This window comes from Mytilus edulis, chromosome 3 (assembly GCF_963676685.1).
Source record: "Mytilus edulis chromosome 3, xbMytEdul2.2, whole genome shotgun sequence".
NCBI classification, from domain to species: domain Eukaryota; kingdom Metazoa; phylum Mollusca; class Bivalvia; order Mytilida; family Mytilidae; genus Mytilus; species Mytilus edulis.
Window position 1 is genome coordinate 75,949,792 of NC_092346.1, and position 144,179 is coordinate 76,093,970.

At 32.2% G+C, this 144,179-nt stretch overlaps 2 protein-coding genes across 2 annotated transcripts; both read right to left on the reverse strand.

The window, feature by feature from the left end:
- Positions 1-7,507: 7,507 nt before the first annotated feature.
- Positions 7,508-55,755, reverse strand: LOC139517473 (uncharacterized). The gene is made up of 12 exons (XM_071308573.1): positions 55,672-55,755; positions 49,879-49,935; positions 39,857-39,907; positions 25,154-25,480; positions 24,312-24,569; positions 22,946-23,230; positions 22,556-22,692; positions 20,142-21,323; positions 19,811-19,877; positions 16,524-16,838; positions 15,653-15,745; positions 7,508-15,036 (listed from the first exon to the last, which is right to left on the reverse strand). The coding sequence occupies exons 3-12, from the start codon at positions 39,897-39,899 to the stop codon at positions 14,576-14,578; spliced, it is 3,168 nt and encodes a 1,055-aa protein (XP_071164674.1). The 5' UTR covers positions 39,900-39,907; positions 49,879-49,935; positions 55,672-55,755; the 3' UTR covers positions 7,508-14,575.
- An 11,379-nt stretch (positions 55,756-67,134) lies between these two features.
- Positions 67,135-88,536, reverse strand: LOC139515427 (uncharacterized). The gene is made up of 4 exons (XM_071304997.1): positions 88,486-88,536; positions 85,046-85,232; positions 78,081-78,392; positions 67,135-67,202 (listed from the first exon to the last, which is right to left on the reverse strand). The coding sequence occupies exons 1-4, from the start codon at positions 88,534-88,536 to the stop codon at positions 67,135-67,137; spliced, it is 618 nt and encodes a 205-aa protein (XP_071161098.1).
- Positions 88,537-144,179: the final 55,643 nt, after the last annotated feature.

Below are 144,179 nucleotides of genomic sequence, written 5' to 3' on the forward strand. Positions count from 1 at the left end.
GGGAACTATATTTCAGTGTGAACACATTTAGAAATAGAAGCTAACCTGTCGTGTTGTGAGGGAGGCCGCTGCATAAGGAAAGATTTAGAACAAGTTCCAATCTTTCCAAACAATGAACATGTAATTAGAGCAATATATATTTATTGCAAACAACAAAAAGTAAAGCTACACAAGCTTTTATAAATGATATAAAAAATGCACCCTTAAAAAATATTGCAAATAAAATTAATCTAGCTTGAAACACACCTCTTAGCTCTTTCAAAGATTTGAATACATAAACCTAGTTTTTTTTTATAGACTCATTTCGAAACCCGTAGCATCTTCCACTAAACTAAAACTTATCAATGAGAAGTGATTAGCCTGTTTGAAAACAAAATCAAATCACACAAAGTCTAAACAGAAAACTTCACATTGGAATTGAGATTCATTTCCTGATTATTAATATATTCAATAACAAGAACGTGTCCCCAGTACACGGATGCCCCACTCGCACTATCGTTTTTAAGTTCAGTGGGGTCGATACTCTAAGTTGGCATTGAAATTATGCAGACAACGAAGACGAGGACGTGATACCAATATCGACCATTTTTTTTTTTAATTTTTGCGGTTGTATAAAAAATAACATATGTCTACCTTCAGAGAGATGAAAAAAAAAAAAGTTGCAAAACGTTTGCATGATATACATACTCCTTACAACAAGTGCAGTCAGAAAGTATTCATTGTAGGCCCAATGTATATATTAACTAAGGAACACACTTTTAATAAACTTAACCTGACTTATAAAGGTCATATTGGGCTTCTTTAACTTAAGGGGTCTCAATCCATATATAGCTATACTAAACTATCCTTTACCTCAAACCTTACCCTAACCCATACCTTAACCTTATACTAGCTCAAACCCTAAAACATCCTGTAACCCAACCATAACGGTTAACCATAAATGTTTCTGACTAATATAATCTTTTCAGAACCAATCTGGGATTTATCTATACACATGGAAAAAAGTATTGCAACACCTTGATTTTTTAAAACTTGAAAAATCAGCCTCTTTGTTTGGATGAAATATTATAAGATATGTGTATAATATTATTGAAACATAGTTTATGATAACATTGGCATTGAAACGAACAAAAAATGTTTGAAAAAAAAATGATTTATATAACCACAATTTTAATAACAAAATGAAGTGTTTTTTGTACAAAAAAATGCATTTTGCAACTTTTAGTGTAGTCGAACTTTACAATGTCAGACATTTCAAAATTAATCTTCAGATGACTGTTCACATCATGGTTGATCGTTATACGCCACAGAATTAGTACTTTGTGCGCAGCCTCCATTCAAACGGATAATCGCATCTAAACGTCTTCTGATTCCTGCCATAAATCGACTAATTTGTTGCTAAGGTAGCATCAACCATTTCTGATAAAGGGCATTGTTTATGTGTTTGAACTGGGGTGTCCTTTCGCGCACTTTCCGCCCAATAGTGTCCCAAATATGTTCGATGGTGTTCAAATCCGGGCTTCGATCGGGCCAAGGAAGATGAACCGAATTCCATTTGAACATTGGATCTTCCTCCAGCATGCTAATTTCCAACTTTGGCGAGCTCTGCACTACATTGGATACGGAAAACTGTGTGTCTGTTCGTTGGCAAAGGTCTCCGAAATGGTCTAATCGCACGATAACCAGTAGCGATAAGTTGATCTCGAACAGTTCTTGTTAAAAGGCTTCTGTATGGTCACCACTCTCTTTTTAGGATTGTCTTGTATGCAATGGGTTTCTTTCTGACCGACCTTCATTATGCTTGATTTTCCCTAGCAAATGGTATAGGGGGTCTTCATTATCTCGGAAGGTCTTTAACAGCGTTTACTGCCTGACTTTTATTCTCAAAACGACTTGTAGTGGAATGGTGATGATCAACAATACGTGCAGTTGTTTATACAGCGACATCCCTGCTTCTCTTATGCTGATAATCTGCCATCTTGCTGCAGTTAAGAGTTGTCAAGGACCCATTACAAGGTGTCAATAACATAACTTTAAAAACTTGGTTATTTAAAGTGAGGCCCCTCATGGGGGGGGGTCCTAGTAATCACATAATCACCATTTTTTTGCCAATATAATCACATAATCATTAAATATTTGCTTATCTTTAGTAATCAAATAATCATAAACTAAAAATACAGTCCTAGGTAATCAAATAATCATGAAATATTTGGCTTAATAATCAAATAATCATTAAAAAAACGGCCAAGTAATCACATAATCAAAAACCCCATGAGGGCCCTCTAAAGTGTTGACAACAATGAGGATAAAAACATCTGTTTTGCTGTTTACGGGTACAGTAGCTGCATGCGCAGATAAAAACTTATCGAGTCGACATTTATTGATTAAACTCAGGTGATACTTAAATAATGTTTAACTAGTTCTATTTTACCAAATTATATCACAAAAAAATAAAGAGTGTTTTTTGAATTTCAATTTCAATTTGGTGTTGCAATACTTTTTTCCATGTGTATACATACCAAATATGTTGACATTATTTTTTAATGTAGTTATTAATTTGTTTATGTAACATACATTAAATTGAAAATTTTGCATGACCACTAGGGTGTGCAACAGAATTCATTGTCATACTATATGTGAACTATTCACACGAAGCAACCAATCTATATGGCAAAAAAACTTATCATTATCATGTAAAGTGACTTTAAATGGACTTCAACCTAAACACATTAATTGACCAATGGGGAGTGAAATGAGGTCACTGTGAGGTTTAATAATTGATTGAAAATGTCCTGACATGAAGTACTTCCATACAATGTTTTTTGTAGGAAAAAGTTGGGATATGATATTGTGCTTAAGGATGTATTTAGGTGAGGTTTTGTCAAATGTTTGGATTCCTTGGTGTTTTTCCATATGATACAATGTAAAATATTTTGCCCTATAACACCTATTTATCTTAATATAAGACTTAATGGCTCATAAGAGGTCATTTGACAAAATTTAAGCAGATTCTTGATTTTCTTTCTTTTGATTTGAGACCCAAATACTACCAATGCAAGTATAAGGTAAAAGTTCGAGTCAGCCTTTTCCCGTCATATTTTATAAATCAAATATCTAGAAAAGTAGCTCCATGACCTTTCAATATTTTCAGCTTATTTTGATCCTTAACTAATACTCTTCCAATTTATAGTATAAAATTTAAATTCTTGATTTATTTGATTTCACCTTAAAGATCACCTAAGTACATCCTAAAGGATGTCACTCGTCATGTTTTGGAATTTTTGTCAGATTTTCAGAATCCTCTGGTTTTATCCATTTAAATACCTTTAAAATTTAGCTCATTGACCCCCATTTTTCTTTTTATAAATCTTTTACATGTATAATGATAAGCAATCTGCAAAAGTCTTATAAAATTTTATATATTTTTTAATATTTTTTTAAAACTTAAACTTGTCAATGATAAAAAAGACAAGAGAGAACATTTTCTGCCAAAATTGCAATAGCTCTTATCTCAAAAACAAGCACATTGACATATATTTTTTTGCTCTTTTGATTCCTTTATTAATCTCCTTTCAATAAATACTAATGTTTTAAAAAGCTAATTATTTTAAAACTGAGCAGCGAACTCCCTTAACTACAAATAATGAATGACTTGTTGGTGGAGATTTTTGTGGTAATAAAAACAGAAATCTACAAAGAGTTCTAATAGAAGTCATGTGATGTGGTATATAATATAAAGATTCTCAATAAACACCAGCTTTTTAAAAGTTTGATTTTTTTTTTCTAATGTGGGCATTGCATATGTGAAATATAAACTTGTGTTTTAGGTCTTCCATCAGACATGTGTACAATAAAGGAGCAGTAATATAATACATTAGAAAGAATGTTAGAGGCAAAATATCTTACATTAAATAATTTTAAATCATACATGAAGTATATATTATGTAAACATAAAAAATACCATAAAACTGTATAACATATTCACAATATATTTTGAATACAACAGAAACTAAAGGCTCTAAAGAGCCTGTGTCGCTCAACTTGGTCTTTGTGTGCATATTTAACAAAGGACACATGACAAAATTGTGTTTTGGTGTTGGTGATGTGTTTGTAGATCTTACTTCACTGGACATTCTTGCAGCTTACAGTTATCTCTATCTATAATTAATTTGGCCCAGAAGTGACAGTTAAAAATAATTTGTAAAAATTTACACAAAAATTTACAAAACTTACAAAAATTGTTAAAAATTGACTATAAAGGGCAATAACTCCTTTAGGGGTCAATTGACCATTTTGGTCATGTTGACTTACTTGTAGTTCTTACTTTGCAGTACATTATTGCTGTTTATAGTTTATCTCCATCTACTGTGAAAGTACTTTTATTCGTGGGGTATCAATTTTCGTGGATGACTTTATCCACGAATTTAAGTATCCAACGAAATAAAACAATCATTGTCCAAATCAAGACATGGAAAGATCCTCATGGGTAGGGTTGACTACTGATCGATATGATCAAGAGAATATATTGAATAAAGCCAAATCTGAGAATACTTTTATAGTAGTCGTAGAACTACAACCGCATGCAGGATTATACCCATTTAATCTTTAACAGCCTAAACTGTACAGCTTTTGATCTTTAAATTCTCATAAAAAATATTTTTGATCGATTTAAGTCAGATTTCCGGTATTGGTATGCTAGTATGATAAAGTGTTCATTTTATATCCTCATAGTTAACGTACGTATGGGAAATAATAATTCCATGCTAGGCTTGATTTTGATAAAAATTATTTGACAATTCATTATACGTTTATAGCATTTGTTTACGTTACTGTTTTCTTTAGGTGACATGTTTATGGCCTAATTAACACCTTTGATGGTGTTTAATCTGTTGCGCGTTTTACGTTTCCGCAAATTGGCATTACTTTTCCGGAAAAAAAAGATGACGTTTCCGGAAAAAAAAGTTTACGTTTCCACAAATAAATATCTTACTTTTCCGGAAAAAAAGTGACTATTCCAGAAAAAATAAATTATTACTTTTCCACAAATAATTAAGAAATACCTGTTGATCGAAAGCAAAGCCATAATAAAAAATAAATATTTATTGAGTTAAAGGTCATCATAACATGCAAGTAAAATTCATTATTAAAATGTATGAAAACGTAATATGTTCAAAAGTCAGCACTAATCTGATATATTTTGATATGAGTTCATAAGTCAGTTCTTGCAGATCATTTGTAGCCAACACGTCAGACAAAGTCCATAGTAGTACATTCACCGTTAACAAGTTTTGTATTTTGTTCAAGAAGGAAGTCTTTCTTCTCCTTTTCATATTTCCGAACGGGTGTTTTTACAGTTAGAGTTTTTGCATTTGGATGTAAGATGTTATTTGTCGCTTCAATAACACATCGACAAAGACAAAAATTTTAGGATGGCTAGCGTTTAACTGCTCGTTCAGGTGGGCACGAAAAGACTCGGCACCATTCGTTGTTCACTTTTCCTCGGGGTCAGGAAGTGATGCCCAAATGGTTGGTGCCATCTATATACAATTCCAATATATAATCGGCAAACTTCATGCTTTTATCGTCAGATGGAGCATTGGCTATTAATTCAACAAAGCATTCTTCAACCATGTCAGTTGGCAAGTAAGCCAAACCAAAGATTTCTCAATGAAGTTTGATTTATCATTACCAGAGTGTAGATATAAGATCAGAACCTCTTCTTTATTAAAAAGATAAAATAAATGATTTATCTAATATATATTGAAATACTTACATTGTATTATTCCAGGTAAATTTCCGGAAAAGTAATAAATACAAATTGCGGAAACGTATACTCTAAATATGCGGAAACGTAGTATTGGGACTTTGAAAAATTAGCGAAAATGCAATACGGCCACTTTATCATGGGTTAATTAGTGTTATCACTACCATTTACACTGGTCAATGTTTACTTTGCAATTTCCTTCAATCTAGACTGTTTGTTACCTTCGTTTCTAAATGATTCAATTTTTCAATTTTTTTTTTAGAAAACTAAAATCCCTGAATTTAAAAACCCACGAACATGTAAATATTGCTCAAACCACGAAAATTGATACCCACTAATTAAAGTACTTTCACAGTATAATTATATTCAAGATTATAACCAAAAGCTGCAAAATTTTCTTAAAATTACCAATCAGGGGCAGCAACCCAACAAAAATTTGTCTGATTGGTCTGGAATTTTCAGGACAGATCGATAGATCTTGACCTAATGAACATTTTTATCAAAAGCAGATTTGCTCTAAATGCTTTAATTTCAAAGATATGAACCAAAAACTGCATTTTACCCTATGTACTATTTTTAGCCATGTCGGACACATTTTTTTAAACAAGATACCCCATTAATGATTGTGGCAGAGTTTGGTTAAATTTGGCCCTGTAGTTTCAGAGGAGAAGATTTTTTTAAAAGATAACTAAAATTTTAGAAAAATGGTTAAAAATTGACTATAAACTCCTTAAGGGGTCACTTGACAATTTTGGTCATGTTGACTTATTTGTAGAAGTTTTACTTTGCTGTACATTATTGCTTCCTACAGTTTATCTCTATTTATAATAATAATATCTATAAGATAATAACCAAAAACTGCAAAATTTCCTTAAAATTACTAATTCGGGGGCAGCAACCAAACAACGGGTTGTCTGATTTGTCTGAAAATTTGAGGGCAGATAGATATTGACCTGATAATCAATTTTACCCCATGTCAGATTTGCTCTCAATGCTTTGGTTTCAGAGATATAAGCCAAAATCTACATTTTACCCCTATGTTCTATTTTTAGCCATGGCGGCCGTCTTGGTTGGTCGGCCGGGTCACTGGACACACTTTTAAACTAGATACCCTAGTGATGATTTTGGCCAAGTTTGGTTAAACTTGGCCTAGTAGTTTCAGAGGAGAAGATTTTTGTACAAGTTAACGACGACGGACGCCAAGTGATGAGAAAAGCTCACTTGGCCCTGTGGGCCAGGTGAGCTAATAAAAAGCTGTACAATGAGCACATGATACACACTTCACTTTTAAATCCATAAAGTTCCATGACTCTTTCTATCAAAAGATTTAAGAAAACAAAAGGAAGCTTGTTTTTATAGACATTAACCAGTGAGCAGTCACCAATGTTTCATGAATACTGCTCCAAGCACGTATTGTTATTAAATTGGAAAATCCCACTTTTTAATGAATAAAACCCCATAATTTGGAAAGGTAAAATGTAAAAAAAATAATTATAAAAATTAAAAGGGAGCTCAAAAGATATCAATTAAAGATTCATGCCAATTGGTAACAGCCTTTCAGAGTTATTGTCTGACATGTTGACAACAGGCGGAAGAACAACAGTATACCATAATACTTCAATTAACGGGCATACATGTATGCACTCCTATAAAACATAAAAAAATAGTTTATACAGAGAATTAGGTCATTGACAAATCACAACTTTTCCAATTGTAATTTTATACATGATTGGTATACAAAGAAAGTAAACTGATGGTAAAATAAATAAAAATAATTAAAAAAAAACGAGTCTAGTCATATATTTTACATTTTCATTCTCCAATGCATCCTGTATTTAGCACCTGTTTTCTAAATTTATAAATAAACAATGAATGATTTACAGATGACATTGGTGAAAACTATTTCTAGACTAAAAACTATCATGACTATACTATTATTATAAACATTTTGAATGAACATTAGATTCTTAACATATCAAGGGTATAAAGTAAAGAAATTTGAACACAATATTTACATTTATTATACAAAAGGTTGATGTTACTCAATACAATTAATATTGTATTGTCTACTTGTGTCCAATCCATTTTACTTGAGTAAATAAAATATGTTTAAACTTATCTACAATTAAAGTAACTGCAACTTAGTCTTAAGGGATTTGAGGCATTGAGTAACAAGAATGTGTCCTCAGTACACGAATGCCCCACTCGCACTATCATTTTCTATGTTCATTGGACCGTGAAATTGGAGTAAAATCTCTAATTTGGCATTAAAATTAGAAAGATCATATCACAGGGAACATGTGTACCAAGTTTGAAGTCGATTGGACTTCAACTTCATCAAAAACTACCTTGACCAAAGACTTTAACCTGAGGCGGGACAGACGGACGGACGGACGGACGGACGAACGAACGGACGCACAGACCAGAAAACATAATGCCCCTCTACTATCGTAGGTGGGGCATAAAAATTAATTTTCCATTCTTAAACTAATTAATATTTTAAACAGTATATCTTCATGTCAGCATATTGCTCTACTTGTAAAACTAGTACTAGAATTCCAAATATTAATCCAAAGCATATATTAGTGAACAATTATAAATAGTACTAGACGAATATATTCGATAACTTGTATATACTTCTAACCTATGAATTCTACTTTTCAATTGCATCTATTTGAAATTATAACCTTGAATAGAGGGGCTTCCTGTGTATATACTATGTTTTACCATTATATGTCAGATCAAATATGTTCTTTAAATTCCAAAATACATGGTCTTTGTCACACATTTTCAATAACTAGGTTTTCCTGTTAATTTCAAATGTTTTACATTTTAGGATACAGAGACTGATTTTGTTATCCATTGTCAACAGAAGGAATGACATTTTGTATTGTGTGATTACCATGGCATTTAGTCTGTGAATGTCAAAATAAGTTAAACCCTACATAAGCCCTCACCTAATAGATTATTTTAAAACCATATTTTTGATTTGAACCTTATTGTTTAATCTTAAACCAAATTTGGTTTCATTTTTGACAACCTAGATTTTCCAAATGATATCAACAGGGAATTATGCTTAAACAGTATCATAAATCTTTTAAAAAAACATTTTCTAATATGTTTCCTACCTACGAAAAAATATTTATTGTTATAACATTTCAGCTAGTATCTTCAAATCAGAACAAAAATAAGAAGCCAAATGAAAACCAAACTAATAATACCATTATCATAAAAATTAATCAAAGGGGGTCGTATAAGACTCATATATATGTTGATTTATCATCTTGAGAATACAGACCAAGTTCTTCATAGATCAGTTTAATGGACTGATGTTTTCTATATAAACATTCAAAATTGCTTTCATTACAGATGTTAAATTTAAATTTAAACAGCACCATTCCTTAAACTAGGAAATATTTCTTTACCACATTCAAAATCTTTTGATTATAAAATGTATGATATATGATAATGTAACAAATAATTAGAAATGCAAAATAATTGTATATATTGAACCATCTTAAGACCCAAGCACTTTGTATGTTGGACTATAAGATTCAGAACACATGTGGTTTTGACTAGTCTACAAGCTTTAAGGTAGCACTACAGTCAGACTTTTCTGACTCTAAACAACAGTATTTAAAAATTAATTTCTCCTAAACTACTGTATAGATTTTTATAATCTTTCCCTCATTTTAAAGCTTAATATTATTCTTTCTTAATTTAAGGATAATTTTGTTTTTGGTATGACCAATTAAACAATAGCTCATTACTTCCAAAGAGTGCTCTCCCAACTTGGATTAAAATAACATTCAAATGGTAGTAAAAATGCACAAGCTACACAATGTTGTCTCAAATTTTTGATATATGTCTCCAATTATTAGATATATTGAGTCAACTGCTAGGTGCCAAAACTCATTACACCTTTCATCTTTTGAAACCTTCAAAAACAAAAAATCCAAATACTGGGACAGTTTTGTAGAAAATACTCCATAAAATGTGTGATATATGATAATGTAACAAATAATAAGAAAAGCAAAATAATTGTATACAATGAATCATCTAAAGACCTAAGCACTTTGTATGTTGAACTATAAGATTCAGAACACATGTGGTTTTGACTAGTCTACAAGTTTTAAGGTAGCACTACAGTCAGACTTTTCTGACTCCAACCAACAGTATTTAAAAATTAATTTCTCCTAAACTACTGTATGGATTTTTATAATCTTTCCCTCATTTTAAAGCTGTAATATTATTCTTTCTTAATTTAAGGATAATTTTGTTTTTGGTATGACCAATTAAACAATAGCTCATTAACTTCCAAAGAGTGCTCTCCCAACTTGGATTAAAATAACATTCAAATGGTAGTAAAAATGCACAAGCTACACAATGTTGTCTCAAATTTTTGATATATGTCTCCAATTATTAGATATATTGATTCAACTGCTAGGTGCCAAAACTCATTACACCTTTCATCTTTTGAAACCTTCAAAAACAAAAAATCCAAATACTGAGACAGTTTTGTAGAAAATACTCCTTTTAATCACATATATTAAAACGAAAGCAAAGAGGGCACCCATACGGATGCTATCTTCATTTCATATGCAAATTTGTTTTGAAAAATCACTTTAAAACTGAATATCCCCCTTTGAACCCAAAAAATGCAAAATAAATGTAAAAGTATGTTCTGACAACATTATTATATGATAAGAACCACACAGTTTGAGTCTTGTATACACCTAAACTGTAAATTTTGCCTTATCTGTTCGTCCCTCAACAACACTTATTTTGCATATGATTAGAGTTTGACATCACAGATTTAACCCACATCTGTATTTTAGTAATAAAATATAGTCAAAGCTCCTCCCCTGTCCAGACTTATGAGGTAAGAGAATACTTATTAGATAAGAGAATTTAATATTGGTCAGTTGTATAAAATCAATATTTAACATAATTCTCACTATGAAAGTACTATTTATTATTCATATTTAAAAAGAAATTCATGGTATCTAGAAAATTAAAACTATGCAATAGAAAATGTTACACAAAATAGAACTGACACTTCTCATATTACAAGTTAATAAAAAAAAAATTCAAGCAGGTGATTTGTCTAGAATAAGGATTTTTGCTAGTGTCTGATTCAGATACATATTCTTTTGCTTTATATATAGTGAAGAACATTTTTCAGAGGCATCAACATTTTTGTTTATAATAGGCACATTTATATCTATCTATATATGTCTTCACTTTATATTTCATTTCCCTCCAAAAAATTTTTAATTTTTTTTCTTGTTTACCTCCATAATTATGTAGCTTAAGATTAGTTGCAACATAATAAATGATAAGACCAACTCATTTGTCTTGTGGACACGATTAACAGCTGCTCACTTGATATCAACAGATGACTGAATGGTTAGCTTAACTCCCATATACCATTTGCTTTTATGTAATGTAATTATTAATTTACTCCCAGATGTGGCATACCAAATGTTCAGATGGATGATTACTTCAATATAATGTGATAAAATAAATTAAACTAAAAAATCATCATTTAACTGTAGTGCTACCTTAACTATAAGATAAAAAGTTACCACAGTCCATGTATATCAACAATAGCTTTAACAATTACATCAATAATAAACGCAATTTGTAAGTTTAAAGAATAAATTCAATATATAAGAAAAACAAACAAAAAATATCTCTATATATAATTGTTAACAACATTTAAAATTTTTCCCATTTTTTATTTCTGGCAATTACTTTGATTTTTCACAAATTTTACTTTAATAAGTATGTGAAATGTGAAACAGAATCTTTCATCTCATTCTTATTATTTTCAAAACTTTAAACAGGGATCATAAAAGTATGGTCTACCTTAATTTTGACAGGTATATTTCAATACAGTATCTTAGCTGCTGATGATGAATTTATCCACACTTCAGCCTTCTTTTTAAATTGTAGATTCTAAAAAATAACAAACAAACACGACAACTCTAAGTGATGCCAAGTCATCAATAGGCCAGAAAAAAATCTATAAAATGTCAAGTACAAAGTGGAGCAAACAAGGCAGCACTAGCTAGAACCCCCAGTTTCCACAGTACAAAGAGTGACTGGTTAGTGACCCATAAGCATAAGCACAAAGCTCACACCATACAGTTATGTCAAAGCTAGCTTGCATACTACAGAGGATGTCTAAAGGTCAGAGGGTGCATATACTGTACATATTTTTTAAAGCAAGGGCATGCTTTGATACCATAAGAAAGGATTGTATAAGGGTTCAAGAGCAAGACTTAGTGCTAAGAATCACTGCAGAGCTTTGTCTTACAATCATGCAAGACTTATTATAACATGTCAACTAGATGCTCTTAGAAGCCTGCTGTATGACTATCACTCACTTTGGCAATTTCATAAAATTAATGATATATATTGTTGTTTGCAGTTTCTCTGTATCTACTATATACCAGTGATAAGAAACACTCTCATGGGCCATTTTAGTGAGCGAAAAAAAGAAATGATTCTACTGAATTAAAAGTGACAGATAACATATTTACAAATGGGGGAAAAATCACTTATGTTGAATAATTGAAAACAAAAACTACATCTTGACCTTTGTTCAAAATATTTTCAGGGGGAAAAATAAGGGTTAAAATGTTACAATTAAAATAGTTTTCTTGATAAGTATGGTAATACCTATACAGGTCATTTTATATTTTTGTATAATCTCCACCCAAAAATGTACTAGATTATAGATAATGCATTTGTACATATCCAGTATTCGTTCACTCATTGAACTATAAATTAAGGACAAATATGGTATAAAAAGTTTCACACCATAGCCCATCTGTACAAAAAGTATAGATTATACAAATCAAGTCTTTTGCATTCTAAAATATTAATATAAAAAAAAAGAAGATACAGTACAATTGTCTATTATACAACTCTCCACAGGAGACCAAAATAACACAGAAATTAACAACTATAGGTCACTGTACAGCCTTCAACAATGAGCAAAGCCCATACCGCATAGACAGTTATAAAAGGTCCTGAAATGACAATGTAAAACAAGAAAACTAACGGGCTACTTTATGTTAAAAAATTGAATGAAAAACAAATATGTAACACATAAACAAACGACAACCACTGATTTACAGGCTCTGGACTTGGGACAGGCACATACATACAAAATGTGGCGTGGTTAAACATGTTAGCGGGCTCCCAATCCTTAAGTTTTATGCAAATAATTAAGGCTGAAGCCAGATTAGATCCTATATGTCTTCCATAATGTTACATTTGTTGCAGTTCAGAAAACAATTGGAAATTGTATTATTTAAAACAAGAGTGCACACGCTGAAATGTCTCGCCTTCTTTACTAATTATTGATAATATGTTGATAGTCCTAAGTATAAAGCTTTATTAAAAACTCACATAAACTTAGCATTAACCAAGATAACTAAACAAAGACCAATGAACCATGAAAATGAGGTCAAGGTCAGATGAACCATATGCCAGGCAGACATGTACAGCTAACAATGATTCCATACAACAAATATAGTTGACCTATTACTTATAGTTTAAGAAAAATAGACCAAAACAGAAAAACTTAACACTGATCAATGAACCGTGAAAATGAGGTCGAGGTCAAATAAAACCTGCGGGACTGACATATAGATCATAAAATATTCCATACACCAAATATAGTTGACCTATGGCATATAGTATTAGATAAAAAGACCAAAACTCAAAAACTTAACTTTGACCACTCAACCATGAAAATGAGGTCAAGGTCAGATGACATCTGCCCGCTAGACATGTACATCTTACAATCATTCCATACAACAAATATAGTAGATCTATTGCATAAAGTATGAGAAAAACAGACCAAAACACAAAAACTTAACTATAACCACTGAACCATGAAAATGAGGTCAAGGTCAGATGACACCTGCCAGTTGGACATGTACACCTTACAGTCCTTCCATACACCGAATATACTAGACCTATTGCTTATAGTATCTGGGATATGGACTTGACCACCAAAACTTAACCTTGTTCACTGATCCATGAAATGAGGTCGAGGTCAAGTGAAAACTGTCTGACGGGCATGAGGACCTTGCAAGGTACGCACATACCAAATATAATTATCCTATTACTAATAATAAGAGAGAATTCAACATTACAAAAAATCTGAACTTTTTTTTCAAGTGGTCACTGAACCATGAAAATGAGGTCAAGGACATTTGACATGTGACTGACGGAAACTTCGTAACATGAGGCATCTATATACAAAGTATGAAGCATCCAGGTCTTCCAACCTCTAAAATATAAAGCTTTTAAAAAGTTAGCTAACGCCGCCGCCGTAGCCGCCGTAGCCGCCGGATCACTATCCCTATGTCGAGCTTTCTGCAACAAAAGTTGCAGGCTCGACAAAAAAGTGTGTAAAAATAAATTACAAACTGTAATATTTCAAGAATACTAGATAATGATAATCAAAAATACATTTTACAAAGTGGCAAACTACCTCCAAGAGATGATGTAAACTCACATTTCAGTCTGCAAAAGCATTATTTACTAGTTAAATTTGGCTGTTAAACAAGATTTTAGTAACTGTCAGTATTATAAGATTTTTACTCTCATTTGCAGTTTTATTCAAATTATTGCTACATGGTTTATGCAATTATTTTTAAACCTGAATATTCTCTTTCTGTTGCAAACAGGTCAAGAGACTCAAACCCCTATTGAAACATGTTTTATAGTTATATAAGCAATACCATCACCTGACTATATATTTCAATTACAAAAAGCACTATTTTACAATTAAGGCTCTGTCAAATAGTTTTCTCTTCCATGTAGGAAAAGCTTCCTTATTGTCTTTATATATATGCTGTCATCCTTTCTTTCTTTTTTTGCTATTTGGAAATGGTAATACTGAATTGCAATTAAAGGCATTAATTCAAATGGCATATATAGAGGACCATCTACCGATACTGGTATAACACGGAAAAGTTTTTCAGAATCATTGAGTGACTCAAGAAGTACTTTCTCACCAATGAATCTGTCAAGCATGCTTAGTTTAAAATTTTCTGTTACCAGTATCAAAACAAATCTTGCAGACTTGAATAATTCATTTGTACTCTGAAGATAAGGAACACCAGGTTTAGCAAACTCTTTCATTAATTCTACATCAATGTGAGGTATAAATTCCTTGAGATGATTTCTGAATTCCATTGCCACCTCTTGATCTTTTTCAGCATTCAATATGACAGCATCTAATACTCCTGGAAGATGGTAAAATTGACTAATGAAAACATAAAAATCATAATATAATTCCTTATTTCAAAAATCATAATATACCTCGCAAAAAGTATTGTCCATTACAAACAATGACATTGGGTTGCAGTTTCTCTTACATTTACCCATTGCCAATAAATTGAATAAGTATCTTTTTTCTTATAATGTATACATACATTTCTTAAATTAGCATTATCATCTGAGATGACTGCGAGCAAAAGTAAAAACTATCATATCAAGGTCTAAGTGTAAATCCTAATACACACACACCAGGGTAATTCATTTAGTCATTTATTGCTTATTTGGTTGAACATATGGATGTTTGAAGAATATTTAAATGAACTTAAATGTTATCATCAGAAACTGCAGGTAACTATTGTGCAGAAAACATAACTAGTACCAAAAATGAGTGTACCTTTTTCTTTGTTAATGCAGGTCATGACCTGAATTTTCATTTTCAGAGATTGACAGATATACCTATAACTGAGGTTTATGCAAAAATCAAATGTATTTTTAACTACATTATTTGTAATTCAATTTTTGCAACAACAATTTAGTTAAGAGATCTAGACTATATATATACCAAATTTCTAGGCTATTTACCCTTTTTTATATCCCTCTGACTTAGTGCCTTTTCTTCCTCCGAGAAAGGTTTATGGATTTCCACATTCTTTGTAACTGTGATTTCTGTATTTTCTGAAATATTGAAGAAAGATAAGTCTTACATCAATTTGAATTATTTACCCAAGATATTATACGTTATAATCTTCTTCAACAGTAAATATAAATCAAGAAAGTGTTGTTTCTTTAAGGTCTGAAGGACCAAGGGAAAATAAATAAATTTTTCAAGATTTATAATTTGGCTATCTGCTAATTGCACATAGTTCTGTTTATTTTAAATAATAATATGTATATGAAACCAAGATATAAATATGGATTCTCATCTTATTATTTGTGACCATCTATGCAAGTTTACATCCAATTCCCTGTTAAGTTATAGAGTAATGATCTACAAACTCCTTTACTGCATAAATTTGAGCCTTATTAGTGACCTTAAAATTCATAAGGTTGCTAATTGTATTTAATCATAAATCCATGTAAGGTTACAATCCATATAAAATATTAAATTAATTATTCTAAACCACTTTTTAGGGAAAATATTAGGTTTTTGTTTTTTTAGAAACTGACCTTGAAATTGAATATGTGACCTTAAAATCAATGGAGATAATTGTGCATTCCCACTGCAGATGATGACAGATTGTGACTTCCAGTTTTGCAACCTTGTGTTTAAACTAAATCTTATCTTTATGTTACTAGTTTCAATTGTGCCAAAAATGAGTATTATTCACGAACATGAAACAATCAAAGAAAAATCATTTTCCTGTATATTTGAATGGTCATAATTCAGTACCAACTACCAACATTTATGTTCAACAACCAACCTTTGTAAAATATTAAATAATGAAATCTTTACCTGCTTCAAAATTTACTTCAACAAATTCACTAATAGATGTTCCATTACTGTTAATTGCCTCACACCAGTACAATCCCCTGTCATCATCTTTGACATCCAGTATAGTCAATGAAGGAATAGTCCTGGTTCCATTCCTGTACTTCCTTGTATTTTCAACTGGTACTTTTACATCACGATCATTGACTTTTCTCCACCAGATCAATTTAACAATTGGCATTGATTTTTTTGATTCAATTTGACATCCCAGTCTTAGTACATCACCTTTTCGAACCTTGTAGTCTGTACTGTCCAAATAAATTGAAGGTATTCCTAAAACTGTAGAAAAAAAAATATACTTTATAAAAAAGAAGATGTGGTATGACTGCCAATGAGACAACTATTATTTTTTCAAAGCCTTCAATTTGATGCAGTTATGAACATGTAGTTTAAATGTTGGCATTGCGCGGTCAAAAGGGTAAATGAGCTCTGCACACTAAATCTGTAGTTTGTTTTTTAATCCTTTAATCTGATCAACTTAAGTTCAATGGTACAAAAGTTACGTGCTGGACATGAAGCATGACAGGCAAATGGACAAGGTGACTCCTTTATATCCCCTCCTGAAATTTGTCTGAAGGTCATGAAGGTTTGACAAAGTTATTGATGTGTAATAAAACCTGAATCTAACTGTACTTAAATATTAACTACAAAAATTTCATGTCCAATTATGAGCCAAATACAAAATAATGAAAAATAAAATATATATAAAAAGTTTTCTCTAATTCTTCGTCAATTTATCCCTTTCTGTACCCATTGTATAAAAAATATTAATCAACATGTGGTTTGTTTGATCTCAGTTCTTCATTGGTTAAAAATAAAAATCCGATTATGTTGTCAAATTTTCTTGTTTTCCTCTGAATATCCAGTTGTGACGGCTTGAAAAAAGGCGACCATGCCTGATGACGTCACATAGAAAGAACACATCTTTTTGCAGTTAAGTCGCAAAGAAGGAATAATTGTTTGAAAATCATTAGAGAAACAGATTCCACCAATAAATATTGTGTAATACGATATTTATCCACTTTCGACAGTTAAATTTTAAATATTAAAAACGCTCCGCAAGCCTCGCGTTTTAAATTTGAAAATTTAACTGTCTCGAGTGGATAAATATTTTATCACACTGGATGCAGTGGTAGAATCTATATTTATCTGGATGTTTTTTGAATCAAATATGAATTTCAAACATTCCTTCAACATGGGTTTTAAAAGTATTCTATATAAAAAAAAAAAGAATAATCCAGAGAAAGAAATTTAATGTCTACAATGAGATACGGAAGACAGAATGTAGGATGGCAACGTCTTGCTTCAATGACCTTCATTCAAGCTGGACAATAACAAAAACATTGAAATAAGACCAATCAGTTGTAAGAGGACATGAATTTCAGTAAGCCTAAAAGGAACAGAAGAGTTTTTGTCATATAAGATTAGTAAAAGCAACATTTTTTATAACTATTATTTCAACCAATATTGGTACAATATCTTTGTTTATTTAAGAAATAATTGATGAAAGCTATACTTTATTGTAGTTTTAACATGAATAGGCATTATATTCATGATTATTTTTGCCCGAGCGAAAGCGAGGGCTAGAATAACACAAATATAATGCCTATCCTTTTAAAACTACAATAAAGTATAGCTTGCATCAATTATTTCGATTCTGAATAGGACAATTAAGGTAATTTCTATGTCTGATAAGCAGTCAGGGGACCTACTTAAATGAGTGGTTTTCTAAATCACTGATTCAAGTAACATTATTTCCATAAAGGTTGGAAGTAAAAGTCGTCTTTCTTTAATAATCACCTATTTAAGTAGTACAAAATAATTACTAGAAGAAGTGATTTAATTTTACTGTAGCTTTAAATATAGAATACTAATGATCCAGGGACTAATTATGTTTCTAAACTTATCAGAACCAACATCTGTGTTGTCTAGGATGACCAGATCATTATAGGTGATGACCTTGTACTGAATCTAGGATAATGACATAAAAATCACTTGTTTAAGTATCATACCTCAATTTCCTTCTCAAAAATCACTTCTTTAAGTATTATTTTAATAACCCCCACTAATTTCAACACCCCGAACAGTGAAATTTTTATCGCGAACAGTAGAATTTTATTACATAATCTGAAAGAAGAAACCTTGAACTTTACAGAAAAAAAACTCCCACTGCTGGGAAAAATCTGTTAAGAAAGTATAAGTTCATTATGTAAAGCCATTATTACACTACAGCATATTTTCAACTCAAATAGAATTTGCAGCTAAATGATAGCATCAAAGGCATAAACCTTGCTACTTAAAAGAAGCAAAAATTACATTTTTTTTCAATTTTACTCATGAAAAGATATAATTTAAACCTATGTGTTTTAAATTTTGGTAAAACTACAAAATCACAATTTGTGAAAAAAATTTGAATTTGCTACTCAAATAAGTGATTTAAAAATCACTTATTTCTGTAAGTCCACTGACTGATAAGTATAAGTGTAAAAGCGTTTGTGTAGGCTCTTCCATGAACCTACCTTTTTTGTTTGTAAAGAAGAAAACGGCTGGCACTGTGATTTTTCAGAGGGAGGAGTTTGAACAGCCAGCATGAACGGTTGTCGTATCTAGGTCAAATATGTCAATTTCGGAATGCAACACATTACAGTCATAATAAATGAATAAGTAACATTATGTGCACCATGTAAGAGTTTGAAAGTGTTTTAAAGTTAAGGAAATATATTAAGTGCATGATAATTTGATAAAATTCATTATTCTGAAGAAGTCAATATACGCATGTGCTCACAAATTTTATTGGATTTAGAGCATGGGTTTGTTCACAAAGAGAAAGAAGCACGTCATATTAGAATGCTATTTTTATAATTTTTCCTTTGATCTTACTGCCTGATAATTTCCTATCTCAGCATGTTAGTGATATGAAAAATTATCTCTAGAAACTAGGGCTCACATGGAGAAGACATTACTAAGTTGTAAAACTTGTGTCTGATCTATTTGTTATTTTGAACAATAAAATATGTTTAAATTAGTGCTCATATGGCGTTGTCAATAAAACTAACAACGTTGTCAATGATATTAACAACATTGTCATAGGTAAAATAGCGAGATAAACAGATTAACATTGGTCATCTCAACTCAATTGCTTTTCTCACTTTCGCCGTACCGACTCAGGTGATCAACGATAATCTAAAAATTTGCACAATATGTTTATGTATACAAAATTAATACAACTTTATATAAACTTCAGAAATAACCTGATGCTCTCTGACTGCTCTCCCTTTTAAATTGTGGTTCAAGATTCCTATTAACTCTTTCTGAATGCTGAAATAAAAATAATTGCTAACTTAAAAAACAATATCATAAATAACAAACTTATACAAATTCTATTTGATTTAAAAATATTAACTCATTAATGATAGCTCTATGAACCACCTTATACTACTTTTTAATCAAAATACTCATAAATTAATAATACATTCACAAATGGTCATATGCAGCAATGAATGCATTAGAAAACTCCAATACAGCACCAACAATATATCATTCAGCAATAATTAAAAAAAATGGTTCCTTTTATGGTCTAACCTTCACTGTCTGATTGGAATCTGTGAACCAGGTAGTGTATGCATCTTCATGATTGGTCTTGTGATCAAAACAATAAAACAAATGTTGTCTTGTTGTATCAAGAATATCCAAACCATCAGTTGCAGCATGTTTTGAATCAGGACATCTCAATTTGTATGTAAAGGCAATATTCAATTTGTGTCTGCTTTTGTAATTGCTGACAGTATTTTCAATCATCTTCCGCAATCCTTGAAAACATAGTGAAATTTGCTGAACACCATAGTACCAAACTTGAAAGAGCAGTTCATCTTTGTTTGACAGAAAATATAGCTTCTGCTTAGCATATCTATCATAATTTACCAATAAGGTTCTATAATAAAGTGCTATATTTCCATTTTGCTCACAGATAGAATATTGGGATAACAATTTGACCATCACATGATGTACAAGAGATGGCGGTAAAAAGTCAAAACTAAAGCACAGGAATGATGTTTTCCCTCTTCTTTCTGATTCAAACAAATTCACCAAATCTACTGTATGTTCTCCAGGAATTACACTAGGAACATAATAATATGTATCTGTTTCTTTATATTCATCTTCTTTCCATGCAACAGCAACCACATCAAATTGTGTCAGTATACTGATTATATCTTGGTTGGTTTGGTTGGTATTTTTCTTGAACTCAGTGTCCCCAACAATTCTGTCCAGAAGGTCAAGGGATATTAACCCTTTCTTCTTGTAATCTGAATTCTCATCTTCTTTATGAAAAGCTGTTAGAAGTTTTCTGATTACACTGTACAGCCAGTTGGGAGAAATTATAACACATTCTGGAATATCCTGGTGGTATATTACATTGTTAACATCATGCTGGTATGTCAGAAACTGATCAATTTCACGTCTATCAGTTACAGGATAACCAGATTCTTTCCCAAGCTGATGGATTTCATCAAAACTCAAAGTAACTGTTGAATTACGTTTATCATCCAATAATTGTTCAAACATTTTATATCTAACAGGGATTTCTTCCACTGGAATTTTGTCTGATGTATCGATTATTGTTGCTTTGAGACTTTGCAATTCTGAAATATTTCTATTTGTATTTGAGAGAACAAAACTGTGTGACACATGTTTGCTGATGGTTTTCTTCCTTTGATCAACACAATTAAGAACATCTCTTTCATGTCTCTTGACGGTTTCCTCAACCTGAAAAACATTTTACAATACAAGAAATGCAGGTGACACTATACAAATTATGTCTTCATACAATAAACTGTTATCACAGAGATATGTCTCGTTTTTTGTAATTTTGATTATGCAAATTTTGAAATTAATATAGCAATACTTTAACATGTTACAAAAGTTAAAAGGCAAAAAATCAGTCAATGAACCATGACTGAGGTACATGGCTAAACATTCTCCATGTAAATATGATGCTCAAATGATAATACAACTGCATACCAAATACCATTGACTTATTTTTAGTCGTTCCCTTTAAACAAACCAAAACACATACATTTACTTATAAACTATGTAAAAGTTTCAAAGTCGATAGACCATGACTGAGGGAGTGGGGCCAAATATTTTCCATGGAAATAGAATGCCTTAACGCTTATACAACTACATAACAATTGATATTGGCCTACCACTAATGGTTCCCCTTCAACTGAACTAATCACAAACTAAAACATGGAACAACTTGTCAATAGACTATAATGACTTAGCAGACAGAGCCAAATAATCTCATTGGAAATGAGATATGCCAATGCTTATACAACTGCATACCAAATATCATTAACTTACCACAAGTAGTTCCACATAAACTGACCTAATCATAAACTAATACATGAAAACTAAGCAAACATTTCAGTCAAAAGACCATGACTAAGGGCTGGGCCAAATTATATCCATGGAAATGAGATATGGCAATACTTATACAACTGCATACCAAATATCATTGACCTACAACCTGTGATTAACCATAAACTGACCTAATCACAAACTAATACAATCTTGATGTGCCGCCGCCCCCACTGCTACTCGAAACAGCATACCTTTGTGACGCTTTTTAATTCAGTCAACCGAGACAAAAATTAATGAAAAAACTGGTCATAAATTAGGTTTTATTTGTGTTCTTAATGTGGCAAGTACTCTTGTATACTATGAAGAAAAGTACAAATGAAAAGAAACTAAAACTAATTTCATCATTGTCCTTCTTTCTATTTGAATAGCATTCAAGGACTAGGAGATTGTTAACATGACCATTGTAATGGAAGGCAACTTTCAACAGAGCATCTTAAACACTATCATTTGCTCACTTTAAATCAAAGCTTTCAAACCATAACCAAAATCTGGAGATCAATACCTGGGTACACTAGTTGGTTAGCCAGACAAGTCATAAGAACAGTAAAACTTTCATTACATAACTAAATACTTACAGGTGCTGAATATTTCAATTTATCCATGTGTGTTCCAACCAATATAACAGAGGGAGTAAGTGTTAAAGGTAATACTAGGTCCTCTATTGCTACCAGTCTCTTACTGTGGACACTATAAAGCCAGTCTCTAATAAGTTCTGCAAGCAAATGTATATCATAGTAATATTATAAATTCAAATAAATCAATAGCAACTGGAGAATTTGTTTTAATTATGAAGATGCAGACCATACAGGAGTAATTCAACATGAACCCATTAGTAATTGTTCTTAATGTGCCCCAATTGAAACATTAACCATCTTCTTTGTTTCTGCTTTTAATCATTTTTTTTTTAATCTTTTTGCAGTTTATCTGTAGGAAAGTTCCAAAATAAAACAACCAGGTATTCATACCACCATTATAATTATGTATCAGCTGAAGCCTAGATTCTTTTTCCAACAAAAGATTACTCTTTGTATGACTCCTTGTTTCCACCAATAATTCTTTAGTTACATCAGATGATAAGAGGTATATTGCATGTCTTGACAGAAATGGTTCAAATGCAGCATAATATTCCTTTCCCCCTGGTATATCTAGTATGATTAGTTCTATAGTTTCATCAGTTTCTTCTTTTGATTCTTCATTTTCTGGATTCCTTTTCAATTGAATAAAGTCAATTATTGTCCTTACTGCATAATCTAAAACATATACAAACCAGTAGTATTTTGATTTTGAAAGTAAAAACCAATCCTGAATTATCATATTACCAATGATAATATTGCAGAACAATCATGAAAAACACCAACTTAAAGAATACATTTTTAGTGTGAAAAGAGATTTTGATTTAGCAAAAGAGAGCATTAACTCATAGATATTGGTTCCAACCAGAAAAAGAATTTCAAAATGACGTGCAATTGTGGCATTCATGAAAAGTTAATATCCAAAATTATAAAATAGAGGAAAGTTTACAAGGACTGAGGGAAAATTACTTGTTTTCAAGATTTAAAGCATTAGATTACCTAGTTTATAAGATATCTTATAAAATTGAATTATATAAGATATCTTATATATTATATATATGAGATATCTTGAAATTTGAATAAAAAGTAAAAGGGCTTGCCATACTGTTGACCAAAACTGTGCTGTTGCACAATACTTGGTTAATCTGTTACATGTAATAACTTAAACACCTTGTCTAGTAGAAAATGCCTTAATGATGTTTCCCAGAAGATTTAGCACCAATAATAATAAGGACCAATACCCTTTGTTTACAGATCTCGACTTCAGTCTTCAAGGCCCTCTTAAACTTCTGAACCTTGGTACAAAACCTTTTGGTACAATTTCATAGAGATCCATTGACAAATAATTCAGGGTTTGAAAACCATAAAAACCTTGTTACTACTTCCCTTTCTGTTGCTCATTCCTGAATGGTTTGGGTCATAACCCTCCAAGTCAATAACAACTTTCCTTTTGGGATATGGAACCTTGTGGTACAATTTCATAGAGATCCATACACTTATAGACAAGGTATTGTCCAGAAACTAGAAAAATGCCTTTTTTGGACCCTTTTTGACTCTTAATGTCCAAACAGTTTGAAAAATAACCCCAAAATGAATCCCAACCTTCCTTTTGAGCTATTGAACCTTTTTTTTTTAAATTTCTGACAACAACAATGAAGACATGAAAGCAATATCATGAACACACAATTTTTTTTTTGTGGTCGTATAAAAATCAATGTAGCCTTTGTTAATAAGCATTCTTTATTATATAAATACAAACCCAGTACTTTCCACTGTCCATTCTTCACTGTTAAATAAAACTTATTTAAGACATCATTTGACTTGCTCTCTTGGCCTTGTCTTTTGTCTAGAAGATTGTGCCATAATGATGTTTTCCCAGAAGATATAGCACCAATAATGATAAGGAACATAACCTTTTGTTTACTGACTTCAGTCTTCAAGGCCTTCTTAAACTTGTCAACGGCACCTCTTCCACGTTGTTGTACTTCAGTTGGAATATGTTTCATTAAAGCACCACCTAAACAGACACAAAGGTTATAATTGTACTAAGTACTGTTGTAAAATCATTACCACTTCTTCCTTGTTGATTGATAGGTGATATTGCTTTATTTGACATCAGCACCAAAAGGCTATATATTGTAACCAGAGCTATATTCATAACATAGATAACAAGATGTTAACACTTTCAACATTTTGTGTGTTTAAAAGTCAATTATTTTCAAAATTGAAGCACAATAAAGATGTTTCTGGTTTTGTTTTGCACTGGAATACTGTGTACCAATATACTTTGGACATTGAGCATTTGTTAGATTCACTTGTGTATGGAAAATTACTTTCTTACTGATCTACTTCAAGTCTGACAACAGAATTGATTGATTAATTTCATATTGAATACTTCAGATTAAAATATCTCCATCATTTACTTAGGCAATTTTAGGTCACAGACCCTTTGTACTGATATGAAACATGACACTATGTTTCCATACAAAATAAGATGTACAATGTACTAAGCTGTCAATCAAAAGTAGCTGTCAAATACAAACCTTTCTAAGCTTTTGCTCAAGTCATTATCTTAAATGCATATTTCTACTTAATACTTACTACCCAATACTAGTACTTTAATGAGGTTAGAACAAAACACCTTGCCAGCTTTATTTTTTATGTAACATCTGTATTTTGCTTCATCATCAACTTCTAAATTTGTTATGCTTAAATCAGGCTTTGAATCTGAACTTATTCTGTATTTATCACTCTCCTTAGACAAGTCAATATCATTTCCATTTTTCTGCCACCACACTTCATCAACATCCCCACATCCAAAAAGTAGCCCATTCAGTGTTTTATTTTCAACAAGTTCCACCATTAATATGATAGAATTGCCAATGTGTTCTGTGAGGACTTCATTATTTACTTTTATTCTAAAATCACCTATAAAAAAATCATAAGTACCAAGTGGATTTATTAAATGAATTTGTTTCAATGTCAAATTAATGAACCATGTATCAAAAGAAAGACAGCATTGGTGAATAAGTTCTCAAGTTATTGCATGGAGAAGACATAGAGTACCTATAATTAATCAACCAAGGACCACAATTCCTGAACAGCAGAAGTGAATACTGTAAATACCAATCAAAAGGGACCTTCCCTTTGTCATCAGTAACAACTCATTTAAATAAGAAAAGCAGTGGTTGATCTATTGTCTATTTAAAGCACAGGAACAACATAAAGCACTATATTTGAAAAGCATTGGTTTAATGGATCATAAGAAAATACAGCCAGAGCAGCCAGCACCACATCCAACCAACGATTCAACTCCAGTTCAAAAACCATGTTTCTATCAGATAACCCAGTGAAAAAGCAGACTATAATCATATTTGAATTTTTTTTCCTGAATTTAATTAAGTGAAAAAAAAGTACTTGTTTTGATAAAATTCCCTATATGAAGGAATATTTCATTTTTTCATTTACAAAATTAAAGAACCTTAGTGAGCACGCTCACATACCCCACGTCCCCACATTGTCATTGGAGAAATTAAATAAGTATAAGAAAAAAAAATTGTATAAGAAAAAACATTGAATAATAATTTCCTATAGTATGTCCTTATTATCTACAAAATTTCATGAAATTCTGTTGTGTGTTTTCAGAGGAGTTGAGATGACAAACTGTTGCAGAAGTACATTGAAGCAAATAAGTTCAAAGGGGCACAACTCCTAGAAAATCAAAGAGCTGATAGCTCTGAAGTGGAAGAAGGTGAATAAAAGGTAACTTGAATTACCATAAAAGCAGCCCCACTTACCCAGGCTGCTTTGTTTCATTATCTTTAAAATGTATTTTTTTTTCTTCAAACAAGAAAAGGTCATAAGTACATGGATTTCCCATCCGTACAATCATTTTCTATGTTCAGTTGACTATGAAAATTAGGTAAAATCTTTAATTTGGCAGTAATTAAGAAGATCATATCAAGAGGAACACATGTGTACTAAGTTTCAAGTTGATTGGATTTCAACTTCATCAAAAACTACCTCGACCATAAACTTTATAACCAGAAGCAGGACGGACGGACAGACTAGAAAACATAATGCCCATAAATGGAGCATTAAAATAGCAAGACTTGTTACATACCTGCCAACTTTTGAAAGTTCCCATATGGGTTTTTACTGCACAACAACAATTTTAAAGGTTACAATTTTTAGCGACGTATTTTGCAAGATCTGGATTGTCTAGAAAAAGTGTCATATTTGTATGATGAACTTACATGCCTTTTCCTTAAGTCTGGTTGCATGATTCTAGTTATATATTAAATCGGTAGAAAAAATATACATGAAGCTAGCAGACAAGGGTTTATTTTCCAAATTAAGAATATTAGATGCTTGTTGAAATTTCCAATTTTGAATTATGCAGATGGACCTTTAACAGGTTGGGAACAACACTCCAAATGAGGGTAACCTAACTGGAAGATCATCACAACCCACTGTAAAAAATGAGCACAAAAAACGTCATTTATATTCATATTATTTGATGAAACTTTTCCCCAAGAACTATGCATCTATTAAGTACTGAATGGTCAAAACATCATGTTTTTTTATTGACATAAATTTTGTCGTAAATGTAACCAAATGATGTAGAAATTGTGTTTTTTCTTCAAATTTCCATCAAATTGTAATGTTTATAGTTCCCTTATTGCCTCTCTATAAAATAATAAGAAGAATCTGTTTCTTGTTTTGTTTTGTTTTTGACAAATGATTGTTCACTGCTTGCAAATGAATCATTATATTTATATATCTTATCTGAATATATTTTTGTTCATGTCTCCATCTCCTTATCATTTGTAAATGTATAGACAAATAAGAAAGAAATAAGCTCCACATGTATATTTGCAACATCGTAAATTAATTAAAAAAAATAGCATACACTAACACTAGGACTGCATGGATTTTAAGCATTATGAAAGTCATATTTGTAGAAAGCTTATTAAAAAAGACTTAAAAACAGTGTAAAATGTCTTGCTATTTCTTAGCTTACACAATAAAATCTAATATGTACTAACATTTACAAATTTAAATTTCAAGATTTTACTAGGAATTAATCTAACTACTAGACCTTTTATTAGTCTAGTTGCACATATTGTATGTTAACATCTAACAACAAATGGAAGTTTTTAACGACCTTGACTGGCTATACATTAACATCTAAATATATATGTGGTGGTGTTTAACGACCTTGACTGGCCTTTCAGCCCTCGCACGGTCGGCTCGGTGCCCGAAGGCGTTTGGTGAGCTTTAAATATTCTGGTGCCATGGGTCAGGAACAAGTAGTGGAGGTCGCAATATGGAGGCCGCCATCTTGGTTTTGGTGAGTAGATTTTGGTTTTTTACTATTTTGATGTTTATTTACACTAACGGCTGCTTTCAGGGCCAGTTTGGTCAGCTTGGCAGCCCGCTAGCCTCGATGATGGAGTACAGGTAGATGATCTCGGACGTAGTTCGAAAGATGACAGGAAGCATTATCAAGACCAAAGCCGTGAGGCAGTGAAATGAAGGTCATATCACCCAACAGCCTAGGATACAGCCCTCGGACGTTAATCGGCATAACACTCCCCATAATACAATGGTTTTGGAGTGCATGTTAACGCGGGTACGCCAACTACTACGTCTATCTGTACCGCATGGATTGGTTTCTGTCATCTTAAGTAGTAAGTCGTTGATATCTAACTGCAAACCCTCATCGAAGATAGCGGGTAAAGGAGAGCTGGCCCAGCACGTCCGTTCAGCTGTAATGACTGAGACGTGACTGGATTGAATTGGATTGATGTTAACATCTAATCAGTTGTCAACAAATTTATGTATAAACTTCAATTTAATCCTTGAAAGGTCTAGATTGCTAAAATAATTTATAAATTTTAATTTTTTTATTTGTCCAAAATCATTTAAATTCATTTAATCAACATCCTTTTATGATTATTTGATTAAAATATTAATCATTTATAGTCTTTTTACAATTTACATTTTTAAAAGCAAAATAACTGAAAACAGGATAAAACAAAGGGAAGTAACAAAAAAGTATTTCAATATTCCCATTACACATCGTTTTGATAACACAACGGCAGTTAGCCGGAGGTAAACATCGTTGATTACCAGTATGTTTGACACCCAAGCTGTCAAGTGAAGCCATATAATTATACATCTTCTTTGATGTTCAGGTAAAATTTAACACAGGTGTCAATTACACCCGCACAGTAGTAAGAAATGATCAAATATGGCGTCTGAAAAATTTCATACACGGGAGTTTTTTTCTCCTTAACGGGAGGTTCACATGTATGTTACGAAGGGCATCTAATTCACATGACAAAGAAAAACCATGAATAAAGACAACACTTTATATATCCTTTTATTTATATAAAAACAAAATCTTCTTGTATGCAGGATTGCAAAATTGTAACTTCAAGGGCGAACTTCTAAACAGGGCGAGTTGTGCCGATACCAAATTCACGCATGCGTAATACAAATATCTACAGTTAAACCATCCTGTTACAAGTAAACAAATAACGTTCATGTGGATGAGATGAAATCTAATAATTTACATAAATAAAAGGGTCATATTTACGATAGTGATTGTTTTACAATCATAATTTACAAATTAAATGATTCAGATGCCTAATCATGTGTAAAAATCGGTGTCAGGAATCTAAGTTGTTTTGAAATTGTAATACACGAAATGAATGCGGCATACGGAGACTCAATGCAAATGGTCGGCCCCTTAAGTCTTCAGAAGACTTGACGTCTTCTTCCACTAAAAAATTGAACCGTAATTTCCTGTTGATATGCACATCTACATAGAATGTCCTTATTAGCTACAAAGTTTCATGAAATTCTGTTGTGTGGTTTGAGAGGAGTTGCGATGACAAAGTGTTGCAGTAGTACATTAAAGTAAATAAGTTCAAAGGGGCGTAACTCCTAGAAAAAAATTTGAATCGCAATTTCCCGTCGATATGCACAACTACATAGTATGTCCTTATTATCTGAAAAGGTTTCGTGAAATTCTGTTGTGTGGTTTGAGAGGAGTTGCGATGACAAACTGTTGCAGTAATACATTAAAGTATTAAAATAAATAAGTTCAAAGGGGCGTAACTCCTAGAAAAAAAATTGAATCGCAATTTCCCGTCGATATGCACAACTACATAGTATGTCCTTATTATCTGAAAAGGTTTCGTGATATTCTGTTGGGTGGTTTGAGAGGAGTTGCGATGACAAACTGTTGCAGTAGTACATTAAAGTAAATAAGTTCAAAGGGGCGTAACTCCTAGAAAAAAAATTGAATCGCAATTTCCCGTCGATATGCACAACTACATAGTATGTCCTTATTATCTGAAAAGGTTTCGTGATATTCTGTTGGGTGGTTTGAGAGGAGTTGCGATGACAAGAAACAGGACTGACGGACGGACGGACGGGTCAAAAACATTATACCCTCCGCAACTTCGTTGTGTGGGGTATAATAAATTGCTATACGTCAAGAGTTTATACACATATAAATAATTATAATGCTATAAAAAATCAGAATTTAAAAATTGAGCTTCAGACCAGATATGATTTTTTTGTTTAAACAGGATGCATTCTTATCTATATATGTACACTGTACATTTTATTTTCCTGAATAGATATAATATACACACTTCCTACTATTACAGGGTTATGATTAACCTGAGATAAAGCTAAGTCAAGTGAATGTATACACATTTTGAATGGTAATCAACTATAGAATTTGAAAAAGTACCTTATACCATTACATACTGGAACCTGGTGCTTTAAATCTAATTAGAAAACTGACATGTCAGCAAAATGTCCCAAGTGCATATTTTTATGAGAGGCAAAAAGACTGGTGCATACAAAACAATTCATATTGGGTGTCAATTTTTGTAAATATTGACACCTTTATTCAATTCAGATGTGTTCTCAATAAATATAAAGTTTTGTTAAATCAAAGCATGTACTTGATATTTTGGTGGGCATTTATGTGAGTGGTGCACAACCCATAATTTTGACACAGATGATCATTTTGAAAAAGCAAATATAAATCTGTCACCAAGGTCCACTCGAGAGCACTGTTAGATAAGGGGGAGCTAACTGGTATGTGCTGGAACCAAGGGACAGGGGGTCAGTCTATCGCTAGACTTAATGTTCTGATAGGCATAGCTAAAACGCAAGGAAGATTTTCATAATTTAATTACTATAACAATTTAGACGAATGATGATAACAATTCAATTAGTAAACAATTTCAAATAATAATAATAATCTAATTAAAGTACCAAGTATCAAATCTAAATATCAAATCCAAAGTAAAACTATTTCTCTTTAAAATGTAAAATATAAACTAAATGCCAAAATTACTAAAAAATAAAATGTACTTAATCTCTAATTGAAAATGCAAAGTCTCAAAATAAAAATATTCTCAAAAGTATTTCCAAAGTTAAATAACGAGTCAGTGATAAATTTTGTCTCACACTACACAGTCAACTGGTAGACTGGTAGACAGTCTTATAGGTCCAGTATAATGACGTGAGTAGTGTGAGGTTACGCTTCCGAAACACTGACTGTTATCTTAAAATATTCCCAAAAATAAAAGGTGAGTCAAAAATACATTTTTGTCTAAACACTACAAAGTCAACTAGTAGACTGATCGACAGCCTTACAGATCCAGTATAATAGACTTTTGTAGTGAAAGGTTAGGTTTCCGAAAGGTGACAGCTTTTCCAAAATTTCACAATGATATTTATACTAAAACACAAAATAACTCGACATGACACGAGATGTTAATATTACTCTCATTAGTTAAAAGAGACTTTAATTAACAAAACCTAATCCTAGTGACATATGCTAATTACAATTAATACTTCAAAATAAAGTGCTTTGAGCAACCTGTGACATTTCGAGTACTAATGCCACAGCATAGGTAAAATTAGATAAACAAATTAATTAAAATTTTACTAAATACAAACATTAAATTTTTTTACTTAAAATAAAACATATTTTTTATCAATGTTTATCCCAAATAACACTAACAAAAATATAAGCCAAAAAACACACCATGACAAATCTACATACTGATTTTCAATAAGCTGCACATCAACCTTTGATCTTATATTTACTCTCATTTTATGGAATGTCATGTTTTTCACTGAAATATTGACAAAATAATTAATATAATGAGTGGATTAAGTCTCAAAAACTCCTATTGAGGCCGTATTGTCATGAATTAGGGTTCTACCACGAGTTATCTGTAATATGACAGACAAGTCATAAAACTTTTTCTTAAGAAACATAGTCATTGTTGAAGATCATACAGTGACCTATAGCTGTTAATTCCTGTGTCAGTTGCTCTCTTGGGGAGAGTTGTCTAATTGGAAATTATACTACATCTTCTTTTTTATATTCATAATAAGTAAATGAAATAATTTTCAAAGCAGCAACAACTAATCATTTGATAAAAGGAGAGTATTATGTTACCTTTATGGAGTAACAAACATTGGACAGTTTAGTTATTTCACTTTTAACACTTCAAGAACCAATTTATTACCAAGTTTCTTACATAAATATGTTATAATTACCATGCACATATAAATTTGATTTATTAGCATACACATTTAAATTTTGAGGGATTAAGAGATATAAGGTACTTTATGATGGCAACAACGAGGTGCATTAGAGGTGTTTATCTTCTTATTTTTGTCATCATTATAGATATTCAATTCTGGAGTATTTATAGATAATACAATATTGAGGTGGAACGCAATTTACAACATTCCAGTTACCAAAGAAAATAAGAAGTCAGAAATGTGTTTGAATTTCCATATTTTTTTAGAATGGAAATAGGGAATGTGTCAAAGAATTTTTTTTTATGCAGATCACATGAATATCTGATAATTTATTTCTTGCAACTATATGTTATCAGGGTGTTAAAGCATGATATGGATTTTTCAAATCACTGTTGGATGATGTTATACAGTATTCTAATTGCTTTAAAACCATTGAATTGATTATGACAAAACTTAACAGTAATGCTTATAGGGATCCATGAAAAGTTTCTAAGTTTACTCTTGTGATGGTTATTTTCTTTAACAGTTTGTATGCGATGAATTGTTATGTGAAAATTTCACTGTAGTACTAAATAGAATAAAACTCTACCCATGCAAAGTATTTCTATATTTGAAAAATGTCAATTTAACAAATTAAAAACAAATAAGGGAAAAAAATAATAGTGGTATTGACGTATTTACACTTGTATACAATCTTGTCTGCCAAAAATTGTGAGACCAAATGAGTTCCAGCAAAATATTGTATCCTAACTCAAACATTTTACATCATAATTTAAAGTGTACATTGGATGGTTATTCAGAGATAGATCTAGGGTCGTTTGGAGACAAAATTCAGCTAATACCAAAAGTTTTAATACTTCTATAGGGGTAGAGACATTATTGCATGAACCCCCTGAGGGGTTCATGCTTATATATTGGCGAGTTTTGGATGTGTCTATGGGCCACTTGATATCTCTCGGCCGGAAGTCAGAATTAAATTCTTGGAACGTCTCGAAAGTTTTCTGTCATTTATACAGGTCTTAACAGGTTGTTATCTACGTCTTTGATATAGTCCCTTGATGGCCCTTGACGACGCAATTATATTTGTTTTAAAATGACTACTGTACACTGTGTGTATCTGGGTCAATTATAACGTGGTATTGTCTGTTGTCTCGATAACATGTTATTATTACATGTTAACTAATTATGTTTGAAGATTTAACCACGGGATACTGTGTATTTCATCAAAGACTTACGGGAGAGAACATTTTGGTTAAAATATTAATATAAGATCGGAAAAATGAAAGATAATATTCTTATCAAAAGTATTTAATTCAAGAGGAATCATAATATATACTGTATTTATGTTTCTGAAGAAACTAACAATGATTGAAATCAGAATATTTTCAGAGTTGCAATTAAGAAATAAGTATTTTATAGGACAAGATACTCTGTTTTGGTATTTTTAAATATTCATTTGTAAAGGAAACATAAAAATTAAATCTAAATAAATTCTTGCATCATACAAAAAAAAATCTTTATAAACAATAATCATTAAATTTCTTCTTTAATTACTTCATACCATTTTAGTATTTTGGTTTTATGAGTATTTATTATTTATTTTTTTGTATTGTAATACACGTATATCCAACAAACGGAAAGTCAGATAAATTTATTAAAATTAATATTTAAATTTTAAACGGTCGTGAATAAAAATACTTGAGTGTTTTCAATTCATAAAGCATGATTTTAAACTCACACCAACCGTAAAAATAATTCACACTAATCACAACAAAATTTAATTACAACCATAATGTTGATTATTTTATACTGTTTTAGTATGAATTTAAAAGTATTTGCTTATATTTTGTATAGTAATATATTCACATAATGGAATGTTAGAATTTGAAAATTATAAGATTCATTCTATAAATAAAATGTCCATCCATAAATACTTGACGTTCGTGTTTATTGATATTATATATATTTTTTTTTTAAATAACTAACAGGAACGTTAGTTTATTAAAAATTTTAATTCAATTTTTGTTTGTTTGTTTGAATAGTTTAACCTTATAGCAACTACATATTTGTACTACGGCTTTGAAAATTGTATTCATTGTGTTGACCAACTACCCTACACGTCTTGATTCATTCACATTAGAGATCACATTTCAAAAGCACACTATCGGTTTGCGTTCTCAAAAATTCCAGATAAAATGTCAATGAATTCGGAGTCAAAACATTTAATGCAGGCCGTTTGACATTCGAATTCAACTATTAGATTAAGATATGTGCTGACGCAAATGCATATTCTTTTCCTGAGTATCAGTGAGATGCTTTCTATTAACTATTTCGTGCGCTAAAATACTACTTGCATGCAATACAATTAAATTCACTCATGAAAGCTTATTTTCGTTTTTGTTATCTAAATTCAGGACACGGCAGAAAGAGCTTTACATGTGACTTTCATCATTACTAACGGTATTCTGACCTCGAGTTGTTTCTCTTTTGTTTCTTTTTTGAGTCACTGTCCTATTATAAACTGACCTTTTTGAAAAGCTAAGGATTGTCTACCCAAGAAATAGATTCCGTAACTTTGTAATTTTTTTAGCCTTTTAAATTTTCATTTGAGAGTCACTGATGCTTTTTTGTAGACTTAACTCATGTCTGGCGTACATCATTTTAATTCTGGTATCTTTTTATATCTACATACCTTTTAATATAAATTAATTATTTCAAAAGTGTGTACAGGTATTCCACAGTGTGGGAACGGAACTGTACGGTTTTCTACTAATTTGGTCATTCTGGAGACTGTCAAGCAGTGCTCCGACATTTGCAAAATAACAAGTTGCTTGATGGAAACTTTGATGAACTCTTATGTTGCTATATAACATTTTTGCTTCAAGTTTTGATAGCTAAAACATTCTTTATGTAAATATGAACCAATAAAATAATAAGAAAGATATATGCATCCAAACGTTTTCCTTAGATTTGTGGAGCTCCGTGTAAAACGATCAAAATTGTCACACAACAGCGATCAAAAATGTCAAATAAACATTGAAAAACCAATGTTTGCTACCTGAATTTTCACATGTACCTTTTCTGATATATAGTCTTACCTGTCTGAAAGTTTCAAAGCCATTGTCCCAGTAGAAATCAAAATATATTCATTTTCTCCAAGTCGGATATTTTTATTGACTGTACAATCGCTTGCAAGTTTACTGTAATACACTCGGAGCCTTCCTGTACAATCGCTTGGAGCTTTCCTGTAGAATTGCTTGACCAAATTTATTAAATACATTGCATATGCATTGCATTGGTTGTTTCTTGCTGTCCTATCAAATTCATATACGGTATTTGAAGTGAAAATAAGCATAAAACCAGTCATTTTGACAATTAAGATTCTATCAAGGAACCCTTTTAAGGTGACTATATCAGAGACAAAAGCAAAATGTGTACAATAGATATAAAAAAGAAGGTGTGGTATGATTGCCAAAGAGACAACTCTCCACAAGAGACCAAAATGACACAGAAATTACCAACTATAGGTCACCGTACGGTCGTCAACAAAGAACAAAGCCCATACCGCATAGTCAGCTATAAAATGCCCCGAAATAACAATGTAAAATGAGAAAACTAACGGCTTATTTGTGTACAAAAAATGAACGAAAAACAAATATGTAACACATAAACACACAATCACTGGATAAGTATACAAGACGAAAAGAAAAGGACAGTAGAAAAAATGTTAAGAATCTAATCTAAAATAAAAATGAAAATAATCCTCGTACAAAATAAATATTTATATATACTGAAAAAGTGACTAGACTCTTTGGAAGGGTAATTAGCATATTTTGAATTTTACTTAATATATTATTTACCAGCAATTCAAAAAATAATAATAAATACATATTTGAACAATACAACAAAGAATTTTTCATCACAGGATCGGGATATTGTAACTTGATATGTACCATAGTTTGTTTGATTTTCCATTGAAAAAGTGTGAGGGTATCGACACATACATCACAGTTCCATGTCGACCCTCTGATTGGTTTACAAGAAGATGGAATATGGTCATGGTATGTTAGATACTTTTAGCCAGAAACTACAAAGTAACACATTTTCTTTCCTGTGATATCATTTGTTAACTTTGACACATGTCATTTACCAAATAAAAAAGTGATTGGCTATGTGTAGATACACCATAGGATGAACTCAATTTCACCTGAAAGCTTTGCTTTCTCGGGAAGTTTAGCTCCTCCTATGGTGTATCTACACATACCCAACACTTTTTAATTTGGCAACTATAACAAGGAATTCGAATGTGGAATGGTGGTAGCTAACCACTGATCCAAGAAAAGACACATATATGTCAATAAACATGATATCAAAATAAGAAGATGTGGTATAATTTCAAATGAGATGTCTGTTTATTACAAGCTATAGCTACTGGTAGAAAAAACTCCAGTAAAATTATATTTCATCAAGGATGGGAGAGGACTTGTTATCTGAAAGACAGAGAAAACACAAAATCCTTCAACATGATTTTTTTTTTATATCAATGTCACGATTCAGGAACTTTTCAATATTCCCAACTATAGCATCTGACAAATGAACTAAACAGTTGGTTTTTTCTTTTTTTTAGTGAGAACAACATTTTTATCAAACCACATTTATATCTTCAATATAAAAATAAGGAGATGTGATATGATTGTCAAAGTTCAAAAAATAAATAGATTTAAGCAATTATAGCCGGCTATAAAAGGTCATGACATGAAAAATAAGAATCAATACATTTCGAATTTAACTGACGGCCTAATTCATAATAAAACAATTTACGAATAACATATATGACAGACACGAACCAACGACAACCACTGAACTACAAGCTCTTGACTTGAAACAGGAACATAAAGAATTTGGCAGGGTTAAAAAAGTCTGTGTGCGCTCATTTCTCCCTAAACCTAGCACAGGCACAATACCAAAATCTAAATAAAGGGCTGCGCTTTAGCTCTTTTAACTTGTCTTTTATGCTTTAAATGAATTTATATGATCAACTAGAAATATATATACAAATCAAAAGGGATGTTACATTAATATATTCACCAAAGTTTCATAAAATCCCCCTTTTTTAGGTATAAAAATTCATTACTTAAGAAAACGTAAAATCTAAAATTTATAAAAATGAAAAGGGAGCTTATGTCAATAGATATAAACAATTTATCAAAGTTGCATAAATTTTGTGAAAGTGTTAGTTATTGTCCCAAAATTCGAAAATCCCCCCTTTTTTAAGCATAAAAATTCATAACACGGAAATGTAAAATCTGAAATTTATAAAAATTGAAAGGGAGCTTACATCAATAGATATAAACAATTCACCAAAGTTTCATGGACATTGGTGAAAGCCTTTTTGAGTTATTGTCCGAAGTGTTGAAAATCCCCCCTTTTTTATGAATAAAGACCCATAAATCCAAAACTTAAAATCTGAAATTAAAAAAAAACGAAAGGGAGCTTACGTCAATAGATATAAACAATTCACTTAAGTTTCATGGAAATTGGTGAAAGTGTTTTTGAGTTATTGTCCGAAGTGTGGACGACGGACGGACGGACAGACAACGGTATACCATAATACGCCCCGTCTAAAAGACAACGGGCGTATAAAAATCAGATGAATGATCGAATCATCTTACTATCATTGACGATATCAGACCAGGTGGGGTTCTGCAAAAGGGGGATCCAAACCACGGAACACCCTGAAACGTCCACAAAATAAAAAAATCGGAAAAATGGGGTTTCAACCACCAAAACTCCCTCTCCCCGCATACCAGATCCGCTAATGCAGACTGCATCCATTCAAATAAAAGCTTCAAACATCATTAACACTTTTGAGTGTGTATTTAGGTTTAAAAACATGATAGCCATACCAAATAAGTAACTGTTATTAAATCGTAACAGAAAAAAGAGAGAAAAATCATGCCAGACATATATTGTATTGGATTGCAGTAGTTTTAATAAATATTTATATGACAAGAGTATCATGAAAAGCATAAACTGAATATGAATGTGGCAGAAGAGATAGTAGTAAGCATTATTTACTTAAGAGTTATAATTAGTCATATGCCAGTAGAAACTATTACAGCAAAATGCAATAAGTGTGTAGGAAAAAGTAATACCTTTGACTAGCTTGCTTGCTAGCTGGACCTCGAAGTCATAACAAGGTAAAGTAGGTTACCCTCCTTTCGGAGTAGTCTAGTTGGCCACACGATGAAAAGAAAAGCTCCAAGCGATTATACAGGAAGGCTCCGAGTGATATTACAGTAAACTTGCAAGCGATTGTACAGTCAATAAAAATATCCAACTTGGAGAAAATGAATATATTTAGATTTCTACTGGGACAATGGCTTTGAAACTTTCAGACAGGTAAGACTATATATCAGAAAAGGTACATGTGAACATTCAGGTAGCAAACATTGATTTTTTTTATTTTTATTTGACATTTATGATCGCTGTTGTGTGACAGTTTTGATTGTTTTACACAGAGCTCCACCATTCTAGGGAAAACGTTTGGATGCATATACCTTTCTTATTATTTTATTGGTTCATATTTATATAAAGAATGTTTTAGCTATCAAAACTTGAAGCAAAAATGTTATATAGCAACATAAGAGTTCATCAAAGTTTCCACCAAGCAACATGTTATTTTGTAAATGTCGGAGCACCGCTTGACAGTCTCCCGAATGACCAAATTAGTAGAAAACCGTACAGTTCCGTTCCCACACTGTGTATTCATAAACTTCTGAATTAAGAAATTTTTCAGCAAAACTAAGTTTCCCTGTAGAATGTTTGAATTGATTTAAATAAAATCAGGAAATCCTTAAAATTTGGGATGTTTTATGAGACCAAAATAAGTCTCTTCATACGAGGTCCCAATCAATTGCATGCCACAGGTTTCACCCCATACAACATCTACCATGAGTAAAGACAGCTTCAAATACGAGTTGAGAATATAAAGGCATTCATGTAGGAAACAAAATATAAAGATATGATAGATAAAATAAATGCATCCAGAATTTCAGATTATAAAGCAAACTGAGTGCAAAAAATTTATATTGTGATAGGTTTCTGCAATTTGCATAAGTCATCCGGTTAGTAGAAATTAGGATTTGCCAAAGGGTTATAACCGGAAAAAATATGTACCAAGTAATAAATATGATATTCGAGCTTTAAAATAACTATTCAAATAGAAGCTGTTAATATATACTTTCAACTGGCTTCTTCTATTCACAGTCAATTATTTTATTTTAATTTAAAAGCAAACACAATTTCAGCAACAATCTTTTGGTGACCCGGCAGTTAGCAGTCTTAGGTTCATGTATTGCTTTTCTTTTTTTAAAGAAAGCAACTTGTTGTTTTTCTCCTATAAGTCAAATATTCCGTAAAATGTGATTTAATGTCAAATATGACCCACTATAATAACCCCTGTTGTAAAGGTTGCGGTGCTCTGGGAAGAGCTAAATTAAGTCACAGAAAAACATTCATCCCCATTGACCAATGAAATGAACCATATTATCAAAGTAATTTGTATAAGATATGATATATCAAATAATGGTTGTCCAAGATATCATACTACCGGTAGCTAGATAATAAATTATATGCCATATGTTTTCAGACTTAAATATCATCCTTATCAAGTTTCATATGATCCATTACAGGTCTTATAATTAAACATACCATTGTATCTGTTGTATTTATTCCCTCTGTAAAATACAACCATGATAACAACTGCAAATATAATAATATACACATTAATATGACAAAACCCATTATATTGAGTTATAATTAGAAGCAAAAGTTTTTTAAAAATATATTCATTATATAAATAAATGAAGAATGTGTCAATGGGCCACGATGCGCCTTGCTTGTAAATATGCATGAGTCAACTTCCACATACAGATGCAGGCTTCACGCAGTTAATAGATATATAGGAATATGTGGTATGAGTGCCAATGAGATAACTCTCCATCCAAGTCACAATTTATAAAAGTAACGAAACCATTATAGGTCAAGATACTGCCTTCAACACAGAGCCTAGGCTCACATTGAACAGCAAGCCCATTTTAAGATATTAAGCATTGTGTATAAATTTATTAAAAGTTTGGTAGAGGCTGACTAAAGTTAGAGGATGGAAACGACAGTTTAGCAATTTTTCCATTAAAAAAGGGGCATAGCTCAAAGGTATAATTGAGGCCACCCAATTTCAATTATCTTTTTCTAAAGTTTGATGGTGCATACCCATGCTTTGAATAGTTGGCTAGGTAGGTAAGGATTTAAAAAAAAAATCTGGCAAACAACATAAGTTGCACTTAAAACCAATTGTTCAGAGATCAATTGAAGGAGGTCTATCCGCCTGAAAAACTCCAATCTAATGTAAGAGTAACTTTTCAACCAAAATGTACGTGTTACAACATGTAGCAATTAACAATTTAGTAAAGATTATGTTGTTGATATCTTATACCATTTTTTTTTTTTTTTTTTAAATTAAATCAAAGTTTTATTGCACTTTTGCTGTTAACATTTATTGCACTTTTGCTGTTAACAATTTACTCAATCTACAGCTTCAATTAAGTATCCCTAAAATTAGTCATTGAATATTTAGGGACAAATATTCAATAAGTATATCTATAAAGTTAGTTGTATTATATTACATACATAATATCAGTTCTACAGAGTACAATTTCATACAATTTCATACCGGAATACGGTACGTTTCTTAACCCAAACTGTATATGAATTATTTATTGAAGCTTCTTATACCATTTTTGAGTGAAAATAAGCCAAAATCTAAATTTAGATATGACTTTGACCTAATTTTTTTTTTTTTTGGACTATAAGACTTCAAATTAAAAGACACAAGGTCTTTATCACTTATGGTTTACCAGTTAGAAATGCATATATCACTTATAATAAATGCATAAGAGGGAATAACTCTTCAAGTTTGGGATAGATTTGTTCATCCTGAGAATATAAGGCCAGGGTTTTTTAACCCATTCAAGGCGTATGATGCCTTAAGGCATCACCTGGGTCCCGCCGTATGATGCCTGAATGCATCACCTTGCTATGGCCGCGTGATGCCTGAATGCATCATGGACAACGAGAAATACTCTGACCTACTTTCAGTATTAATATCAGATCAATTACATAAAGCTGTAAAGCGTACATTACCACAATGTGTTAACAGGTTTCAATTTTTAATATTATGTACAAATTTTGACAATAAAAGTCATTGTTATGTCATTTCTTCGTACTTTCGATTTGAATTCATGATAAAATAATATGCCGCCATTTCTTCAATTTTGTTGACATGTGTAGCCAACGTGATCGCTTTAAAAAATGAAAGTTCATTACCTTACACACAAAATATTTAACCCATTTATGTATCGCTGTTTTAAAAATTAATAATATTTACTTAGGACTGTTTAATAAAAAAGATAAGCCGGTAATGGCTGTCTCTTTATGCATAATCTTTGCATGTTGTTGATTTACGCTCTGTTGACGATCGGAAGTTTACGGTTTTTGGCGACAAATAAATTTCACACGATGTGCAGGTGTTCTCCCAAATAAGGAAATCCATATTTTTGTGCAGTCAATCAAATTTTTCTAGGCTAAAAGGTGGTTCCATAGTAAAATAGTTGTGAAAAACGTAGTATTGTCGTCTGGGTGAAAATTAAAAAAAATGTCTGAATCTTCGAATGAAGAGTTTGACGGATTTTCGCAAAAAGAAGTTGATGCAGCTGCACAGCGGTACAATGATAGGCTTGCACAAATTAGGATAGGTGAATTAGATGTTGTTGATGGTGAAAATGAAAGTGAAAATGATTTTTCTGATGAAAATGAACCCCTTGTTGATGAAGCTGGTGAGTGTCCTGCTGAAGCTGATGGGTGGCATGAAAATTTTAATTATTATGAGAGGGGATTACCACACATATTTTTACCACGTGGAAATACTGGTCCTACCACAGTTTTAGATCCAGATAAAGAGTCCGTTGATTTTTTCTCATTGCTGTTTACCAATGCCATTTTGCAATACATCATACAGGAGACAGACAGGTATGCCAATAAACAAATTCGCGATCATCCTGATGAAAATAAATCCCTATGGGTTACACCAACTGTTGAAGAAATGAAGGCTTTTCTAGGTTTATGTTTCTTGATGGGAATCAATGTAAAACCAGATATAAAATCCTACTGGAGCACAGATGTTATGCTGGAGACCCCAAACTTCAGTAAAGTCATGAAAAGGGATCGCTATATGCAAATTATGCGGTACATCCATTTTTCAAATAGTAAGCAAGTCCACAGCCAGGGGATCCCAATTATTCTAAATTATACAAAATTGAATCGTTAATGAATATGTTCACAGATTCTATGGTAAACCAGTAATATCCCTAAAAGGCAACTATCAGTTGATGAGGTGATGGTTCCATGGAAAGGACGACTGTCTTTTAAGCAGTATATGCAAGCCAAGCCTACCAAATGGGGAATAAAAATGTGGGCGATAGCGGAAGCTAATACAGATTATGTTTCCTTCTGTCAGGTATACAGTGGGAGAATAAATGGTGCCGCAGCTCATGGTCTGGCAAACCGTGTAGTCAAAAATTGTATTGAAAAGGCAAATGTTATAGGGCAAGGGTACCATATTTATATGGACAACTACTTCACTTCTCCCACCTTATTTACAGACTTGTTTGAACATTTTAACACTGCTGCATGTGGTACTGTACGAATAAATAGGAGAGAGCTTCCTAAAGATATAATGAAGAAAAACCCTGAAGGTGTTACTAATTGTGGGGACATGCAGTTTAGACTGAAGAATTCAGTGGCTGCTGTTGTATGGAAGGACAAAAAAAATGTAAACTTAATTTCAAGTATACATGATTTCTCAGTGCAGTGCAGAGAAATGTGCAACAAGCAGATGGTATTTTTCAACGACAAGAGATACCATGTCCACAGATGATCTCTGATAAACACAATACATGGGAGGGGTTGATAGGGTTGACCAGTACATCCAGTACTATGTTTTCCAACACAAAACACTGAAATGGGCTAAAAGGATTTTCTTTACAATGATAGAAATGTTGAAATTTAATGCCTTTAGGCTTTTTCTGGCTTCTCCTCGTCATCAACCAGGCCCTGGTAAGAGACCATCAACCTTTTTGAAGTTTTCAAAGGGAGTAGCAGCAGGACTGATAGGTGGATACACAGGTGGTTCAGTTTGTAAAGGCTGTCCATCACTTGTCCTGGTTGATGACCATTTTATTATCTAAGAAACAACAAAATTCCAAATAGTTTATGAATATCTATTACTTCAACCAGAGACATATGTCTCTGCTTTAACTTGACATCTTCCACATTGGGACTGGTTCATTTCATTAAGGGATGATACATCTTACGGAATTATGAATCAAAGAGCTGAAAGCTCTGAAGAAAAATGACGCCACTGTCTCTTATATTGGGATATTTTTTATGCAAGTCTTGATTTTCACATACCGTGCAACAATGCAACATGTCTCGTAAGTATATAATTGATATTCGTATATATGTGTGTTTGAAGTGAAGATGACAACTGACTGTTTTTTTAAGACAAATGAATAGGTCAAGACCTAAATTGTACAAATATATACTGTGGAAAGGCTTGTATATTTCTCACTGGTACATACATTGTAGTATGAACCCCCTTCTCCCAGAAAATTTTAGGTAATTTTAAATAATCTTTTTGTTACTGTTATCAAAGGTCTAATGAAACTCGGGTAATTTCAAAGAATTCTAGTCAGACCGGCACCTGGTTAAATTGGCACCTGTTCAAATCGGCACCCGGTATAGTCAAATCGGCATCTGGTTAAATCGACATCCAATATATTCAATTCGTCACCCATGTTAAATATATATTTTTAACAGTATTTTAAGCAAAAAGAAAAAAAAATAAGAAAGGGGTTGCCAGATTTGTTTTCAGTATTTAAGCAAAAAGAGTTAAATACCTAAGGAAGGGATTGTCCAAAAATATTAACTTTCACATTTTTGGGGGTTCATGTACATTTTGTATATATTTATTTTTCTCAACTAAATGTGTATGTTCGGGACCATATGAATATTTGGACCGTACATGTACGGTCTGGACCGTATGCGTACTTTTTCAAAATACTCATACGGTCGAACCCTAGGCATACGGTCTGATTAATATCGTTAAGAATTAAGTTGCTTAAGTTTATAAGTTACAAGTGCATGTAAAGTTCATGTACAGATCAACATAACTTAACTCTCAAATTAATATGGAAAAGTTCCAATTGTAATTGGAATAAAAACTTTATTTTTTAACTAATACAAAAATTCACGCTTATTGAACATGTTAAATCTGTTAATATCTTGTATTTAGCATGTCGATCAGTAATACATTAATTGAATTATAATCATAGAAATTTACGATATCGGAAATTAACATGATGTGGGATGACAATTTTAGAATATTAGAAACTTTACAAAATAATGCAAATGCAAAGGAACATGAATGAACTGCAAACATTTAAATGTACAAAATATATCATTATTGTGGTAGTAAGTGTCACCTTGGGCGAGAGTACCATAATAGGATTCAGATATACAATTAAACAAATATTTAATTTCAATTGTTCAATTTATCCATCTAAAAGTATTTGTAATGAACACAATTTATAAAACTAAAAATAAAGATTGTGATAAATGGTTAGCTCGTACTGGACCATACGCGTATACTCATATGGTCCGACCGTACGCGTATGGTAGGACCGTATGAGTATACGTATACAGTACGGACCGTACGCGTACGGTCCAAATACTCATACGGTCTGGAACATGTATTTTTAATTATATATATGAGGTATATTTAGGAATTAAAGGTATATTGGATATTTTTTTATGCATTTTTTAACCAGTTGAGCATTTTACAGGATTGATGGTTTAATGCTGTTTAAACTTTCCTGAAAAAGAACACCTTAAATTTGCTATTATTTGGCATGAAAGTTTGATTTATTGAAAGGGACTTGTAGTTTTCCATTTAATTTTTCTAGTTGTCTCATTGTTAAAACAACAGCTTGGGTAAGGGCTTCGTTGTTTACCTTTATACACAACATATTAACTATGTACTTGGTAAAAGTTATTAATTAATTGAATAGAAAATATTATAACAAAAATTATTGGATGCCGAATTGACTTCAAATAGGTGCAGATTTGACTAGATGCCGATTTAACCAGGTGCTGATTTGAGTTGTACATTTCAAACCCTCTGCCATCGATTGCGATATTTTCTTGAGAAACCCTGTTTTCGATCATCAAACAGAAGTAGAAACTGCTTTAAAATGATTCTAGAACGCTTCATGATTGTTAAAATAAGTTTAATTCACCTAAAAGACAATTTTGAACTTTACGATGTTTTGAAAGGAAGTTTAAAAAACATGTGTAAAAGAAGAAATTAACTGGTGAGAGTCGAAATCCGTACATGACAGATATCACTATAATACGACTTTAAAAATACAAGAGTGCACATGCTGAAATGTCTCGCCTTCTATACTAATCATTGATATTATGTTGATAGTCCTAAGTATAAAGCTAAGCTTTATTACAAATGTCACATAAACTTAACATTAACCAAGTTAACTAAACAAAGACCAATGAACCTTGAAAAAGAGGTCCAGGTCAGATGAACCATGCAAGGCAGACAGGTACAGCTAACAATGCTTCTATACAACATATATAGTTGACACATTACTTATAGTTTAAGAAAAATAGACCAAAACACAAAAACTTAACACTGTGCAATGAACCGTGAAAATGAGGTCACGGTTAAATAAAACCTGCTCGACTGACATAAAGATCATAAAATATTTCCATATATACCAAATATAGTTGACCTATGGCATATAGCATTAGATAAAAAGACCAAAACTCAAAAACTTAAATTTGACCACTGAACCATGAAAATGAGGTCAAGGTCACATGACATCTGCCCGCTAGACATGTACACTTAACAATCATTCCATACAACAAATATAGTAGACCTATTGCATATGATATGAGAAAAACAGACCAAAACACAAAAATTTAACTATAACCACTGAACCATGAAAATGAGGTCAAGGTCAGATGACACCTGCCAGTTGGACATGTACACCTTACAGTCCTTCCATACACCGAATATACTAGCCCTATTGCTTATAGTATCTGAGATATGGACTTGACCACCAAAACTTAACCTTGTTCACTGATCCATGAAATGAGGTCGAGCTCAAGTGAAAACTGTCTGACAGACACGAGGACCTTGCAAGGTACGCACATATCAAATATAGTTATCCCATTACTTATAATAAGAAAGAATTCAACATTACAAAAAATTTGAACTTTTTTTTCAAGTGGTCACTGAACCATGAAAATGAGGTCAAGGACATTGGACATGTGACTGACGGAAACTTCGTAACATGAAGCATCTATATACAAAGTATGAAGCATCCAGGTCTTCCACCTTCTAAAATATAAAGCTTTTAAGAAGTGAGCTAACGCCGCCGCTGTAGCCGCCGCCACCGGATCACTATCCCTATGTCGAGCTTTCTGCAACAAAAGTTGCAGGCTCGACAAAAACAGTTCCATCCTTACGTAAAACAGTCTTTAATATTCCTATCACATTAATGTTTGAAGGGTCTTAAGCTTATACAGACCATTTAAGTCGGTACTAAACACCAAAACGGAATGAACAATAACCAATTACGTTTTGTAGTTTACAAATTCTAAATGCATTGAACCGAAAGGAGAAATTTGTAATGAAAGGTTTAGTTATTATATTTATCACTTTTAATTTGATATTAAATAGAAATAGCTTATCAATATGGATGAGTTAAAATTTTAAGTTTGAAAAATCATGAGAGCGCCCCCTACAATATCAATAACAAAGATGGCGAAACGTAAACAAACCACCTCGCCGCGAATATTTAACTTGTTCTCTTATTTCTTGCTAATTGTACTATATAGTCCGCATCCCCACTGGAAGGTCTAATTTTGGAGAATAAAAGCGCGGACTATACAAGCCTTCCTATGGACAGGTCAACATTTTTGTTGTAAATACAATAAAGTATGTAAATACAATAAAGTATGTAAACTGGTTCCCGTCCGACTACAACACTTTGTTCGAGTGTAGCGGAATACAAGCAGATACCAGTTAGTTTGTAAAATAGTAAATATGAATCCGAGTGCGGTAGGCGGAGGCAATAATCGACTTCCTGTTGTTCTGGTCAATGGTATTGGAACAATGCCGCTGACGCGTCATTTTCCAAAAAAAAGGGAAACAAACTTACTGTAATGGGTTTTAATTACAGGTTTCGTTCCGAAAATTATTTAAGCAAAGGCCAATTCAAGGTCAGTTATGACTGTATGTCTATTTTAAGATACGTTAACATACAGATTATTTTTGAAATTTATTTTTTCACCATACAATCTGTTATCTATAATTGTTTCATGTACTATATTTCATTAAAAGAATATTTTTATTTACATTTCAGGAATAAGGTTTTTGTTAGGGTCAGCGGAAATAAAAAAGAATGAAATGTCAATTTTATTCTTATTCTGCAAATCGGGAAAATAGGGTCGGTGGATCCGTAAACCAACAAATAAAAAAAACCTGGACTAATGAGAATTTTGGAAAAATAAATTTGTCGCTTTCATTTAGTATTGGAAAGGAGATCTCATAACAAGAAAAACAGTAATCAGGAATATAAATCTTACACAGAAAAGTTTTTGGTTGAACAGGGTCAGTTTCTAAAAGGTAAAGACTGTATGATATTAAAAACAAAATGAAATGCACGCTGAGCGTAGCCTGATACAAATGCAGAGGTTGAACCCTGAACAGTTGGGGCAAATTTGGATACAATATTCAAGCTTGATACTGTCTGAATTTGGATTGTTATCAAATTAATATTGACATTATACAGTTTTCTGACACAAAATAAATGTGGTTTAAGATCATAAAAATCTATTGCACAATTGTGAAGATTTCTTCTTGAATCCCTTTAAAAAAATCTCCCAAACTTTTTGAACCCATCATGGGCAATTACCTCCAAACTCAATCTCAGCCTTCCCTTTGTAGTATAGAACCATGTAGTACAATTTTAGAGAGATCCATTCACTTAACCACAAGTTCTAATGTTTGGAAACTAGGAAAATGCTTGACTAGGCGGGTAGGTAGGCAACATCAAACCTTTCCCCCAATAATGAAACCAGTATACCCAATTTAAAGTTTGAAAGGCATTTGGTCATTGTTGATAAACAGTTCTCAAAATAATGCACAGAAAGCATAATAAAAAAATTATCAATATAGAATTGAACCTTCATTGTGACATCATTCATCAGTCAATAAATTTTAACAACCTTGGGGGAAAAGTTTATTAAATTATTGCACAGAAACAGATGGAAGCCCCACTCAAACTTGCAGTACAACCCTACATTCAATAACACGACATACAACAAAAAGCCTGGTAAAGTCTCAGATGAACAAAAAGTTTTACTTTTATCTAGCACCACATTGCGACAGACAACAGTTGGAGTTTATCTATTGTACTGCTAATGTAAGCACGGGTTATGTTCTTTTCATATATGTAATGATGGTATGATACTAAACCCCTAACGGGAAGGATTGTGCCTGATGTTCATATGATGAAATCATAATCTTTCAGTCAGTTTAATTGAAGTCTGGAGCTGGCATGTCAGTTAACTGCTAGTACTCTGTTGTTATTTATGTATTATTGTCATTTTGTTTATTTTCTTTGGTTACATCTTCTGACATCAGACTTGGACTTCTCTTGAACTGAATTTTAATGTGCGTATTGTTATGCGTTTACTTTTCTACATTGGCTAGAGGTATAGGGGGAGGGTTGAGATCTCACTAACATGTTTAACCCCACCGCATTTTTGCGCCTGTCCCAAGTCAGGAGCCTCTGGCCTTTGTTAGTCTTGTATTATTTTAATTTTAGTTTCTTGTGTACAATTTGGAAATTAGTATGGCGTTCATTATCACTGAACTAGTATATATTTGTTTAGGGGCCAGTTGAAGGACACCTCCGGGTGCGGGAATTTCTCTCTACATAGAAGTACTGTTGGTGACCTTCTGCTGTTGTTTTTTTCTATGGTCGGGTTGTTGTCTCTTTGGCACATTCCCCATTTCCATTCTCAATTTTTTTGTCATATTTAAAAATTTCATAAATTAAAACACTTGTTTTTGTCTTTCAAAAATGTCTACAGTAAAAAGATGGGAGTAAACATAGCTACCAATCAATAAACATATCCACCTGTGGTTGAATATATTCTTAAATGTTTCTCAAAAGAGATAAGCAAACTCAGTGGCGGATCCAGTGGGGGGGGGGGGGTTCCGGGGGTGCGCACCCCCCCTTTATTTTTGCCGATCAATGCATTTGTATCGGGACATATGTTTTGCACCCCCCCTTTGCCCTGGGTGCCCTGGGTTAGCACCCCCCCTTTCGAAAATTCCTGCATCCGCCCCTGAAACTATTAATTAACTATGTTGATTAAGAAGAATGAAGACATGGAAATTTAAAAGTATATTTCAATACATGCATGAGATTTAAAATTGTACCCTATTTCATCAGCCTTTAATTATTCATACTGATTCATAACATAGAGACATGAAAGCTCTTTTACTGTAATTTAAAATGTGTACTTACAGTAGATTAGTACAAGACAAAGAATGGCATTGATGGCATTTTTTCTGTTCTTGCTGTCTGAAAATGTAAAAAGAATGGTTTCAATCTAAACCAAGGCTACTACTGGTTTAATTATGTATAGAGTACTGCATGACTATAATGGAACGATTATTTAATACCAGGTAAAATTGTCTCTGATAACTCACATAACTACAAAACAATATGCATGTACTAATAAAATAATACAATGTTTACTATACCACAGCTTTAATTTAAAAGCCTTCAGGGTTTATTATTTGTCTATCAATTTGTCTTTGTCAACTATGTACATATCTTTATTTTTCAAATTAGGAAATGCATTTTTTGTAAACTTTTTCTAATTAGCACCACTCAGTGTTAAACTTATCTATACTATGCTAGACTTCAAATTGATTTAATCTCTTTGAAAGCATTTTTTTAACCTCTTGGTCTTGCATGGTGAAATTAGCAGTCGCCCACTTGCCATTTGCGAGTGCTATTTGATGTGGGCTTGTAAATATGTAATCTAATTTGCCTACATGGCAATACACTAAAACAAGCTTTAATAGAATAACATTTGTTTAATCCTATGGGAAGATAATCAGAAGTGGAGGTTGGACCAGGGTCATCTGATCAAAAGCTATGTTTACAACTTCATTTCAGTTATGCATGTGTGTGTTAAACTCTTCTGGCTGTTCTATCTTATTAACAACTGTTCATTTATTTCAGGCATATTATGGTTTAATCTTGCAATGTATGTTCTGGTCTGATACATGAATGTTCATGATCCTTGATCTTACCTTCGTCTAAGATGATATAAGCATATTAAAATGTTTTTAAATGATAATTGTTTAACTGCTTTAGGATTACATACCAGTACATTAGATATCTTATTTGTACAGAATTTCCAAATTATTTTGTCCTTAAAAAAATATATATACTACTGTAAATTCAGAAATAATTGCGTGCATTTATTATTGCAATTTTTTCATTTTAGACTTAAATGCGATTTTAATTATTACGATTTTGAGAAAAACATTTCAAAATGCGAATTTAAATTATTGCTTTACAACTCTGTCGCATTTTTCGCAATAATAAAAACCTCTCAATAATTTCTGAATTTACAGTATATATAAGAAGTTAGAAAAGATTTTTCTCACCTCTTTAAATAATTGATAATACATGATCACCCTGTCATGGATTTTGTTTGGACATGTGAATTCAATGAAATGATGGGACTAGACATTGGCCAAACTGATTGTAATATAAACTAAGCTAAATAAAATCATATCCAATAGTTGCAATTCAATTCAATCAACATGTTGCCATATTAATATTAAATGCAAAAACTTTAGCAGTTATTAGAGATGGATCAACAGATACATCTATACTTGAGCAGCTTGTGCCCAGAGTGCATGAAATCTTTTTTCTCCTTGTTGTCCTTGAGATAAATATGCTGGTTTTCATTATCATTTCTATTGCAAAATACTGAAATTGTGCCGGTACTTTTCAAATTTTGGTGGTCAAAACCTTAGGAGCACCCCTTTTTGAGAACTCTGGAATATGCCTGCATAAATGGTTTCAATTTATAGGTGTTAAAGCTGCAGAGAAAGCTTACTCACAATGGCCATTAGGCTCTGCAAATTTAAATAAAACAAATAAATTTGTTAAAGCCCACCCCAACCCCACTTCTGAACTAAAAATTTAGTTAAATTAAAACATGTTTGAAGGTCTTTTTCCTTACATACACAACATAAACTTTCTGATGCATTATTCGAAAGGGGTATTCATTTCTAAAACTTTTTTACTGCTTTTAATACTTGTTGTTTTCATTTCTAAATAAGAGTTAATAGCAGTTAACACTCAATACAAAACAAAAATACTGAACTCTAGATAGCTGATTATTTTTGTGGGTGTGTTTATTTTAGCTGAATTTGGCAGATAAACTAAAATCGTAAAAATAAGTTCTACAAAAATGTTTGCATACATTAGGTACTTTCTATTAGCTAGAGTGTATTTTTCCAGTTGGTAAGTCAATAACAGTGTATGTTAGTTTTAACCACATAAATGCCAAGAAGAACATACAAATCATGGAATAATGTCCTATGAAGTATGAGTTATACATTTGTTTAAGGAATTTTAAACCAGTGCATGTTGGTGCCAATACAAATTTTTCAGCTTGAAACACATTCACAAAGGAGTAGGTCCGGTAAGGACCGATTTTGGCCTCAAATTTCAGGTTCATCTGACGAAAGATTTTGACCACTTTTTAAACACTTAAGTGTCTATTTTATTTGAATTAATTAGTTTATGTGAAAGATTTTTACAGATTAAGTCATTAAAAACGATCCGATTCAAGCTCAAATATGAACCAGATGCTCCGCAGGGCGTAGCTTTATACGACCGCAGAGGTTGAACCCTGAACGGTTGGGGCAAGTATGGACACAACATTCAAGCTGGATTCAGCTCTAAATTTGGATTGTGATTAAATAGTTGACACAGCATAGGTTTCTGACACAGAATGAATGTGTTCTAATGAACTTAAAATTTTTGTTTTCTCTTAGAGCAATTCACTATGCTGTTGAATATTAATCCTCTCAAAACAAGAATGTGTCCTCAGTACACGAATGCCCCACTCGCACTATCATTTTCCATGTTCAGTGGACCGTGAAATTGGGGTAAAAACTCTAATTTGGCATTAAAATTAGAAAGATCATATCATAGGGGACATGTGTACTAAGTTTGAAGTCGATTGGACTTAAACTTCATCAAAAACTACCTTGACCAAAAACTTTAACCTGAAGCGGGACAGACGGACGGACGGACAGAAGGACGGACGCACAGACCAGAAAACATAATGCCCCTCTACTATCGTAGGTGGGGCATAAAAATGTTTGAAGAAATTTTCTTTTTTATTTATGAAGTTTCAAATGAGAAAAATTGAACCCAATTTTTTTAATCACATCCCCCTTTCCCTTATTCCAAAACTAATCTCAATTAAAATTTCTAATGGAGTTTGAAACAACAACTACTCATTTAAATACATCATAAAATATTAAGATGTAAAAAAAACTGCTTGTTATCACTGAATGTTATTTATTATAATTTATCAGTTGGTAGTAAAAAGTGAATATACATTGTATATTGTATATAACAAAGATTTAAGTTGATTCTGGACAAAGAAAGATAACTCCAATTAAAAAAAAATCTTGCTATTGCACAATATTTTGCAATTAGATATTTCTTGCTTACTATTCTGGACAAAGAAAGATAACTCTAATTAAAAAAAAATTTGCTATTTCACAATATTGTGCAATTAGATATTTCTTGCCATTGCGCAATACTGTGCAATTGAAAAGACTTGCTATTGCACAATACTTAATATAATAATTTTAGATCCTGATTTGGACCAACTTGAAAACTGGGCCCATAATAAAAAATCTAAGTACATTTTTGGATTCAGCATATCAAAGAACCCCAAGATTTCAATTTTTGTTGAAATCAGACTAAGTTTAATTTTGGACCCTTTGGACTTTAGTGTAGACCAATTTGAAAACAGGACCAAAAAGGAAGAATCTACATACACAGTTAGATTTGGTATATCAAAGAACCCCATTTATTCAATTTTTGATGAAATCAAACAAAGTTTAATTTTGGACCCCGATTTGGACCAACTTGAAAACTGGGCCAATAATCAAGAATCTAAGTACATTTTTAGATTCAGCATATCAAAGAACCTAACTGATTCATTTTTTGTCAAAATCAAACTAAGTTTAATTTTGGACCCTTTGGACCTTAATGTAGACCAATTTGAAAACGGGACCAAAAGTTAAGAATCTACATACACAGTCATGACAGTTAGATTCGGCATATCAAAGAACCCCAATTATTCAATTTTGATGAAATCAAACAAAGTTTAATTTTGGACCCTTTGGGCCCCTTATTCTGTTGGGACCAAAACTCCCAAAATCAATATCAACCTTCCTTTTATGGTCATAAACCTTGTGTTTAAATTTCATAGATTTCTATTTACTTATACTAACGTTATGGTGCGAAAACCAAGAAAAATGCTTATTTGGGTCCCTTTTTGGCCCCTAATTCCTAAACTGTTGGGACCTAAACTCCCAAAATCAATACCAACCTTCCTTTTGTAGTCATTAACATTGTGTTTAAATTTCATTGATTTCTATTTACTTAAACTAAAGTTATTGTGCGAAAACCAAGAATAATGCTTATTTGGGCCCTTTTTTGGCCCCTAATTCCTAAACTGTTGAAACCTAAACTCCCAAAATCAATCCCAACCGTTCTTTTGTGGTCATAAACCTTGTGTCAAAATTTCATAGATTTCTATTAACTTAAACTAAAGTTATAGTGCGAAAACCAAGAAAATGCTTATTTGGGCCCTTTTTGGCCCCTAATTCCTAAAATGTTGGGACCAAAACTCCCAAAATCAATACCAACCTTCCTTTTGTGGTCATAAACCTTGTGTTAAAATTTCATAGATTTCCATGCACTTTTACTAAAGTTAGAGTGCGAAAACTAAAAGTATTCGGACGCCGGACGACGACGACGACGACGCCGACGCCGACGCCAACGTGATAGCAATATACGACGAAAAATTTTTCAAATTTTGCGGTCGTATAAAAATCTACCTAATATGCCGAAAAATGTCACTTTTCAGATGGTTCTTGGTAAAAATGAAAGTGGCCGCATCCGTGTTCATCCTCAACCTTTATATATGTTATGTATTATCATAAAATACAACTTACATTTCATTATTAAGGATGAACACGAATGCGGCCACTTTCTTTTTACACGAAAACCGTCTAAAATTTAACTGAAATGCTAGAATTATGAGGATTTCAGTAATTTAGCATGACTTAATGGTGCTAGTACCGGATATATGTGCATTGTATTGTCAAAAACAGCCCATATTTATGTAGCAGAAGCATTCTACTGTCCAATAAATAACTAAAGGTTTACATTTTAACAATTTTGTAAAACTGCTATATTTTGGGGCCAAAAAGGGGTCTTACTGAACCTACTCCTTTAGAGGCATTTTATTATCAGTATCTTTAAAAATGCTATCCATCAAATTGGTTTAATTGAATTTTTTTAGTGCACTTTATAGAGGTGGCCAGGTACGTGAAGTTCTTTTTAATTTCATTGACCTCAAGATTTTTTTTCAAAAGCTGAGTAATGATAGAATGATTGTAGTCCAGATTCAACATCAAATTAAAGCAGGGTTATAATCTCAAACTCATTCTTTTAAACCAAGGCTTCAAACACCAACAGCAAACATCGTTTGCTAATGGTTTAGACTGTCCATTTCCTGAAAACATTTTGACATTGGATTGTTTTAGACTTTTTTTAACCTTTTATATATATATGTGTTGTAATAGATGGTTATTTATAAGCAATATCACAAGTAGATTGAGGTTGTGGAATATCTGTTTCACAGATGAAAGATTTGTTCAAATTGTCATAACCAAGATGGTGTCCTGTTGAATGCCACCTACAGATTTGAGTTAGCACTAGGTTTGTACATACATGATCATGGGCAACATGACAAATGCCACATGCAGATCTGCTTATCCTTCATAGGCACATGAAATCACTCCTAGTTTTTGGTGGTGTTTCTTTTGCTCAGTCTTTATTCTTCAGTTCTGTGTGCTTTTGATTGTGTTTTGGTTTTTTTTTATATTTGACATGGCATTGTCATTTTGATTCGGCATATGAGTTTGAATGTCCCTTTAGTATTTTCCCCTCCCTCATATCCAAATAGTTTATACTTACTCAGCTTTGGTATATTATAATGTTTTTCATCATTGAAGAATACGTTTTTGTCTTTTTCAACATTCCCTATATCAAAAACAGGTCTGAAATAGTAGATGTGATGTCTATCTAAATATTCACTTTTTACAGACAATAGACAGATAGATGCATGAGTGAATTACGACAAATAGTATAAATTATCAAAATAAAAATATATATAAGTTAGTTTCTGTTGAAAATTTTATGTTTAGACTCATACTTTTGTAATCAAACTGTCTATTGAGACTAACAAAACTGGGACTCTTTTCACAAACAATCTTACTGCAAAAATTGAACATAAGTTATACTGAAATGTTCATGACTTCCATTGTACAGTATTATTTCTCATAACATTTTTTTGTAAGATAAGCTGCTGACTTATATGTTTTTCAAGAGTTTATTTCCTACTGCCTTTGTTGTTTGTACTTTAACCATTATGAATGTTTTAATTAGTTTTGTAAACATTTCCTGGTCTTTTCTATGAAAATAACAGAACTTACAAAATAGTGATTTTGATGAAACACAAGGAAATTCTATATTTTTATTATTGTGAACATTTCTTTCCTGCTAACAATAAGAAATTGCTTCGCAAAAGGCAGCTGGATACGACGTCAGAGGTCCAACCCTGAACAGTTGGGGCAAAAATGGACACAATTTTCACACTTGATACAGGTTTGAATTTGGATTGTACATTGTATTTAAACATTTGACACATAATAGGTTTCGGACACAGAACAACTGTAGTCAAAGAACTTAGAATTGGTAATATGCTCATTTATTTTTGCTTTTGTCTAATACACTATGCTGTTGCAAATCCCCACCCCCCTTCCAAAAAACATTTCCCCCTCCCCAATTTTTTTTTACACACACACCCCCTTCAAATGTTTTTTCACCTCCCCTCCCCTTTTTCCAAAAAAAAAATTTCTTTCCTTCAAGTTATGGTCATAATTTCAATTCAAATTTCCATTTGAGATGCAACCATAATTACTCATTTAAATATATCTTTTAATTCAAAAGTCTTAATTATAATAGAAAATTAATACATCAGCATAAATTTAATAGTAACTTCTTAAAGTAAATTGACAGGTAACACCTCAAGAAAATACAATATTTCTTAATACATAATTTTAAAGCAGTGTAAGGGAGATAATCATTTTCCCACTTTTTTGCCCCTTATTCCTTTACAGTTTGAGCCATAACCCCCCAAAGCCATTCCTATCCACCCCTTTGTGATATGGAAACTTGTGATAAATTTCAGAGAGATCCATATACACTTAAACACAAGTTATTGTCTAGAACCTAGAACTAGAGGCTCTCAAGAGCCTGTATCGCTCACCTGATTCTACTTGGGTTTTTGAAATCATATGAAAAAATATAAAATTTGGCTAAAAGTGACAACACAACCTCATTGATAAGGAAAGGAACATGTTTAATTTCATTCAAAAGTCCCCCACTGGCGGCCATCTTGGATGGCGGATCGGCTACAAAGTAACAACACTTGGTCAGCACCTCATAAGGAACATTCATGCCATGTTTGGTTTTATTCCATTCAGTGGTTCTCTAAAAGAAGTCATTTGTATGCATTTCCCATAGGGTCCTATGTTAAACTTAAAGTCCCCTGCTGGCGGTCATCTTGGATGATGGATCTGCTACAAAGTAACAACACTTGGTCAGCACCTCATAAGTTCACCTGTGTAACATACTCTAGCTTTAGTTTTAATTTGTCGTTTAATTGAATAATTTCAATTAAGTGAACAAAAAACTGAATTTATTCCAGGGGTGGTGGTGGATTGTGGTAAGTATATTTAACCCTATAAATTCATATAAAATCTCTTCTTGAGATTTCAAAAATTACCATTTTATATGAATTTGGTTAAATATACTTACCATGAAATTACATTTATATAATATAGAATATTTACTGATTAACAAGCAGTATTTCATTTGGTGGAGGATAAATTCTCTCACACACATACAATTTCAACATATAAAAAATTATGTGAAATTTTTTAAAAAGTAACTCCATTAAATTTTGTAAATACGGATATTAGTAAAAACCGAAATTACTGAATTTATTATACAATGAAGCTATGCTGCATAACTATATGTATCAATGGCAAACTTTGCAGATTGTATAAATACAAGTATGCAAAATTAATAGACTTGATGTAGAGTTGTCTCAATGGCACTCACATGTATATATACCCCATCTTTCTATATCTGATGAATAAATAATCTGCAGGTCAGTATAGAAATAATTATATTAAAGCTCCTTCATTATGAGCTAAATGTGTTGTAATATTTATGCAACAGTAAATAAGCATTTATTTCTGAATAGGTTGTTCTTGTTGCTTGTACAAATCGACAAGAACTAATCCAACCTTAATTTCATTATTTTCCACTTTGAAACTTAAGTTTATTTGGAAACATTGTTACCTTTCTTTAACTTTCCATTGTTTTCTCTATGTTAATATAATAACAGATAATATATGATTGCTGTCATCTTTTGATAACCTGATCAATATCACATCTTTGGAAATAAATTCTTTTCTACTTAATTAAAGAATTATAATCAATTAAAATATACTTTGTAAATAGGTGTCCTTAATACAATCAAAGTTTATTAAAGACTCAAACCAAAGTTGTTTCATGATTATGCTAAATCTGGATTAATCTTTAAACTTTTTTAAAGTTATAGTCCCTGAGAATTTGCTTCTCTGCTAGATATACTACTTTTAATATTTTATAGATTTAGAATAAAATATTTTCATCAAGAGAAGTCTTGTACTATTGTATAATGACAATTCTCTAAACTGACTAAATTTAAAAAATCTGATAAAATTTCTATGAGTGGTAGAACCTTTGAATACAATGTCTACCATTTCAACCATGACCAATATTTTTGTTTTGTATTGGACTACTCAAGTGTAAAAATACAGAAATGGACAAATCAGTGGAAAAGTTTCAGTATACATGTTTCCATTGATATACTGCTTCCACAGAACAATTGGATGTTGAGCTGAATTAAAGCCATGATTGTTGTCCTTATAAGTCCAAAAAGAATACTAACAGATGATTTTCTCCAGCTATGAAAAATCTGTCTAAAATAAAATGTTTTGATATTTCTTATTAACATTTGACAACGGTTAACTTTCTAGAATATCTTGCCATGTACAGTTCCAAATTTAAAGACATAATGAACAACTCTTGTATGTTGCTCTTGATAATTGTTTATATCAATTTCAGAAATTATTTCGCTATCAGAAATACTAAAATGCAACTTGTCAAATATAGTTCTATAGTTGTATTTAAAGAAAAACACTTGTTTGGCAATATGGAAAACACTTGTACTAACTTGCAGTATCCTTAAGTGTTCTTAGTTATTTCAGAAATGGTTTCACTATCAAAAATGCTCATTTTATTTCTGTCTTGGTTCACCTCATCTGAATCCTATACATTCTGATATGATTCAATATATATCAACCAAACAGCTTTTGGTAGTATTTTGTGACTTCAACCCAGTCATTTGGTTAACTTAGTCACTCAGAAGAATTTTGCATTTGTCCCCAGATTTGGCAAAAACAAAATTAATGTGATTTAAATAATCACATCTTTCAAAACATAATTGAATCAAAATTCAAAGTAATTGTTTAAAATAAACACATTTCAATTTTGTGTAGCATATTCTTGATTATTCTGGCTGGTAATATGGAAATTGAAAAGTGAATAATTACCATCTGAATTCCGAGGTTAAAATCACATGCATTCGGAAAACCTTCCTGCATATAGATAATACACAACTTGACTTTGACCAGACTAGATTTTTGTAACTTTATGCTTATAATGAGCAAAAATAAAAAATAAACAGTGACATTTTAATATTTAGGTATAATATTAAGAAAATGTCTCGCATTTGATTTGATATAATCATGGAATTATCATACTATATTTTACTTCCATGTACTATTCTTAGACTATTGAAAGCTATTTGCTAACTATTAATCAGTCTTTTAAATAAATTGCTTTTCCTACATTTTGCTGTTAGGTTAACTGCTTCTACACTGGTGCTAAAATTTGAGAACCAATTGAAATGTATATATATTATATGTTTATATTGGTACATCATGTGTTACTCCAAAAAAAACCTCTTCTTTTTTTCTGCATCTCGTAAAGACTGACTAAATAAAAGGTTTATATAAAGAGCTGTATAATAGATAGTTTCAAATCTTGAGAACTACTTCAATTTCCTAGACCATGTCTAGCATTTTAAATAAATCCTGCATCCACAATGCTTTAAATCTTATTTATTTATTTACCAATATTTTACTAATTTTTTTTTTTTTTTACAAGATCTAAATTAAAGATAATCTTGTTTCTATAAATCAGCATATTTGAGTCCTCTATACTTCAGAATTCTGAATCAATATTTAACTCTAGGAAAAACAATGTGTAGCCATTGCATAAACTGTTGGGTTCTACCAATCTCACATTAAGAATAAAACAGACCCGATGAATGAATCCTTATAGCAGAAACTTGCCCATCTGTTGGCATTGCTTAGAAAACTTAAGATGTAAATTAAGGCATAATTTTCTATCTTAAAAAGAACATCCAAACTCCTTTTGCTTTCATGATTGGAAGATATATGTATAATTTGACAGTGATTCCCATATAGTGAGGGTAAGATAGTCTCTTAAGTTTTACGTTATCACCTCTTTTTTGTGTACTCAAAACAAAACAGAATTAGTACATATTATATTTAATAAATGCATTGGCAATGTACACTCTGAATTATGTAATCAATATATAAGCCATTACCTTGAATGAGTCTTTGTGAAATGCATCATGGCATCCCCTAAACTCTTTATTCAATAGACAATCTAATGTTTACATAAAAACATATAAAAGCCTTTGTTTCCTTACTGCCGACAAAAACAAACAATTGGTTATAGCAGTTCATACTTATAATATTCATGTTCTTCTTGTCATAAGTAAACTGACCATGAAATTTAATATTAGTAAAAAGAGTTGTCACAAGCTATCAACTGTATTTAGAACAGTGCTCCATTCTTACTGTCTCCATGTCTGTTAGAGCATTGGAGAATTATTTATCAGTAAAAAAATAATTAAATATTTACAGCAATTTGCTGTTCTGGAAAAATATTTCAGGCTTCTAGAATTACTGTCCTGATTTAAACTGGACATATTTAAAAGAAGTATGTATTGGTAATCTTAAACTACAATCACATTTGTATTGTACTAGATAACAATGTATCATTTTAGTGTCTTTAATATCTGTCTTGACTATTTCCAGACACTTGTTCAATATATTTTCAATATGAGCAAATATGTTAATTGACTAAACTGTTGGTTCATCACAAAAAACAATGTGCAACCAAATATTAGCTATGCTTGTGTTGTTTTAAAATATAATAAAAGTAGACATAATGTTCCCTGGGTGGAAGGATGTCTAGAAAAGTCAGATAGACCTGGACTTAAATTCACTAGTCTGATTCTAATTTATTTTATTTGCAACAATCATCCACGTGCAATTCTATGCTCCATAAATATCAATGTGCAATCAATAAATAGTTATGATTTAATTTTATGTAAGATATCAAATCTATATTTTATTAGAATGAATGCAACTTATAGATTCTAAATCATGCATGTTGTTCTAGTTCCTATGTTTCCTGTATGAAACATGTCAACATTAATCAAATAGACTTGGGCAAAATCCCTATTCTATTTTAAGTCTATAGTGATCCATTGAGCACGTTTTATATTCAATAAATATGGTTTATGTTCCCTGAATGGAAGGTTAACCAAAAAACATCATCAGTTGTGGGCAAAATCCCTATTCTGATTGTGATGTATTTATCAACTGTTAAAACAGTATCACTGTTGGTCTACGCTCCCTGTATGGCACGTTTTCCAAATAAAACAATCAGAAATGGGTAGATTCCCTTTTCTGATTGAAATTTATTGAACCAATTGAGGTTCTAGTCACAATAGTGGTATACGCTCCCATACGGACGTTATCCACATTAAAATAATCAGATCTGGTCAAAATACCTATTCTGATTTAATAGTTATGTGTTTACACAGTCTCGTGTACCAGGTGTACACGTAACAGACTGCAAATTGTAAACAATCGAACCAATTGAGGTTCTATAGTGACAATAGTGGTATACGCTCCCATACGGACGTTTTCCACATGAAAAACAATCAGATCTGGTCAAAATACCAATTCTGATTTTAATATAGTGATGTGTTTACACAGTCTCGTGTACAGACTGCAAATTGTAAACAATCGACTTTATCCAAACTTTACACTCGACCCGTTTCGTACATGTAGCATTGCTCTAATGCAGTGAAAATCCGGTCAGCTGAGCGTGAAAAAAGAAATAAACACCCGTTTAAAAATATATCTTTTTAAAAACGTAGCACTCACGTAACATGTCCGATTTTGACAGCTAAATTCTGCCTTTCCTCGGACCCGATTTAATGTTTGAAAATGGCGGCTAAACAAAGGTCATTTTCTATGTCGTCGTATTTCCAGACTCGTAAGCTGTAAAAATGACGAAAACGTGCATATCAGAAACTTGGCAGAAGCGCTGTCTTCTGATTCACATTAAATTAATCGTATACCGATATTCCGAAAACAAATAATGTCTTTTATAAAACATAAGGATTTTCAACAGTAAACTGTTAAAAATCCTTGCCGACGAGAAACATGCGTTCTCTTGAACGCAAAAATTAAAACTAAAGCTATAGTGCCTAACAAGATTGTGTGAGTTTGACGAAATTGACCTTAAAACGATCGTATTGTCTTTTGATGTCCAAAAATAGGCAGATCGTACATATAAAGACTTTATCTAATGACTACTTAAATTTGGGATTTATTATTATTATAATATTCGAATGAAACTGAAAAATGTATTTTTTTGTTAAGATAAACAATAATTTTACCTGGCGTAGCCGTGCGTAAAATGTTTTTCTGTATTTATCTTCGAAAAATGGCGTTTTTAATGGAATAGAACGTAGAAACAGTAAACTTTCCCTTTTTTCTCCGTAATAGGCTATCAAAAATATTTTATCTAATGTGAATTCGGAAAATTATGTGAAATATAAAAAAGTGGCAATTGTTACCTTTCACACCTTAAGTTTCATTGATAAAACGTAATATGGACTGGTCCAGTGTCCAGTATGCGGGTCATTTAATTTACTTTACACATTCACGCACGGTCTGATTTAATCAATATACTCGTACGAAAAGCATGAACAGTTTGAAGGTAATCAAAAAAACTTAATCCAATCAAATTGCATAAGATTCAATAACAATGTCCAGTCCAAATTATTATAAGTAATAGGGGTAAACTGGGTAGGGAGAAAATGACAGATATTTCAAGTTGATATTTATGCAATAACGAATTAAAATTTGTCGACCAAAAGTTTTGCTACAATTTCAAAAATATATCGATCTGTATTGGTATAGTTTTTGGACATTTCATTGGCGTATTCAAAGCTATAAAAAGTTTGAGCTTCAAAAGTTCACACAATTATTGACTTTATACAGAAAATTCGTCCTTGTAAAACATTTAATAGTTCACAATTGGTACGTGATTTTAAAGTAAAATTATTTCATAAAACACTGCAAAAAATTTCATTCATATTGATAAAGTGGTATCGTCATAAAGTGCGTTGAAATGAACAGTGGTATAGCAAACATCGAATTCCCTCACAAAATGTTATCACACACTATAGAGTATGTTACACAGGTGAACTATGACGTAGGTGAGTACATCTCATGGATGTAATTTTGAATCACCTAGTTAATTGCGATGAGAACATGTTGTGAAAGCAAACATATTCTATATTATATAAATGTAATTTCATGGTAAGTATATTTAACCAAATTCATATAAAATTGAACATAAGTTATACTGAAATGTTCATGACTTCCATTGTACAGTATTATTTCTCATAACATTTTTTTGTAAGATAAGCTGCTGACTTATATGTTTTTCAAGAGTTTATTTCCTACTGCCTTTGTTGTTTGTACTTTAACCATTATGAATGTTTTAATTAGTTTTGTAAACATTTCCTGGTCTTTTCTATGAAAATAACAGAACTTACAAAATAGTGATTTTGATGAAACACAAGGAAATTCTATATTTTTATTATTGTGAACATTTCTTTCCTGCTAACAATAAGAAATTGCTTCGCAAAAGGCAGCTGGATACGACGTCAGAGGTCCAACCCTGAACAGTTGGGGCAAAAATGGACACAATTTTCACACTTGATACAGGTTTGAATTTGGATTGTACATTGTATTTAAACATTTGACACATAATAGGTTTCGGACACAGAACAACTGTAGTCAAAGAACTTAGAATTGGTAATATGCTCATTTATTTTTGCTTTTGTCTAATACACTATGCTGTTGCAAATCCCCACCCCCCTTCCAAAAAACATTTCCCCCTCCCCAATTTTTTTTTACACACACACCCCCTTCAAATGTTTTTTCACCTCCCCTCCCCTTTTTCCAAAAAAAAAATTTCTTTCCTTCAAGTTATGGTCATAATTTCAATTCAAATTTCCATTTGAGATGCAACCATAATTACTCATTTAAATATATCTTTTAATTCAAAAGTCTTAATTATAATAGAAAATTAATACATCAGCATAAATTTAATAGTAACTTCTTAAAGTAAATTGACAGGTAACACCTCAAGAAAATACAATATTTCTTAATACATAATTTTAAAGCAGTGTAAGGGAGATAATCATTTTCCCACTTTTTTGCCCCTTATTCCTTTACAGTTTGAGCCATAACCCCCCAAAGCCATTCCTATCCACCCCTTTGTGATATGGAAACTTGTGATAAATTTCAGAGAGATCCATATACACTTAAACACAAGTTATTGTCTAGAACCTAGAACTAGAGGCTCTCAAGAGCCTGTATCGCTCACCTGATTCTACTTGGGTTTTTGAAATCATATGAAAAAATATAAAATTTGGCTAAAAGTGACAACACAACCTCATTGATAAGGAAAGGAACATGTTTAATTTCATTCAAAAGTCCCCCACTGGCGGCCATCTTGGATGGCGGATCGGCTACAAAGTAACAACACTTGGTCAGCACCTCATAAGGAACATTCATGCCATGTTTGGTTTTATTCCATTCAGTGGTTCTCTAAAAGAAGTCATTTGTATGCATTTCCCATAGGGTCCTATGTTAAACTTAAAGTCCCCTGCTGGCGGTCATCTTGGATGATGGATCTGCTACAAAGTAACAACACTTGGTCAGCACCTCATAAGGAACATTCATGCAATGTTTAGTTTTATTCCATTCAGTGGTTCTCTAAAAGAAGTCATTTGTATGCATTTCCAATAGGGTCCTATGTTAAACCTAAGTCCCTGCTGGCGGCCATCTTGGATAATGGATCGGCTACAAAGTAACAACACTTGGTCAGCACCACATTAGGAACATTCATGCCATGTTTGATTTCATTCCATTCAGTGGTTCTCTAAAAGAAGTCATTTGTATGCATTTCCCATAGGGTCCTATGTTAAACTAAGTCCCATGCTGGCGGCCATCTTGGATGATGGATGGGCTACAAAGAAACAACACATGGTCAGCACGGCATAAGGAACATTCATGCAATATTTGGTTTCATTCCATTCAGTTGTTCTCTAAAAGAAGTCATTTGTATGCATTTCCCATAGGGTCCTATGTTAAACTAAGTCCCCCGCTGGCGGCCATCTTGGATAATGGATCGGCTACAAAGTAACAACACTTGGTCAGCACCTCATTAGGAACATTCATGCCATGTTTGATTTCATTCAATTCAGTGGTTCTCTAAAAGAAGTCATTTGTATGCATTTCCCATAGGGTCCTATGTTAAACTAAGTCCCCTGCTGGCGGCCATCTTGGATGATGGATCGGCTACAAAGTAACAACACTTGGTCAGCACCCCATAAGGAACATTCATGCTATGTTTGGTTTTATTCCATTCAGTGGTTCTCTAAAAGAAGTCATTTGTATGCATTTCCCATAGGGTCCTATGTTAAACTAAGTCCCCGGCTAGCAGCCATCTTGGATGATGGATCGGCAACAAAGTAACAACACTTGGTCAGTACCTCGTAAGGAACATTCATGCCATGTTTGCTTTCATTCCATTTAGTGGTTCTCTTAAAGAAGTAATTTGTATGCATTTCCCATATATAGGGTCCTATGTTAAACTAAGTCCCCCGCTGGCGGCCATCTTGGATGATGGATCGGCTACAAAGTAACAACACTTGGTCAGCACCTCATAAGGAACATTCATGCCATGTTTGGTTCCATTCCATTCAGTGGTTCTCTAGAAGAAGTTCAAAATATTAAATTTAATGATGCCAGTACTGCTAGAAATTTATACCCTGCTTGAGAGCTTCTAAACCAAGGTTAGGTATGCTATTTACAGCAAAATTGACCTATAAGTGCTTTCAAATACCTAAAAATTGTACAATTTGTCCTCTTTGAAGGTAATTTTATAATTTTAAATAAGATAATGGGAAAAGTTTTAGAAATTTACCCCAAAAATGAGACAGACTTGAAGTTTTTCACTATGATCCTGCATTTATTTTTAAATCACTTTTTGTCGCGTTTCAACATCAACTGCTAACCTTCATAAAATCTTTATTACTGAACCAATTTTAAAAACTAAGGTACCATTTTCATCGTAACAGCTAGTAGAACACAGAAAATATAATAAAAATTGAGGCAGGAGGGGAAAAATTTCACCTTAAGGTAGCACTCCACAGTTAGGTGTGTAGTTTCGCATTTTGGCCCCTGTGGATTTTTCAAATATGAGAGCTAGTGTGCAATAAAATTCATTTTTGGATAGCTGAGTATTAAAATAGCCTTTGTATTGGGTTTATATGAACATTTATCAGCACCTCATAAGGAACATTCATGCCATGTTTGGTTCCATTCCATCCAGTGGTTCTCTAGAAGAAGTTCAAAATGTAAATTGTTAACGACGACGGATGACAACGGACGACGACGGATGACGACGGACGACGACGGACGACGACGGACGCCAAGTGGTGAGAAAAGATCACTTGGCCCTTCGGGCCAGGTGAGCTAAAAATGCCTTTTTTGGCCTTCTTTTTGCCCATAATTCCGACACTTTTAGGACCATAACCCCCAAAATCAATCCCAACCTTCCTTTAGTGGTTATAAACCTCGTGTTTAAATTTTATTGATTTCTATTGACTTATACTAAAGTAATAAACCGGAAACCATCTGATTTCAGACGACGCTGCAACGATAGTGAAGACAATGACACCGACAGCGTGATACCAATATAAGACCAAAAAAATAAAAATTTTAAAGAGTTCAAAAGATAAATAACTATATATTAAAGTATCTTTCAATAACTTACATGACAAAAAGTTACTTACTGTATAACTGGACAGCTGTAGGTAATGTTTGATAGAATTGAATCCTCTTCTAAGCAAGTATAATCTATAATAATAAAAAAAAATCACCAATATAATATATTTTCAAGAGATAAAAAAATAAATGGGGAATGTTTCCCTGGAACACAGATGATGCCCTTGCTTGCACATAACATTATGAAGGGACATAAATCAGGAACTGTGACACTACCCAAAGTTTTGTGGTAATAAGCATTGTTTATATGTTTCATAACATTTGCTTGAGGCTACAAGGTAAAGTTCAAACGAATTGTCCTCAATTCGAGAAATAAACAATGACTTTACAAAATTATATACACTCTATTCATACAGATTTTGCGTTGAAATGGTTACCTTAATTCTTAAGAAAAATAACTGTGGAAAATATTTTCAGTTCAATATCAGCAGATCAGTAAAAGTGATCAATAGATATCTTATAAAATAAATGGGGAATGTGTCCATTATAGGGACACAGATGATGCCCCTGCTAGCATATCACGTTATAAAAGGACTTAACTCTAGAGCTGTCAAAATTTGAACTTTAACAGAGTTTAGTGGTAAAAGCATTATATACATTTCATTAAATTTAATTGAGAGAGACCTGAAATGAACAAAAAAATTCCATTTGTAAAGGGGCATAACCCTAGAATGGTACTCAAAGTGTTTGTAATCACTGAATGATAAAGATTGCTTTAATTTATCAGTGGGAAGTAAAATTAAATATTGCATTGAATAAATCATTGGTTGTAGTTGATTCTGGAAAAAGAAAATGAACTTTAATTGTCAAAGAAGATTTTAAAAACAAAACTTTTATATTTTTAGAACAGCAATTTTTCCTTTTGTAAAAGGGCATAGCTCTGTTACTGTTAGCAGTTGAACTGTAAAATTCAAACTTGGCTGGTGATTTGTGATAATTATCATTGTGTAAAAGTTTCATAACAAATGGTTGACTCTTGAAAATTAAAGCTAGAGAAGGGAAACCAATTTTGGGACTTACAGATGGACGGACAAGGGTAAGACTTCAAGCCGTCTCTGCTACAGCGGGGTCTACTGCTATGGTGGGGGCATAAAAATCTCAACAATAATTTATGAAATTAATTTGGAAATATTTATATATTTCATATAGGAACTTTTATTCAATCAATGCCAAACGGTACACGTGTGTTCATTTTGTTTCCTTCTTAAATTGTGGTTATAAGGTACAAGAAACAGTCATCATTGCGTTTTTAATCATGTAAAATTTTGATAAGAAATTAAGACTTTAACAGATTTTAGTTTTTTCCAGCATTCAACAAATCGGGTCACAACCCACTTACCTATGTCAACCAAAAAAGTTACAAATACTTGATTTTCTCTGTTATTAGAAGGAATATTAATTTAAAACTTTGTGAATTTGGTTTTGAAGTAATGATGAACATATTTAGATGAGTAAACAAGAATGTGTCCTCAGTACACGAATGCCCCACTCGCACTATCATTTTCTATGTTCAGTGGACCGTGAAATTCGGGTAAAATCTCTAATTTGGCATTAAAATTAGAAAGATCATATCCTAGGGAACATGTGTACCAAGTTTGAAGTCAATTGGACTTCAACTTCATCAAAAACTACCTTGACCAAAAACTTTAACCTGAAGCGGGACAGACGGACGAACAGACAGACAGACGGATGGACGAACGGACGCACAGACCAGAAAACATAATGCCCCTTTACTATCGTAGGTGGGGCATAAAAATCACATTTTAGGGTCTTATAGAACCTACTCCTTTCAACTTTTAAATCATTAATATTCATGATATAGTTCACATTTGAATGTCTCACTTTAAATCTAATACTGTAAAACAAGTGTACATGGACTTTCTTTCAATAGTCCTTTACCAGCTGAAGAGCACACTCACTCACGGTGCCAGTGAAAATCCCCGATACATATTACAAGTAAGTGTAAACAAACATTGAGGTAAAATTGTGTAAATTGATCATGAAAGAAAATTAATTACACTTAATCATTTAGTAATGGTTATGACAAAATTTAATTAACAAATAGAAACTCATACTAAAGAAATAAAGCATTGCTCTATTGCATGTCTATCAATCTAACTTATTTCTCAACTTCTCTATGATTCTGTGTTGGTTGTTCGGTTTGGCAAAAATCGTGCAAAGAGGACTTAATTTTAAGTTATATGAAACCTCAAATTAAAAAATATATGATGCATATGTTTTTTATAACAAAGTAGATAGTTTTCATTAATAAACCTTATGTACATTTACTTTTTCTGAGGAAAATTCTTTAATTTGTCAACATTTAGAAGAACTTTACTTTTTTTTAATTGCTTGCTTCCAGGAAGCAATTCACCGACATATTTTCCAGATGAAAGTAACCTTAGTGTGGCCCTTCTCTTTAAATCTGGTGATCGCAATACATATGGATCTGTCACTGAAATAAACTATTATCTGATTGGACATGTTATACACATGCTCAATATCCATGCTTCTTTGTTGATTGTTTACTATAAGATGACAATCGGTAAACAGCGGCTTCAAAACACGACAATAAATGAACTGTAATATTTTCACATCATAACAGAGAGAAAAAAACTAGAGGCTCTAAAGAGCCTGTGTCGCTCACCTGTATTTACTGATGCTTTGGAAATCATGTGAAATAAGGTTAAAATCATAATTTATAGTATAAGATATCATTATAAGACATGTTAGATACTATAATAATATCTACCATATAATAGCAAAAAAACTGCAAAATTTCCATAAAATTACTAACTCAGGGGCAGCAATCCAACAACTGATTGTCGGATTTGTCTGAAAATTTCAGGGCAGATATATCTAAATCTGATGAACATTTTTGCCACCAGTCAGATTTGCTCTAAATGCTTCAGTTTCAGAGATATAAACCAAAAACTGCATTTTACCCTATGTACTATTTTTAGCCATGTCGGCCATCTTGGTTCACGGGCAGGGTCATCCGACTCATTTTTTAAACTATATACTCTTAATTATGATGATTGTGAATAAGTTTGGTTACATTTTGTCTTAGTAGTTTCAGAGGAGAAGATTTTTGTAAAAGATTACAAAAATTTAAGAAAAATTGGTAAAATTGACTATAAAGGGCAATAACTCCTGAAGGGGTCAACTGACCATTTTAATCATTTGACTTAGTTGTTGATATTACTTTGCTGAACATTATTGAAGTTTATTATATACTTATATATAGTAGTAAATAAAGATAAATTGTATGTGTAATACAGTCAATGGCAAGCGTGCTGTTTCAATCGATATCATCACGGTTGCAAAAGCTTTATCACACCTTTAATCTGTATGACGTCAGGTCATCGATTGCTGTCACTGTTGCAAAGGCTTTATCAAATCCCTAATCTGTATGACGTCATGTTAAACCTATAATCTGTATGACGTCATTTCAAACCTCCTTATCTGTATGATGTCATGTTACTTAAAAAAACATCTACTTGAGGTATATGTATATAATAAAGTGTATACGATATGGCTTTTTCAATATCACACACCATATCAACCCTCAACCAATATAATCCATCGAGCAGAGCTCTTGGGATTATATTGGTGTCTCGGGTTGATACTGATGTGATATTTAAAAAGCCATATGATATTCTCTATTTATAGTTTATCTCTATCTATAATAATATTCAAGATAATAACCAAAAACGGCAAAATTTCCTTAAAATTACCAAGCAAGGAGTAGCAACCCAACAACGGGTTGTTCAATTCATCTGAAAATTTCAAGGCAGATAGATCTTCACCTGATAAACAATTTAAACCGATGTCAGATTTGCTCTAAATGCTTTGGTTTCAGAGTTATAAGCCAAAATCTATATTTTATCCATATGTTCTACTTTTAGCCATGGCAGCCATCTTAGTTGGCTGGCTTGGTCAACGGACACAATTTTTAAACTACATACTCTAATGATGATTGTGGACAAGTTTGCTTAAATTTGTCTTAGTAGTTTCAGAGGAGAAAATTTTTGTAAAAGATTACAAAAATTTACGAAAAATTGTTAAAATGGGTCCTTAATGGGTCAATTGACCATTTTGATCATGTTGACTTATTTATAGATCTTACTTTGCTGAACATTATTGTTGTTCACAGTTTATCTCTATCTATACTAATATTCAAGATAATAACCAAAAAACAGCAAAATTTCCTTAAAAACACCAATTTAGGGGCAGCAACCCAACAACGGGTTCTCCGATTCATCTGAAAATTTCAGAGCAGATAGATTTTGACCTGATTAACAATTTAACACCATGTCAGATTTGCTCTACATGCTTTGGTTTCAGAGATATAAGCCAAAATCTACATTTTACCCCTATGTTCTATTTTTAGCCATGTAGCGGCCATTTTGGTTGGTTGGCAGGGTCACCGACACATTTTTTAAACTGGATACCCCAATGATGATTATGGACAAGTTTGGTTTAATTTGGCCCAGTAGTTTCAGAGAAGAAGATTATTGTAAATGTTAACGACAACGGACAACGATGACGGACAATGACAGAAGCCGGACACAAAGTGATGAGAAAAGCTCACTTGGCCCTTCGGGCCAGGTGAGCTAAAAATTGATGATTATACGATATTTTAGTATAAAAATGATAAAATGGTGCACAAAAGACTAAGTTTATGATATATACATGCATTTTTTCGAGAATTGGATAAATATTATTTTTCACCATTCACTCGTTTCATATGACTTTTAAAAGTATTGTATATACATGTATTGGTTTAATAATTTCCTAAACTTTAAATTTTAAGTAATTTGTTCGGAAGCAAGACAACTCGCCCCACTGGCAAACCCTCACATCAAATGGCCCCACTTTTTACAAAATCGCCCCACTCTTGTTTACCAACTGGCCCTTCTTATGATTAGGGTTTAGTTCTGTTAAACTTACTCCTACCAACTTATCAGAAAGAGGTAAAATCCAAATGAATATATAATTAAAGTCTGCCAACTCGCCCCAGTTAAATGAAAACTTATATATATATCATGTATATAAAGAATACAGTGTCTCGCCTACTTTTGCTGTTAATCGCAGAATCCACAAAAATGAGGAAAAACATCAATAGCAAGAATGTGTCCAAAGTACACGGATGCCCCACTCGCACTATCATTTTCCATGTTCAATGGACCATGAAATTGGATAAAAAATATAATTACCGGTAGGCATTAAAATTAGAAAGATAATATCATAGGGAACATGTGTACTAAGTTTCAAGTTGATTGGACTTCAACTTCATCAAAAACTACCTTGACCAAAAACTTTAACCTGAAACATGCACTTTCATTTTCTATGTTCAGTGGACTGTGAAATTGGGGTCAAAAGTTTAATTTGGCTTTAAAATTAGAAAGATCATATCACAAGGAACATGTGTACTAAGTTTCAAGTTGATTGGACTTCAACTTCATCAAAAACTACCTTGACTAAAAACTTTAACCTGAAACATGCACTTTCATTTTCTATGTTCAGTGGACCGTGAAATTGGGGTCAAAAGTTTAATTTGGCTTTAAAATTAGAAAGATCATATCATAAGGAACATGTGTACTAAGTTTCAAGTTGATTGGACTTCAACTTCATCAAAAACTACCTTGACCAAAAACTTTAACCTGAAACATGCACTTTCATTTTCTATGTTCAGTGGACCGTGAAATTGGGGTCAAAAGTTTAATTTGGCTTTAAAATTAGAAAGATCATATCATAAGGAACATGTGTACTAAGTTTCAAGTTGATTGGACTTCAACTTCATCAAAAACTACCTTGACCAAAAACTTTAACCTGAAACATGCACTTTCATTTTCTATGTTCAGTGGACCGTGAAATTGGGGTCAAAAATTTAATTTGGCTTTAAAATTAGAAAGATCATATCATAAGGAAGATGTGTATTAAGTTTCAAGTTGATTGGACTTCAACTTCATCAAAAACTACCTTGACCAAAAACTTTAACCTGAAGCGGGACAGACGGACGAACGAACAGATGGACGAACGAACAGACAGACGAACGGACGCACAGACCAGAAAACATAATGCCCCTCTACTATCGTAGGTGCGGCATAAAAATATTCCTCTTGATACTATCTTTTGATTGTAAGAAGCTTCTGTCCAAGTTTGATAAAAATCTAGGATAGTTTATGAATCTAATAAATGTTATAACAAGAATGTGTCCTCAGTACACGAATGCCCCACTCGCACTATCATTTTCCATGTTCAGTGGACCGTGAAATTGGGGTAAAAACTCTAATTTGGCATTAAAATTAGAAAGATCATATCATAGGGGACATGTGTACTAAGTTTGAAGTCGATTGGACTTAAACTTCATCAAAAACTACCTTGACCAAAAACTTTAACCTGAAGCGGGACAGACGGACGGACGAACGGACGGACGAACGAACGGACAGACGGACAGACGGACGCACAGACCAGAAAACATAATGCCCCTCTACTATCCTAGGTGGGGCATAAAAACTTTAACTGTAGACTCTATTTAATGATAACTGGAAGAATCAAAGTCCTCAGAATAGCACTTCTGGAAAGTTTGCAACTGTAGATGTGTATTATTTCAAATAGGTTATAGATATAGGAAGATGTGGTGTGAGTGCCAATGAGACAACTCTCCATCCAATTAACAATTTATAAAAGTAAACCATTAAAGGTCAATGTATGGCCTTCAACACAGAGCCTTGGCTCACACCGAACAACAAGCTATAAAGGGCCCCAAAATTACTAGTGTAAAACCATTCAAACGGGAAAACCAATGGTCTAATCTATATAAAAAACGAGAAACGAGAAACACATATAAATTACATAAACAAACAACAACTACTGTACATCAGATTCCTGACTTATGACAGGTGCAAACATTTGCAGCGGGATTAAATGTTTTAATGGTACCGAACCTTCTCCCTTTTTCTGAAACAATAGAATAACATCACAACATAGAAAAACACACGATAAAATATCAATTGGCAGGCTTAACTCAATCAAAAAACGTAAATTAACACACTATGAACAAATAAATTTGATCTGTGATATCTGATTGCAAATGCACAGTTAATAAAATATTAGGGACAAACATTCAAGGCCAAAAAGCAAACAAACAAGTTCAAACAAAGCCATGGCAAGACACCACTGCGAAATATTTAACCCTTCAAAAATAATCACTTTTGAAAAAAAAAACGGTTTTAATAATACAGGTAAATCTTGAAGTTTATATATAAATGTAGTATGAATAAGTGAAAATTAGAAGATATTCCAAATAATCAAAGCTGGTATATAGACTATATCCATATTAATATAAAATAACAACCAGATGCTCCGCAGGGCGCAGCTTTATACAACCCCAGAGGTTGAACCCTGAACAGATGGGGCAAGTATGGACACCACATTCAAGCTGGATTCAGCTCTAAATTTGGATTGTGATTAATAGTTGACACAGCATAGGTTTCTGACACAGAATGAATGTGGTCTAATTAACTTAAAATTATTTTTTTTGCCTTTGAGCAATTCACTATGCTGTTGAATATTAATCCTCACAAAAAAATGTTTGAATAATTTTCTTTTTATTTATGAAATCTGAAATGAGAAAAATTGACCCCCCCCCCCCCCAATTTTTTTTTTCACATCCCCCTTATTCCAAAACTGATCTCAATTCAAATTTCTAATGGAGTTTGCAACAATAACTACTCATTTAAATACATTATAAAATATTAAAATGTAAAAAAAGTGCTTGTTATCACTGCATGAATGGTAAAGATTGTTTTAATTTGTCAGTTGGTAGTAAAAGTGAATATACATTGTATATTGTATAAAACAATGATTTAAGTTTATTCAACTACTATTCTGGACAAAGAAAGATAACTCCAATTGAAAATTTCTTGCTATTGCGCAATATTGTGCAAATAGATATTTCTTGCTATTGCACAATACTGTGCAATTGAAAATATTTGCTATTGAACAATACTGTGCAATTGAAGATTTCTTGTTATTGCGCAATACTGTGCAATTGAAGATTTCTTGCTATTGCGCAATACTGTGCAATTGAAAATTTCTTGCTATTGCACAATACTGTGCAATTGAAGATTTCTTGCTATTGCTGAATACTGTGCAATTAAAATTTCTTGCTATTGCACAATACTTAATATAATAATTTTGGATCCTGATTTGGACCAACTTGAAAACTGGGCCCATAATCGAAAATCTAAGTACAATTTTAGATTCAGCATATCAAATAACCCCAAGGATTCAATTTTTTTTAAAATCAAACTTAGTTTAATTTTGGACCCTTTGCACCTTAATGTAGACCAATTTGAAAACGGGACCAAAAATTAAGAATCTACAAACACAGTTAGATTTGGCATATCAAAGAACCCCAATTATTCAATTTTTGATGAAATCAAACAAAGTTTAATTTTGGACCCCGATTTGGACCAACTTGAAAACAGGGCCAATAATCAGAAATCTAAGTACAGTTTTGGATTCAGCATATCAAAGAATCCCAGGGATTCAATTTTTGTTAAAATCAAACTAAATTTAATTTTGGACCCTTTGGACCTTAATGTAGACCAATTTGAAAATGGGACCAAAAATTAAGAATCTTCATTTACTGTTAGATCGGCATATCAAACAACCCCAATTATTCAATTTTTGATGAAATCAAACAAATTTAGGCTCCCTTGGGGCCAAAACTCCCAAAATCAATCCCAACCTTCCTTTTATGGTCATAAACCTTGTGTTTAAATTTCATAGATTTCTATTTTCTTATACTAAAGTTATGGTGCGAAAACCAAGAATAATGCTAATTTGGGCCCCTTTTTGGCCCCTAATTCCTAAACTGTTGGGACCAAAACTCCCAAAATCAATCCCAACCTTCCTTTTGTGGTCATAAACCTTTTGTTTAAATTTCATAGATTTCTATTTTCTTATTCTAAAGTTATGGTGCGAAAACCAAGAATAATGCTAAATTGGGCCCCTTTTTGGCCCCTAATTCCTAAAATGTTGGGACCAAAACTCCCAAAATCAATCCCAACCTTCCTTTTGTGGTCATAAACCTTGTGTTAAAATTTCATAGATTTCTATTCACTTTTACTAAAGTTAGAGTGCGAAAACTAAAAGTATTCGGACGACTACGACGCAAGACGACGACGACGCCAACGTGATAGCAATATACGACGAAAAATTTGAATTTTTGCGGTTGTATAAAAAGGGAATTGGCAAATAGCCTATTGTCGGTGAACATTCATTCCTTTTTTATTCAAGCTGTAATCTTTTCAAAAGAGTAGAAACTCAAAATTTCCAAGAATCAGAAATCAAACACTAGTACTACATTATCTTCAAGCATAACATTTGCGATAGTCTGTCACCAGAAGTTGAGGCCGATGCCTTAGGAAAGTAGCTATAGCAAGTTGTAGCATTAACTTTCCAAAAACTTAAAGTCCATTTATAAGTAAAATACAGATAAACAGGTACAAAATTTTAACAAAATTTCCTCCTCGAAATTAGCTTTTGATCATAAACAAGCTTCTGTCTAAATTTGGTATAAATCCAGGATAGTATAAGAAAATTATTAAATATTTAAAAACTTTAACCTCAGAGTGAATGTATTGTTTTCTGGCAGTAAAACTAAGTAGTAAAATACAGAAAAAATGGATTTTCTTTTTACAAAATTTACCTCTGAATATGATCTTATGATCATAAACAAGCATTCTGTCCAAATGTGGTACAAATTCAGGATAGTTTAAGAAAGTTATTAAATTTTAAAAACTTTAACCACAGAGTGAATGTTATGTTTCCCAGCAGAAAAACTAAGTCCATTTACAAGTAAAATAAAGAAAAATAGAATTTTATTTTTACAAAATTTACTTCTGGATACTATCTTATGATCATAAAAAAGCTTCTGTCCAAGTTTGGTACAAAACCAGGACAGTTTAAGAAAGTTATTAAAATTTCAAATACTTTAACCACAGAGTGAATATTTGTGGACATCACCGCAGCCGACAGAATGTAGGATCGCTATGTCTCTCTTTTTCGACTAAAGTCGAAGGCTCGACAAAAAATCATAAATCTATTATATGAAAATATAATTGTAGATACATTATTTATTATTATGTAATTTACATATTTATTGGAGAATAACTTTATTCTTGCAAGCTTGGTTATTTGTTAAACAAATGCAAAGAAACTTGTTAATTGTATCATAATCCGATATAGTTATAGACAATAGACAAATATTTATTTGCACAAACACATTTACATTAAATTGGTTAAGGCATACAGCATTTAGACATTGAACTGACAATTATTAAATAAAGTTATCATAACAATTTAAGGATTCCAATTTAACAGCAATTTGATTTTATAGCAATTAACAGATTGGTTTCTACTGTTGTCTTCAAATTAAGAATAATTAAACACTTACCGTAACCCACAATCAGTGAAAGACATGCATTCATTTACAATAAGGGTGTGTCATGTTTTTGCTAGTAAATATGGTAAAAGTATCAGTTTTTCATCAGTTGGGTGTTGATGTCACAGATATGCTGAAACTTTAACTTCTTTCTGCTTTGTTTAAACAAAAAGATAAGAAGTACATAATAGATGATGCTTTTCTAAGGTTTTCAAAGGTATTCATTTCGTTAATAAGTGGGGCGAGTTGGCAGGCCTGCCTATATACAATCGAATTTTACCCTTTTTCATAAGTGGGGCAAGTTGGAAAACAAGAGTGGGGCGATTTGCCAGTGGGGCGAGTTTTCATGGATTCAGTTTGTTTTATATGACTTTAACATAACCATCATGACCATACTACTATTCAGTTAATTCGGCATTTCAAAATATTTCTAATTTGATGGCAAAATGCCTCCAAATTATATGATAATTATATGACACTGCCTTAATTACCTTGATTTAACTTAGAACTTTCAGTACATGTATTCAGATAACAGGAACAGTCTTCTTGTGTCGGTTTACAATAACAACTGTCCATAGGTGATGATACAAATATGTAGCCTCTATTGTAATCACATCTACATGTTCTGTCTTCTGTTGTTGACCCATTTGTATGAACCTCTTGGCCTTCCTCCTTGCAAACAGACTTCTGATAAACACATTTGTTTCCAACATTTGAAAACATAGGCCATGCTTGGTACCTGTTAGGAGGACATCTACGGGTATTCAAGTTACCGCTTACTGAATCCAGAATAGGATAAACACCTAGAAATTAAAAAACTTTTAGCTAATAACTTCAAACTTAGTCTTTCAAAGGAGATGTTCATGTATAATGTTTAATTTTTCAATACTGTAAATAATCAAATGTTACAGTTTCATGTAACAATGAAATTAATACAGTTATCCACAAAAATAGACAAAAGAAAATCAGTCATTTTAAGGGAGTTCGTTTCTCAGTTTCAAAGTAATTAACTTTTCGAAACACTAGTTTATATTGATAGTGGCCCCATAGAAAATATCAATGGAATTCCAGTGGAATACCAGTTGATTCAACTGGAATGCCACTGGTTTACAGTGACTCATTGGAATTCCACTGGTAAATCATATAAAACTAAAAATTCCAGTGGAATTTGATTGGTGATTCCACTGGAATGACATTTGAAAATTTTACCACTGTAATTCCACTGGAATAATGACATTTGAAAATTTTACCACTGTAATTCCACTGGAATACATTGTTGGGTTGCATGATTTAATTATCATTTAGATACTGATGGGCATTATTTTTGGTAGAAAAAGTGCTTATATTAAATTCCAATGACTATTCTCAGTACAATTCATTTGTACCTAGTCCAAATAGTTATAATGTCTTGAAAGGCAATTTAATTGTTGCTGTGACAACTTCTGCAGCAACGTGCACAGCAAAAAAAATAAAATTGCCATTCTGTTCAAAAATGTTTTTAATGCATCACCCTTATTTGTTTCTTATACATTGAAATTTATCTGAATACAGCCTCTCCAATCATACCGGCCAGATTAAGAAGACCCAGCAGATTTGCATTATATTAAATGGTTATTCCTTGAAATCGGATACCAGCCGGTATTGTTGTATTTAAATAATTATATCATTATAACTCATTCTCGAAAAATGGGCCTTGTCATCTGAAATGATTTAAAATTACTGATCCGTACGTTTCATTTGTATAACTGTATCCTTCAAATTGTACGGTCAATAAGAATTAATCAGGTCACCTAATAGTACGAGGCTGTAATTTCTCATCACCTGTCAATTTCGTTTCATTGCTTATGACAAGGTGTAACGCTTACAGCACAAGCATAAAGGAGTATCGTTACTGTACCTCTATCCTCAATGTAGAACATTTTAACTAATTATTCGTGAAATATCATTAATGTATGGTATTTTTATTTTTTCCTGCAAAATAAAAAAAATAAAATAGATGAAATAGAAGTTGTAGCTGTATTTTACGATAGATATTATATACAAAACTAAAATTCACAAAGGAAAACGTATATTTTGATGAAATTGAAATACATTTTAAAACCAGATGCTCCGCAGGGCGTAGCTTTATACGACCGCAGAGGTTGAACCCTGAATGGTTGGGGCAAGTATGGACACAACATTCAAGCTGGATTCAGCTCTAAATTTGGATTGTGATTAAATAGTTGACACAGCATAGGTTTCTGACACAGAATGAATGTGTTCTAATGAACTTAAATTTTTTGTTTTCTCTTAGAGCAATTCACTATGCTGTTGAATATTAATCCTCTCAAAAAAATGTTTGAAGAAATTTTCTTTTTTATTTATGAAATTTCAAATGAGAAAAATTGAACCCAATTTTTTTAATCACATCCCCCTTTCCCTTATTCCAAAACTAATCTCAATTAAAATTTCTAATGGAGTTTGCAACAATAACTACTCATTTAAATACATCATAAAATATTAAGATGTAAAAAAACTGCTTGTTATCACTGAATGGTAAAGATTATTTTAATTTATCAGTTGGTAGTAAAAAGTGAATATACATTGTATATTGTATATAACAAAGATTTAAGTTGATTCTGGACAAAGAAAGATAACTCCAATTAAAAAAAAATCTTGCTATTGCACAATATTTTGCAATTAGATATTTCTTGCTTACTATTCTGAACAAAGAAAGATAACTCTAATTAAAAAAAAATTTGCTATTTCACAATATTGTGCAATTAGATATTTCTTGCCATTGCGCAATACTGTGCAATTGAAAAGACTTGCTATTGCACAATACTTAATATAATAATTTTAGATCCTGATTTGGACCAACTTGAAAACTGGGCCCATAATAAATATCTAAGTACATTTTTGGATTCAGCATATCAAAGAACCCCAAGATTTCAATTTTTGTTAAAATCAGACTAAGTTTAATTTTGGACCCTTTGGACTTTAGTGTAGACCAATTTGAAAACAGGACCAAAAATGAAGAATCTACATACACAGTTAGATTTGGTATATCAAAGAACCCCATTTAATCAATTTTTGATGAAATCAAACAAAGTTTAATTTTGGACCCCGATTTGGACCAACTTGAAAACTGGGCCAATAATCAAGAATCTAAGTACATTTTTAGATTCAGCATATCAAAACCTAACTGATTCATTTTTTGTCAAAATCAAACTAAGTTTAATTTTGGACCCTTTGGACCTTAATGTAGACCAATTTGAAAACGGGACCAAAAGTTAAGAATCTACATACACAGTCATGACAGTTAGATTCGGCATATCAAAGAACCCCAGTTATTCAATTTTGATGAAATCAAACAAAGTTTAATTTTGGACCCTTTGGGCCCCTTATTCTGTTGGGACCAAACTCCCAAAATCAATACCAACCTTCTTTTTATGGTCATAAACCTTGTGTTTAAATTTCATAGATTTCTATTTACTTATACTAACGTTATGGTGCGAAAACCAAGAAAAATGCTTATTTGGGTCCCTTTTTGGCCCCTAATTCCTAAACTGTTGGGACCTAAACTCCCAAAATCAATACCTACCTTCCTTTTGTAGTCATTAACATTGTGTTCAAATTTCATTGATTTCTATTTACTTAAACTAAAGTTATTGTGCGAAAACCAAGAATAATGCTTATTTGGGCCCTTTTTTGGCCCCTAATTCCTAAACTGTTGAAACCAAAACTCCCAAAATCAATCCCAACCGTTCTTTTGTGGTCATAAACCTTGTGTCAAAATTTCATAGATTTCTATTAACTTAACTAAAGTTATAATGCGAAAACCAAGAAAATGCTTATTTGGGCCCTTTTTGGCCCCTAATTCCTAAAATGTTGGGACCAAAACTCCCAAAATCAATACCAACCTTCCTTTTGTGGTCATAAACCTTGTGTTAAAATTTCATAGATTTCCATTCACTTTTACTAAAGTTAGAGTGCGAAAACTAAAAGTATTCGGACGCAGGACGACGACGACGACGACGACGACGACGCTGACGCCAACGTGATAGCAATATACGACGAAAAATATACGACGAAAAATTTTTCAAATTTTGCGGTCGTATAAAAATTCTCAAACACCCATATTAAGGGGAAGTAACTTTTGTTGATTTTAAATTTCTACAAACCGGCAAACCGCAAATCGGCTGTTTTCGTGGTCTAACGGACGACCGGTTTTTAGAAGTTCACTGAAATACCATTACAGGGACGAATCAACTTCGGGCCGATATTATATGGCACGAGATTGACACCTTGACTTAAACGCACTTGTATGTAAAAATTTAATTCAGTTGTGTGTATGTTTATTTGGTGAAATTAATAAGTCGCTAGTTCTTTATCTTCAGGGGATAAAAAGGGGGAGGGTAATTAATTTGCAAAAAAAATTAAAATAGCCTTCCAAGACGTCATAATTATTTGGACTAGCTTCCAATCTACTGTATAAACATGCAATAATATTTCTATTGAATTTGTTGCTTCAAATTGTATTGAACAAATGATTCTTTGTGGATTTTTTTGATACTTTTAGGGCATTTAATGATATTTTTAAATGGAGCTGCCAATGGAACAGATTGCATGCAGATATTCCAGTTACCATAATTTACTCAGCAATACTAGTTGGAAGTACAGAGACAGCAAATTAATTAACAGAAAGGAGAACATGACATGTATCCTTTTGCATAAATAACCCAGGAATCCCAGTGGCAGTGCAATTTGAATTGGTGCATGTATATCCTGCTGGGATTTATTTTTGGGATCCTGCTTTTTTTTCTGGGAATCCCAGTATATTCCAATCAAAATCCCAGTATATTTCCACTGGGATTTACAATTTTATCTCAGTACATTTACATCTGGATCTTGCTTCTTTTGCGGGAATCCTGATGTAAATCCCGGTGAAAATAGGTGGGATAACAATTGGAATCCCATCAGAATTCCAGTCTGAATTCCAGTGGAATCCCAGATTTATTTTCTCTTCGGTTGGTTTCAGAGATATTAGCCAAAATCTACATTTTACCCCTATGTTCTATTTTTAGCCAAGGCTGCCATCTTGGTTGGTTTGGCGGGTCACCAGACACATTTTGCAAACTAGATACCCCAATGATGATTGTGGCCAAGTGTGGTTACATTTGGCCCAGTAGTTTCAGAGGAAAAGATTTTTGTAAAAGTTAACGACGACGGACGCCAAGTGATGAGAAAAGCTCGGAGCTAAAAATAAGCTCAGAGGAAAATTCAAAACGGAAAGTCCCTTTTAATGTTTAATAAAATGACAAAATCAAAAGCTCACACACATCAAACCTGTTGCTTCGCAGGGTGCATCATTATACGACCGCAGAGGTTGAACCCTGAACGGTTGGGGCAAGTATGGACACAACATTCAAGCTGGATTCAGCTCTAAATTTGGATTGTGATTAAATAGTTGACACAGCATAGGTTTCTGACACAGAATGAATGTGGTCTAATGAACTTAAACAAAAAATTTTGCCTTTGAGCAATTCACTATGCTGTTGAATATTAATCCTCTCAAAAAAATGTTTGAAGAAATTTTCTTTTTATTTATGAAATCTGAAATGAAAAAAATTGCCCCCATAATTTTTTTTTCACATCCCCCTTTCCCTTATTTCAAAACTGATCTCAATTCAAATTTCTATTGAAGTTTGCAACAATAACTACTCATTTAAATACATCATAAAATATTAAAATGTAAAAAAGTGCTTGTTATTACTGAATGGTAAAGATTGTTTTAATCTATCAGTTGGTAGTAAAAGTGAATATACATTGTATATTGCATAAAACAATGATTTAAGTTGATTCAACTACTATTCTGGACAAAGAAAGATAACTCCAATTGAAATCCAATTGGAATTTCTTGCTATTGCACAATATTGTGCAATTAGATATTTCTTGCTATTGTGCAATACTGTGCAATTGAAAATATTTGCTATTGCACAATACTGTGCAATTGAAGATTTCTTGCTATTGCACAATACTGTACAATCGAAGATTTCTTGCTATTGCACAATACTGTGCAATTGAAGATTTCTTGCTATTGCTGAATACTGTGCAATTGAAAATTTCTTGCTATTGCACAATACTTAATATAATAATTTTGGAACCTGATTTGGACCAACTTGAAAACTGGGCCCATAATCAAAAATCTAAGTACATGTTTAGATTCAGCATATCAAAGAGGCCCAAGAATTCAATTTTTGTTAAAATCAAACTTAGTTTAATTTTGGACCCTTTGGACTTTAATGTAGACCAATTTTAAAACGGGACCAACAATTAAGAATCTACATACACAGTTAGATTTGGCATATCAAAGAACCCCAATTATTCAATTTTTGATGAAATCAAACAAAGTTTTATTTTGGACCCTGATTTGGACCAACTTGAAAACTGGGCCAATAATCAAAAATCTAAGTACATTTTTAGATTCAGCATATCAAAGAACCCCAAGGATTCAATTTTTGTTAAAATCAAACTAAGTTTAATTTTGGACCCTTTGGACCTTAATGTAGACCAATTTGAAAACAGGACCAAAAATTAAGAATCTACATACACAGTTAGATTCGGCATATCAAAGAACCCCAATTATTCAATTTTTGATGAAATCAAACAAAATTTAATTTTGGACCCTTTGGGCCCTTCATTCCTAAACTGTTGGGACCAAAACTCCCAAAATCAATACCGACCTTCCTTTTGTGGTCATAAACATTGTGTTTAAATTTCATTGATTTCTATTAACTTAAACTAAAGTTATTGTGCGAAAACCAAGAATAATGCTTATTTAGGCCCTTTTTTGGCCCCTAATTCCTAAACTGTTGGAACCAAAACTCCCAAAATCAATCCCAACCTTTCTTTTGTGGTCATAAACTTTGTGTCAAAATTTCAAAGATTTCTATTAACTTAAACTAAAGTTATAGTGCGAAAACCAAGAAAATGCTTATTTGGGCCCTTTTTGGCCCATAATTCCTAAAATGTTGGGACCAAAACTCCCAAAATCAATCCCAACCTTCCTTTTGTGGTCATAAACCTTGTGTTAAAATTTCATAGATTTCTATTCAGTTTTACTAAAGTTAGAGTGCGAAAACTAAAAGTATTCGGACGACGACGACGACGACGACAACGACGCCAACGTGATAGCAATATACGACGAATTTTTTTTCAAATTTTGCGGTCGTATAATGAATTGATAACAACTGTCATATTTCTGACTTGGTAAAGGCAGTAGAAAATGGTGGATTAAACCTGGTTTAAAAGCTAGCTAAACCTCTCACTTGTATGCATGACAGTAGCTTAAAATACCATTATATAGACGAAATGTGTAAACAAAACAAACCGACATAATCTATTGATTGGTTAAAATGTCAAAAATAGGGGTACAACAGTCAACATTGTTATAATATCAATCTTCTGTAAATACCTGGAGATGTAACTTTCTTTTCTTTACAAGTCTCATTAAGTGCATCCTCTTCAGAAAGCTGCAAGCAGTGGTAGTTACTTGGATTTGATGGACATTTCAATCTTGCAACAGATACCAACAATATTCTCTCGGGACAAGAATAGAAATTTTTAGCAAATAGAGTTGATGGTCTACTTTTAAGTGTTTGCTGAAAAAATAAGTGTGAATAAAAGAGAGTGTGATAGAGAACACAACAGTTCAGCAGGTTGACTCCATATCAATTACACTATAATTTCCATTAATTTTGCATAATTCAACAGCACATATCTTGAGTTAACCAAAGGTTAAGTTATTGACCCATGTTTATGCTGATTAATGCTTTGTAACAATGTTTGTCTTCTTTCATATAGGCCATCATCTGTTAGGATATAAGTATTTGGAAAAAGGAAGTTAAGCAATGAATTTCAAAATGCACCACATGGTAAAGCATTTACATGAAGCCTCATAACAAATTGAAGAAAGCTTGGATTTGTAGTTCTCCAAAAAAAGATCAAGTAGAAGAGTAGACAATTGACTGTTTGGTAACTTATAAAAGAAAATAACATATATATTGGTACTTACACAATACAAGAAAAGTATAGGGAACAGCACTTTGTTCCACCTAAAATAGATAAAACAAAAAATGTTTGTTTTTGAGGCAAAGTCTTATCAAATTGTTGGTAAACTGTCTTTATCTAAATGTTTATTGATTCTGAAGTTTTAAAACCATTTCTCAAATTTAAGTCATTGCTCTTCTTCAGCATGTTTAATTTCTCTTGCTTCTTTAATAATTAGTTTCTGCAAAAAAGTTTTTCAAAACCAACAACTCCTACATGTCCTATAGATAGGGAGTTACGACTATCCAGAGATGGGAGACAACTCTAGGGATAAGTTTTTCTTTTCCGTTTTTTGTGCAGTAAAAGGTTTATTTGAGCCAAACCACTTGTCTCATATATACTTATCTTGAGTGCATTGATTTTGAAACCAAAGGAGAAGGTTCAGTAAGACCCCTTTATGGCCCCAAAATGTAGCAGTTTTAGAAAATTGTGAAAATGTAATCTTTAAGCTATATTTTGGAAAGCAAAATGCTTCTGCTACATAAATTTGAGCTGAATTTGACAATACAATGCACAAATATCGCGTTCTAACATCATTTAGTCATGCATGCTAAATTACTGAAATCTTCAAAATTTTAGCATTTTGGTTAATTTTTAGACGGTTTCCGTCTAAAATGAAAGTGGCCGCATTCGTGTTCATTCATAATATTGAAATATAAGTTGTATTTGATGATAATACAAAACATATATAAAGGTTGAGGATGAACACGGATGCGGCCACTTTCATTTTTGACAAAAAACACCTGAAAAGTGACGTTTTTTGACATATTTGATAGATTTTTCATATTTAAGCTTGAATCAAAGAGTTTTTAATGACTAAATCAGTTAAAATCTTTCACATTAACTAATCGAATCAATTGAAATAGACACTTAAGTGTTTAAAAAGTGTCCAAAAACTTTTGTTAGATGAACCTGAAATTTGAGGCCAAAATCGGCCCTTACCGGACCTACTCCTTTGATAGATAAAATCATTTCAATTTTCGTAAAATATTCATTCAAAAATTTGAGCATGATGGTCGTAACTTTAAATGTGTGATGGTCATAAATTCAACTATAGTATTTTGAATGATGGTCGTAACCGACACAAGATGGTCGTAACTTTGAAAGATGACCATAACTCGAGTATTTAGACAAACTTTTATTAATGTATTTTAAAAGTAAAAGTAATATACTCAGATGTCATATAATGTATTTTAAAAGTAAAAGTACTAATAATATTATTTGTTACTCTGATAATGGTATGCAGACATTAACCTAGAGAATTATTAAACAAACACAGTTCTGATGTTTTCCAAACGCTCATCATTTAGGAGCAACAGTGAAAACTAATCAACTCGCATTAAGCCAAAAAGTATGTTAGGGTTATAATTATTTATATATTTTTTTACTGTACGTTAAGGCATAAAAGTATTAAATGCACGATATTCCCTCATATTTGTTTTTAATTTTATTTCATTTACAATTTTTTTTTAATCTGTTATCATGTCGGCAGATAAAATTATTAAACGTACAATTCGGAACAATCATCTTTAACTTTTAATCATCTATTGCAGTTCTTATAAACTATTGGCCTACACCATATCCAGCTTTTGGTCGTTCATGCCGAAATTAAATCCACAAATGCACTTCGGAGTCCTGGGTTATGTTCAATATCCGTAGCAGCTACGTAGTGCTACTTAGATTTTGACATATATATAATAAAACTGAACGTGTAGCTATAGACTAGTTGCTACATTGATATTGATAGCCTCTACGTAGCCTCTATGTAGCAGCTACGTTATTGAACTCAACCCTGGATCTTTTACGTGTTGTCTTTTTTTTTTATCGATTACATAACGATTATATATTGCGGTATATCATTGATATTAGTACTAAGTATTGGTACATAAAGAAAACTGAATCTATGGTGTCGCAATGAACATTGTTTTAACCTCGAAAGAAGGAATATTGTTGATATATATTTTACACTGCTACAAGCGCTGAATTGAAGAGTAAAATAAACTAGAATTGCCATTGCAAGCAATAGCAGATGTCACCCTTCCGCCTATTGCCACTAAGCAGCAGCCATTTAAAACAAGAGGCTCTCAAGAGCCTGAATCGCTCATCTGGTAAACAATGCCTTCGGCCATGTTTTTTGACGAAATAGAAAAAAAAACACAAACTTTATTTTTTACACCCTACTGATCATTCAAATGAAGTTTGGTTGAATTTGGTTGAGTAGTTTTAGAGGAGAAGATTTTTTAAAGTTAGCAAATATGATGAACAAATTGTGAAAAATTGTCATTAAAGGACAATAACCCCTTTAGGGGTCAATTGACAATTTTGGTCATATTAAATTATTTGTAGATCTTACTTTGCTGATCATTTTTGCTGTTTACAGTTTATCTTTATCTATAATAATATTCAAGATAATGACCCAAAAACTGCAAAATTTCCTTAAAATTACCAATTAAGTGGCAGCAACCCAACAATGGGTTGTTTGATTTATCTGAAAATTTCAGGGCTGATAGATCTTGTCCTAGTGAACATTTTTGCCCCCATGTCAGATTTGCTTTACATGCTTTAGTTTTTGAGATATAAGCCAAAAACTGCATTTGACCCCTATGTTCTATTTTAAGTAACGGCGGCCATGTTTTTTGACGGATCAAAAATCGAAGCACAAACTTAGTGCAGGATAATCTAAGGAACAATCATGCTAAGTTTCATCAAAATCCATTCAGTTAAGTTTCAGAGGAGAAGATGTTTGAAAAATTGTTAACGACCACAGACGACGACGACGGACGCCAAGTGATGAGAAAAACTCACATTTCCTTTTAACAGCATGAGTTTGCTTAATCTATTCATATCTATATTCATGTTTACATCGCTTATATGGTCATCAGTTGACTTTAGAGGTCAACTTGATAGTTTAAATTAGATGACGCCTAGACTAAAATACACACAAACGAAGCTACGAATGTTCATGCCTGTGTCCTGTTAATTGTTTATTTTAGACTTTTGATAGTTTGGATAAATGTTTTACATTGTTATAAATCAAATATGATAATTTGATTAAATTTCTGTGAACATGAATTTGACACCTAGTGCCCCTTTAAATGCAAAGTAATCCTGAAATTTTGTTTAAAAATTCAAAAAAAATATACGACTGTTTATATATATATTATAATTCTTTTATAAGAAATTAGATTAACATTATATTTTTGTTACTTGCACCTGACCTTCGTAACTCGCAACTCAACATTTGTTACTTGCAACTCAACCTTCGTAACTCGCAAATCAACCTTTGTAACTCGCAACTCGACCCTCGTAAGTAGCAACTCAACCCTTGGGAAGCAAGTTAACTTGTACCATTGTAAACTCGTACCAAAAAAGTTAACTCGTACCAACCTAAACCTGAACCACTGGGAAGTTGTACCATTCAGAACTTGTACCACTGTTAACTCATACTATTAAAAATATATTCAAAAATTTAAATATTTCTATGATTTTTTTTAAAACTTAACCTGACAACTTCATCGCTAATAAATAAATAAAAGACAAACAGACAAATATAAGTCCACAAGACACAACATAGAAAACGAAAGACTATAAGCAACACGAACCCCACTTAAAACTGAGGGTGATCTCAGGTGCCATTTCATATATCAGCTATGCGTATCTTCGGCAGAGTTGGGGTAATTGTAATTGTAATCGTTAATCAGCTGTAATTGATTACAATTTTTTCAAGTAATCAGTGTAATCATTAATCAGCCTCTAATCTGATTACATGTAATTTAATTTAATCAATTACTTTTCAAAATACCCTGTAATCCTGATTACTTTATGATTACATTCTGATTACAATTAAAAAAATCTAAATCAGTGTTTATGTCAAGAAATGAACCTTTTTGTTATTTATATTTACTAAATATTTTACCTGTTAAATTCTTTTTGTTTACTTTAAGCATGCTAATTGATTTGCATACTAATCATTAAAAAAATAAACTGTTACAGTATTGAAAATTCATCATTAGCCAAAGCAGAGACATATACTACCCGACTATAATTATATGTCTCTGGCCTTTAAAAAGAGATATTGTATATATATCCACAATTTACATATGTACATATATATATATATATATTTGATAATAACTTTTACATTCAAGTAAGACTTTATTTTATAAACCCTGAATTATATTTTTTTGTTAAAATTGTTATTGTTGTCAGCTTTGAATTGACAGGTAGGAGAACAATTGAGGTTTGTTTTTATTGCAATTACCAATTTAGCACAGCTGTAGGACAATACATATGATAAAAGATATCTAATTATCTAATTAGCACAAACTAAATAAAAATTGAACAAACATTTTGTTTAAATAAACAAATTTTGGTATGGATTTAATTGGACTGGACATATGTAAAATGCAATGATTTCCGTACTTATATTTTATTTACAACTTCATTTAACAATTCTATTTGAATTTTAAATACCCTTAAAAGAGTCATTAAACAACTTCATGTTTTACATTGTAATTATATTTGCTTCAGTCTTGAATAACTTGAGAATCTTAAAAGCACATCCTTGCTATTACCAACACTGTTTAAGTTCTCATTTCATTCATAATACTTGGTATGCATACCATTGCTTTTGCATAATTTTATGGGGACTACAAACCATCGCTTAAAAAGTAGTCCAAGGAAAAAGAGAATTTCTCCATGATTTTACTGTTTACTGGAAATAGGTTTCTAAAGTAGCAATTGCATCTAGAACAGTCATTGCCAATCAGAGATATTTTTTTACGAATTTAAAAAATTGTGTAAGATTCTTAATACATGTTTACACATGTACATTGTATAAGCTAATTAAACACTTGCATATATATGAAGTTCACATCACAAGAAGGTTTCATATTAAATAAATTTTTAAAAATAAAATCCTCCCACCCACCCCATTTTTTTCAAAACTTTGAATGAAAATCTACTAATTAATTTTAGTTGGCCTAATTAAAAAAATCCTTTCTCAGAATTGCTATACTAGCTATATTAAACATTTATTCATTAACACCATCCAAAATGTTATTTTCTTATTCATTGTAATCAGATGTAATCATGATTACTTTGCCAATGTAATCATTAATTTAATCAGATATTTTTAGAAATGATGTAATCGTTAATTTAATTTAATCGTACAATTGACAAAGTAATTGTAATTTAATCAATTACATTGAAAGTAATCGGACCCATCTCTGATCTTCGGCTATATATACAGTCTGTATATAGGTGATATATATAAATGAGATGAATGATAATGACCAATCAATACTATGAAAAGCATGGTCACTTTCTGGAACAACAAATGGAAGTTTTAAATGACCTTGACTGGCTATACAGCCCTTGCACGGTCTGCAAACTCTGCAACAAAGAGTTGAAATGGTATAAAAGTAGATTTCATACTTTCTAACTGTTGGTCATAAACATGATAAACAATTTTAAACCTTTAAAACACAATAAATTCTTTCATTAAATAAAGTTCCTTTTAGAAACAATAGAAAAATACCCAAATCTATTCAATGTTACTAATTTTGGAATGATGAATAATGAAATCAAATAGTTGTCGGTATAAGATTTAAAAAAAAAAGTCCATTCAAGGCAGACAACAAAGCCAATCTGTCACAGTTTTCTCTTTCCAATTAGACAAGGAAAATTAGCTACAAATTGGTCATTGTAATTTCAAATTATATACATTTTACAGACTTAAGGATGTTACCTTAGGTGATCTAAGGTAAAATTAAATAAATCAAAAATTCTTACTTGATGTGATACTTTAAGCTGGAAGAGTCTAAGTTAAAGATCAAAATAAGCTTAAAAATATTGATATGTCATGGCTGGGACCATTATATACTAACGGACCTGGAAACCTTTACACCAATCACTGTAATAATAAATATCTACATCACAGTCGTTCGAATGAGACTTTATCTCTGCTATTTATTGATAAGCCATATTGATTTGACAGTGACAGCATGCCTTAATCTTATAATTTCAGTAAAAACAAAAAAATTATTCTATAGTTTTGAGAAATGATAATCCTTAATAAAAATATAATAACTCTTATGATAAAAGTTATCTCGATCTTTGACGGTTGTTATTAATAACCAAATTCTGCCTTAAGCAAAAGTGTAAAAAATAACATCATGAACATATAAAGATTGAAATTTTCAGGATAAAATAGCCTGGGGACGATGTGGAAAAAAGTATATGATTCATTAAATTTCTTATAACTTTTGATTGAAAAGAGATACACAATTTTTTGTAAACAATATCTATATTTCTAATCCACCAATTTTAACAGTTTTTCTATATATAATCATATATGCTGACTTGTTTACCGAAATCTATTGTCTACATATAACGAATGCTTTTTTACAACCTGACACAATAAGCTGTCAATCAAAACAAAAAATCAATAATCCACTATCCAGACAATGAAATCTCAATAGATCGATCAGTTTCCAGTCCCATTAGTATAATAGTCCCAGGTCATTGAGTTCCTTTTCGAGATATTTGATTTATAAAATAGCAGTGTCTGCGCGTACTCGCATACAGGTACTCGTAGCCAAAATGCCCTTCGTAGGCTACGCATACCCAACACCAATTTTATAATAAACTGTCATATGATTGTGAATGAATCGTGAAACATATACTAAATTAATCGGTTATTTCCTGATTTTTTAAAGATAATGGCAAATATATTTTTTATAATTTGTATTCAGTAATGTATTAGTTAGAAAAAAGGAAATTAATGCACATTAAAAGTATAAAATTATACTGAATTTGAATAAATATATATATGGACCATAATTTGCTATTGGTCTCGTTTCCTATAACGATAGAAAAGTGATAAAAATGTGTATTACTGCAAGAAAAGTTGTAACTACATCTAAAGATGCCTTTATTTTTATCAACATACAAGTGTATGCTACTCTTCCCTAGAAAAAAAATTGAAATTAACAAATTTCAAAGATTTTTTGTGTCGTTTCTCGCGTTACTTTTCGCTTCCGAAGTGCAGAACGCTGACTGATTTATAGATAATCATCACCGGCAAATTCGTAACTTTTGCTTTCAAATAATAAAGAACATCGACCAATAAGAATAGTCAGAAGAAAATGCCAAGAACTATAAGTATTTCTGTAGCAGGTGTAAGAACACTAGCGTTACTTTGGTTTCCGATTTCGTAACGCAAATTTTAGATGATGTAATCTACTTTGTTGTAATAGAATTCTTTATAACAATATGCAAATATGAACTCTCGCGAGATGTTCAAACAGGTAAATCAGAGTTGATTTACATTCTAGTTTTGTTCTTCATAATAATTAAGTTAGAAAATGACGTTATCGTTATTCGTTACATTTCACACAAAACAGAAGTCCATGCAGTTATTTCCTTTTTTTTATTAAAATTGTTTTTGTTGTTAAGTTCTAATCATTTCTGGTCAACGTGAAACATATGACTAACATGTGATCACACCCTGACGGCCGGATATATGAAATACTAGGTCTAAACATTGTTTTTGTTTCCAACGGGATGTTAGCAAACATAATCTGTAGACTTGCAGTTTCGTCTTGTTTAAAAAAGAAAAATACAATTTTCAAAGAGATTGCGCCGGGGGTCTATTATTTTTCAAATGTGCATAATGTTACATATGATCTTGTGTGAAAATAAATGCCCAATGACTTGACAAAATCGATTTCAGATTTGACAGACGTTATAACACACTTCGTTTCCAGATAACGATGTAAAGGGTCCTTGGAAAATTCAATCGACATTACGTCTCTTATCATTGTGCTGATGCTCGTTTGATTGATTTTGCTTCAGCAGTAAATATTACTGGATATTTTAGGTGAATAAAGATAATTTAATAAAAAATACATGTTAATATACCGTTACACTTGGAATGTACAAAGTTGGTATCTTTGTCACAATTTTGAATTATTTTTTTTATTCATGTTCTGCAAACACTTTTCAGAAACGCAATAAACTTGTCAAAGGAGAAGTAAACTTTTACCATGCATGACTTGAAAGGAAGTACTTTATTGATTTTAGCCCACTAAAGTAGGTTAAAATGTGGAAACCATGTAGATGGTGTACAGGTCACAAATATCACATGGTGCCTATTTTAAAGATTTTAATTACAAGTTAAAAGTTTTTTTCTTTACTGGATTTAAAGAATTTTACATTGCCAATGATTTGGAATAAATTGTTTATAACTGGAATTTCAAAACCAAATATAAATACTTTTTTTTGGCTAAAACATCAAGATACAACGATTATGGTATATATATATACTGTATCAATGAAGAAAATATGGAAATTTCTGAATAAATTGTACTAATTGTTTTCAAAACAAGCACATGTTTAGGAGTTTTATAATACTGTTACAGATGGATTTTAAGAAAAAGTATACTGTTCAGATTATTTAAGCAGATTTTGCAATAAAATAAAACTAAAAAAATGCTTTTGGTTTCTTATGGTTTCCTGTCGCTTTAAAAAAAATCTTTAATTTAACATTGAAAATAGATTTTAAATATTAACATGAAGCAAGTAACACTAGTAATGGTGTTCATTTATGTCTTTTGAAATATATTGTGCAAAATAAAGAAAATAAAGATTGATTTCCTGTTTGGTTTCCTATCATGTAAACGGTGAATCAAAATGTATTAATTTTTTTTTGAAAAACTCAATTGTTCCATTAATACTATTCTAACACCAACACAACCCACAGAATAAAAGTTAAAGTTTTAGAACCTATAAAAAAGGATACAAAAAGAAACCAAAGGACGAATACCAAATTATGGTCCATATGTTAAAAAAACTCGACTAAAATTAAAGTTTGACAATTTAAAGTAACACGATAAACTAGAGCCTCTTAAGAGCCTGTGTCGCTCACCTTGGTACATGTGCATACATTCTATTAAACAAATTACACAGATGGATTCATGACAAAATTGGGTTTTGGTGATGGTGATGTGTTTGTAGATCTTACTTTACTGAACATTCTTGCTACTTACAATTTTCTCTATCTATAATAAACTTGACCCTTTTGTTACAGAGGAAAATATTTTGTAAAAATTAACAAAAATTTACCAAATTAATGAAAATTGTTAAAAATTAACTATAAAGGGCAATAACTCCTTCAGGGGTCAACTGGCCATTTTGTTCATGTTGACTTATTTGTAGATCTTACTTTGCTAAATATTATTGCTGTTTACAGTTTATCTCTATCTATAATAGTATTCAAGATAACTAAAAATGGCAAAATTTCTTTAAAAATTACCAATTGGTGGTGGGGGGGGGACAGCAACCCAACAACCAGTTGTCCAATTCATCTGAAAATTTCAGGGCAGATAGATATTGACTTGATTAACAATTTAACTGCTTGTCAGATTTGCTGTAAATGCTTTGGTTTCAGAGTTATAAGCCAAAATCTACATTTTACCCCTATTTTCTATTTTTTAACATGGTGGCCATATTGGTTAGTTGGCCGGGTCGCCGCACACATTTTTTTTTAAAAAGATACCGTAATAATGATTGTGGCTAAGTTTGATTAAATTAAGCCAAGTAGTTTCAGAGGAGGAGATTTTTGTAGAAGATTACAAAAATTTACGAAAAATTGGTAAAAAGTGACTATAAAGGGCAATAACTCCTTAAGGGGTCAACTGACCATTTTGACTTATTTGTAGATTTTACTTTGCTGAACATTATTGCTGATTACAGTTTATCTCTATCTATAATAATATTCAAGATATTCTGATAATAAACCAATAACAACAAAATTTCCTTAAAATTTGCATATAGGCTATTTTTTACCTGATTTAATCAAATATGTAATAAAAAATATACCTTCATGTGTTACTTTTTGAGTAAAATGAGGTCGAAATTTTGTATATATTTGCTTAAAATTCAGATTTGTGTCCGTATTTTCTTTTTCGAAAGAAAGACATAACTTTTTTGTTTTAAAAGATAAACACAAATTGTTTTTTGTTAAATAATCGGTAATTTCTGTATTTTATAAGTATCATTAAAAAATATGCAATTTTTATTCCGAAATAACTCTATATTTATCAAATGTTCATGAATAGAGGAAAAATGTCATTTTTTGCTGCATGTTTATCAAAATTTTAAAAATTGCGCTATTTACAGTTTTATAAAATTTGGGTCACATAATCTCCTTGCAAAATGAAACAAATTGCTGTTTTAAAAAATAGGGGTCCATGCACTCGTTTTCCAATTAAATCAGTTTGAATGATAAAAATCAGTCGAAAAATGCATCTTTTCCCGATATGTCATAGTTTGACGTTGCGAAAATAACATTGTACGTTAGCAACATCATTACCTTCCCTGTAACTGTCCCTTAAAATTACCAATTCAGGGGCAGCAACCCAACAACTGGTTGTCTGATTCATCTGAAAATTTCAGGGCAGATAGATCTTGACTTGATAAACAATTTAACCCCATGTCAGATTTGCTCTAAATGCTTTGGTTTCAGAGTTATAAGCCAAAATCGACTTTTTACCCCTATGTTCTATTTTTAGCCATGGTGGTCATCTCGGTTGGTTGGCTGGGTCACCGGACACATTTTTTAAACAAGATACCCCAACGATGATTGTGGACAAGTTTGGTTAAATTTGGCCCAGTAATTTCAGAGGAGAAGATTTTTGTGAAAGTTAACAACTACGGATGCGGACGCCAGATGCCAAGTGATGAGAAAAGCTCACTTGGCCCTTTGGGACAGGTGAACTAAAAATAATATGTCTAAAACTAGATGCATTTGATAATTATATATCCATTCAGAACTCAGGATTTAATGTTTGCTACTTCTATACTGTTGCATCTGAAATATGATAAAATATTTCAGGTCTTTATATATATAGGTTAAAATGAAAATTACCTGTTATGTATAATAAGTAAATTCATTTGAATTAATAATTTGTTATATGTATGAATAGATAATCTATTTTTTTTTTCCAATTTTATTTATGATCAATAATGCTAAGAACTTAAAAAGATCTTATATATTTTGTTTCTGTTTTTCTCGCTTGTTTGTATTGCCTTTTTAATTTGATTCTCATCTAAAAAAAAATATATTATATATATTCCATTATTACATTATATCAATACATATAATCAATATTTAAAGAAAAATATTAAAAAACTAACCAGGATCGTTTCAACGAAAGCGTATTAGGGACGTAGTATAAAATAAATAAGGTATTGAACTTTTTTTTTCAAAGTCGAAATTTTGACATTTAAAACCTTAAAATCTCTGCGAGTAATCATTATTTTTCACTTATTGCGGTAATTTCCGGGTTTATTTCACATTTTATTCCAGATCCAATGACATTAAATCATAAAACAGGAGGCAGGTAAGCATAGCCTATAGCTAAGAAGGCGAATTTGGCTCCCAGTACCTGCATGCGGGTACACACAGACACTGCCTGATAAAATATGGCTGGAAAGGCTGACTCAGACTTTTACTTTATCATGCTTTATATTTGCATTGGTATTATTTGGTCTCAAATTAAAAGAAAGAAAATCAAGAATCTGCTTAAATTTTGTCAAATGACCTTTTATGAGCTATTAAGTCTTAGGTTAAAAGATAAATAGGTGTTATAGGGCAAAATATTTTACCTTGTATTCAGTGTTCTCCCCAGGCCGTTTTAGCGCTGCGATGTTCAGCGCTATTTGGATTCACCGCTGTGGTATTTGGGCAGACCGCAGCGCTATCCAATCAAAAATCAGCCCTATTGTTTTTGAATTTCAAACTTCCGGTATTATTTTGTACACATTCCAATCACGTGATCGACTGGTTTATTTATCTGAGAGATCGTTAATTCACCCAACGATGTCAAATATCGTAGGGGCCAGTTCAATAAATGATCAAAATGGCGCCATTTGCAAAACTTTTACTGGATAGGCAAATGCTCACATTAAATCTGTACCAATACAGTGTGTTAAATGTCTTCCTTTTTACACCATAACCCATGGTGGTGCTCCTACTAAAGGAGGGAGATACGGAACATACATACATACATACATGTACTGCCAAATAACCTTTCCTTCCTCAAGTTTTTAGCTTTAAAAAGATGCCGAAACTTATGAAAGGAATGAACAGAGCTAACAGAGACATATAATACATGTCTCGGGTGCTGAAAAGTTCGTTTCTTAATTATATAAGGGAAGTTTTACCCCTTTCTCTGACAGCGTGGTCTCAACCATGTTTTGAACCATCTACGATTATATCATTACTTTTTTTGTGTTTACAACCGAACTGTCGAACCTGTATTGCTTGAAGGAAGCATCCCTGTTATCAAGGGATTCATTATAAGCCTGTATTTTACGATTACTTGTCCATCCGTGGCTCTTTTTCAAATGGATAAGGGAATAATCTTGACAAACTTATCTGGTGGCAAGTATTCAATTGTTTATAAAATTATCAAACACAACCTCTAAAGGTGGTAGTTGTTTCAATTGGCATACATAATGTACACAAATGATGTATTTGATTGGTAATTCACCTTTGAAATAAAAAATCTCTTTAAAATATTTTTATAGGCTTTCTTTCATCTTCATATTCATCTTGGAATATTTTAGCCTTTTTTAAGCAAGTCTTTGATAACATTTGAATATTAATGAAAGGGCAATTTCATTTCTTCCTTTGAAATACTATACTCATTTTTATTGAAAAGTTGTACTTTGATAGAATTGTTAATAAAAGTTAATGTAAAAAATACCAATCTTGTCATTGAAAACTTTCTCACAGAAGCTGACAATAATTTTATTGTTGGTCCTACATGTTCTGCAACACCACCTGTTAGTGATAAGGCATAGGCAGTCTGGTATAGACCCACCATGGAAAAGACTTCTCCTTGGGTTTTATACACAGATAATATGAGGATTATATGAATTTACAATGGAGAAAAACAGACTTTCCTTCTATCATGTCTATATCCAGACAATAACATTAGCAAACAAAGGGGTAACTTCCATGAGCATGATAAGGACATCATTACAAGAGAAAACATCAATAGCATAATATAAGAAAAACACATAACATATCAATTACTAACCAACCGCGCGCCATGACAAAGTTACTGAGAATTGTCGAAAATCTCGCCCTTACCACAGCGCTATCCAAAAATCCTGGGGAGAACACTGTATATATTGTATGGAAAAACACCAAGGAGTCCAAATATTTGACACTGATTCCAAAACCTCACCTAAGTTCATCCTTAAGAGTAGTCCAAATAATTATGACGTCTTATAAGGCTATTAAATTTTTTTTCTTTGATGCTTACATCGATGTAAGGTGTCAAAATTATGACGTCTTGAAAGGCTATTATATTTTTTTTCTTTGACGCCTTACTTCTCTTGAAAGGCTATTCTATTTTTTCTTAGACGCCTTACATCTCTTGAAAGGCTATTATATTTTTTTTCTTTGACGCCTTGCATCGATGAAGGGCGTCAAAGAAAAAAAATATAATAGCCTTTCAAGATGTCATAACTATTTGGACTACCTTAAGAGGTATTGATTGAAATTAAATAAATTATATATTCATCATTAAACAGCATTCGAATGCACTTAAATAAGTTGGTACGAGTTTACAATGGTATGAATTCACCGTGGTACGAGTTAGCAGTGGTACGAGTTTGAATTGGTACGAGGGTTATTTTTCTTCAGTGGAACGAGTTTACAATGGTACAAGAAAACTATAAATTCGACCCACGTAACTCGCAATTCGACTTTCGTAACTCGCAAATCAACCTTCGTAAATCGCAACTCGCCTTTTGTAACTTGCAAATCGACTTTCGTAAATCGCAAAGTTCTCGCCTTTTGTAACTCGCAACTCGATACTCGACAACAAATTAATCCATGCCGACGTGTCCAAGTTCTCTTTTATTTGTCAATGTCTCTCACCTGCTCATGCTGACATAGCTAGGTACATTTTTTTCAGATACTGAAAATCATGCTCTTTGCAACATTAATAATAAATAAGAAAGGGCAAATCCCCTCTACCGGGCGCTTGAATCTGGCATGTACTAAAAAGTGGAGTGGAGTGGAGTGGAGTATTGGAGTGGAGTGGTGGAGTGTTGGAGTGTTGGAGTGGAGTCATGGAGTGAAATTAACTTAACATATCCAAAAGTCAATATCAATTTAAAAATCATTTATAAAAAAATATTTAAATTGCAGCACACAATGATTTTATATTATTTCATTTGACATATTTGATAATTTATCAAAGTTGGACAATGTTTGGGGTAGCATTTTACAGCTTAGATGGAGGGGGATAATGTTGTCAATTGTGTAATTTATTTTACTATCCTAAATTATAGTGTATCTTTAATAAGAAGGGAAGCAAAGGCCCAGTAACCTATGCAATTAAAATTAATTTTGGATGAGCTCACAAAAAAATTATTAAAATATACATAGCGCTTATGTTAATTTTCAAATGTTGTATGCTTAGTCCCTAGTTAAAAAATGTATGTCTTTACCTTAATAGGTACCCGAAACACTTTGGCTGGTCGAATATATTGGAACGGATTGGGAGTGATCTCATTTCAATAATACTGTTTTGCAGAGAAACAGATTGTATCAAGATTTTAGATCTTGGACTTAAATACCTTCTATGATCATATCTTTTTAACACAAGATCATTTGGAACATTTGTATGCTTATCTGAAAATGATCATCCACAGCCGTAACATTTTCTTATTATTCCAGTTATGAAAGTAAGATGGAATGGTTGTTTAGTTAAATCATGTCTTTGAAATTCAGTGTCTTGTCTTTAAAATTATTTACACCAGATTAATGTTATTTTTTTTAATATTGTTTGGAGATATAACCTTACAAAATGCCTATGACACATCCAATGTGAATCATATTGGTATAATGAACATGAATGCAGTTGGATGCTGTGGATACATGTATTCTATGATTTTTAAAGCTACACATGTATACAAAAATATCTTATAAATTGATATTGATTTTTGGATATGTTAGCTATAGGTAAATTTCACTCCATGACTCCACTCCAACGCTCCACCACTCAACTCCACTCAAATACTCCACTCCACTCCACTCCACCTTTTAGTACATGCCCTTGAATCTTTGGGAAGAAACACGGAAATGGAAAACGCGGAAGTGCAAAATATTGAAGGTTACACTAATGACTGGACCGAACGACAGGACGAAATTAAAAATGCTAGACTAATAAGTTTCATTTTCATTTCTCAAAGGATTAACCCCCATTAACCTCAAATTTGAAATATAATAAGATTTCATCATTATATGTAGAGTGGGGTGCTCATTTTCGCCATATCTTTCCATGTTTTCTTCAGTTTATGTTCAGGTCTTTATGTTTTTGAAGTATCGTCTTGACGGTACCTGTTTTGACGCGGACCAGAAATGACGCACCAATTTAGTTTTGGGTTTTATATTTCTAAACAAAAGATGTGACGTCATCGATAATTACTATTCATAACATGATGGTGAAGGTCATATGACTACAACATAGATGCCTCAAACTCTGTCCAGAAATGTTATTATTGCTTGAATTAGTAAAGATAATGCAATTTCTGCCATTTTATTAAGGTCAAAAACAGTCTACCCTTCCCAGAATGATTATCAGTCCTAAATCCACTTTGGCCGGCAAAAGTATGTATGCACATGCTGCCCCAGTTTGTGTTTTTCAAATCATATGACTGTCATGTGACATGGTTTTACATTTAAGCGGGAATCACTGTAGAACAATTGATCGTCGCTTATATAATTTTCTATTGTTTATCGATTTTTTTCATTCATTGTACGAAGTATACATTGATAAATGTTTTAATGTCAATGTTGTTTTATGAATGCAATTACTTCTTATTTTCAAGTATATGGAATATATATGTCACTTTGATAAATTTTGAACAATTTTATATAAAATTTGAAATAAAATATAGGTTACAATTAAATTAATGAAAAAAATTGTGTTGCTATCAACATGATCATAAAAGTGACTGTAAATGTCAAAATTTGTTATTAAAATTAAATTTGTTGAATAGTGTTAACTTTAAATTATCCGGATTGAAGCAATTTTTCGAACATCAGGTACACTGCAAGTGGTTTTTACTGGTTTGTTTATAGTGCGTCATTACTGGTACCCATCATAAGTTGACACTGAGTCCGTTTGTAATGTTAGCAAACATGATTTTTATTGCTTTTACTGTTTCAAAAATCAACTGTTTAATGATTGAAATACATTAACAAGTGATCAATCTTTCATTCTATTCCGTGTTTCTTTTTCTTTTAAATGGTAGATTAAATGCAGAGACAAACACAACGTTAGGTGCGTCATTACTGGTTCCTCGGGGATATACTGATATTTCTACATGAAGATAACTTTAAATGCAAAATATTCTTAGCTTTAAAACGTGTTTTTTTTGAGAAAAATCATTTGAAATATTGGATTAAAGGGTGTTTGAAATTTCCTGATGTTTTGTCAACGGGGGGCAGTGGCGGATCCAGAGGGGGGGGGGGGGGTTCCGGGGGTCCGCACCCCCCCTTTATTTTGGCCGATCAATGCATTTGAATCGGGACAATTTTGCACCCCCCTGCACCCCCCCCCTTTGCCCTGGGCTAGCACCCCCCCTTTCGAAAATTCCTGCATCCGCCACTGGGGGGGGACACATATTCGCCGTTGTTACACATCTATTTAAAACCAAATAACTGCAGCTTTAAACAACACTATAGATGAATAGCAGACATTTGAAAGGTGTAAAAAACAGAAATTTAGGGCAATCAGTCAAAGAATTACTAAAGAAATACTTCTTTGAAATCGTTTTTTTCATTCAGGAAATTAGCTAAAAATCGTTGTCCGGTTTTCGGTCCTTTGCGGTAAGTGCCGAAATTTGGTCTCATTTTCAAAAATAATCATATTTGTTATAAAAATATAATTTACCGGCATATTTCTTCAATTTCAACCATCCTTTGAAGTTTTTACACCTCAAAATCATAAAACGGCGAAATTGTGTCCACGGCGCGGAATATGAGCGCCCCACTCTATATTTAAAAAAGCAGAAATTTTTGTTAGAAGCTTTATATAGAAAACGTTACCTGACTAACGCTGATAATGACAGCAGGGGCGGATCCAGCCATTTAAAAAAGGGGGTCCCACCTAGGGTAACAAAAGGGGGGGGGGGTTCCAACTACATGTCCACATTCAAATGCATTGATCGTCCAAACAAATGGGGGTTCTGGACCCCACCCAACCCCCACCCCTGGATCCGCTACTGCCGGACAGCTAGGACCAACATCGACAATGCCGACAGGACCAAATCAAAATGCTAATTACTTTTTTTATTTTTTAAAGGAATTATATCAGATTTGAAAAATAAAATAAGATGTCATCTTTAAATACATAAATTTTATAAAAAAAATACATAATAGATTTTTTTCAAAAACTTACGAAAACGTGTCATGACCATACTGTAGTGTAGCTGCATGACTGACAGGACCAAATGAAACTGCTAATTACTTTTTTATTTCTCAGAATATTTTTCCCAAATTTGAAATATAATAAGATTAGGCAGTTTTACACATAAAAATAAGAAAATATAGAGAAAAAAGGTAGGCTTGTGGTTATGTGACCTGACCAACATCGGCAATAACCTGGCAGACGAAAAGCCCTATAATTTTTTTCTTATTTTACTCTGAGACTACTATAACGTTATAGTAGTCTCAGTTTTACTTTTTAAAATAAATGAAATTGTTTAATTTTGATCCATATTTAGTAAGGTGTTACTAAAAAATTGGGAAAAAATATTTTGGTGGGTAAAAATCTTGACTCTGGGAACAGTATATCTAACAAATATATGTTCCTGCTTAATTAACCCACATGACAAACGTATGTTGGCGGACAGAAAGTCACAGGACAAAAAGACACAAATGATCAGTATACAATTGTTTGAATATTTAAGTGAAAAATCTTGAAATATTACCTAATAACTTGTTATTGCATATATTCATTTTAAAGTTTAGGAAAATCAGTTCTTTAAACTAGATATATTGAGATTAAGCTTGCGCTGGGATCAGTATATTTATATGTTCCTGGCTTGCGGTAATGTGACCTGACTGAGCAACGCAATAACCATGCAATATCAGAAAATTCAGTAAACGTGACCTGACCAAAGTTGGCAATGACTGACCGATGACAGATACTAATTCTTCGTTATTTTACTTACAAAAGTTGATCTATAATGAATAAAATAATATAAAACAAATAATTATCTATTAGGATCAACAAAACTTGATGTTGTAGCAGGAACAATTCTGCCTAAGATTCGGGAGTGCGGACCACAGCTAATTCTAGTTTGTAAACTGATGTGCGGAAAACGACTGATGCCAAAAGTGATGAGCTGTAATATATCTAAGTAAATGAAAACCAAAAACTGAAAACAATATATAATTTAATCAATGAAGTACAACTTATATTATCATATGCCAAAAGTAATTAGAAATGGAGCATTCAAAGACTTCAAATTAACTCGTACTAGTAAGGCATGTAGCAAATGCACTAACCTATGTTCTGGTTGGAAAGCTTGGCTTTCCTAGGTTGGACTGAATGTCAGTCCTCAGAAAATTCGAAACAAGAATCTAAAACTAGTTATATAAAATATATAAATTTTTCACTGAAGGTAACCAAAGAATTTGCAACGATGCAAATATTAAACTTTACAATCCAAATAAATATCTTAAACCAATGAATTAAAATAGCAAAAGCTATGTAATTTAACAAATATATCCTTAATAAGCTTCATGTAAATTAATTAACAATGAAATACATCAAATATGAAATTTAGAGTTTAACCAAAGGGAGCTAAAAATTAACTAATAACTCTGTCTGCTACAATGTAATCAGCGTTAACAGTGTTAACGCCGGTTAGATCAAGTTTTGTTTATCCTTACAGTGTCACAGGGGACCTTATTCACAAAGCATCAGTAAAGTTACCGCACCCGTAAACGTTGCGGTATTCACAAAAGCTGCGGAGATTTCGCATCCGTAAAGGTGTCACACCACCAATTAAAAGTCCCTATCTGTTCAACCAAATTTTGCAATTTTCACAGCTTTCTAAATATTTTACTTTAAGTTTAACTTCATAGAAACTAGGAATATCATGAATTGTACAGGTGTCACCTTTCTGCATGCCAATTTTCAACACACATTCAAAATCATATAAGAAAGGAGGTACCACTAAAAATAACCCCTGGTTTTCTGGAAATCTTAAATTAGTATACCATTGAGCTTATTAATCCTCAATTTTAAATGCAAACTCCTAGACAGGTAAAATTTTGCTCAAAATGGTCTTCATATATTTCTCCTTCAAGTTTCATTTCTGCAAATTTGTTGGTTAGTTTAGGTGAATAATGACATCAAATGCACTAATTTTTTGTCCGAGTAGGCCTACTTTCACATACGTTCTAAATTTGAGGGAGTAATTGGTGGTATGACACCTAAAGAGACAAAAAAATTGATTAGAAATCTTTTGTTTTGCTTTATTCTTAATCCTTAGTCAATTTGTAGTTAAAAACAGCCTTTCTGAGCATTATGCGACTTATATTAAAAATTTCACAGCTCAATTTAAACTGACTGTAATGTATGACTTTGATAGAAAATACTTGAAAATTTCATTTTGAGCTACAGGAACATAAACTTTCAATATCAAATCAGTTTTTGCTGATTTTTCCTTGTTTGTTCTACTACTTTAAAGACTTTCAACAATTTTTGCAATGAATTTAGTACAAAATCCAAGGTATTGAAGTGTCAAGGAATATTGTCCCCCCTTTTTTTCATCTGTGTCAGTAAAGTACTACAAATTGATCAAAAGTGCAGTCATGGTCATGTCACTTGAACTGTTTTTATTTACATCAGTTAATAAAATTTAAGATATAAAAATTTCATTTGGAATAATAAATGGTATTCTTGTGAGTTTCTGCAGTGTTTACATTAGGCTATGCTATCTGCTTCTTTTGCGCAAGGTATCGAAGGGCGCTATGTTTAAAAAATCTGAAACTAGAGCTCAAAATTTGAAAAAAATGGCAAAAAATAGGGGGGTCGGCCTATTCCAGGGATTCTAGAGAAAAATAATGAGGGGTGTCACGGGTTATGACTATAAAGGCCTTGAAGAGGAGAAACAGGCGCTTCTTTTGCGCACGGTATCGAAGGGCGCTATGTTAAAAAATCTGAAACTAGAGCTCAAACTTTGAAAAAAATGGCAAAAAAATAGGGAGGTCGGCCTATTCCAGGGATTCTAGACAAAAATAATGAGGGGTGTCACGGGGTATGACTATATAGGTCTTGTAGAGGAGAAATAGGCGCTTCTTTTGCGCAAGGTATCGAAGGGCGCTATGTTCAAAAATCTGAAACTAGAGCTCAAAATTTGAAAAAAATGGTAAAAAAATAGGGGCGTCGGCCTATTCCAGGGATTCTAGAGAAAAATAATGAGGGGTATCACGGGGTATAACTATATAGGTCTTGTAGAGGAGAAACAGGCGCTTCTTTTGCGCAAGGTATCGAAGGGTGCTATGTTCAAAAATCTGAAACTAGAGCTCAAAATTTGAAAACATATGGCAAAAAAACAGGGGGTCGGCCTATTCCAGGGCTTCTAGAGAAAAATAATGAGGGGTGTCACGGGGTATGCCTATAAAGGTCTTGTAGAGGAGAAACAGGCGCTTCTTTTGCGCAAGGTATCGAAGGGCGCTATGTTCAAAAATCTGAAACTAGAGCTCAAACTTTGAAAAAAATGGCAAAAAAATAGGGGGTCGGCCTATTCCAGGGCTTCTACAGAAAAATAATGAGGGGTGTCACGGGTTTATGACTATATATATAGGTCTTGTAGAGGAGTAACAGGTGCTTCTTTTGCGCAAGGTATCAAAGGGCGCTATGTTCAAAAATCTGAAACTAGAGCTCAAAATTTGAAAAAATGGCAAAAAATAGGGGGGGGGGGGGGGTCGGCCTATTCCAGGGATTATAGAGAAAAATAATGAGAGGTGTCACAAATCTGAAACTAGAGCTCAAAATTTGAAAAAAAATGGCAAAAAAGGGGGTTGGCCTATTACAGGGCTTCTAGAGAAAAATAATGAGGGGTGTCACGGGGTATGACTATATAGGTCTTGGAGAGGAGAAATAGGCGCTTCTTTTGCGCAAGGTATCGAAGGGTGCTATGTTCAAAAATCTGAAACTAGAGCTCAAAATTTGAAAAAAATGGCAAAAAAAATAGGGGGGTCTGCCTATTCCAGAGATTCTAGAGAAAAATAATGAGGGGTGTCACGGGGTATGACTATACAGGTCTTGTAGAGGAGAAACAGGCGCTTCTTTTGCGCCAGGTATCGAAGGGCGCTATGTTCAAAAATCTGAAACTAGAGCTCAGAATTTGAAAAACAAATGGCAAAAAAACAGGGGGTCGGCCTATTCCAGGGCTTCTAGAGATTAAATAATGAGGGGTGTCACGGGTTTATAACTATATAGGTCTTGTAGAGGAGAAACAGGTGCTTCTTTTGCACAAGGTATCAAAGGGCGCCATGTTCAAAAATCTGAAACTAGAGCTAAAAGTTTGAAAAAAATGGCAAAAAAACAGAGGGATCGGCCTATTCCACTCTTCTAGAGAAAAATAATGATGGTTAATTATTTCTACAAAGATGTTGTTTAGTTATAAATTAGGAATTCTATCTTTACAACAACTGGTTAAAAGACTCGTTTAGATCACCACTAAACCTTGTTTGCCAAGTAGTTATTGTAAATTACTAGATTTGATGGTATTCTTTTTATCTTGGAACTTCATGTGAAGCGCTTCATACTGCTTGGAAAAGGCAATAACTAGTATTATTGTATAGCAATATAATACACCTTATCGCTATTTGTCCGCCATTACTGGACATCACACAAGTTCCCGTAAAATTTTGACGTCATAAAAGAAAATATCTGACGCCACAATGGAAAAGAGATTGTTGTATGACGTCAAAAGTTCAAGCGGGACAGATTCTCGGGTCAAGCGGGAATAGCGATAAGGTGTATATTTCCAACAAAAAGTAACCAAAAGTTAGCGTGCAATAAATTCTAATATTGCACTAGTGCAATAAATCTTCAAAATTCATGACGTCATCAATGACAAAATCTTTAGTTTAAACCAATTTTTACTTTCAAATATTATATTGCTATACAATAAAAGGGTTATTGCATGAATATTGGGGAATATTGTCACTCGTAGAACATATATTGCACTCGCAAGCTCGTGCAATATAAAATTCTACTCGGGACAATATTCCCCAATATTCATGCAATAACCCTATATTATTCCACTGCATGTTGATTTTGATAGTGAAATCAACATTTGATTGGTTGAAACTATCACACGTGACGTCGAACAAAACTACATACTCCCCTCTGAGTATCGTATTCCCCTCTGAACATCATATTCCCTTCTGTAGATCGAGACCTCGTAGTATAACGTTACGCTCGGTTAATGTACATACCGTTTTGAAGTGTTTTTTTAATAGGGTTAGTAAAGTCATTACCATGTTTAGATTTATTCCTGCGTTAAAATAAAAGACTATTCATTTACTTTTGATCCGTATTGTTTATCAATGTTTATGCCGTGTTAATTAAGTTATTTAATCAAGTGGATAAGAAAACAAACGTATGTAAATTAATATCTTATATTCAGAAAGTAAACAAAGCATATGCAGTGGAATACTTAGTTATCAAAGATACCAGGGTTATAATTACAACGCCAGACGCGCGTTTCGTCCACATAAGACTCATCAGTGACGCTCATATCAAATTGTTTTTAAAGCCAAACAAGTACAAAGTTGAAGAGCATTGAGGATCCAAAATTCCAAAAGTTGTGCCAAATACGGCTAAGAATATCTATGCCTGCGTGAAAATGGTAAAACTATAACGGTTGTTTTACATGATGTTAAATTCCATGGTAAGGACATTTTCATGGCTAAGTTCAAGCTTCTAAAACAACTAAAAAAAAATGTAAATTGTATGGACAGATCTTAATTGTCAATTCAGCGATCAAATAATCAATTAGGTAATCAAAACTAAATCGAGATGATTTGACACGGCTGGTATTAACAGTTGTACTGAATTACTACGTATATATAAAGTTGTATCATTCACAAATCATTTATACAATGTCATGTGTATAATCAATCCTCCAAACTACTTGTTACATCCATGTACATGTGCATACTTTTTCTTATGCTTCATGCATACAACATACTGTTATTCAATTTTTGTTCTCACAATTTTTTCATATTTTTTACTTACACTTTTTTCACAGAACAGATGAAACATAACTCATGGGGGTAGGAATCGAGTTATATCGTATGAGAGTTGGCCAATACTCACCAGGCAAAAGCATCAAACATAGAATTAATTATATTGACTTTATCAACTTATTTCTCGCTTGTAAAAGTGTATCGCAGGCACTGGTGTTATCAATTTTAATCTTCACGTTGACGCATCAACTAGGCGTGTGCCTTAAACCTTCAGAGATGAAACATGTAGACTCAAATGTACAAAACAAACCAAGTGTAAATGATAAACTTAGACTATTTATTATTTTATTTTTACTATTTGTTATTCACATTTTGCTTATCTTAGCAGGAATAGAGGTAAATCCAGGTCCCAGTGACGATATCGATTCTTCTCAAAGTTCAATTAACTCAACTGACATGTCGGATTTCGGACTTTTTTCAAAATCAGTCTCAATTCTTCACTTAAACGTACAAAGTCTAGCCCCGAAAATAGATCTGATTCAAGCTGAATATTCTGATTTCAACATTTTAGCGTTTAGTGAAACCTTGTTAAACAATAATCATACAGACGAATCAATTGAAATCCTAAATTACCAGCACCCCTTCCGTCGCGACAGAGGTCCACACAAGGTTGGAGGGGGGATAATTGTTTATGTAAAAAATGATATACATGCTCAACATCGAATTGACCTCGAAAGCGAAAGCTTGGAAGCAATATGGTTAGAAATTAAATTTAAAGATAAAAAGGCTTTACTCGGAACCTTTTATATACCTCCCAATAGTGGACCAGATATCTGGGAAAAAATTGAATATTCTCTTGATATGGCGTCTAATGATAATACTATTAATTACGTAATAGCCCCTGTTAATTCAAAAATTACACCTTTGTTAAGCCAATTTAGTCTTACTCAATTGATAGATGAACCTACTCATTTTACTCAGTGGCGGATCCAGCCATTTTAAAAGGGGGGGGGGGTTCCAACTATATGCTCCCATTCAAATGCATTGATCGGCCAAACAAAAGGGGGGTTCCAACCCCCGGAACCCCCCTGGATCCGCCACCGTTACTGAATCGTCGTCGTCATTGTTAGACCTTTTTATAACAAACGATGCTCACATAATAACTTACTGTGGAGTCGGGCCACCTTTATTAGACCAAATACGCTTTCACTGCCCTATAATTAGTCTTTTGAACTTTCCAAAATGTCGTCAAAAAACTTTTAAGCGGAAAATTTGGCTATATGATCGAGGAGATTATGACAGATACCGTAACATTTTATCTGAAAAAAATTGGGATTCCGTAATGAACTTAAATAACGTTGAACAATTTACAACCGAAATAACAAAAACTATCATAGAAGCTGCTGAAAAATGCATTCCAAATAAAATAATAACTATTCGTAAAATTGAACCTCCATGGCTAACAAATGATGTTAAAAAAAAGATAAGGAAAAAAAATAGAATCCACAGAAAGGCTAAAAAATAAATATAATAACCCATCGGATTTGTCAAAATTTAAGAAAATACGAAATGAAGTTACCAGTTTAATAAGGAAATCAAAGGATGATTATAACAACAATTTAATTAAAAAAATCATGAACAGTAACCCGTCCACTACTAATTGGTGGAAAACGGTTAAACAAATATCCGGATTAAAAACAAACGACGCAAGTGTACCTCCATTAATTAATAATAACAACTTAATATTTGATGAAATCGAAAAGGCAAATGAATTTAATCGATTTTTTTCTTCCCAGTCAAATATTGATGATTCAAGTGCTATGTTACCTGAAGAACTTAAAACTATTAGTGATGACATTGGTTATATAGAACTTACTGTTACTGAAGTTGAAGATATATTGAAAATTGTTAATCCCACAAAAGCTTCTGGCCCAGACCTAATAAGTCCCAAATAGTTAAAAGAAGCATCTTCTGTTTTGAAGTATCCACTATGTAAGCTATTTAACCTATCGTTAAATGGATCATTTTCAAAAAATGTCGAATTTTCAGTACACCCATGCTAAAATTTTTATTTCTAATGGAAATTTCAGTTGTAATGGTTTAAATGAAAGCTTGTCGGATTTGTGATTCAGAACATTAATAATAAACACACCTTACATCTATTTTGATAAGATTAAACTGCATTTAAGGATGTACTTAGGTGGGGTTTTGGAATTTGTGTCAACTATTCGGACTCCTTGGTGTTTTTCCATACAATACAATGTAAAATATTTTGCCCCATAACACCCATTTATTTTTTCATATAAGACTTAATAACTCATGAAAGGTCCTTTACCAAAATTTTAAAAGATTCTTAATTTTCTTTCTTTTGTTTTGAGACCTAATAATACCAATGCAAATATAAGGTTAAACTCTGAGTCAGCCTTTTCCCGCCATATTTTAAATCTCAAATATCTCAAAAAGGAGGTCCATGACCTATCAATATTTTTAGCTTATTTTCATCCTCAATTGATGCTCTACCAGCTTATAGTCTCAATTTTAACTTCTTAATTTATTAATTTTCACCTAACCTCACCTAAGTACATCCTTAAGGCCGATTTTGGGGGTATTTGTGTGCGTACATTGTCAGAAAAACACATTTCAAATGATTTTTTTCCGATTTTCTGATCGCCTTGATATCGGCAAAAGGGACCTTTTAAGAACGTTAATTATAATTCTAACGAAAAATCGTAGCTTCTTTATCATTGTATGTAACAGATTATCTACAAACTAAATTCAATCAGCGTACAGGAGGTTCGTGTCTGTCCTGTTACCGCTACTTAAATCAGTCGTTAAATTATTCTCCCTATGAATATTGAATCAGTCAGTGTTGATTTCAAAAATGCAAAGTAATCTTTATATTTAAAACGCCTCGTTTCTTGAACGACAGTGTAGAGAAAAGAAATTTCAAGACATTTAGTGAAAAAATAGAGCGTACTTTTTTTCATGTCTATGCTGTTACCAACCATTTTCATTAATTACACTAACAGTATGGTTGTAAAAAGTGCAATAACGTGTTGGAAACCAAATTCACAATAGAAAACCATAATCACTTCACCAAAGGGAGTAGTTATTTCACAACAGCAATCAAAAACGAAGAAATTTGTCTATCCTGTTATGTCTATCCTGTTACTATGGTTGCTATGGTTACAGTAACAGGATAGACAATTATAGACAAAAACGTCGTTAAATTTTTCATCTTAACATGTAGGTGGAAAACGAATGAAATATTTCATTGTTTGAACTCATCTTAAGGTTATAACGTCTTAATCTTCCCAATTAATCATTTGCAGGTGCAATACTGATATCGGTAACAGGGTAGACAAAAAGGTAACAGGATAGACTTTTATATAGTGATATATCAGAAACGTACGTTCCTGTTACCAACGAAATAAAGAGAAAAGTAAATTAACTTATGAGGGATTTACTTGATGTTGGGTTTATTTGAAAGGGTGAAAAAAGGCCGAACAATATAAATTGCTATCTTAGACTTGCATCACTGGTGGTAATTTTTACAACCTTTAAAAAACCAATTTTTAGAGCCATTTTTCAGTACAACCTAGAAAATTGGCAAGTAATCTATTAATTTACAGAATGAATATATATAGAAGTTTATTCTCTTGAAAACCATCTAATTGGTAACGTAAAACAAGCCTAACATTTTATCTAAACCTTTTCTTAATAACCCAAAATTCTTTTGAAAATGGTAACAGGATAGACAAAATATTGTACCACCGATCAAAAAATGTTTCAAGATATTCTTGTATGACATTATTAAGATTGCATCTTTTAATATGTTGTTCTTAAAGTACTGTTTGTTTTGATTTGCTTATGTAGAGGGTTGTTTGAATAGGTAACTTTTAATAAATTTTTCAATTTCAAAATTCGACATTTTTTGAAAATGACCCAAGTACGTCTACTTTTCCAGATCAATGGAAAAGAGCAAATGTTACCCCAGTTTATAAAAATAGTAAACCGAATGACGTTAAAAACTATAGACCTATTTCCTTGTTGAGTGTAATTTTAAAGTGTATGGAACGATGTGTATATAAACACGTTTACAATCACCTTATGCGTAATAATATTTTAACGAAAAATCAATCAGGCTTTACACGGGGGATTCAGCAGTTAATCAATTAATTAACATTTCAAATGATTTTGGGAAGGCTTTAGATAGCGGTAAAGAAATAAGGGTAGTATTCTGTGATATAAGTAAAGCGTTTGATCGAGTCTGGCATAAGGGACTGCTATTTAAACTTCAACAAGCGGGTATATCAGGTTCTTTACTAAGGTGGTTTGAAAGTTATCTTACAAATAGAGTCCAGCGGGTGGTTATTAACGGTTCATGTTCCGAATGGTTACCTGTAAATGCAGGCGTCCCACAAGGGTCCATTATAGGCCCTCTCCTTTTTTTGATATTTATAAATGATATTGTAGAAGACATTCAAGCTCAAATTAAGCTATTCGCAGATGACACTTCATTATATATTATGGTTGACAATCCAACAGAAACAGCTACAGTAAACGTGACCTGACCAAAGTTGGCAATGACTGACCGATGACAGATACTAATTCTTCGTTATTTTACTTACAAAAGTTGATCTATGATGAATAAAATAATATAAAACAAATAATTATCTATTAGGATCAACAAAACTTGATGTTGTAGCAGGAACAATTCTGCCTAAGATTCGGGAGTGCGGACCACAGCTAATTCTAGTTTGTAAACTGATGTGCGGAAAACGACTGATGCCAAAAGTGATGAGCTGTAATATATCTAAGTAAATGAAAACCAAAAACTGAAAACAATATATAATTTAATCAATGAAGTACAACTTATATTATCATATGCCAAAAGTAATTAGAAATGGAGCATTCAAAGACTTCAAATTAACTCGTACTAGTAAGGCATGTAGCAAATGCACTAACCTATGTTCTGGTTGGAAAGCTTGGCTTTCCTAGGTTGGACTGAATGTCAGTCCTCAGAGAATTCGAAATAAGAATCTAAAACTAGTTATATAAAATATATAAATTTCTCACTGAAGGTAACCAAAGAATTTGCAACGATGCAAATATTAAACTTTACAATCCAAATAAATATCTTAAACCAATGAATTAAAATAGCAAAAGCTATGTAATTTAACAAATATATCCTTAATAAGCTTCATGTAAATTAATTAACAATGAAATACATCAAATATGAAATTTAGAGTTTAACCAAAGGGAGCTAAAAATTAACTAATAACTCTGTCTGCTACAATGTAATCAGCGTTAACAGTGTTAACGCCGGTTAGATCAAGTTTTGTTTATCCTTACAGTGTCACAGGGGACCTTATTCACAAAGCATCAGTAAAGTTACCGCACCCGTAAACGTTGCGGTATTCACAAAAGCTGCGGAGATTTCGCATCCGTAAAGGTGTCACACCACCAATTAAAAGTCCCTATCTGTTCAACCAAATTTTGCAATTTTCACAGCTTTCTAAATATTTTACTTTAAGTTTAACTTCATAGAAACTAGGAATATCATGAATTGTACAGGTGTCACCTTTCTGCATGCCAATTTTCAACACACATTCAAAATCATATAAGAAAGGAGGTACCACTAAAAATAACCCCTGGTTTTCTGGAAATCTTAAATTAGTATACCATTGAGCTTATTAATCCTCAATTTTAAATGCAAACTCCTAGACAGGTAAAATTTTGCTCAAAATGGTCTTCATATATTTCTCCTTCAAGTTTCATTTCTGCAAATTTGTTGGTTAGTTTAGGTGAATAATGACATCAAATGCACTAATTTTTGTCCGAGTAGGCCTACTTTCACATACGTTCTAAATTTGAGGGAGTAATTGGTGGTATGACACCTAAAGAGACAAAAAAATTGATTAGAAATCTTTTGTTTTGCTTTATTCTTAATCCTTAGTCAATTTGTAGTTAAAACAGCCTTTCTGAGCATTATGCGACTTATATTAAAAATTTCACAGCTCAATTTAAACTGACTGTAATGTATGACTTTGATAGAAAATACTTGAAAATTTCATTTTGAGCTACAGGAACATAAACTTTCAATATCAAATCAGTTTTTGCTGATTTTTCCTTGTTTGTTCTACTACTTTAAAGACTTTCAACAATTTTTGCAATGAATTTAGAACAAAATCCAAGGTATTGAAGTGTCAAGGAATATTGTCCCCCCTTTTTTTCATCTGTGTCAGTAAAGTACTACAAATTGATCAAAAGTGCAGTCATGGTCATGTCACTTGAACTGTTTTTATTTACATCAGTTAATAAAATTTAAGATATAAAAATTTCATTTGGAATAATAAATGGTATTTTTGTGAGTTTCTGCAGTGTTTACATTAGGCTATGCTATCTGCTTCTTTTGCGCAAGGTATCGAAGGGCGCTATGTTTAAAAAATCTGAAACTAGAGCTCAAAATTTGAAAAAAATGGCAAAAAATAGGGGGGTCGGCCTATTCCAGGGATTCTAGAGAAAAATAATGAGGGGTGTCACGGGTTATGACTATAAAGGCCTTGAAGAGGAGAAACAGGCGCTTCTTTTGCGCACGGTATCGAAGGGCGCTATGTTAAAAAATCTGAAACTAGAGCTCAAACTTTGAAAAAAATGGCAAAAAAATAGGGAGGTCGGCCTATTCCAGGGATTCTAGACAAAAATAATGAGGGGTGTCACGGGGTATGACTATATAGGTCTTGTAGAGGAGAAATAGGCGCTTCTTTTGCGCAAGGTATCGAAGGGCGCTATGTTCAAAAATCTGAAACTAGAGCTCAAAATTTGAAAAAAATGGTAAAAAAATAGGGGCGTCGGCCTATTCCAGGGATTCTAGAGAAAAATAATGAGGGGTATCACGGGGTATAACTATATAGGTCTTGTAGAGGAGAAACAGGCGCTTCTTTTGCGCAAGGTATCGAAGGGTGCTATGTTCAAAAATCTGAAACTAGAGCTCAAAATTTGAAAACATATGGCAAAAAAACAGGGGGTCGGCCTATTCCAGGGCTTCTAGAGAAAAATAATGAGGGGTGTCACGGGGTATGCCTATAAAGGTCTTGTAGAGGAGAAACAGGCGCTTCTTTTGCGCAAGGTATCGAAGGGCGCTATGTTCAAAAATCTGAAACTAGAGCTCAAACTTTGAAAAAAATGGCAAAAAAATAGGGGGTCGGCCTATTCCAGGGCTTCTACAGAAAAATAATGAGGGGTGTCACGGGTTTATGACTATATATATAGGTCTTGTAGAGGAGTAACAGGTGCTTCTTTTGCGCAAGGTATCAAAGGGCGCTATGTTCAAAAATCTGAAACTAGAGCTCAAAATTTGAAAAAAATGGCAAAAAAAATAGGGGGGTCTGCCTATTCCAGAGATTCTAGAGAAAAATAATGAGGGGTGTCACGGGGTATGACTATACAGGTCTTGTAGAGGAGAAACAGGCGCTTCTTTTGCGCCAGGTATCGAAGGGCGCTATGTTCAAAAATCTGAAACTAGAGCTCAGAATTTGAAAAACAAATGGCAAAAAAACAGGGGGTCGGCCTATTCCAGGGCTTCTAGAGATTAAATAATGAGGGGTGTCACGGGTTTATAACTATATAGGTCTTGTAGAGGAGAAACAGGTGCTTCTTTTGCACAAGGTATCAAAGGGCGCAATGTTCAAAAATCTGAAACTAGAGCTAAAAGTTTGAAAAAAATGGCAAAAAAACAGAGGGATCGGCCTATTCCACTCTTCTAGAGAAAAATAATGATGGTTAATTATTTCTACAAAGATGTTGTTTAGTTATAAATTAGGAATTCTATCTTTACAACAACTGGTTAAAAGACTCGTTTAGATCACCACTAAACCTTGTTTGCCAAGTAGTTATTGTAAATTACTAGATTTGATGGTATTCTTTTTATCTTGGAACTTCATGTGAAGCGCTTCATACTGCTTGGAAAAGGCAATAACTAGTATTATTGTATAGCAATATAATACACCTTATCGCTATTTGTCCGCCATTACTGGACATCACACAAGTTCCCGTAAAATTTTGACGTCATAAAAGAAAATATCTGACGCCACAATGGAAAAGAGATTGTTGTATGACGTCAAAAGTTCAAGCGGGACAGATTCTCGGGTCAAGCGGGAATAGCGATAAGGTGTATATTTCCAACAAAAAGTAACCAAAAGTTAGCGTGCAATAAATTCTAATATTGCACTAGTGCAATAAATCTTCAAAATTCATGACGTCATCAATGACAAAATCTTTAGTTTAAACCAATTTTTACTTTCAAATATTATATTGCTATACAATAAAAGGGTTATTGCATGAATATTGGGGAATATTGTCACTCGTAGAACATATATTGCACTCGCAAGCTCGTGCAATATAAAATTCTACTCGGGACAATATTCCCCAATATTCATGCAATAACCCTATATTATTCCACTGCATGTTGATTTTGATAGTGAAATCAACATTTGATTGGTTGAAACTATCACACGTGACGTCGAACAAAACTACATACTCCCCTCTGAGTATCGTATTCCCCTCTGAACATCATATTCCCTTCTGTAGATCGAGACCTCGTAGTATAACGTTACGCTCGGTTAATGTACATACCGTTTTGAAGTGTTTTTTTAATAGGGTTAGTAAAGTCATTACCATGTTTAGATTTATTCCTGCGTTAAAATAAAAGACTATTCATTTACTTTTGATCCGTATTGTTTATCAATGTTTATGCCGTGTTAATTAAGTTATTTAATCAAGTGGATAAGAAAACAAACGTATGTAAATTAATATCTTATATTCAGAAAGTAAACAAAGCATATGCAGTGGAATACTTAGTTATCAAAGATACCAGGGTTATAATTACAACGCCAGACGCGCGTTTCGTCCACATAAGACTCATCAGTGACGCTCATATCAAATTGTTTTTAAAGCCAAACAAGTACAAAGTTGAAGAGCATTGAGGATCCAAAATTCCAAAAGTTGTGCCAAATACGGCTAAGAATATCTATGCCTGCGTGAAAATGGTAAAACTATAACGGTTGTTTTACATGATGTTAGATTCCATGGTAAGGACATTTTCATGGCTAAGTTCAAGCTTCTAAAACAACTAAAAAAAAATGTAAATTGTATGGACAGATCTTAATTGTCAATTCAGCGATCAAATAATCAATTAGGTAATCAAAACTAAATCGAGATGATTTGACACGGCTGGTATTAACAGTTGTACTGAATTACTACGTATATATAAAGTTGTATCATTCACAAATCATTTATACAATGTCATGTGTATAATCAATCCTCCAAACTACTTGTTACATCCATGTACATGTGCATACTTTTTCTTATGCTTCATGCATACAACATACTGTTATTCAATTTTTGTTCTCACAATTTTTTCATATTTTTTACTTACACTTTTTTCACAGAACAGATGAAATGCTATATGGGTTATTTAACTTTGTATACGGCCGCTCTCAGTTTGACCAATTTCCGCCAGATGTAACATAACTCATGGGGGTAGGAATCGAGTTATATCGTATGAGAGTTGGCCAATACTCACCAGGCAAAAACATCAAACATAGAATTAATTATATTGACTTTATCAACTTATTTCTCGCTTGTAAAAGTGTATCGCAGGCACTGGTGTTATCAATTTTAATCTTCACGTTGACGCATCAACTAGGCGTGTGCCTTAAACCTTCAGAGATGAAACATGTAGACTCAAATGTACAAAACAAACCAAGTGTAAATGATAAACTTAGACTATTTATTATTTTATTTTTACTATTTGTTATTCACATTTTGCTTATCTTAGCAGGAATAGAGGTAAATCCAGGTCCCAGTGACGATATCGATTCTTCTCAAAGTTCAATTAACTCAACTGACATGTCGGATTTCGGACTTTTTTCAAAATCAGTCTCAATTCTTCACTTAAACGTACAAAGTCTAGCCCCGAAAATAGATCTGATTCAAGCTGAATATTCTGATTTCAACATTTTAGCGTTTAGTGAAACCTTGTTAAACAATAATCATACAGACGAATCAATTGAAATCCTAAATTACCAGCACCCCTTCCGTCGCGACAGAGGTCCACACAAGGTTGGAGGGGGGATAATTGTTTATGTAAAAAATGATATACATGCTCAACATCGAATTGACCTCGAAAGCGAAAGCTTGGAAGCAATATGGTTAGAAATTAAATTTAAAGATAAAAAGGCTTTACTCGGAACCTTTTATATACCTCCCAATAGTGGACCAGATATCTGGGAAAAAATTGAATATTCTCTTGATATGGCGTCTAATGATAATACTATTAATTACGTAATAGCCCCTGTTAATTCAAAAATTACACCTTTGTTAAGCCAATTTAGTCTTACTCAATTGATAGATGAACCTACTCATTTTACTCAGTGGCGGATCCAGCCATTTTAAAAGGGGGGGGGGGGTTCCAACTATATGCTCCCATTCAAATGCATTGATCGGCCAAACAAAAGGGGGGTTCCAACCCCCGGAACCCCCCTGGATCCGCCACCGTTACTGAATCGTCGTCGTCATTGTTAGACCTTTTTATAACAAACGATGCTCACATAATAACTTACTGTGGAGTCGGGCCACCTTTATTAGACCAAATACGCTTTCACTGCCCTATAATTAGTCTTTTGAACTTTCCAAAATGTCGTCAAAAAACTTTTAAGCGGAAAATTTGGCTATATGATCGAGGAGATTATGACAGATACCGTAACATTTTATCTGAAAAAAATTGGGATTCCGTAATGAACTTAAATAACGTTGAACAATTTACAACCGAAATAACAAAAACTATCATAGAAGCTGCTGAAAAATGCATTCCAAATAAAATAATAACTATTCGTAAAATTGAACCTCCATGGCTAACAAATGATGTTAAAAAAAAGATAAGGAAAAAAAATAGAATCCACAGAAAGGCTAAAAAATAAATATAATAACCCATCGGATTTGTCAAAATTTAAGAAAATACGAAATGAAGTTACCAGTTTAATAAGGAAATCAAAGGATGATTATAACAACAATTTAATTAAAAAAATCATGAACAGTAACCCGTCCACTACTAATTGGTGGAAAACGGTTAAACAAATATCCGGATTAAAAACAAACGACGCAAGTGTACCTCCATTAATTAATAATAACAACTTAATATTTGATGAAATCGAAAAGGCAAATGAATTTAATCGATTTTTTTCTTCCCAGTCAAATATTGATGATTCAAGTGCTATGTTACCTGAAGAACTTAAAACTATTAGTGATGACATTGGTTATATAGAACTTACTGTTACTGAAGTTGAAGATATATTGAAAATTGTTAATCCCACAAAAGCTTCTGGCCCAGACCTAATAAGTCCCAAATAGTTAAAAGAAGCATCTTCTGTTTTGAAGTATCCACTATGTAAGCTATTTAACCTATCGTTAAATGGATCATTTTCAAAAAATGTCGAATTTTCAGTACACCCATGCTAAAATTTTTATTTCTAATGGAAATTTCAGTTGTAATGGTTTAAATGAAAGCTTGTCTGATTTGTGATTCAGAACATTAATAATAAACACACCTTACATCTATTTTGATAAGATTAAACTGCATTTAAGGATGTACTTAGGTGGGGTTTTGGAATTTGTGTCAACTATTCGGACTCCTTGGTGTTTTTCCATACAATACAATGTAAAATATTTTGCCCCATAACACCCATTTATTTTTTCATATAAGACTTAATAACTCATGAAAGGTCCTTTACCAAAATTTTAAAAGATTCTTAATTTTCTTTCTTTTGTTTTGAGACCTAATAATACCAATGCAAATATAAGGTTAAACTCTGAGTCAGCCTTTTCCCGCCATATTTTAAATCTCAAATATCTCAAAAAGGAGGTCCATGACCTATCAATATTTTTAGCTTATTTTCATCCTCAATTGATGCTCTACCAGCTTATAGTCTCAATTTTAACTTCTTAATTTATTAATTTTCACCTAACCTCACCTAAGTACATCCTTAAGGCCGATTTTGGGGGTATTTGTGTGCGTACATTGTCAGAAAAACACATTTCAAATGATTTTTTTCCGATTTTCTGATCGCCTTGATATCGGCAAAAGGGACCTTTTAAGAACGTTAATTATAATTCTAACGAAAAATCGTAGCTTCTTTATCATTGTATGTAACAGATTATCTACAAACTAAATTCAATCAGCGTACAGGAGGTTCGTGTCTGTCCTGTTACCGCTACTTAAATCAGTCGTTAAATTATTCTCCCTATGAATATTGAATCAGTCAGTGTTGATTTCAAAAATGCAAAGTAATCTTTATATTTAAAACGCCTCGTTTCTTGAACGACAGTGTAGAGAAAAGAAATTTCAAGACATTTAGTGAAAAAAATAGAGCGTACTTTTTTTCATGTCTATGCTGTTACCAACCATTTTCATTAATTACACTAACAGTATGGTTGTAAAAAGTGCAATAACGTGTTGGAAACCAAATTCACAATAGAAAACCATAATCACTTCACCAAAGGGAGTAGTTATTTCACAACAGCAATCAAAAACGAAGAAATTTGTCTATCCTGTTATGTCTATCCTGTTACTATGGTTGCTATGGTTACAGTAACAGGATAGACAATTATAGACAAAAACGTCGTTAAATTTTTTATCTTAACATGTAGGTGGAAAACGAATGAAATATTTCATTGTTTGAACTCATCTTAAGGTTATAACGTCTTAATCTTCCCAATTAATCATTTGCAGGTGCAATACTGATATCGGTAACAGGGTAGACAAAAAGGTAACAGGATAGACTTTTATATAGTGATATATCAGAAACGTACGTTCCTGTTACCAACGAAATAAAGAGAAAAGTAAATTAACTTATGAGGGATTTACTTGATGTTGGGTTTATTTGAAAGGGTGAAAAAAGGCCGAACAATATAAATTGCTATCTTAGACTTGCATCACTGGTGGTAATTTTTACAACCTTTGAAAAACCAATTTTTAGAGCCATTTTTCAGTACAACCTAGAAAATTGGCAAGTAATCTATTAATTTACAGAATGAATATATATAGAAGTTTATTCTCTTGAAAACCATCTAATTGGTAACGTAAAACAAGCCTAACATTTTATCTAAACCTTTTCTTAATAACCCAAAATTCTTTTGAAAATGGTAACAGGATAGACAAAATATTGTACCACCGATCAAAAAATGTTTCAAGATATTCTTGTATGACATTATTAAGATTGCATCTTTTAATATGTTGTTCTTAAAGTACTGTTTGTTTTGATTTGCTTATGTAGAGGGTTGTTTGAATAGGTAACTTTTAATAAATTTTTCAATTTCAAAATTCGACATTTTTTGAAAATGACCCAAGTACGTCTACTTTTCCAGATCAATGGAAAAGAGCAAATGTTACCCCAGTTTATAAAAATAGTAAACCGAATGACGTTAAAAACTATAGACCTATTTCCTTGTTGAGTGTAATTTTAAAGTGTATGGAACGATGTGTATATAAACACGTTTACAATCACCTTATGCGTAATAATATTTTAACGAAAAATCAATCAGGCTTTACACGGGGGATTCAGCAGTTAATCAATTAATTAACATTTCAAATGATTTTGGGAAGGCTTTAGATAGCGGTAAAGAAATAAGGGTAGTATTCTGTGATATAAGTAAAGCGTTTGATCGAGTCTGGCATAAGGGACTGCTATTTAAACTTCAACAAGCGGGTATATCAGGTTCTTTACTAAGGTGGTTTGAAAGTTATCTTACAAATAGAGTCCAGCGGGTGGTTATTAACGGTTCATGTTCCGAATGGTTACCTGTAAATGCAGGCGTCCCACAAGGGTCCATTATAGGCCCTCTCCTTTTTTTGATATTTATAAATGATATTGTAGAAGACATTCAAGCTCAAATTAAGCTATTCGCAGATGACACTTCATTATATATTATGGTTGACAATCCAACAGAAACAGCTACAATTTAAAATGACGATCTAGATAAGATTTATAATTGGTCAAAAAATGGCTTGTGAATTTTAATGCCCAAAAAACTAAAAGTATGATAATTTCAAAAAAAGTAAATAGACCCTTTCATCCTCCATTAAATATGAATACCCAAGAGCTACAAACAGTTAGTAAACACAAACATCTAGGTGTCTTTTTTTCTAACAACGGATCCTGGAACGACCATATTGAATATATAGTTTCTAAATCTTACAAAAGAATAAATATAATGAGAAAAATGAAAAATGTTCTTGATAGATTTTCACTTGAAAAAATTTACATATTATTTGTTCGCCCAATTCTTGAATATGCCGATGTCGTTTGGGACTCCCAAAATCAGAATTTGATTGCTAAACTTGAAAATATTCAGCTTGACGGGGGTACTAAACTTACTAGTATAAACAATTTATATGTTGAAACTCGATGGGAAAAATTATCTGAAAGACGACGCAATCATAGACTAATTCATTATCACAAAATTTTGAATAATAAAACTCCAGAGTATTTGAGAGACTTGTACATCTTTCTAAAGTACTGACTACTATTCTTTCGACAGTTAAAGATGGGCTTCAAAAATATTGTGAGGAGATATATTCTACCAGTGGTGTTAACCAGATGTGGATTCTCAAAAATTCGAAAGATCTACTGCTTAACCTTCAATCACAGTCTTTGCAATTTTGCAGCAACATAAAAACTTTTGATTTTTCTACGCTATATACTACTATTCCCCATGCTCAGTTGAAAGATCGACTACACCATCTCATAAAACAGAGCTTTTTCTATAAAAATGGAAATCGTAGATACAAATTTCTTGTTTTGGGTTACAATAATCATATTTTGTGAAAAATCACACTGAATCTCCCAGAAAATATACAGAAGATGATATTATCAAAATGCTGGACTTTTTGATCGACAATATATTTGTTGAGTTTGGAGGATTTATATTTCAACAGACAGTCGGTATTCCAATGGGTACTAATTGTGCACCCCTGCTGGCTGATTTGTTTTTGTACTCGTATGAAGCAGAATTCATTCAAAACCTTCTAAAAGACAAAAAGAAAAAGCACCTTGCGAAATTCTTTAATTTTACTTTCCGATATATTGATGATGTTCTATCATTGAATAACCCATATTTCAGCCAATACTTACATCTCATTTATCCAAGTGAACTTGAAATTAAGGATACCACTGATACTAGAAGGACTGCTTCATACCTTGGTCTTTTCCTCAATATTGACGTAGATGGACGACTTCACACGAAAATCTATGATAAACGGGACGATTTCAACTTCCCAATTATCAATTTCCCATTTCTCAGCAGTAACATACCCTCTGCCCCTTCGTATGGTGTTTACATATCACAATTGATACGTTATTCTCGTGCTTGTTCACACTATACGGACTTCATATACAGGAGTGTGCTCCTTACGCAGAAACTGCTCCAACAAAGTTATGAGGAGGACAGATTAAAATTGACACTCCGTAAATTTTATGGACACCATCACGATTTGGTGGATCCATACGATGTTTCGTTGACCAAACTAGCTAAGGACATTTTTACCACATGGTAGATTGTGTTTTGTCATAATGTCGTCTAATCTTTTAATTACCAAACGTGACTTATTCCCGATTGTGACTGTTTTGCCGAGTGTGAACTCGCATTACTATAAGACGTGGTACGGTACTTGTCTATCCCAAATTCATGTATTTAGTTTAAATGTTTAATGTTATATTTGTAATTCTCATCGGATTTTGTCAAATGTGTTGACGTCTTTTCTATTATATTTATGTGTTATGGTAAAGAAAATTAATCACCGCCTTCATTTATCAGATTTGATTTCGTTCAACGTAATCAGTACGATATTTTACGTTTGAAGTTAGATTCAAAACCAACCGGACATAGTTTTATAATATAGTTAATTGCTACCTTAGTTTGATATTAATAAGTATTAAAATGTGCTTTGTTAATTAAATGCAATATCAGTATTTAGTTCAAATATAAAATCTTAAATCAATCCTAATTCTATCTTATTCATTCTTATGTGACGTCATTTTTCATTTTTTGATGATCTGTTTTACAAATTCAAATGACGTCATTTTTTCGTCATTTTTCAGTTTCAAATAGGACGTCACTTGGCGTAGAGGTTTAAACTTATTCGGATGTGTCTACTTTTGTGTTTCAAATGTCTGGTTATGTAAATGTATTTTAGTTGTTTCCCGTAATTAGTTAATACTTCAGTTTTATCATGTACATCTTTTGAATATTCATTTTATAAAATTTACTGTTTGCAAAAGTATAAATTATTCTAAATTATAGGGATTTTCTGGTAACTAACAGAAAACCCTTGCCGTTTTTTGGCACAACCTTTTTGATCTTTTGGTCCTCGATGCTGTTCAACTTTGTACTCGTTTCGGCTTTCAAACTTTTGTATCTGGGCGTCACACGTAGGTCTTGTGTGGACAAAATACACTTCTGGCGTATTAAAATTTTGAACTTGTTGCCTTTTGTTGACTGTTGTTCGTGTGATTCTTTGTCAATTGTGTTCTCCAATTTATTTATATTGTAGTCCTGTGTTGTCATTTTAATGATATATTTCACATGGCCATAAAAGTGCGAGGTTTGGCATGCCACAAAACCAGGTTCAAACCACCATTTTTTCCTTTAAAAATGCCCTGTACCAAGTCAGGAATATGGCCATTGTTATATTATAGTTCGTTTCTGTGTGTATTACATTATAACGTTGTGTCGTTTGTTTTCTCTTATTTTTGAGTGTAAATTCACATTGCGATAAGACGTGTCACGGTACTTGTCTATCCCAAATTCATGTATTTGGTTTTGATGTTATATATATATGTTATATTTGTTATTCTCGTGGGATTTTGTCTATGTGTGTTACATTTTAGTGTTATGTCGTTGTTCTCCTCTTATATTTAATGCGTTTCCCTCGGTTTTAGTTTGTTACCCCGATTTTGTTTTTTGTCCATGGATTTATGAGTTTTGAACAGCGGTATACTACTGTTGCCTTTATTTATTGCCTGATTCAGTAGGAAGTAGGCATGATCATAATACAAGACAAAGAAATAATATTACCCAAGTCAACACACGGACCCGTTTATATTCTGAATATTTCATCCCTGCAACAACAAAACTATGGAACACTCTTAACTTAAACATAAGAAAATGTGAATCTCTGTCATTATTCAAAAAACAAATTAGTACCCAAAATAGTAAGGTCTCAACGTATTATTATATAGGACATCGTCTTGGTCAAATTCTTCATGCTCGCTTAAGAATGGATTCAAGTTCTTTGAATTCTCACCTTTTCGTTCGTAATTTAGTAGACTCTCCAAATTGTCGTTGTGGTGATGTAGAAACAAATACTCAAGTGTATTATGTCTGTAAAGGGAGATAGATTTGTAAAAGCAAATTGCTTGTTTCTGAATCCTTAATATTATTTCATTGTATAATATGTTTAATGTTGATTTATCTGAATAAATATTGTTTAAACTAAGAAAATCCTTAGTTTTTCGAAAAATTCAAAGTTTTGTTGACAGGAAAATTATGAAAATTACCACATTATTGATATTCTTGTCAATACCGAAGTGTTGACTACTGGGCTGGTGATACCCTCGGGGACGAAACGTTCATCAGCAGTGGCATCAACCCAGTGTTGTAACTAGTTATCAAAAGTACCAGGATTATAATTTAGTACGCCAGACGTGCGTTTCGTCTACACAAGACTCATCAGTGGAGCTCATATCAAATTCCATTAGCTTCGAGAGATATGAAGATTTCTTCATCCTCGAACAATTATATTTCCCTCGGGCAAAATCCTTCGTGAAATTTGTATTTTCATTGGTGTACAATCTTCTTATCTCCTCAGTCACGGTTAATAAATGTATATTATAAACATTCTTTTATGTAAAGCGTTTGCAAAAATAACCCTTAAGCGTTTTAGAAAACAGCCCCTAGTGTTCAATAGCGTAAAAAAGCGTTTGATGGTGACAAAGCCGTGAGACTCAGACCAGCATGAAGTTTTGACCACCTTGAAGGTTAGGGCCGAACATATGTCATGATGAATGTGCTGTTGAGTCCTACTACTATTTTGCTTACTCAGCACCAATTAATCAAAACATCCTAAAGATCTTGCTGTTTGTGTCATTTCCCGAAGACGAACAATGGCATTGATGAGTGATGTGGTACATTCACCTATATCGGATATCAGGTCGCTTATGTGATTTGTAAGAACCTCTTCTCCAGTGCGTTTTGCAGTAGATAGATAGGTTGGTGAAGAGATTTTTCTATCGTAACATAAACACATGACCGGAGGAGTCGATTATTTAACAGCGTCGGCTTACGACTTATGGCAGTCTGAAGTGTAGATAAATATACAAAGACAACAGCCGCTTCGAATTTACGACTAGTAAGGGACGACGACGGAGGGGTGGATCGAGGATATTCCACTTTATAAGTACCACCATTGGATGTTCCAACGGAAGCTGTGTATTCCTTATCAAACTTATCTTCTTTTTTTTTGGATTTGTCACCCAAGCCGTACAAATGAGCAGTCAATGCTAAACATAAGAATACAACGACTCGCAACTATGTGAGTTAAAGGAACCTGGATTGTTAACTGTGCACTATATAAAATCCAACAATGAGAAAGAAGATGGAACGCGACATCATCTTCACCAAAGTACAAATCGATCAGGGCGTTTCAATAGAAAAGTTTGTTAAACGGATAAAACATTTCGACGTAAATTAGAGAAACGATGCATGATCGTTGTTCCTTTGAGTGAAACTTGGATTACAGTTCTATTTCAACAGAAACAAAGAATTCACGTTTATTCGTCGAATCATTTATGTTTTACTTGCCAAAAACGACCCAGTGCCGTCCAAGACCAAGAATATGTGGCTTTTGTTTTCCATATTTAAGTCAAGTTTTTTCATAAAACTATGGACGGAAAAGGTTACCGAATCCAACAACAAAAATATCAAAGTACTGTGCATAAAACACGACGTTGATGTCTACTCTATCGATCCCGCAAGAATGGAGGAAACCCGAGTTTTTCTCGACCACTGAGAACATATAATGATGAGGAAGATGATCAAATACTTTAAAGCCAAATATATGCGCACATGCGTGATTGGTACTTTAGATGATCTCGTTAACCAACAAAAACACAACCAAACAGTGATCGACTTATTGTCACATATGAAAGAAAATAAGGTGTACTGTAACTTGTATGCAGACATACCTACTATACTGCAGGGTCAGTTCCAATTCCAAAGATTTCAACAATAGTCGTATAATCGGGGTGTGGTAAACGATTTCTTTGAGGAATGGAAAGGTAATCTCAGTTATTTATTTCTTGGATCAAAAATTAGACATGGAGTCACAACCTCTATTTTCAAACACAGAGGTTCGTTGTTCCATCTCCGTTTCTTGGAGACAATTTCAGGGACAAAATTTTCGACTCTTCCTTGAGACCATTTGCGAGTATTGTCCTCAGGAACGACGATAGTCTGTCGGAAGGATAAACGGCTGAACACGTGTTAAAAGAGAGCCATATCACTTGCATGTAAAAGATAACCTAGTAGCTTCTTTACTGATCTTATTGCTTTTTTGTCCAAGTTTCCTTCTAAACCAACACTTGTTTGACACAATATAAAAACGTTTGGCTGCCATATACTGTATAATCAATTGAATAAATTAAAGGTGTGGGATGAATTTTGCCTATATTTTAATGGGTTTATTGACACAAGAATATTGTTTAGGAGTGAATATCCAGGTGGTCAAAGTTACAAGCAGTGTGATTTAATGTCAGATTTTTTAGGGGAAAGCTATGATGCACATAATGCTTTGTATGACTGTAAATCTTTATTTAAACTGGTGCGATCACATGGAAATTTAGCTTTTCATTTCTGTAAGTATACATTTGATGGAATGTACCCAAAATAGTGTCAAAATGACTTATCTTTCAAAGCTCTTGTTGAAAATAAAGTAATGTCAAAACAATTAGCAAAAAAGGCAGCTTCAACTGGGTTGTGCAAGAAGCACTTTATTTTGTCAATTCAAAGAAATGGTATTGATGGACTGAGGGCACTTTTGTCTCAAAAAAATAGTTCAGGTGTCGTTCGTGTTACATCATCAAAATCTATAATTCAGAAGGTGTATGCTTTTTGTTATAATGTGAAATGAAGAGTAAATTGTTTTAGATTCCATATGAATCTGATTATACATTGTAGAATCTAAATGATACAATTATGGTGAATGGTACTAGAGATTAACAGAAATTTCAATCTACAGACATACTATGTCTTACTTCTGTGACCAAGCTTCTATTACATCAATAAGCAATAATTGTTATTATCAAAGAAACTCATTTCTTATGATGCCAAATCTTTGACCTTATGGCGAATCAGGTCAATTTAAATAATATAAAGATTGAAAAATACTACATTGCACCATAAATGTTAAAGTTAATGTTTGTTTGTGAGCTAAATCTTTGGATAAGAGTTAAGAAAAAATTTGACTGGTCCTGTGGTCTACTACACATACCTTATTTTTAGCAATTTGATTGATCTGTCCATGCTGAATGTCAGGAAATATAATTTTTAGTAGTAACATTTTTTGTATTTTATAATGTTAACTATAGTTCTTTAATAATATGAAGGATTTAAAGTCAAAGGATTGGATAAAAATATTCTAATCTGACGGATTTCTTAATCTTAACGAACATATACTAATCTGTTTGCTGAATCTCTCCCACAACCTTTTCATCCGAGCAAGCTTCTGCAATTTTATCATTAAGACCTTTCTAAATATCATTTTTCTGTGACACGGAATCTAAAATACCTGTGACTTCCTCAATTTCTATATCGACACTATCCAGTTATGTATCCAACATTCTTCCAAAGTCTTGTAAGTGCTCGTTTATTTCCGGCACAAATGGCTTTCAGCTTTGTATTACGTTTCCTTTCTTAAAATAGAAATAAAGGACTTCTTGACTATGTGATAGATGTATTAGTCAAAGAAAGATATCAAATTGACGTGACATTACATTGAGTGCGGCACATAAAAAACGCCATGTTTGTGGTATTTACGAGAGGTATGAGTATGATGCAATGTATAACCCTCAATTTGTTTTTTTTTTTTTTTTTTTTTTTTTTTTTTTTAAATGTTAAAATATTTTATTTGAATTTTACATTTGTTAGAGATACATGAAGTACCGGTACCTTATCCCGGCCTCGTTAACGTTAGTATATAGCATTTTATTGATAAGTTAGTACTTGTTAGTGCACAATATGTATATATAGTAATAATGACATGTATGTAACTGAATAGAAATATGATAAGAATGTATAATAAATTCTAATTTATGAAATTAATTTAATTTTTTCTGCAACCAGATTATGGAATTTTTCATATTTGCCTTCTTTATTTATCAATATTTCGTGATATTGAAGAAATTCTTTTTTGAAAATTTCAAACATATTAATTTGTTTTGTTTTTTGTTCGGATGTATAGTATCCTTTGTATACAGTAAAAATAATAATTGTAATTAAATCATTTATACTGTAGTAACTTGTATCGTTTATTTTGTATCCGTACAAAAGTGATTTAATTGATATGATGTGATGTCCTATTTTAAGTTTATCAAGTAAAAGTTTTATTTTATCCCAAAATGATTTCAGAAATTTGCATGTTAAAAAGTAGTGCTCATAATCTTCGATGACATCACAAATATTACATAGCGGAGTTTTAGTTATTTTCCAAGAGAAAAGTAATTGTTTGGTTGGTAAAATGTAGTGCAGAAATTTCCATCTTAACATTTTGAATTTATTATCTTGTATATAATAAAAGATATAATTTAGCATTTGTTGTCTTTTGTTTGTGTTGTTTTCCAAGATAAATATGTTGTCCCATTTTTGAAATCCTATTGTTTTTTCATAATATCTATTTAAGAGGGAGATGTAAATGTCTTTGGAGGAAATGTTTTTAAGTGATACCATTTTTCCTTTTTTATCTTTAAATTTATATTCGGAGTCAGTGGCAACTTTTGTTTTTAATGATTCTTCCTTTCCCTTATTTCAAAACTGATCTCAATTCAAATTTCTATTGAAGTTTGCAACAATAACTACTCATTTAAATACATCATAAAATATTAAAATGTAAAAAAGTGCTTGTTATTACTGAATGGTAAAGATTGTTTTAATCTATCAGTTGGTAGTAAAAGTGAATATACATTGTATATTGCATAAAACAATGATTTAAGTTGATTCAACTACTATTCTGGACAAAGAAAGATAACTCCAATTGAAATCCAATTGGAATTTCTTGCTATTGCACAATATTGTGCAATTAGATATTTCTTGCTATTGTGCAATACTGTGCAATTGAAAATATTTGCTATTGCACAATACTGTGCAATTGAAGATTTCTTGCTATTGCACAATACTGTGCAATCGAAGATTTCTTGCTATTGCACAATACTGTGCAATTGAAGATTTCTTGCTATTGCTGAATACTGTGCAATTGAAAATTTCTTGCTATTGCACAATACTTAATATAATAATTTTGGAACCTGATTTGGACCAACTTGAAAACTGGGCCCATAATCAAAAATCTAAGTACATGTTTAGATTCAGCATATCAAAGAGGCCCAAGAATTCAATTTTTGTTAAAATCAAACTTAGTTTAATTTTGGACCCTTTGGACTTTAATGTAGACCAATTTTAAAACGGGACCAACAATTAAGAATCTACATACACAGTTAGATTTGGCATATCAAAGAACCCCAATTATTCAATTTTTGATGAAATCAAACAAAGTTTTATTTTGGACCCCGATTTGGACCAACTTGAAAACTGGGCCAATAATCAAAAATCTAAGTACATTTTTAGATTCAGCATATCAAAGAACCCCAAGGATTCAATTTTTGTTAAAATCAAACTAAGTTTAATTTTGGACCCTTTGGACCTTAATGTAGACCAATTTGAAAACAGGACCAAAAATTAAGAATCTACATACACAGTTAGATTCGGCATATCAAAGAACCCCAATTATTCAATTTTTGATGAAATCAAACAAAATTTAATTTTGGACCCTTTGGGCCCTTCATTCCTAAACTGTTGGGACCAAAACTCCCAAAATCAATACCGACCTTCCTTTTGTGGTCATAAACATTGTGTTTAAATTTCATTGATTTCTATTAACTTAAACTAAAGTTATTGTGCGAAAACCAAGAATAATGCTTATTTAGGCCCTTTTTTGGCCCCTAATTCCTAAACTGTTGGAACCAAAACTCCCAAAATCAATCCCAACCTTTCTTTTGTGGTCATAAACTTTGTGTCAAAATTTCAAAGATTTCTATTAACTTAAACTAAAGTTGTAGTGCGAAAACCAAGAAAATGCTTATTTGGGCCCTTTTTGGCCCATAATTCCTAAAATGTTGGGACCAAAACTCCCAAAATCAATCCCAACCTTCCTTTTGTGGTCATAAACCTTGTGTTAAAATTTCATAGATTTCTATTCAGTTTTACTAAAGTTAGAGTGCGAAAACTAAAAGTATTCGGACGACGACGACGACGACGACAACGACGCCAACGTGATAGCAATATACGACGAATTTTTTTTCAAATTTTGCGGTCGTATAATGAATTGATAACAACTGTCATATTTCTGACTTGGTAAAGGCAGTAGAAAATGGTGGATTAAACCTGGTTTAAAAGCTAGCTAAACCTCTCACTTGTATGCATGACAGTAGCTTAAAATACCATTATATAGACGAAATGTGTAAACAAAACAAACCGACATAATCTATTGATTGGTTAAAATGTCAAAAATAGGGGTACAACAGTCAACATTGTTATAATATCAATCTTCTGTAAATACCTGGAGATGTAACTTTCTTTTCTTTACAAGTCTCATTAAGTGCATCCTCTTCAGAAAGCTGCAAGCAGTGGTAGTTACTTGGATTTGATGGACATTTCAATCTTGCAACAGATACCAACAATATTCTCTCGGGACAAGAATAGAAATTTTTAGCAAATAGAGTTGATGGTCTACTTTTAAGTGTTTGCTGAAAAAATAAGTGTGAATAAAAGAGAGTGTGATAGAGAACACAACAGTTCAGCAGGTTGACTCCATATCAATTACACTATAATTTCCATTAATTTTGCATAATTCAACAGCACATATCTTGAGTTAACCAAAGGTTAAATTATTGACCCATGTTTATGCTGATTAATGCTTTGTAACAATGTTTGTCTTCTTTCATATAGGCCATCATCTGTTAGGATATAAGTATTTGGAAAAAGGAAGTTAAGCAATGAATTTCAAAATGCACCACATGGTAAAGCATTTACATGAAGCCTCATAACAAATTGAAGAAAGCTTGGATTTGTAGTTCTCCAAAAAAAGATCAAGTAGAAGAGTAGACAATTGACTGTTTGGTAACTTATAAAAGAAAATAACATATATATTGGTACTTACACAATACAAGAAAAGTATAGGGAACAGCACTTTGTTCCACCTAAAATAGATAAAACAAAAAATGTTTGTTTTTGAGGCAAAGTCTTATCAAATTGTTGGTAAACTGTCTTTATCTAAATGTTTATTGATTCTGAAGTTTTAAAACCATTTCTCAAATTTAAGTCATTGCTCTTCTTCAGCATGTTTAATTTCTCTTGCTTCTTTAATAATTAGTTTCTGCAAAAAAGTTTTTCAAAACCAACAACTCCTACATGTCCTATAGATAGGGAGTTACGACTATCCAGAGATGGGAGACAACTCTAGGGATAAGTTTTTCTTTTCCGTTTTTTGTGCAGTAAAAGGTTTATTTGAGCCAAACCACTTGTCTCATATATACTTATCTTGAGTGCATTGATTTTGAAACCAAAGGAGAAGGTTCAGTAAGACCCCTTTATGGCCCCAAAATGTAGCAGTTTTAGAAAATTGTGAAAATGTAATCTTTAAGCTATATTTTGGAAAGCAAAATGCTTCTGCTACATAAATTTGAGCTGAATTTGACAATACAATGCACAAATATCGCGTTCTAACATCATTTAGTCATGCATGCTAAATTACTGAAATCTTCAAAATTTTAGCATTTTGGTTAATTTTTAGACGGTTTCCGTCTAAAATGAAAGTGGCCGCATTCGTGTTCATTCATAATATTGAAATATAAGTTGTATTTGATGATAATACAAAACATATATAAAGGTTGAGGATGAACACGGATGCGGCCACTTTCATTTTTGACAAAAAACACCTGAAAAGTGACGTTTTTTGACATATTTGATAGATTTTTCATATTTAAGCTTGAATCAAAGAGTTTTTAATGACTAAATCAGTTAAAATCTTTCACATTAACTAATCGAATCAATTGAAATAGACACTTAAGTGTTTAAAAAGTGTCCAAAAACTTTTGTTAGATGAACCTGAAATTTGAGGCCAAAATCGGCCCTTACCGGACCTACTCCTTTGATAGATAAAATCATTTCAATTTTCGTAAAATATTCATTCAAAAATTTGAGCATGATGGTCGTAACTTTAAATGTGTGATGGTCATAAATTCAACTATAGTATTTTGAATGATGGTCGTAACCGACACAAGATGGTCGTAACTTTGAAAGATGACCATAACTCGAGTATTTAGACAAACTTTTATTAATGTATTTTAAAAGTAAAAGTAATATACTCAGATGTCATATAATGTATTTTAAAAGTAAAAGTACTAATAATATTATTTGTTACTCTGATAATGGTATGCAGACATTAACCTAGAGAATTATTAAACAAACACAGTTCTGATGTTTTCCAAACGCTCATCATTTAGGAGCAACAGTGAAAACTAATCAACTCGCATTAAGCCAAAAAGTATGTTAGGGTTATAATTATTTATATATTTTTTTACTGTACGTTAAGGCATAAAAGTATTAAATGCACGATATTCCCTCATATTTGTTTTTAATTTTATTTCATTTACAATTTTTTTTTAATCTGTTATCATGTCGGCAGATAAAATTATTAAACGTACAATTCGGAACAATCATCTTTAACTTTTAATCATCTATTGCAGTTCTTATAAACTATTGGCCTACACCATATCCAGCTTTTGGTCGTTCATGCCGAAATTAAATCCACAAATGCACTTCGGAGTCCTGGGTTATGTTCAATATCCGTAGCAGCTACGTAGTGCTACTTAGATTTTGACATATATATAATAAAACTGAACGTGTAGCTATAGACTAGTTGCTACATTGATATTGATAGCCTCTACGTAGCCTCTATGTAGCAGCTACGTTATTGAACTCAACCCTGGATCTTTTACGTGTTGTCTTTTTTTTTTATCGATTACATAACGATTATATATTGCGGTATATCATTGATATTAGTACTAAGTATTGGTACATAAAGAAAACTGAATCTATGGTGTCGCAATGAACATTGTTTTAACCTCGAAAGAAGGAATATTGTTGATATATATTTTACACTGCTACAAGCGCTGAATTGAAGAGTAAAATAAACTAGAATTGCCATTGCAAGCAATAGCAGATGTCACCCTTCCGCCTATTGCCACTAAGCAGCAGCCATTTAAAACAAGAGGCTCTCAAGAGCCTGAATCGCTCATCTGGTAAACAATGCCTTCGGCCATGTTTTTTGACGAAATAGAAAAAAAAACACAAACTTTATTTTTTACACCCTACTGATCATTCAAATGAAGTTTGGTTGAATTTGGTTGAGTAGTTTTAGAGGAGAAGATTTTTTAAAGTTAGCAAATATGATGAACAAATTGTGAAAAATTGTCATTAAAGGACAATAACCCCTTTAGGGGTCAATTGACAATTTTGGTCATATTAAATTATTTGTAGATCTTACTTTGCTGATCATTTTTGCTGTTTACAGTTTATCTTTATCTATAATAATATTCAAGATAATGACCCAAAAACTGCAAAATTTCCTTAAAATTACCAATTAAGTGGCAGCAACCCAACAATGGGTTGTTTGATTTATCTGAAAATTTCAGGGCTGATAGATCTTGTCCTAGTGAACATTTTTGCCCCCATGTCAGATTTGCTTTACATGCTTTAGTTTTTGAGATATAAGCCAAAAACTGCATTTGACCCCTATGTTCTATTTTAAGTAACGGCGGCCATGTTTTTTGACGGATCAAAAATCGAAGCACAAACTTAGTGCAGGATAATCTAAGGAACAATCATGCTAAGTTTCATCAAAATCCATTCAGTTAAGTTTCAGAGGAGAAGATGTTTGAAAAATTGTTAACGACCACAGACGACGACGACGGACGCCAAGTGATGAGAAAAACTCACATTTCCTTTTAACAGCATGAGTTTGCTTAATCTATTCATATCTATATTCATGTTTACATCGCTTATATGGTCATCAGTTGACTTTAGAGGTCAACTTGATAGTTTAAATTAGATGACGCCTAGACTAAAATACACACAAACGAAGCTACGAATGTTCATGCCTGTGTCCTGTTAATTGTTTATTTTAGACTTTTGATAGTTTGGATAAATGTTTTACATTGTTATAAATCAAATATGATAATTTGATTAAATTTCTGTGAACATGAATTTGACACCTAGTGCCCCTTTAAATGCAAAGTAATCCTGAAATTTTGTTTAAAAATTCAAAAAAAATATACGACTGTTTATATATATATTATAATTCTTTTATAAGAAATTAGATTAACATTATATTTTTGTTACTTGCACCTGACCTTCGTAACTCGCAACTCAACATTTGTTACTTGCAACTCAACCTTCGTAACTCGCAAATCAACCTTTGTAACTCGCAACTCGACCCACGTAAGTAGCAACTCAACCCTTGGGAAGCAAGTTAACTTGTACCATTGTAAACTCGTACCAAAAAAGTTAACTCGTACCAACCTAAACCTGAACCACTGGGAAGTTGTACCATTCAGAACTTGTACCACTGTTAACTCATACTATTAAAAATATATTCAAAAATTTAAATATTTCTATGATTTTTTTTAAAACTTAACCTGACAACTTCATTGCTAATAAATAAATAAAAGACAAACAGACAAATATAAGTCCACAAGACACAACATAGAAAACGAAAGACTATAAGCAACACGAACCCCACTTAAAACTGAGGGTGATCTCAGGTGCCATTTCATATATCAGCTATGCGTATCTTCGGCAGAGTTGGGGTAATTGTAATTGTAATCGTTAATCAGCTGTAATTGATTACAATTTTTTCAAGTAATCAGTGTAATCATTAATCAGCCTCTAATCTGATTACATGTAATTTAATTTAATCAATTACTTTTCAAAATACCCTGTAATCCTGATTACTTTATGATTACATTCTGATTACAATTAAAAAAATCTAAATCAGTGTTTATGTCAAGAAATGAACCTTTTTGTTATTTATATTTACTAAATATTTTACCTGTTAAATTCTTTTTGTTTACTTTAAGCATGCTAATTGATTTGCATACTAATCATTAAAAAAATAAACTGTTACAGTATTGAAAATTCATCATTAGCCAAAGCAGAGACATATACTACCCGACTATAATTATATGTCTCTGGCCTTTAAAAAGAGATATTGTATATATATCCACAATTTACATATGTACATATATATATATATATATTTGATAATAACTTTTACATTCAAGTAAGACTTTATTTTATAAACCCTGAATTATATTTTTTTGTTAAAATTGTTATTGTTGTCAGCTTTGAATTGACAGGTAGGAGAACAATTGAGGTTTGTTTTTATTGCAATTACCAATTTAGCACAGCTGTAGGACAATACATATGATAAAAGATAAAATTTATCTAATTAGCACAAACTAAATAAAAATTGAACAAACATTTTGTTTAAATAAACAAATTTTGGTATGGATTTAATTGGACTGGACATATGTAAAATGCAATGATTTCCGTACTTATATTTTATTTACAACTTCATTTAACAATTCTATTTGAATTTTAAATACCCTTAAAAGAGTCATTAAACAACTTCATGTTTTACATTGTAATTATATTTGCTTCAGTCTTGAATAACTTGAGAATCTTAAAAGCACATCCTTGCTATTACCAACACTGTTTAAGTTCTCATTTCATTCATAATACTTGGTATGCATACCATTGCTTTTGCATAATTTTATGGGGACTACAAACCATCGCTTAAAAAGTAGTCCAAGGAAAAAGAGAATTTCTCCATGATTTTACTGTTTACTGGAAATAGGTTTCTAAAGTAGCAATTGCATCTAGAACAGTCATTGCCAATCAGAGATATTTTTTTACGAATTTAAAAAATTGTGTAAGATTCTTAATACATGTTTACACATGTACATTGTATAAGCTAATTAAACACTTGCATATATATGAAGTTCACATCACAAGAAGGTTTCATATTAAATAAATTTTTAAAAATAAAATCCTCCCACCCACCCCATTTTTTTCAAAACTTTGAATGAAAATCTACTAATTAATTTTAGTTGGCCTAATTAAAAAAATCCTTTCTCAGAATTGCTATACTAGCTATATTAAACATTTATTCATTAACACCATCCAAAATGTTATTTTCTTATTCATTGTAATCAGATGTAATCATGATTACTTTGCCAATGTAATCATTAATTTAATCAGATATTTTTAGAAATGATGTAATCGTTAATTTAATTTTATCGTACAATTGACAAAGTAATTGTAATTTAATCAATTACATTGAAAGTAATCGGACCCATCTCTGATCTTCGGCTATATATACAGTCTGTATATAGGTGATATATATAAATGAGATGAATGATAATGACCAATCAATACTATGAAAAGCATGGTCACTTTCTGGAACAACAAATGGAAGTTTTAAATGACCTTGACTGGCTATACAGCCCTTGCACGGTCTGCAAACTCTGCAACAAAGAGTTGAAATGGTATAAAAGTAGATTTCATACTTTCTAACTGTTGGTCATAAACATGATAAACAATTTTAAACCTTTAAAACACAATAAATTCTTTCATAAAATAAAGTTCCTTTTAGAAACAATAGAAAAATACCCAAATCTATTCAATGTTACTAATTTTGGAATGATGAATAATGAAATCAAATAGTTGTCGGTATAAGATTTAAAAAAAAAAGTCCATTCAAGGCAGACAACAAAGCCAATCTGTCACAGTTTTCTCTTTCCAATTAGACAAGGAAAATTAGCTACAAATTGGTCATTGTAATTTCAAATTATATACATTTTACAGACTTAAGGATGTTACCTTAGGTGATCTAAGGTAAAATTAAATAAATCAAAAATTCTTACTTGATGTGATACTTTAAGCTGGAAGAGTCTAAGTTAAAGATCAAAATAAGCTTAAAAATATTGATATGTCATGGCTGGGACCATTATATACTAACGGACCTGGAAACCTTTACACCAATCACTGTAATAATAAATATCTACATCACAGTCGTTCGAATGAGACTTTATCTCTGCTATTTATTGATAAGCCATATTGATTTGACAGTGACAGCATGCCTTAATCTTATAATTTCAGTAAAAACAAAAAAATTATTCTATAGTTTTGAGAAATGATAATCCTTAATAAAAATATAATAACTCTTATGATAAAAGTTATCTCGATCTTTGACGGTTGTTATTAATAACCAAATTCTGCCTTAAGCAAAAGTGTAAAAAATAACATCATGAACATATAAAGATTGAAATTTTCAGGATAAAATAGCCTGGGGACGATGTGGAAAAAAGTATATGATTCATTAAATTTCTTATAACTTTTGATTGAAAAGAGATACACAATTTTTTGTAAACAATATCTATATTTCTAATCCACCAATTTTAACAGTTTTTCTATATATAATCATATATGCTGACTTGTTTACCGAAATCTATTGTCTACATATAACGAATGCTTTTTTACAACCTGACACAATAAGCTGTCAATCAAAACAAAAAATCAATAATCCACTATCCAGACAATGAAATCTCAATAGATCGATCAGTTTCCAGTCCCATTAGTATAATAGTCCCAGGTCATTGAGTTCCTTTTCGAGATATTTGATTTATAAAATAGCAGTGTCTGCGCGTACTCGCATACAGGTACTCGTAGCCAAAATGCCCTTCGTAGGCTACGCATACCCAACACCAATTTTATAATAAACTGTCATATGATTGTGAATGAATCGTGAAACATATACTAAATTAATCGGTTATTTCCTGATTTTTTAAAGATAATGGCAAATATATTTTTTATAATTTGTATTCAGTAATGTATTAGTTAGAAAAAAGGAAATTAATGCACATTAAAAGTATAAAATTATACTGAATTTGAATAAATATATATATGGACCATAATTTGCTATTGGTCTCGTTTCCTATAACGATAGAAAAGTGATAAAAATGTGTATTACTGCAAGAAAAGTTGTAACTACATCTAAAGATGCCTTTATTTTTATCAACATACAAGTGTATGCTACTCTTCCCTAGAAAAAAAATTGAAATTAACAAATTTCAAAGATTTTTTGTGTCGTTTCTCGCGTTACTTTTCGCTTCCGAAGTGCAGAACGCTGACTGATTTATAGATAATCATCACCGGCAAATTCGTAACTTTTGCTTTCAAATAATAAAGAACATCGACCAATAAGAATAGTCAGAAGAAAATGCCAAGAACTATAAGTATTTCTGTAGCAGGTGTAAGAACACTAGCGTTACTTTGGTTTCCGATTTCGTAACGCAAATTTTAGATGATGTAATCTACTTTGTTGTAATAGAATTCTTTATAACAATATGCAAATATGAACTCTCGCGAGATGTTCAAACAGGTAAATCAGAGTTGATTTACATTCTAGTTTTGTTCTTCATAATAATTAAGTTAGAAAATGACGTTATCGTTATTCGTTACATTTCACACAAAACAGAAGTCCATGCAGTTATTTCCTTTTTTTTTATTAAAATTGTTTTTGTTGTTAAGTTCTAATCATTTCTGGTCAACGTGAAACATATGACTAACATGTGATCACACCCTGACGGCCGGATATATGAAATACTAGGTCTAAACATTGTTTTTGTTTCCAACGGGATGTTAGCAAACATAATCTGTAGACTTGTTTCGTCTTGTTTAAAAAAGAAAAATACAATTTTCAAAGAGATTGCGCCGGGGGTCTATTATTTTTCAAATGTGCATAATGTTACATATGATCTTGTGTGAAAATAAATGCCCAATGACTTGACAAAATCGATTTCAGATTTGACAGACGTTATAACACACTTCGTTTCCAGATAACGATGTAAAGGGTCCTTGGAAAATTCAATCGACATTACGTCTCTTATCATTGTGCTGATGCTCGTTTGATTGATTTTGCTTCAGCAGTAAATATTACTGGATATTTTAGGTGAATAAAGATAATTTAATAAAAAATACATGTTAATATACCGTTACACTTGGAATGTACAAAGTTGGTATCTTTGTCACAATTTTGAATTATTTTTTTTATTCATGTTCTGCAAACACTTTTCAGAAACGCAATAAACTTGTCAAAGGAGAAGTAAACTTTTACCATGCATGACTTGAAAGGAAGTACTTTATTGATTTTAGCCCACTAAAGTAGGTTAAAATGTGGAAACCATGTAGATGGTGTACAGGTCACAAATATCACATGGTGCCTATTTTAAAGATTTTAATTACAAGTTAAAAGTTTTTTTCTTTACTGGATTTAAAGAATTTTACATTGCCAATGATTTGGAATAAATTGTTTATAACTGGAATTTCAAAACCAAATATAAATACTTTTTTTTGGCTAAAACATCAAGATACAACGATTATGGTATATATATATACTGTATCAATGAAGAAAATATGGAAATTTCTGAATAAATTGTACTAATTGTTTTCAAAACAAGCACATGTTTAGGAGTTTTATAATACTGTTACAGATGGATTTTAAGAAAAAGTATACTGTTCAGATTATTTAAGCAGATTTTGCAATAAAATAAAACTAAAAAAATGCTTTTGGTTTCTTATGGTTTCCTGTCGCTTTAAAAAAAATCTTTAATTTAACATTGAAAATAGATTTTAAATATTAACATGAAGCAAGTAACACTAGTAATGGTGTTCATTTATGTCTTTTGAAATATATTGTGCAAAATAAAGAAAATAAAGATTGATTTCCTGTTTGGTTTCCTATCATGTAAACGGTGAATCAAAATGTATTAATTTTTTTTTGAAAAACTCAATTGTTCCATTAATACTATTCTAACACCAACACAACCCACAGAATAAAAGTTAAAGTTTTAGAACCTATAAAAAAGGATACAAAAAGAAACCAAAGGACGAATACCAAATTATGGTCCATATGTTAAAAAAACTCGACTAAAATTAAAGTTTGACAATTTAAAGTAACACGATAAACTAGAGCCTCTTAAGAGCCTGTGTCGCTCACCTTGGTACATGTGCATACATTCTATTAAACAAATTACACAGATGGATTCATGACAAAATTGGGTTTTGGTGATGGTGATGTGTTTGTAGATCTTACTTTACTGAACATTCTTGCTACTTACAATTTTCTCTATCTATAATAAACTTGACCCTTTTGTTACAGAGGAAAATATTTTGTAAAAATTAACAAAAATTTACCAAATTAATGAAAATTGTTAAAAATTAACTATAAAGGGCAATAACTCCTTCAGGGGTCAACTGGCCATTTTGTTCATGTTGACTTATTTGTAGATCTTACTTTGCTAAATATTATTGCTGTTTACAGTTTATCTCTATCTATAATAGTATTCAAGATAACTAAAAATGGCAAAATTTCTTTAAAAATTACCAATTGGTGGTGGGGGGGGGGGGACAGCAACCCAACAACCAGTTGTCCAATTCATCTGAAAATTTCAGGGCAGATAGATATTGACTTGATTAACAATTTAACTGCTTGTCAGATTTGCTGTAAATGCTTTGGTTTCAGAGTTATAAGCCAAAATCTACATTTTACCCCTATTTTCTATTTTTTAACATGGTGGCCATATTGGTTAGTTGGCCGGGTCGCCGCACACATTTTTTTTTTAAAAGATACCATAATAATGATTGTGGCTAAGTTTGATTAAATTAAGCCAAGTAGTTTCAGAGGAGGAGATTTTTGTAGAAGATTACAAAAATTTACGAAAAATTGGTAAAAAGTGACTATAAAGGGCAATAACTCCTTAAGGGGTCAACTGACCATTTTGACTTATTTGTAGATTTTACTTTGCTGAACATTATTGCTGATTACAGTTTATCTCTATCTATAATAATATTCAAGATATTCTGATAATAAACCAATAACAACAAAATTTCCTTAAAATTTGCATATAGGCTATTTTTTACCTGATTTAATCAAATATGTAATAAAAAATATACCTTCATGTGTTACTTTTTGAGTAAAATGAGGTCGAAATTTTGTATATATTTGCTTAAAATTCAGATTTGTGTCCGTATTTTCTTTTTCGAAAGAAAGACATAACTTTTTTGTTTTAAAAGATAAACACAAATTGTTTTTTGTTAAATAATCGGTAATTTCTGTATTTTATAAGTATCATTAAAAAATATGCAATTTTTATTCCGAAATAACTCTATATTTATCAAATGTTCATGAATAGAGGAAAAATGTCATTTTTTGCTGCATGTTTATCAAAATTTTAAAAATTGCGCTATTTACAGTTTTATAAAATTTGGGTCACATAATCTCCTTGCAAAATGAAACAAATTGCTGTTTTAAAAAATAGGGGTCCATGCACTCGTTTTCCAATTAAATCAGTTTGAATGATAAAAATCAGTCGAAAAATGCATCTTTTCCCGATATGTCATAGTTTGACGTTGCGAAAATAACATTGTACGTTAGCAACATCATTACCTTCCCTGTAACTGTCCCTTAAAATTACCAATTCAGGGGCAGCAACCCAACAACTGGTTGTCTGATTCATCTGAAAATTTCAGGGCAGATAGATCTTGACTTGATAAACAATTTAACCCCATGTCAGATTTGCTCTAAATGCTTTGGTTTCAGAGTTATAAGCCAAAATCGACTTTTTACCCCTATGTTCTATTTTTAGCCATGGTGGTCATCTCGGTTGGTTGGCTGGGTCACCGGACACAT

Coding starts and splice junctions, on each gene's coding strand:
- LOC139517473 (XM_071308573.1), bottom strand. CDS start 39,899: ATGGTTGTATTTTACAGAGGGAATAAATACAACAGATACAATG. Junction 25,481..39,856: donor TAAATACAACAGATACAATG/GTATGTTTAATT, acceptor ATTTTTTTATAG/GTGATTTTAGAATAAAAGTA. Junction 21,324..22,555: donor AATTGAAATATTCAGCACCT/GTAAGTATTTAG, acceptor AATGTTTTTCAG/GTTGAGGAAACCGTCAAGAG.
- LOC139515427 (XM_071304997.1), bottom strand. CDS start 88,536: ATGAATATAGATATGAATAGATTAAGCAAACTCATGCTGTTAAAAGGA. Junction 85,233..88,485: donor TCATGCTGTTAAAAGGAAAT/GTGAGTTTTTCT, acceptor TTATTTTTTCAG/CAAACACTTAAAAGTAGACC. Junction 78,393..85,045: donor AAAGAAAGTTACATCTCCAG/GTATTTACAGAA, acceptor TTTAATTTCTAG/GTGTTTATCCTATTCTGGAT.